The following is a 144,179-nucleotide window of genomic DNA, read 5'->3' as shown; positions in this document are numbered from 1 at the left end:
TTACAGGCTGATCACCTGATTGTCCAAAAAGTAAAAAGATTCGTGCTTCGGAAGGCACGTTAAGCCGTTGGTCCCGGTTATTACTTACTGATGTAAGTACGTAGTCGTTACATGAGTGATGTCAGGGGCCTAGGGCGGCTCAGTAATAACCCTGACACCAGGGTTGATAAGGTTGGTAATCCACCTCACAATCCACACGATAGAAGAAGACCAAGTCGCAAATTTTGAGTATTTGAGTGCGTCTGGCTTTAGTAAAATTTCTCAAACGATTGTAAATACGCAGTTTTGGCTTCAAGAAAACTTATATGACATAACATAAATAGCCAATATAGGTATGTCCCACTGCTGGGCACAGGCCTCCCCTCAATCAACCGGAGGGGGTATGGAGCATACTCCACCACGCTGCTCCACTGCGGGTTGGTGGAGACTTACATTTTAATATTTTTGTGACCATCCAGGAAAAGGGCCCTGTGCCTATATTTTCTTTCTGCTACTCTTGCTCGACTATAAAAGTTGAGAAGCTACAGTGGTTTTAGTCATTTCACATAAAACATTTCATTATGTTGAAAAAACAAAGTGTAGCCTAAACTTGTGACCCTACACACCTCGTTAGTGAGTGAGAGTCAATTGTTTTTTGTGTAAGTAGCTATGCAAATTAAAAATAAAAAATCTCAATAACTTTTATTGTTTTGGTAGCGCTTTCTCACTAGAGCAAGGGAAATATAACCGTTAGATAACCGATGTTGAAGGCAGATTGACTGAGCAATACATAAAGATGAACTTTCAAAGGATATTGGAATTGAATATTGCGCAAAGAGAAAGATGGGAGCTGGGCCAAGAGATAAGATTCATACAAAATTATACTATTTCATACATACAGTCATGAGCAATATAATGTACCCACTTTAGGACTCTGTCACACTAACATATTTGACATTTAGTGAGACTTACAGTTCAATTTGTCAAAAAAGTTAATGTGACATGGTATCAAAGTGTATACATATTAATGCTCGTGACCGTACATACATAAGATAACGCCTTTTTCCCGTTGGGTAGGCAGAAACCATGGAATTCCAATTGCCATGATTCTGACACCCCACTTTCGCTTCTTCCACTCTCATCAAAGTTTTCATACAAACTCGCCGGTTTTGAGTACCTTTGCCAAGGATTTTGCCAAAGGATTAAATCTGCAGTAAACTTTACATTATCACCATCATCAATCAGCCCACATCATTCCACTGTTGGGTGTACACCCAACAATACAAAACAAAAATGGGACGAGACTTATGCGTCCTATCTGCGGGCTTAGCACCGTAAGCAAGTGACTGTTTCTCGCCGCGACAGAGATCATCTGTCTCTTTCTGTGCAGTTCTGTATGAGAGTGACGGCTGACGTATGTGGAGGCGAGAAAGAGTCGCGCGCTTACGATGCTAAGCCCGCAGACTCACAATAAAGTGTTAGGATCGTAGTAAGTAGAATTTCGTGGTGTCTGCCTACCCCAACGGGAAATAGGCGTGATCTCATGTATGATATGTAAATAATGTAGATTAAACAGCCTCCGTGGTCTAGTGCTTAGAGTGTTAGGCTCACGATCTGGAGGTCCGGGTTCGATTCCTGATGGGGACATTGTCGAAATCACTTTGTGAGACTGTCCTTTGTTTGGTAAGGACTTTTCAGGCTTGAATCACCTGATTTTCCGAAAAAGTAAGATGATTCCGTGCTTCGGAGGGCACGTTAAGCCGTTGGTCCCGGCAAACAAAACACCTCCACCAACCCGCACTGGAGCAGCGTGGTGGAGTATGCTGCATACCCCCTCCGGCTGATTGAGGGGAGGTCTGTGCCCAGCAGTGGGACGTATATAGGCTGTTTATGTATGTATGTAAACATTTCCAAAATCATTTTCTCTTGGACCACACCAAAACGCCTGAAGCTGGCAGAAACTTAAATTCGAAATCTTTGAGATTCAAATCGCCACAAATGATGTTACGCGGCAGACGGTCGGATTTCAAAGGAGTTGCAGATCTCTTGCTTTGCTACTCTATGAAGATGGTGGAAGTAGGTACCTATATACCTACATACCTATATTATTATACTATATTGTTATTACCTAATCCACGTGATTGATATCGCAATGTTTCCTAGTTTTGTGTCCGCTTAATGGTGATAGGCTTGCCCTCTATTATATTATGGGACTTTAACATAGCTGGCGAGGAGTGGTTGTATATACATATACACTTCTGCCTATCCGTTCGGGGACACAGGCGTGATGTTATTATGTGTGTTGTTGTAGTCTATGTTATGTGAGGGTTGAGAACCAGCACGTCGCCTCTGCAACTTTTGAGGTCTTCGCCCATCAGTAATCAGCATGTAGGTGCAAATCGGCTATTTCTTAAAAAAAATATCCGACCTCATTTTTCTCTTCTCAATAATCATAATCATACGTAACCATGCTTAATAATGTTAATAAAACATAAGGCCCCGCGCACGCTGGCCCACATTTCATAAAAATAAACACTTAGGTAATGGAAATCGCACGCAACAGTAAAAATAATGTGAAAAAGTAAAGCGGGCTGTGAACGACACCCTAGGGGCTAGGAATCGGTTATTTACCCCTGGATTGTTTTGAATACCGAATGTATTCAAAAATGGTTGCGGCGACTTTCTAGATTGGGTACGGAATTATTTAACACTTTTTTTTGTTTAGCACGCTTTCTAGACGCGTAGTAACCTCGAGGGGCAAAGAATGTGACTACGTAATACTTTTTTTTGGTATATAATGCTACTTACTGACTTATGTGTAATATTCGGTAAGCAGTATGGAATTGAGATATAGGTACTTAAGCAGTACACAGAAAGTAGATACTTATTTACTTGTGCTTTTATTACGAAATAACACCATAAATTTATTCACCAGGTTCCAGTTTTTTTTTCTTTTAAATTGTACCTAAATGTAAGCGTTATGTTATGAGATAAGATTTTGAGCGTTATTCTTACGTACCTAGGTATCTTTTGTGTTACAGTATCTAATCTTAGGCAGCTTTACTTTTAGCTATTTTTTGCCATCACAAAAATCCCTATGTTTTGCATTTTTCGAGGTATTGCGTTCTTCTTATTTTGTTGAAATATTGTTATGGGCAATAAGCTTATAGTGACAACCATAAGGTTCATAATACCATCCATCTTAGGATTTCGTATCAACAGTGGCTGTAAGTTGTCTTTGATTAACGATTTATAATTATTGTGGAAGAAGCTAGAGCAGTATGTCAGGCTCGAAGCATAGTGTCTGCTTACCCTGGTGGCCAACAGGCGTGAGTTTATCTAAAAGATATCAATGTATGGGTTTAGCTGTCTGGGAACTGATATTAGGCAGCCAAATTACTAAATTGTATTATAGTATTTTATGTTTTTTTTTTTAAAAGAACTTTTAGGGCCCTGTGCCGATGTTTTTCTTGCAGCTTCTTTTCCCCGGCTATACATGTAGTGAGAAACTGCAGTAGTTTTAGGCGGATGAGACGTTCGTTATGTAAAAAATACGATTCAAAAGTCAATGTTACCTACTGAATAAAGATATTTTTGATCACTTGTAGCTCTGCCCATCCTATTACAGATGACGGGCGTGAGTTTCTGCATGTTACGTATTTTTAACCGAATCCCCATATAGTGCGTTTAACATCCTATCCACACGCAATCGCGTAGCTTCCCGCGACATTTTTTATTCATAGCAACATTACTACGGCTGGCGGTCGTGTCGTGTAAGGGCAACCTTAGCTTTGTTTGCGAAAGAGTTTTGAAATCGCCACGGAACACGCTTGGATTGTAAATAGAAGCGTTTGCTTTGGATTTTTGTTTTATATACGTCTTTATATAAATGAATCATATTAACCTAGTTTTTTTTCTCTAGCCTATCGTGTCCCACCGCTGAGTAAAAGCCTCTCTCGTTTTCCGCAGTTCCTTACGCTCAAGCAATCTCTTCTTTGCGAAAGAGTTTTGAAATCGCCACGGAACACGCTTGGATTGTAAATAGAAGCGTTTGCTTTGGATGTTTGTTTCCTATAAATCTATATAATAATATAAATTAATCATAATAACCTAGTTTAGCCTCTCTCCTTTTCCGCAGTTCCTTGCACTCAAGCAATCTCTTCTTCTCCTAATCCTTTTATCTCTTGTTCGAATGTAGGGCTCGAATAACAGATTTCCACTACTTGCGATCTTTTGCAGGCTGCGTAGCATGGCATGCCAAGAGTTTTTAACTCTCGGTCAACCGAGCGTCGCCAGGTCTCTTTAGGCCGCCCCCTCGAGCAATGGGTTTCTACAAATGGACGTACAGCAGACGCAGGCCCCACAAGAAGCAGGAAAGACGTTTTGGATGCCTTTGAAGGACTGGCATGGGACCATATAGAAATCAGAAATCAGAATCATTTATTCAACGTACAGTCATGAGCAATATAATGTACCCACTTTAGGACTCTGTCGCACTAACATATTTGACATTTAATGAGACTTACAGTTCAATTTGTCAAAAAAGTTAATGTGACATGGTACCAAAGTGTATACATATTAATGCTCGTGACCGTACGTCATTTCACAAAGTGTTATGGCTGAGGAGAAGAAATGATAAGAAACTGCAACAGCAACACATCTTTTAAATCAATATAAGTTTATATTACAAGTTATTTAATAACTAGAGGAACACATTTAAAACCAGGCATTTTTATAATTTAGTTACTGTTTTATCGACAGCCTTATAAATCTGCAATCAATCGCAAGACTTTAATCAGATTTGATGTGTGATTATTAATTAGTCGGAAGTAAAGCAACCAATGCCACCATCTTCCAAAATATGTAGCGCCCAAGAACATCTTTCCTATTGGGCCTCTTCACCTTGTTGCTAGTTTCCAACAGTATAGTTGATGAAAACGCACGCACGCGCACACACACACACACATACACAGTTACCTTTAAAGTTTGTGTCATTACACAAAAATTCTTTAATTGTTTATTTGTAAAACGTGAAGGTAACAAAACTTTCTTACCTATTTACTACTGTTATAGAAGAGCGGGGTCTCCTGGTACAGGCATATTTTACTTAAAAGGAGGCTCCAGTAACTAGTCTAAGAAAAAAAACATGTAAGAAAAGAAAATAAATACTTTTGACTTTTGATTTTGATTTGTTGTATTTTAATCGACAGAGACGTAAGGTGCTAGTTATTCATAATCAGAAGTTATTGGCACCAGATGGTCTTTTAGCCCAGACTGTCTTCCCCACAATGACCTTAATCATTAATCTCTAAGCTTTTTCAGATAAAGTGTACCAAAAATTCAACCAAAAACCAAACTCCACCTGCTGAATTGAATCTGTCTATGAATAAACTCTAATCTCATGCATTAGCTTGCTTCCCACAGACAGACCCGATTACTTTCTGTAGCCGAATATTATTAGCATAAAATGCCTGTAAAATGTTCATACGATTTCGTATGAAGATTAAACTGGGCTCATATTAACATAGAATACGTTATATTCATTTTATTTATTACTATCATTCGGTTTCAGGGGCTTTCTGAGCTTCCTGAGGGATTTGAATTGGATTTTTTGCAGTCTCTTTTTTACCGACTTCAAATAAGGAGGTGGGTTTCTTTTTTAATAAATTTGGATATAAACATTGCGATGTCGGGCATGTGATGCGCACGCCATCCGGTCAAGTAGTTAATGCCATCTGCGGCAAATCTACAATAAGTCACGTAAAAAAAAACATGCGCAAGCCGTCCCTTTTTGAATTACAGTCATGAGCAATATAATGTACCCACTTTAGGACTCTGTCGCACTAACATATTTGACATTTAGTGAGACTTACAGTTCAATTTGTCAAAAAGTTAATGTGACATGATACCAAAGTGTATACATATTAATGCTCGTGACCGTACGCCACACGCCTTGCTCCTGTTATACCTACGTGCGCAGCACATGACTCGCCACGAATATGACCTACCCACTAGCTAGTCATGCATGCGGCGCATGGCGTGCGGAGCATATGTCTAGTATTGTTTATATTATTGTTTCATCCCTTATTATGCGTTATGCGTTTAGTTGTTATCATCTCGTGTAATACGTTGTAAATGTCATATGTAACATTTTCTGTTTTGAGTATACATATAACATAACATAAACAGCCTATTACGTCGCACTGCTAGGGACAGGCTTCCCCTCAGTCAACTCGAGGGAGAATGGAGAATACTCTATTACGCTGCTCCACTAAGGGATGGTGTACGTGCTTGGGCTAGTAGCCCGGGACTAACGGCTTAACGCCTTCCGAAGCACGGAACCATGTTACTTTTTCGGACAATCAAGTGATTCAAGCCTGCTATGTCGTTATCCAAACAAAGAACAGTCTCACAAAGTGATTTAGAGGATGTCTCCATCGGGAATGGAACCTGAGCCCAACGCTCTAACTACTAGAACACGGAGGCTGTTCGTAAATATTAACTCCACGAAAAAATAGTGTCTGTGGTCAATTCTAACATGAGCATTTTGTTTGTAACATGTCACCACACTATTTTAGGACTTCTTAACAAAAATGTCTGCTGTTCCTCCTAACATTAACTAACAGCCTCCGTGGTCTAGTGGTTAGAGCGTTAGGCTCAAGATCTGGAGGTCCGGGTTCGATTCCCGATGGGGACATTGTCGAAATCACTTTGTGAGACTGTCCTTTGTTTGGTAAGGGCTTTTCAGGCTTGAATCACCTGATTGTCCGAAAAAGTAAGATGATTCCGTGCTTCGGAAGGCACGTTAAGCCGTTGGTCCCGGCTATTAGCCGTAAAAACACCTCCACCAACCCGCAGTGGAGCAGCGTGGTGGAGTATGCTCCATACCCCCTCCGGTTGATTGAGGGGAGGCCTGTGCCCAGCAGTGGGACGTATATAGGCAGTTTATGTTATGTTAATAACTTTGATGTCTGATGTAGCTATTTCATTTACTTATGTCTATATCCTCATCATCCAATACCTAGAAGCTTGGTTTATGTACTGTAATTAGGGGAGGAAATAAGTATTATGACAGACCATATCAAACTTCAGTGGACGCCAACCATTTCTCACCGAAATAAAAACTCCGTTCCCGTTTCACAGGGAAAGAAAAAGGAGAATGTACAGAGAAAAACACTGACCCATATGCGAACAAAATCCGCCGGGCGACCAAAAAACGTCATAGTAAAGCTAAAACGGACGGACGGACAATTTTCCTTATGGTTTTAATTAAGCCGGATCCACTAACCTGCCGCCATTTTTGCAGTCCCGCACCAACCGTGCAGATTGATTAAAAGTCTATGGCCCATGCTTTATAGCCAGTTTCCACTGTTAGACACGTCACGAGGCTCCGTGACCAATTAGGACCACTTCTTTGACATGGCGAGAAACGGCGATATATTATTATAAGGTGATTTATTTACATTGATTTATCTGCAGAGACCACACTACGGATCTATACCTTCAAAGTCACGCAACCAACAATACAGTTGTATAAAGGTTACGTCGCCGTGGGTGTTTTGTTGTAGATTACCAGCTTCATCAACCCTGGTGTCAGGGTTATTATTGAGCCGCCAAAGGCCTCTGACGTGGCTCATATAACATCCACATACTTACGCCAGTAAGTAGTAACCGGGACCGACGCGACGGCTTAACGTGCTATTAGCCTGTAATTTCCTAACCAAACTAGGGATCAAAAAGTGATTTTTGTGATATGTCCCCCCACCGGGATTTGAACCCGGGGCCTCTAGACCGTGGTGGACCAGGTAAGCGTGATCCACAGCGTCACTTACGATCAGGTGAGATTGTGGTCTAACGCGAGCTTATGTTATTTTTTTAAACAACAACTCTCACAAACAGATGTCGTGTAACAGTGGACTCGCGCTACAGGCATGTACCGCTCAAGCAGGATCTAATTTATGGTTGAGGTGGGCCCCCGACCCGATAGTTACGGCCGCGCTAATTCCACACGACATGCACCAACTTGCGGCCATCTAGCTGCCAACCGCGGAGTTGTTTGCTGCATTTACATACACACACACACAGCCATACATACATACTCATATAACCACAAGGGCACACTTATAGTTTAAAGAAACAGATTGCGATTGTAGATAATAAAAGCACATAATAACGGGTTCTTAACGCGTTTACGCGGGTTCGGTGCATTCCGATATCAAAAACATAAACAAGCGGCAAAAAAAGAGGGTAGACAGATATGTCTGCCCGTAGAAAATTATGGATCTACCTACTCCACTCCAATATCATCAGTCATCCCGTGATCATGGCACTTGCAACAGTGTCGAAATATCGGGAGTGTCATATCCTCATTTAAACTCGGTAAGAACCTGTTATTATGTGCTTTAATTATGATAATAACCGCGTAAACTTAAAACAATGTGTAGATAATAAAGTCGAAAAAATAAGTTTACCTAAGGGATAATATAGACATGGTGATGACGCCACCGTAATCGCACCACCAGCAAAATATATGCTGTTGGAAGCAGATGAGGTAGCGTTTAATACAATACAAAACTGCTTTATACAAAAAATACATTTTAAATATACTTACTTACGTTTATGCACAACATTCCCACCGGGGTAAGCAAAACTATAAAATTCTATTTGCTTCGATCCGTTTATTGAGGACCTCCACCATCACCATCTTCATAGCATTATCTCGTTTTCACAGGATCTGCTTACCTAAATTGCAGATTTGATAGGTCCGGTTTTTACAGAAGCGCCTGCCTGTCTGACCTTCCAACCCGCGAAGGGAAAACCAGCTCAATATAAGTTAGGTCACATACCTCCGAAAATGTATTTCTCCCATTTTTTTTGACATGACTTATTGTAGATTTGCCGCAGATGTCATTAACTACTTGGCCGGACAAATGGGGGGCGCTGAGGGGTCTCACCCGGTACAAAATTTAAGACAACCGGCCTGATGGTGCCCAGTTGGGCGCGAACCTTGGCTCAGGGCGTCGTTTGAGAGGAAGAATATTTGAAAGAATTAATCGACCCTAGTGGGTCGATAGCGATAAGCGTTGAATGAGGGAAATCTTCGACCACGATGGCGGAGTCGGTATCGGGGTGCATTTCTCCCGCAATCACCGTTAAGTATTATGCATTTTGCGTGTATGTTTTTTTCGATGTTATTATAATGTGGTAAGTAAGTGTGTTGCGACCTTTAATAATAAATTATTCTTATTCTTGATCAGTAGTGCCTATGGTATAAATGGGCTTGTTTAGCGTTTTTGTCATCGTGCTCCAAGAATTGGACATGTAATTTGGGTCTGCCCACTCTCTTGTGGACAAGGATTGACTGTGACAAAATATCGCGAGCAACCAACGCTATTACATTGCTTGTTCTATCATATCTTTTGAGAGTGTTTTCATGATGCTGGGCCATAAACGTAGCGGATTATCAGGATTATGTGAAGTAACACTTGATAAAAGATTTAAGTTATTTACTAGATGCAAAAAAGTGTACTTCTTCTTCTATCGTGTGGGTTGTGAGGTGAATTACCAACCTCATCAACCCTGGTGCCCGGGTTACTATTGAGCCGCCAAAGGCCCCTGACATGACTCATATAATGACTACGTACTTACATCAGTAAGTAGTAACCGGGACCAACGGCTTAACGTGCCTTTCGAAGCACGGATCGTCTTACTTTCAGACAATCAGGTGATCAGCCTGTAATGTCTTAACCAAACTAGGGACCACAAAGTAATTTTTGTGATATGTCCCCACCGAGAATCGAACCCAGGACCTCCGGATCGTGAGCCCAACGCTCAACCACTGGACCACGGAGGCCGTGAAAAAGTGTACTGAAATCGTAAATTTTGATAGTGTTGCTAATTAAATGACCAAATTCACTTAGTGTTGGCAACCCCGATGTTGATTAGTCGATAAGCGCCATCTATGGAACGACGAATGAATTACTAGAAAAATGGAGGGGCCGGTTGACGTTCCGAGGTTATAAAACTGGGCGACACTGGCCGGCGGCCTCCTATTTTTCCGACTGGACTGGACTTGAGCTGTGTCTTTTGTGTAATATTAAATTATTAAATAAAAGCGGTCTAAAATATACCTACTGTTTTCTTACTGAATATTACAATAATTGTTTACATTAGTAAGGAAATAAATGGACGACAAAAACTGCTATTGTGATGGCCTATTGATTTATGCATTCAAAATTAATATAGGTGATACCATATTAAAACGTGTTAATTCATTCTGACGTGACGTACTTCATGCGAAGGAATAACAATAAAGGTAAAGTAAGAGTAGTAAGTTAGGTACATTTTAATAACTGATAAGTAGGTACCGTGCGTGAAAAATCGTGGCAGTAGCTCATCTTCTTCAACAAACTCAACATTTTTTAAACGTTGAACCTACCTTGGCATCAATATCGTGTAACGTAGCCGCGCGTAGGTAGGTAGGTCTAGCGACTGTTTCGCAGTGTTCGATTTACATTGCGGCGTAGTAAAAACTCAAAATCAAACATTTGCGACAAGAAAAACACCCACTATCGTTTTTGGTACAATCAAATAGACGTTCCATTTTTTTTCGTTACGATGTCACTTATACTTTGTATATACCTATCTATTAGTACAGCTATTACCTACATAATCGTTAATAAAGTTGATACTGCGTAAATTATTCAACGGACTTAGTAGCAGTATGGCTATTATATTCGTCACGTTGATATTATTAATCAACGCATATTGTAATCACCATACATCTGTCAGGGAGTTGGCACCAATTTTATAAAAAAGGGTTACCAAATAGCAGACCCAGCGTTTTCGATTCCAGTCATTGGTTTCCAAACTTTCCAAGTAAAACTGCCCTCGCGGCATAGCTACCGTGCCGTAATATATCGAGAGCTTTGACCAATGGTCGTACGTCTATCTACGTGCATAGGTAGATAGCATCCGCTACGTCTATTGGCGCAGTAGCCGTGCAGAGACTGCTGTAGTCGGTAAGCCAAAAAAGTTTTTACCCAGAGGTTAAAGTCTGGATAGATCCAGAAATCTATTGTGTAATAGATTTTACATTATTTCTCAAGAAATATTTTATCAGAGGGAATCCTACACAAGTCACGTCAAAAAAAATACAAGGGTTACACGAGAAAGCAACTCTTTGAAACCCACTGTAAAACACCCACATATCTCCTGGCCCTCCCCTAAGTTCGAGCGATCTCTACGACAACTATTAAGGTGCGCTCCATCCGTCATAGTCTGAAGATCATTTACTTGATGCCCCACAGATGCTGCACCGGACGAATGGTCCATCTCATTCGACCAATCGGGAAAGTGGTCAGGATAATATTTGTTACATTTGGAGCTTGTTTTCGTGAGATTCTAGGCTGTTTTTCTTCTTGCGGTAAATATTTTTTATTGTTGAGTACCTTATTTACTTATAGGCTTTGTTGCCCATAGTTTTGTAGGAGCAGACAGCCGTAACAAAATTTTGAATATCTAGTATCCACGTAATTAAACATTTCGACATGAGATTAATAATTAAGATAGTCCCTCAGTAAGCGAAACTCGTTTCTAGCTAACAAAATCCCTTAGCGTGTTGCTAGCCCACAGCCCGGACACTGTTTTGCGTCTGCCGTGCGTGTGAGCGTGATAGACAGTCCGTGAGCATCCACTTACTCCTTATAAGTCAACTCCGATCGCGGGGGTAACGTAAATCCAAGCTCGTATTGGTGCGGGAGTGTCATTTCTATTGCGTATTTTAATTTATTCTATGCCTTAATATATTTTGAATTAATAATTTATAAGTACCTACGTTTAGTAGTAGGCTGCTATGGGGAACCATGATAAGGTTAACTTGTATATCAGCATCTTTTATTAATGTATTTATTTCGCATTCTGCCGCGTTGCTTTGCCAAACTTTTTCGAGTTTTTTTGGTGTAAACACTGAAACGGGCGCATCGTTCGCTAATTGCTGTTGGTTTGTCCTCGCGTCCTGATTATGAACGCTTCCCGGGGATTTGTTATGACCGCACTAATTGTTCGCATCCCGGTCGAGGTTCGTTCCTTCCTCATTAACGGGACGGGCGCTCGTGACGTCACCCTGCGCCCGCGCCTCTAATATGGGACATTCGTACATTCATAAATTCTAGCTCGTAATACAGCAAATCAGAAGTATTTTTTAGAAGTCAACTTGCAGAATCTTAAGCTGGGTATTGATTGTACCGCTGAAGTTACTTTAAGCTATTATTGTGATGGTGGACTGTGAGCATTATTCGCTTGAAATATGCTCTAAATAAAACACCTATTTTATAAATAGATTTATTAACTTAATTATTATGGTACTTTCAATCAAAGTGGGACGACACTAATGTGATGCTGACTAAACTTTCCAAACGCCTTTTCAAAAATCAAGAAAAGATCATAACCAGAACTTGATACAAAATTACACATAGATATTACAAATTAGCTGTTGGGAGTAGTAAAATCCCAGATACCCTGAGTCATTCTTATTTCAGGTTCTGTTTTTGAAAAAACACCCACATCAACTTCGGGAAAGACTTCTTCTAGTCCAGCGGCATTTTCATCTGTTTTATCAATCGATGACTCTTCGTATGATTCTTCAATGCTTACTCTGTGTTTAGGATTGTGGTAAGTATAATCAACTATCTTTTCCATTCTTAATGCTTTTTTCATGGCATAAGAGGTAGGTTTTGTTTCAATAGATTCGATAAATGTTGTATATGGTTCTAGAATGGCTGTTGCCCGAGGTTCTAGATTTTTCTCTTCTTCCTTTTTAGGTTTATCTTCATTGGATGAAGCTGCGGGTTTTTCGTCTACTATTTTCGCTCTTATTTTTACTTCATCTCTTGTTGTTTTATCTTCAGTCGACGAGGAGTCGACTAGAGGACCTGACGTTGTTTTGTCTTTCCTCGCTCTTTGTTTAAATCTTTTTTTCTTTAACTTATTTTCTTTTTTAACTTTTTTAGTTGTTATTTCTTCTGTTGATGACGAATCACTTGAAGAGTCTGAGCTTTTTGTAGAAAGAGTGACGAGTGCTCGATTTTTGAAAACTTTTTCGGTAACTGTTACCATAATTGTGTGATTGGGAGTAACACCGTCCGCCTGCAAATGAAGGTAGATTTTGTTTTAATGGTAAACTTTTGCTTTCTTTAGCCTATGCTTAATATTGGATACAACACAGGGTAGTTTCTTAAAAAAGTTCAAAATTTTACACATTTATGGTTCTCTGTCATGGTTTGGGACTTATTATTTAGCCTTCAGAGGCCCTCGAGTAAATATACTACTAAATAAATTAATATTTTTACTACCATTTGAGTGGCTGGCACGGAAGGCTGGTACTTTTCAACTGTGCTTGTAACTAAGTATGTGCCGATGCTACAAGCCTGTTTACCCATAACCAGGCGGAGGAAACCCTGCTCACCCCACATAGTTCCCCATGAATTCATGAGAATCCAATATGGCACTCGGTCCTCTAAAAACATAAATCAATTACAAATACAACAAGTGGTAAAAACACATTGCACAGATAATACAACAATCTTTCATTAGTAGACTTATGACTATTCAGGTTTTAGGTTTTAGGTTGTTTTTAGGTCAATATAGTTTTTTGTAGTAAATTCTTATCATTATTTCCATAGCGTTATCCCGTTTGCAAACGGTCTGCTCCGCATACCTAATCTGAAAATTTGACAGGTCCAGTTTTTTACACACACTTTTTTATTTTTGTATATTATTATCTGAGCTCATATGAGGAACTCGGTGGCGCAGCGGTAAACGCGCTCGGTCTGCGATTGTTGAAGTTAAGCAACTTTCGCAAAGGCCGGTCATAGGATGGGTGACCACAAAAAAAAAAGTTTTCATCTCGAGCTCCTCCGTGCTTCGGAAGGCCCGTTAAGCCATTGGTCCCGGCTGCATTAGCAGTCGTTAATAACCACCAATCCGCACTGGGCCCGCGTGGTGGTTTAAGGCCCGATCTCCCTATCCATCCATAGGGAAGGCCCGTGCCCCAGCAGTGGGGACGTTAATGGGCTGATGATGATGATATTATTATCTATTTCTTTCTATTTTACGTTACTTATTAGATTTTTCGCATATGGCATTAACTACTTGGTCTGAATAATCTATTTCGATATGACACAGTTACACAGTTATTTGTGTATCTCCAACTTTAGTATTATTTCTCTATAAAAACTAAAGTAAATACATATATTATCATTATTAATAGTCCTCTGTGCCCTACTGGAGAGCAAGAGCTTATCTTCGAAAATAGTTACTTATAAGAACATAAATTTGCACGAATGTGGCCTCCAGATGATTGAGGGAAGGCCTGAGCCCAGGGGCCTTAAAAAGATATTCATCCCAAAAAGCAATATTGCTGTTTCGATGAATTTCTTTGATGTGGCCCTTTTAATGCCCTAGACACAAGCCTCCCTTCAAACAACTGGATGGGGTATAGAGCATACTTCAGAGATACTATAGAGCATACGCCGCTGTACTACGGGATGGTGGATAAACAAAATTTCAAGTAAATTTAAAAATATTTTACAACTTGTACCAGCAATACCGTATCCAACCAGTAATACGTTGTGATTTGCAGGCTTATTACAATCAGATGGGTCGAGTACTCCAGCATGATAATGCTTCACGGATTCAGAAACGTATATTGCTGAAAAGAATTTAATCACTTTGTCAGTAATCATAAAGTCATGGGAAAATTATATAATAGTACTATTAAAAAATAGTACACGACCTATGAGGAGTATCTGATGATGAACCTAACTGCCGTTGTCGCTGCCATTACATAAATCTTAACTTTTATTAATCTAAAAGCCTACAAGATCTCCCTGCTGTTAGGCAAGGGCCACCCCTTCCTCTTTTTATTTTTGCAGTTGCGGCTGTAATGTATTTCTTTTGCTTATAATTGATAAAATAATATGCCATAAAATAATCTTCTACAAGTATGACTTTTAATACACGCCAGATAATAAAAAGAACATCAGTTATTGGTTCTCATATCTTTCATTGTCCTCAGTACTTATTATTTATATCCCTATTATCCGTACTATAGTTTCATCATCTTTTAATTAACCTAAAAATACTTTTGATGATCCAGACCACTGGATCTGATAACTGCAAAGACCCTTGTCCTTATCTTTGCACAAACAATTTGTTGGAACAAAAAATAAAACCTCCATTATGGCGATAAATTATTCTTCAAACATTATTATAAGAATCTAGTAGAATACCTGTAATCACTGGCCCATAAACATCCAAAACAACAACTAAATCGCGTTCGTATTTGGCTTTTAGTCGTATAACGTTTGTAACACTAACTATTGCATATGTGGGGTTTACTTCGCATGCTGTCTTATGTACTTCTGGCTCATATCGGTTGTAAGGATTTGCTGTTTCTGCAACTATGCCACCTGAATCCTGAAGTGCTCTGTAATCGGGTTCAAATCACTAGTCATTATCATTATTTTTGCCTTTAACATTTTTTATGGTAGTTTGTAATACCCTGAAAGGTTTTTTGTGGATGTTGACGAGTCAGTTATCAGCCGTACACTATTTAAAAATAGTAAAGTACGGATGATCTTATGTTACTATAAAAACTTTTTTTACTGTGAATATCATTTATGTCATAATTGTCGGCTATACAGTGGACAATAACTTTAGCTTATCTGTAGCTTCTCGATTTTGATGTTGTGACTGTTATTCTGTAAAGGTTAGGTATATAGGTGACTTTCAGAATAGCGTTACGTTCATTGGGTATGTATTGTATTTTCATAAATTATTAAAGAAATTTTATAAAACAAAACAAACTGTGAATATCAATTATGTTACGTTAATATATTTGGTCTTTAACACATCCCGTGAGGGTACAATACCACTTGACTATAAAGGTACCCAATAAAATATCTGCAAAATTAATGATTGACAAAATATAAAATTAGCTCGTTGCTCTTTTTAGATGTTCCAGATCTGAGAGAAAAGTACATGACTAAATAAGTTATAAAACTTACTTCAGAACTTCGTGTGGCATTCCTCCAGTTTTGCAAGTTCCTTTAGGTTCACAATTTATTGCTTGTTGTTCTGATAATCGTGGAACGTAGCCAAATGATCTAGCAAATTGAGCTGCAACGTTTGCTACAGAAAAATGAGGTACTTAAATAAATGTCCGTAGTAGCAACACAAAAATATGTCATTTACTGTATATTTCATTCGTCAATCATCAGTTTCTCAATGTACATTTAAAATACGACAAGCACGATTCTCAATCACAAGGCTTAAGTTTTCTATACAAAAAACAGAGTTGGCTCGACCATTATAGATGGCGATACTGTTTACCGCCTATCTCGTAGGTCACAGAAAGCAAGTTTATCTTGCGTTGGATGTACCTCTGATAACCACAATTGGGATATAATCGTGAGCTTATGTTATATTGTTGGTATGAAGGTAACATCATTATACATACCGACAGCACTGAAGACATGACTGCTTTTACAGGGGCCCTGGTGTTTTACATAATCAGCCAATCCTAAAGTCCTCCAATCCAAGATTTTAGGATATTTCTTGCTACGATCTCTCGTAATTTCAACTATATTATCATCATAACTTATACCAGTATCGTTAAAACCAGTGTGTTTTTTTGTGAAATTAAATAGAGTGAGATTATCAAATTCATTTATCCTGAATTGAACGCCAACTGCAAACTTGTTCATAACTAGTATTCGTTTCACGTTGTCTATAAATCTTTGCTTCGCTCTTTTTATATGCGCTGAGCCATCATACTCGGCTCTATAGAACAAATTGAAATGATGGAAATAATCATTTACTTGCTCCAAATCGATGTATTCTATAGTGGAAGGATCAACTACAGGACCAAATCGTGCTAGTCCTATATTATTTGTTTCATGTTTATCTTTATGTTTTCTAGCTGAAGCAATAGTCAACAAAACAAGGAGATTAATGTACATCACCGTATTAATTAAAGCGTCTATTGAGTCTTTAAGCATTGTAGTTTTGTTATAACAAGTACTACAAAAATCACATCTTTAAAGTTAAGTTTTCTTTTTACTTTCTTCAAAACGTGTGGTAAAAAGGTAGTTGAATACCTTCCATTATGTCGTTTGTGTTTTATGGTTATTGTTACTTTTATGTGATCCGGAAAAAAATATTGAAATGTATATCGATACCCCTGTAAGAAAGCCTGTTCATGTTATGCATGCTGCATTATAACGCTACATTTAAAAAAAATAACTAGTTGTTAAATATTTTTAGGCCTTTCCAGAAACTTAAATCATAAAAGAAAAATCTTTAAAGTTTAAACACTTAATACGCCGCTGATAAAGTGCTCTACCAATGATCAAATTAGGAAATACTAATGCAGTTTGATAATCTAATTTTATAATATTTCATACCTACAAGAAACAGTCCAATTATTGTTTTGTATCTATTGTATTTTAATTAAAAAAGTTACATTTAATGAAATAACAAAATAGAATCCTGCATTTTAGTTCCTAGTAATCGTCTAATTATTGGTTCCAAGAACAGGCATACCATATTCGTCGTCACTAGAATCTGAGTTTGGATGAATACTGAATATTTTAGGCTTCTCAATTGATTGATTTTCTTTTTCTGTTGTTCCAGCTCCAGATTTCCGTATATTACCTATTGTCTGTTTTTTAGTCCCTGGTTGTGTTTCCCTTATTCCTATTTCTTTACTACCTGTTAGTTCTTTACTGACTACTTCTGTATTATTAATTGTCGAATCTTCATCGAATGTTGAATTATCGATAATTGCTCCAGTGCGGGCTACCACAATAGTGGAGGACCCGGCATCATCTTGTTCCTCCACTGAAGAAGATGAATGAATATCTTTTGGCCTAACTTGGATGTCTTCTGGAGTTTTCCTGTTCAATGGAAATTCAGTTGCAGTTGTATGTGTTGAAACTTTTTTGGATGTTGACGTCTCAATTTCTATTTTTAATCCAACTATACCATTCGCGTCGGTTGGGTTCTCTTTGTCATTTGATAAGTATGCTTCTTGTCGTGAGGTCATCGTCGACTCGGGAACTTCGACTAGATAGTAAATTTTTCTTTCTTCATTCATTAGAAAATCTCTTCCTGTGTTTATTGTCGTTGAATGCACAGTGGTACTAGTAGACGAGGGTGTAGTTTCACTTAGTGTATTGTTCTAAAAGTCATATTAGTATCAAGTTACTATATACAGTCATACAATAATATTTTCAGTAAGTCCATACTGCATTTTACTTATTATGCTACACATCACAAAATTGGTTATATACCGTCATGTGTTATTCAACAGAACATTTTGAACATTCAACAGAACACGTCTGTGGTCAGAAGGTATACCCTTCTGACCGCAGACGACGATGAAGAAGAATTAAATAAATAGATGAAAGTCATACCTTGATTGCACGGTGGTACTTAGTAGATGGTTTTTGTCTATACTGTTCCACAGTAACCGTGGCTACGTATTTTCCTATATTACAAGCACCTTGCCCTCTTATCAAGCGCATATATCCCGATTCACCCCAAAGTTCACCCCAAGAGTTCTTTATGATCCAGTAAGGGATGTTATCTTCTGAAATATTACGTGATAATTAAAAAATAACAAGAAACAAAATGTTATGGGGCTTTTTAGTTTTAACATTTTGTTTTAACTTAAGTTTTAACATCACTAAATGACTCAGCCGAAAAACTAAAAAGTTTTCTTATACAAACTTATGCCTTCTTCTCCCGCGTTTTGTATTTGAGTTTGAAAGTCTTCTGAGTGATATCGTTCGCACATCATTAGCACCATATCTCACTCTTAATAATAGTTACTTTTGTGTATTAAATACAAGTGCACGTACTCGTCTTTCCATAGCCAACCAGCAGAACAGCGTGATTTGCCTTCTCTTTACAGTCTATTGGATTCAACACTCCTGAATGATAATTCTTGACTGATTGAGAAACGTATATGGCTGTGAAAAAAAATTAAGTACCAAGTTATTTTTAAAAGTGTGAACTAAATCTACCTTTGTGAGCTTTTCTAAGTCGCCAAAGCTTGTTAGCTACACAGTTAACGCATACAGATAGATATCAATGTCAGTTGAGTAATTTGGCAAGACAAGATTTCGCCAACAAACTCACTGACGTGCCTTTATTTGTACGCATTGATGTAGAATATCTTAATATAGCACAGACGTCATTTAATCCGTGAAAAGGCAGGAGGAACATAGTAAGTGAGCACAGAATGGTTCCAGAAAACATTATAGACTAATTCTTCATTATCTAAAAACCCTGACCTGTAGACAGTGGGCCATAAGCTGCTAAAGCAGCAGCCAAGTCTTCCTCTTTATCAATCTTTAGTCGTATAACACTAGTTATCTTAACAGCAATCTTTGACTCATCTATAAGACACCCCGATTTCATTTTCATATGGTCTCTATGCTTAGATTTGTCTTCATTCTGATTTGCCATGACTCCAGCTGTTAACATTAGGCTTCTGAAATAAATGTCAAATAAATTAAAAACTATTTTAGGTGGATTTTAATTTCGTTGCTTATTTATTATTTATTTATTTGTACACAATAAAACAGACACAAGAAACATACAAAGAAAACAGATAGTACAGGCAAGCTTATCTCTAAACAAAGAGATTTCTTCTAGCTGACCTACGTGACAAGAGAGACTTTCATAATATTTAGAAACGCGTACAAATTATTTATTAATTACTTATTTACTTATACTAATATAAAACAAAATATTAACCTAAACCTACAAACCACACGTCCACGTCGTCGTTGTCGTGTCGTTATGCCAGACTGTTGTGCAAAATATTTTTAAGTAAGTTGGTCCTAGTAGGTAGTGTGTGTATGCTCCAAATTTTCCGCTGTGATGATTGTACCTAGAAGTTTATGTATGTGTGTATGTATTTTATTCAGGATGACTTCTTCTGTTATACTAACTTCATCACTCGATGTGGTAATCCACCTTTCTTGCAGTCTCCGGACCGCTCACAGTTGAAAGCCTGTTCCGGTGACAAATTTGGTGGTACTCCTTTATATTTTCTTGCATATTGCATTTCAATATTACCTGTACGATAATTTGCATTGAAATCATTTACAATGAAAGACCAAAATGTTATTATTGAAATTGGCTAAAGGATTACATAGTGCGTAGGTAACGCAATATACATAAATAGTAAACATCTTGATTTTATATAAACATATTTTTTCTATCACACTACTAGCAGCTTATGATTAAGAGTCACAAACACATATTTTACACATTATGTTTTATTTGGTGCGATTATCGAAGTCAAATACTTACCAAGAGCACTAAAAACATAACTGTTCCTGCATTCACCCTGATGTCGTACTACATCTAAATCATTATTTCTCCAGTCAATTTCATCAGGCGCTTCTTCCCCACTAAAACGTACCACACCAGAACCATCCAAATAAGAAACATTAAATCCTGTATATTTTTCTATGAATTCATCTAAACTCATACCCGTAAATTCATTGATTTTAAACTTTGCACTTGTAGTAAATTTATCCATCATGATTATCATCCTCAAATTCTGTTCAAATGTTTCAAAATGTTTTGTTTCATCTTCTGTACTTCTGTAATGATGATGGTAGAGAACATTCGCTTGTTCGAAGTACTTACGAGCGTTATGCAGTTCGTATTCTTCTGTTTTATCACTTCCGTCTGTCCTGGAGATATCCATACCTGATACCTGATTGTTTGTTTCAATCTCAGTGATATTCATGTTTTCTCCACTGCTTGATGTTGATCCTCGATCTGTATCATTTTGAGCAATTATTTCAGCTAAGTTAAATATAATCACTAATAAAAATATGTTTGTCATTATTATAAGTGTTCAGATCATCACGTTTGTGGTATCCTCTTCATTTTTTATGAAAACATGTTTCTAAGGTATGATAATTTCTTTTCTACAAATTTCCGCAGTTATGTGAATCGCTATATGTAGGTTCTTATATTTCGACGTTATCAACGCTATATTTTTTATGTTTGAATATTAAATTGCTTCTGTTTTAGTACGTTTTGTAAATCTCACTATAATATCCTGATTCATATAAAACGTTTCGTCACACAGCAGCAGTAAATGGACAACTTTCAAAAAATATAGATTAGAGGAATGATATCTATTCTGTTGTAGTCAAGCTTTAATATTGTCCGATAAGTTAACACCTTACGTCAAGATTTGTGCGAGTAACAAGCTAAGGAATCGTGGTCGATAAGCTTTGTAACTTGGCTAACTTCTCTGGCCATGTACCTAGTTAATGCCCTTAGAGACGAACCTAAGTCACCAGCTTCCTGATCTTACTACTGGCCGAAAACATTCTTCTAATTCTTCCACAACACAATAAACGCGCCGTCGCTGCCTAGGTTTCCACGCGACAGCGTCTGTCTTTATTTAACTTAATTAAATTTGGCGAAAGAAACAAGTTCTCCATACATTTTTTCTTCGTTGTTCCACTCTTCCATTTCTAGTTCCTTAAAAAACCTGTCACCTCGAATTCATTTCCTCGATAAAGCCTTTTTATTTTGTTCAGTGAAAGGGGGTCCACTTGGCTTGAGTAAATCCTCCTCACATGTGTTGACAGTAACGCTAAGAAATTGGACCGGGGTTCGATCGCTTCGGCCCAATCTGTTGATTAGAAATCACGAGTCCACACCTGGGTTCCAATTCTGTTCGATTGGTAGGAAATTACTCGTCTGTTGGAAGTAGGGTTACTATCTCTAAAATCTGTCAGCCGAGGCAAGTATGAAAATCCCGGATTTTGAACAGAGTGTCAGAATAAAAAAATACTGTTTTAATTATTCATCATATCTAACCTGAAGATTTGACAGATCCGGTTATTTACAGAAGCGCCTGCCTGACCTTCCAACCGAAATACAGGTTAGGTCGCATACCTTCGAAAATGCATTCTCCAGTTACAGTCAAAGTTTTAATTATTAGAATAGAATAGAATAGAATAACTTTATTCCCAAAACAGTGAAGGTTACAAAAGCATTTACATAAATTAAGTTATTATTATGAAACATTTTTTTTGTTATTAATTTTCGTACAATATTCTAGAAAATTGTGATTCTGTGGTCATAATAAATTTTCTTCCCTTATTTTTATAACACCAAACATCAACAGCATAAGTAATAAAATTAGTAGTCTTTCTTTTGGGAGGGGAAGTTTGCGGTAGAGGACGCTTCCATGAAGCCTTTTAAACTAGGACAAATCCGGGGACACCCGGACGTATGGCAACCCTAGCTGAAAGTAAGGATAGGTTAAAAGCAGGGGTCATTGAGAGATTTTTCGAAGCAGTTCGTAGGGATAAGTTTTTTGCCAAAATGAATTCTTTATTACGAAAATAATACAAATTTAAAAATATCTTTATTCAGTAGGTAACATAGCTAGGTCCGTCTTATCTGCCTAAAACTATTGCAAATATACCTAGTTACCTACTTGTGTATTAATGACAATCAGGGGATGTATAAATTCTGGAAAGCAATATTGCTATTAGACGTTTGCGCATATAAAAGTAAGTGCGCAATTTCAACAAAATGTCAAATAGCAATATTGCTTCGGTGTCGTGGTATAACCTCCCAGTGCTCTCTTGTCTCATCCTGTGTGTTTTGTTTCATAAATTCTATCATGATCGCGAGATGATCTAACACAAGTATGTAACCCCAATAAATGTATAATTTGGATGACGTTTTACATTTTCCAATACAACTTTCAAGAACAAGATGCAGTATCTTTACCGCGAAATAATAGATTTAGTTAGATTATAGAGAAGACAAGAAACCATAACGTAACGTTCTTCTAGTATTTCACCGCATTTCATTAATTTACTTTATAATACAAGAGTTCCTACACCCCCCGAAAACTCCAATTAACTGTATTTCTCTCGAAGCACGGTTAACTGGAGTTGTGTGAGACAGTACAGGAGCTGTTACAACAAATAAGCGTTTTACCCCCAAATTGAATTACGTTCTGTCCAGTTGGAAATATACGTTTCTAAAATGTAGGCGGTTCCGTCGCATCGACTTTTCGATTAGAAATATGACTAGATAATTTAAATTGTGGAAAGCCAAAAAAAACTGTGCAGTGCAGTCACCGAAACTTTGAAGTCTATTCTGAGTTTCGATCACGTCGGGGTCACCAATTGTAGAATCTGCGTGTATGTTGACTTGTGTGTGTAAAGGAGGAAAATAGAAACAACTGTTTAGGACTGACGATCGATCAAAACTGATTTATTAAATAATAAATATAATTAACTTATTGCTTGCGCTAACGCAGGTCGTTGACTTGACCTAGTTACATACGCTGAGTACGTGTATACCTACACTTACAAAGATGCGAGTGGTAGAAATGGAAGTGGAAGGTCTAGGCCTACCGCGATCGGATGCAGAATATTTTAAAGAAAGGCCAGGTCAAGAGTACTCTAAAAGGCATACTTCACCTGGCTATAGGGCAAAGCATGCATGAAGTCTTTGATGAGAGTGAAAGAAGCGAAAGTGGTATGTCAGGATCGTATTAAGTGGAATTCCGTAGTTTCTGCCTACCCTAACGGGAAATAGGCGTGAAATTACGTATTATTAGTAAAATTGTCGTATTAGTATAGTAAGTATGTAAAATTGACGTGTTTTTCATAAATTTTATGCTTGTCGATTACCCGTCCATTTCCTTTTTGGCGGATAAGAAAATGACAGGTATAACTTAAAATAAAATTAATGTGTACTGGACTCAGCATCTATTAGTGGTTTGCCGTTTACAGATAAAACTTTGCGTATGTTTTCAAATTTCGCGGCGTACGAAACAAAAACACTGTGTGGCCAGTTTTAAAATTAAGTTCTATTTGGCAGAAACTGTTTTGTGCTGAGGAAGACTTCTAGAATAGCACTTATTCTGTTTATTAACAGGTTTTTATAACTAAATATTAATATTTATATTTATTTTCCTGACCAAAATGTGTCCCACAAGCAGACAAAGAACTCCCTATCTATGATTTTTCTTCGTACTTACCAACTCAAAAGTTTACGTGATCCCTTGAACCTTGAAATGTCTCACAGTAAGATTTGGGTTATTCTATAAGTGAAACCTTTACGTGACTTTTAATGATAAATTAGTAACGAGGGACTTTCCACTCTACGCTTTTAAAAAAAATATAGATAGCGCTATACATAGCTGTCTTTGTTTAACCTTTTAATTTCATGGATAAGACACATTGTGCATCTTTTATCTTTGTTTTTGTGTATAAAATGATGACCCTTGTTATTACACTTAGGCACAACACATCTGCCACACATTATTATTCAGATCATAATTAAGAGAAGCAATATAGCTAGCAAAACATAATTCTATATCATATCTCACCCAAATATCAAACAAACTTTACATTAAGTATATTTTTGAATAAATATGTACCCAATCAATGAGAAAATAGGTAATTATCACGTTAAATCTGTACAACGCTATCTATATTGTCGACCACAGCTATCTCCTAAACAGAAGAAAGAATTTCAGAAAATATTGCGTGCTTTTCTTGTTTCATACTTTTTAGAGCGTGATTTTTCCGTATTCGGGTTTTAGTTGTAAGTTTTTTTTTAATGTCGTCCCTGCTACAATCTATCGGCAGCCCCACCCAGCCATATAGGAATAAAAATCATAAACCCACGATATTAAGCTATCAAGCCCATCAGTCGGTAATTCTATCCTAACAACGTTATAAAATTAGTAATCATAGTTGACGAGTACATTATTTGTATCACAATTTAATAACACGTTTCCACTGTCAAACTTTCCCCCCTTTTTTAGTTCCAACAAGACCAACTATACTTCCAGTGGTTAAAAAATGCCAAAGTTTTTAAGCTAAAGCTGTAAGGTGGGTTTTGAAATGATAATGGGGTTCGTAGAGTGCAGTTTTAAGTTGGTATTCCGTAAACAAACGTGCTACCTAATGACGTCATTGAGTGATACCCTTGAGGGTTGGTTTATTCCCATTTGACGTATTATTCGTAGTAAAAAAATAAGATTGGTCACAAAGTACTAAGTAGTAGAAAAATTCAACTTTATTTCATTATAAAATAGCAACTGGTTTTAATTTCATTTAAAATGTAACTTGGATTATGTAATCATCACTTTACTGTTGTAAACGTGCTGCTGCACTTGAGACCTCCCCAATAGGTAAATAGATAAAATACTCGTAAATAAGTCACATAGCATAAATGCCTCTATCGAAAGGGCCGTTACCCCACAATAAGCTAGTTTCCAAGTAGTCAAATCAGTTACTTTTTACTAAACGTGAAAACACGAAATTACTATGGAATTTGTTTGAAAAAGCACACTGTGACCTCATAGAAAAACGTGACAAAATGTCGGACTTATTATTACGTTTTAATTGATAAAAATTCATAAATAAAGTAAATTGATAAAAAGAAAATGTTTTTCATTACTTTTAGATCTGTTTTTATTTAGTAATCAGAATTTCATAATTTATCTTGAACCTAGTATACGACCCAATTCGCCAGCTTTGCTTCGTTTGAATATAGTAGTGAGCATGAGCATCAACCAACAGAGGAGCAGTAACGCGTGATGGAGTATGCTCCATACCTCTTCTGGTGCATTAAGGAGAAGCCATAGCCCATCAGTGGGATGTATTTATTCAAAATGTAAGAGCTAGGGCCTAGCTCTAGGCTGACGAACGTACCTACACCATCAATAATTATTATAACGAAATAATAAACGGCCTCTGCGGTCCAGTGGTTGAGCGTCTCTCACGATCCGGAGGTCCCGGGTTCGAATCCCGGTGGGGAAATATCACAAAATTCACTTTGTGGATCAGGACATTGCAGGCTGATCAGCCGTTTGTCCGAAAGTACGATGATCTGTGCTGCGGAAAGCATGTTAAGCCGTTGGTCCCGATTACTACTTAACTGAGGTAGTACGTCAGCGGCCATTGGCGGCTCAGTAATAGCCGCACCAGGGTTGTTGAGGTTGGTAATCTACCTCATAACCCACACGATAGAAGATAATAAAATAAATAAATATATTTTTGTTAGTAAAACTACGGTAGAAACGCGGGTAGACCACTCCATTTTCCTGTATTAAAATGATATACGTATTCCGCTATCGAGTATGGAAATCTTCCAATTTATTATACGATAGGTCATCATTCTATTAGTAAACAAAATTTAGGGGTTAATAGAGTCATCAGGGTTATTATACGTAATTCTAGGGGTGACTTCTGCCTACTGTTTAGTATAGCTGAAGTTTCTGTTAGGGGTTTTTTTTTGTTTAAATTCGCCTTTTTTAGGGTTAGGTATGTAAACTTTTTTTACCAGACAATATTTTGAAATTTTTAAATGATGTCAGAAAATAAATTTAAAGCTCATGTGAAGCTTACTTTATATAAAAAAATGCTTATTATAACATTAATGATTACCTGAATGATAAAAATGCCTGGTATCAAAGTATCAAAGTGTTCCTCTAGTTATTAAATAACTTATAATTATAATGTATACCTACATTGATTTAAAAGATGTGTTGCTGTTGCAGTTTCTTGCCATTTCTTCTCCTCAGCCATAACACCTTGAGAAATTACGTAAATTCAAAAATGTTAAATTGACCTTTACCAAGTTTATCCATACTAATTACATTGAATAAATGATTCTGATTTTAATTAAAATACTTATTTTATATACGAATGTAACTATTTTTTTTTTGTTGAATAATATAATAATTTTACTTAACAAGTATAAAATAATATATTTAAGTGCCGAGTTATTGCGCAATATAGAAACGCAACAAAAAGTTTTATTCAAATAAAATACACCACACAAATAGAACATACTTACAAAAATTAGGCCTTCTTCTATCGTGCGCGTTGTGAGGTGAATTACCAAACTCATCGACTATGTCAGGGTTATTATTGAGCAGCCAGAGGCCCCCGATATGGCAAAAATTGAGTTATAATTGACCATTATTTCAGTAGAATTCTACTGGAATACTTATATACCTGTCCTTTTCTTTTCATTCAAAAAGGAAAAGAAGAAGACTGATACATGTCGTAGGTATCTACGCCATTAGCTTGTAAAAAAAAAACGAAATACGAGTAAAATATACATAAGTAATTGATTCCTCCGGTTGATTGAGGGGAGGCCTGTGCCCAGCAGTGGGACGTATATAGGCCGTTTATGTTATGATAAGTAATTGATAGTATTCTAAAAATTCACACACCAATACTGAAAAGGACTAACAAAGATTAAAATGTTCAATAAAACCGGCACGTGCTAGGATCATTAATCAAATAATTAGTAAAATTGTCGTATTAGTATAGTAAGTATGTAAAATTGACGTGTTTTTCATAAATTTTATGCTTGTCGATTACCCGTCCATTTCCTTTTTGGCGGATAAGAAAATGACAGGTATAACTTAAAATAAAATTAATGTGTACTGGACTCAGCATCTATTAGTGGTTTGCCGTTTACAGATAAAACTTACGTCATTACGCCATTAGCTTGTAAAAAAAAAACGAAATACGAGTAAAATATACATAAGTAATTGATTCCTCCGGTTGATTGAGGGGAGGCCTGTGCCCAGCAGTGGGACGTATATAGGCCGTTTATGTTATGATAAGTAATTGATAGTATTCTAAAAATTCACACACCAATACTGAAAAGGACTAACAAAGATTAAAATGTTCAATAAAACCGGCACGTGCTAGGATCATTAATCAAATAATTCATAATGTCAGAAACAATGGAACGGAACGGACATCATTAAAAAATCTAAACTCAAACACAGACATTGCGCATTGTAGCTGTGGTAGTTTTGAAACTCGATCGAAAATAGAAATATAATGATACTTAGATTATATAGCCACATTCCCGAGAAGAGCGTTTCGGAGGTATGTGACCTAACCAGTATTGGGCTGGTTTTCCCTTCGCGGGTTGCAAGGTGCGATAGTCGCACTTGTAAAACCGGATTTGTCAAATCTTCAGGTTAGGTAAACGGATTCCGTGAAAACGGTATAAAGATATGGAGATGATGAGGTATGTTTGTCTTGTTCGGGGATAAAAGGATTAGAAGAAGATAAAGTCGCCGCAGGCCAGAAATTAAGTGGGCGAGTTTTCACGAAACAATCATCAGGCCTCATACATCTTTTCCAGATTATTTATACAGTGGTGATAATTAATTTTAAATTTATTTTAAGTTATACCTGTCATTTTCTTATCCGTTGAAAAAGAAAGGGATGGGTAATCGACAGGCATAAAATTTATGGAATACCTACAAGTCAATTTTAAGCAGAAATCTAAAACAACCGTCTTAAAATTTTACATCGGCCAATAACCCGACAGAGTTAAGTAGACAGCACGTCAAACGGATTAAATACCAGCGAGATGCCTATTTTATTCGCCCTGGTTTTTCATTCGTTTTAAAATTAACTTGTTGACCGTCCGGTTGATCCGTCCCTTTCCTTTTTGGCGGATAAGAAAATGACGGGTATAACTTAAAATAAAATTAGGAGGTGTCTGCAGGAATCGGGGCCATCTTCTAGGAGTCACTAAAAAGTAAATAATTGCTTAGGCCAATTACAGAACGAGAACCCACAGGTCCACTTCGCAAACTTAGTTGTGAGCTTCAACGGTAATTCACCTCAAAAGTAAACACATTTGAGTCCGATTTTTAACTGTAAAACGTGCGCTGCCTGTTATTATGGGCAATATATCAAAATATTGTAAAAATAAGGGTAATTTCACCCTTGTTTGCTAACGTGGACATGACTAAATATTTGTGTGCTTGCTTTCCACTGGGCTTTTGTTACGAAGTCACGCGTTTAGTAAAGGTTTCTGTTAAAGGCGTTTTCGTAGTTTGACCTATGCATGATTAAGTGTATGTAATGATTTAGTAGCTTCATAACCTGTGATCATCACTAATATAACCTAGGTTCTGCTGGCTTTTAATATTATGTATTTTTTTTATTAATTGTCATCATCTCCCTATCTTTATCCTGTTTTTCGTTTATGTAACCTGAAGATTTGGCAGGTCCGGTTTTTTATAAAGCGACTGCTTGTTTGACCTTCCAACCGGCGAAGGGAAAACCAGCATAATACAGGTTATGTAACAGACCTTCGAAAATGCATTTCTCGAGGATGTGGGTTTCCTCACGATGTTTACCTTCACCGCTGAGCACGTGATAATAATCATTTATAACCAAACATGAATTTGGATCATAAATGAGTTTTGTCAGTTTTTTACAGAAGCGACTGTCTGTATGACCCGGCGAAGAGAAAACCAGCATAATACAGGTTAGGTCACATACCTCCGAAACGCATTTTTGGACAAGTGGATTTTCTCATGATGTGTGTTTGTGCAGTTTTTTTTTTTTCGAGTTATCAGTTTGTCCTTAGTGCAATTTTCACTTAACACAGTAGGCTCGACCATTATAAACGGCGATACGGCTCACCACCTATTATGTTGACCTCACACAAATCTCGGTAACGTGTTTCTCAGGTACAGTCATGAGCAATATAATGTACCCACTTTAGGACTCTGTCGCACTAACATATTTGACATTTAGTGAGACTTACAGTTCAATTTGTCAAAAAAGTTAATGTGACATGGTACCAAAGTGTATACATATTAATGCTCGTGACCGTACTTACTTAGTTCATCATGCGATGAATGTAACTCAGTCAGAGTTACTCTGATTAGCAATATAGTCGTGAGCTTATGCTGGTTGTAATCATTTTTAATTTGGGAGTTTGGTGGCTCAGAAATAACCCTGGCGCCAGTGTTGGTAAAGTCGGTCATTGACCCACAAAAGAAGAACTTCATTGCACTACCACAATTTCAGATCAACCGCAGGATTTTTATTTTCTTTTTCTTAATAGCATGTATAATAAAGAATAGGTAATATACAAATAATACGAATAACTTTTCTTCGCTTTTAACATTCCAAGTGATGTCCAAAATTAAAACAAATACAGCAAATCCCATATGCACAAAATACAATCCCTGTCACGAACGTTAGGGAGGGCAAAAGTTTATTTGAATCACATTTGGAAAGATTACATTTAAATTAGGAGTGCGACGACGTGATATGACATACATTTCCTAATTAATTTGGTCAATTTGATAAATACAGTTTAGGAAATGATTTTGTCAAGTACCAAAGCTTCTCTCATGTTTATATTGTTGTCAAAGAACAAAAAAATAAATAATAACATAAAATCATCATCTCCCTAGCATTATTCTGTTTTTCACAGGGTCCGCTTACCTAAAGATTTGACAGTTCCGGTTTTTTACAGAAGCGACTGCTTGTTCGACCTTCCAATCCGCTAAGGGAAAACCAGTCCAATACAGGTTAGATAAGAATTATTTGAATTATTTTTTGCTTTCTTCAACATCTGATTTTACTTGTTCTGTTTTCAAAGCCCTTTGGCTTAAACAACAAGTGTGACTGAAAGTTATCTACTGGTGGTGACTAAGGTCACACTAAACAGGGCTTGCACTAAGTCTGTCTATACAAAATCTTCACTTGTAATATTCATAAATAAATAACACTGGTGAAACAAAAATCCCGTTACCGTTCCATTAAAAAGATTCGTTACTGGACATTTGGATCTACTCCGAAGATAATTTGTCATACAGCATTTTTTTTTAATTTTGTGACTTTGGATACATTCCCCATAAAATGATACATATCTACATATACCTTATCGCTATTATTATATAATCATTGATTTTTGTAGTCAGTTTATTAAAATATGTATAATAAATATTACAAACCGAGCAACAAAATTTTTGTACTAATACAGTAATAAATATAATCCCGAACCTAAAAAAATTGACAATATAAGTAAGTGTCGACAGTGTGAGGAGCTCTTACTTAACGTCTTTAAGAGATAGAAAGGTGTTATGAGCAAACCCATGTGATTTAAAAATAAATTTATAACAAATAAACAAACAATAGTAGTTATCCAAAAACATGCTTCATTTTATTCACGAACACTGCCCAAAAAGAGCAAATAACGCGACGCCCTAAGCTGTCACTACAAAAAAGGGAAAAACAAAAATGCTTGACGTTCATTAGCTTCTCTAATGGGAATTGGAAAACGCGACGAAACTAACAAAACAATATTGTACATTAAAAGCTGTAGCGAAACAAGAGTGACGGTCCCAGAGCGGTGCCTTGCGGTAACGTTGACTTTATGAATTTTAGTTTGAAGGAGTAGTCTTATAATAAACTAATTGATAAACTGAATAGCGTTTTACTTGAAGTTTCAAATCAAATTATGTCTTCTTAACAAAGATAGACTTAAGCATTTATGAATAAAGAACTTAATAGAGGGTAATAAGATTATTTTAGCATTTTGAAAGGCTTCTGACATCCTTAGGTCATCGGGAGTCTTTTAAATAACTTAAATTTAATGCATGTGTAGCAACAACATAAATTTGCATGCTTACTTGTAAGCTGAAAACACGGACTACTTTATACAATTACATCTGTAAATACTGTTTTTTGGCAAATAAATTATTCTTATTCTTCTTATTCTTAATTATAAAAATCACCGTATTCAATTTATCACACAATAAATCAAATAATTTCACAGTTAATTCAAACTGATACAAATCTAAAATAAAATAAAACGACCCTTTAAAAATTAACTTACACAGATAATATTTTTACGACAACTACAGAGAAAGGCGAAAACTACAAAAGCCAATCTATTCGCTATAAAAAACAGACTATAAAAATGATAAAACCGAGTTAAAACCCCACAAAAGGCGATTTTAGTGGATTTTTAGACGTAACCGTTAACTTTAATAAAGAGGCTGTAAAATTAATTATCCAATAGTGGTTTGGAGTTTTTTTTTTTGTAGGAAATTAAAAAAGCCCGTAGCAATTGGGTGAAAACAATAAAATCGTGGGCTGTCGGTTGTTGATTGAGAAAGATGACGGCGCTGTGAGAACCGTTGTAGCATGATTAGGTATAAAGACCCTTTATATATTACAACTTATAATACTTACGACTATTTCATCCTTTCTCATGGTTTTTGATCACCTTTTGGTTTGTAAGTATTGTAAATTAGGTCAAAATATCATTTGTTTGGAAATTAGTAATATATATTTTTATGGCTGATACCTGGCAATGGTTTTCTGGAAGAGATTGCTTCAGAGAAATAAAGCCGCCTATTTGTACTGTTGCTAAATGTTTGTATGTTTTGTTTGTATGTAATTCAAACTATATTTGAGTTAGATATGTTCTTTCCGAATTTTAACTATTGTCTTACTTTTCAAAATCTATAAAGTTTAAATTGTCAAAACTCCCAGAAGACTTTCCAGGCAAAACCATTTACTTACCTTAAACTATTTATTTTATTTTCATGAAACATTTCTACGCCTAAAAATAAGCGAGCACAACATAAATAGTCGATAATTTCAAGAACGAACAAGAACGCAATGCATTAAAAGCCTTAGTTGTGATTGTCATAGAACATCTAATCGTCACATGTGTTGAAACAGAAATTTAATACTATAATCTATATGTTATATTATATGACACCAAAATCGTGACTCAAATCGCACCATCTAAAGTTCTCACCGGACCAATATCCTCTGAGTCACTCATTAGACCCAAGCTGTGCTTTAATCAGTGAGAATAACATATAATTAGTTGATCTAGAGCGAGTTGACTCAACTTTCTCGTCGGTGTCCTTTGACTAGTTGACCGAACGAATGAATGAACGAGTTGACCGGTCTCATTCAATTGCTAATTGCAATGTGAAGTTCGGAAGATTTAGCGCTTTGAATGGATTTGGTTTTGTCAGACTTGTAGTTACTGGTAGTCTAAACTTGGGAATGTGTTCGAATTGATTTTAAACTGGTAAGGGAATCTGAGGGTTGTGTAAGACGTTCAATATTTAATGCGGATATTAACGATCAACTTAGAAAATTAAGTAAGACGTGTTGATGCGATGAAACGCAGCAGAAATAATATAAGTTCAAAATTGTGGTAGTCAGAGATACTTCCATCGCAAGATGAACTAAGTACTCATAGCTCGCCGAGCTTTCTGTTAGACCACCGTGATAGATAATGAGCCGTGTCGCCGTCTATAATAGTCGCGCCTACTGTGTTAGTGAAAATTGCACTTAAGATAAATGAATAACTCATTGGTGCACGTCCGTTATCGAGGTTCACACCGGTACTCCCCTTGTGCGAAGCAAGCCGGTGAATCACATTATTATTTTTTTGACGTGACTTATTGTAGATTTGCCGCAGATGGCATTAACTACTTGGCCGGACAAATGGGGAGCGCTGAAGGCTCTCACCCAGTACAACGTTTAAGACAACAGGTGTCCAGTTGGGCGCGAACCTCGGCTCGTGAACCACAGCACCATAGTAACTTCTAGTACTTACATGTTTGCTTTAGCAACATACTTAACTATAGTTCCTGTAGAATATTTTTTATTCATACATACATACATAAACTCACGCCTATTTCCCACCGGGGTAAGCAGAGACTATAGAATTCCATTTGCTTCGATCCTGACACACTTCTCTTGCTTCCTCCACATTCATCAATCGCTTCATACACGCACGCCGGTTCAGAGTAGATCGTATCAAACCTTTTCTAAGGGCATCTCCAATCATTATCATCATCGCCATCATCTCTATTATCATTTTTTATTCATGTAGTTAAATCTACGGTTCTCAGTTATTACTCTAGTATTTCTATAGATTTCAAGTAGATCGTATTATATTCTCTCGCGATTCCTTGGTGGTGGCAAGTTTCCGGCCCAATTTATTTTCTGTTACTATTTCTTCTTCTTCTGCTTGTCCTGGTTTTGCAGGAAGCTCGGTGAACCGTGGATACTTACTTCATATTGCTGTAGTGTCTTTGACCAGCCCAATTGGGAGTATACTTGTGAGCTTATGCTTTTTTTTTGTTTCTTTTTTTTATTTATATAAGTAGGTCTACCTATCAGAGCACATACAATTCAAGTCTTAAGTTAGTTTTTGTATATATGCCCCAATTACAGGTATACACTGCATTCACAATTACACAACAAAACATATATTATCTAGGTGTTAATTATATGAATATATATGTATAAATCTAATATTGTCCTGTTTCGATGGCAGATTTTCATCAATAAACTCTCCTTTATATATTTTTTAGAGAAATGCACCTCTATAAAAACACACAAATGTTACCCTTACCGTAACTATCGTTTCATCTTCACAGGCCCACAGCTAGATTACGCAATGTTCAAACAAAACAATAGACTTAAAGGGTGAATGCTCGTTCAACAAAAAACAAACATAAGTTAATTTTAACCGACGCCCGCATGTCACTGTTATTATTATCACTTAAAAGTGATTATAACGTTAATTATTCTGACGCATCAGATTGCTTATTAAGGAGGCTTGATGAAGCAATCAGAGTTGTTTTGAGGATATGTGACGGAGGGCCTCATTATGTAGTTGGGGATTTGACTTTGTTGAAATGAAAACGACCTCACCGGTTCTTCGTTCTTCCCTCATACAGCGCTTATCACAATCATCCTCCTAGGATCCATTTAATCCGTCAAATATAATCTTCTCAGTCGACGCCCTGAAGGTTCGCACCTGATTCATTTGTCTTCAATTTTGTACCAGGTGAGACCCCTCGGCGCTCCCCATTTGTCCGGCCAAGAAATTAATATGATATGCGGCAAGTCTACTATATGTCACGACATAAAAAAGATTCTTCCTTGTGAATCTTACGTAAGTACATAATCTAAACAAGTGGTAAAGAGAGATGAGTAAAGTTGGAATAAATACGGTGTAGAGAGTCTGTTGTCCTAAATTATCTCTATCATAGAAGCTTCAACCACAAGACGTTAAGTCACAATTGTAGCCACTTCTGAAGTTATAATATCATCGTAATCTCCCATTCCATTTTCACGCGGTCCGCTCACCTAACCTGAAGATTTGACAGGTCGGGTTTTTTTACAGAAGCCATTTCCTGTCTGACCGTCTAACCCGCGCAGAAAACACCAGCACAATACGGGTTAGGTCACACGCCTCCGAGACGTATTTTTCGGAAATGTGGGTTTTCTCACGATGTTATCCTATATACCTTTACCGTTGAGTTGATAAACATTTTGAGATTCAAACAAAGATTCGACAGCAAATTCAAAAATCATTGTTAATTTAAATATGTTGAGTATATTTAGTTAATAGACACAGCACTGCCTCATCCAACCGCTAAACTTTCTGTGATATAGTTACGACAATTCATCGTTTACTAACGATCACCCTTATTCCTAGATTACAAGTTTTTTCCTTCATCGGTAACCGTCTGTCAAACAAAACCAGTAAACCGCCATGTTGTCGTTACGTCATCAATCATGACATGCCCGAATCCTGCGCGGGGGCATGCCAGCATAAAAACTATCGAGATCCACTCGACATTAACGATTTATTAATTACGATTACTTGGCGCTCACCGTATCCTGCGCACAGCAGAGATTCAATAACGGTGTAGAGTGGACAGTTTACCTTATGGTACCTACTTTTCTTAATATTCTTCTTGTGGCCCGTCCACATAATTAAATAGAAGTAAATTAACTATTATTGATACAGGGGCCTTGAAAAAGGTCACTTATATGCAATTGATCTAAAAAGCAATTGTTGTGATTTGACATTTGCGCATAGAAAAGTAAGTGCGCAACGTTAAGAAGAACACTTCGTCCAATAGCAATATTGCTTTTTTAACTCCTCTGAATTCAGTATTTTCAGTGACGTAAATTTGCTACAGTGGTCTTGACCAAACCTAGCAAATTGCAACAAGTAACTATTTAAAACTATCACTACACGAGTTAATAATATCAGCTATTCTCATATTAATAATTATTTTGATTGCTACCTTAGCAATAAGGTCGCCTGTTTAACTACCTATCTAATTATAATAATGTATTTTTAATATTTGTTTTAAGTAGGTGCAGCATTGTATTGTAATATTTCATCTTATCGCCGTGTAAAATACCACCATCGCTTATGATCTCGCTTATGATATGGAAAATATCATCGCTTATGATACCTTTTTACCTTTCTACTCGTGTTGATCTTTGCCCATGTTGCGTGTGCGCACATGCGGGCCTGACAACAGTTTATCTGCGATCTGCTGTCGACGGACAATTGGTAAAAACTTCCCCGTCACTAAATTTACCGTAAATTGCTAAAACGGACTCTCGTTCCGTTTACGATTTCTGTTAAAGATTGTTCTTTTAGAATGCGGGTAGTATGAAATGCTGTTACCTTTGATTTGTATTAATAGTTTGAATGTATAGCGGTTGCAACATTATGTATGTTTTGTAGATTACTAAACATTACAATACTTATCAAGCCTATTTTCCATTTCCATTACGGAATTCTACTTATTATGATTTTGACACACCACTTTCGCTTCTGCCACTCTCATCAAAATTCATTTTTTTTCATACCTACTTACTTGCCAGTTTAAAGTACTCTTGACTTATCTTTATTAAATAGTCACGCCACGGTCACGCCGTCAACTTAAAGTCATCACGATGTTTGGCAAGCCGATCCCTTGGGAGGAGCAAGTCAAATATCTCGGCGTAGTCTTAGATAGACGTCTTACTTTCAAGGCCCATATCAAACGAGTGCGCGATCGCGCCGCGTTTGTAATGGGCCGTCTTCATTGTCTCCTTAACAAGCGAAGTAAATTGTCCCTTAGGAATAAGGTGAAAATCTACACGACTTGCATCCGTCCAATCATGACCTATGCAGGGGTAGTTTTCGCTCACGCGAGCCCCTCTCAAATTCACCGTCTACAGGTAATACAAAATCGTTTCATGCGGAAAGCCACGGGAGCTCCGTGGTTCCTTCGCAATGAAAATCTGCACATTGACCTAGGTCTGCCAACCATTGCCCAATGGCTCAAATTAGCTTCCAAACGTTTTTTCGATTCTGCTCCGCACCACCCAAATCCCCTGGTAGTTGCGGCTTCCGAATACATCCCGCTTAGGGACGGTACTGAAAAGTATCGGCGTCCGAAGGACGTAATATACGATCCCGACGACCCGATTACCTTAGCCATAGAGGCAGCCAATCAGCTCGCGACACCAAACACTTCAGGACCCCGATACCGACCCCGCCGGCGTGGTCGACGATTTCCCTCATTCAGCGCTTATCGCTATCGACCCACTAGGGTCGATTAATTCTTTCAAATATTTTTCATCTCAGACGACGCCCTGAGCCGAGGTTCGCGCCCAACTGGGCACCCTCAGGCCTGTTGTCTTAAAGGTTGTACCGGGTGAGAGCCTTCAGCGCTCCCCATTTGTCCGGCCAAGTAGTTAATGCCATTTGCGGCAAATCTACAATAAGTCACGTCAAAAAAAAAAAATTAAATAGTTAATTTGTTATTAATTACGAGGGATAATTTGAAAATAGAAATAAATATTTCCAAGGCATTGACCGCGTCAATTTTTTTCGATTTAACGTTGTCTAAACGGATATTTTATTTAAGAAAAATAAACATGTTTTCTAAATTCAGCTGTTTTGAAATACAAAATCATTTTTGCAACCTTACGCGCGTTCTGAAACTGCGAGGGATTACACGAACGACTTCACAAAAGCTGCAAAAGAATTTAAGAAACGTTCAGAAATGAATACACAATGCTGCGGAACAATTTAAGAAACGTTTAGAAACGGATTATTGTCATAAAGAGAGTTGTAAGTGTCGCGAGTTCGTTCATAAACTTGCTGTTTATGGTTGAGGACGCACCGCTGCCTTGTAAGTAGATTTTGTTTATTGCGAGAAAAAGTGAGTGTTTTATTTAAATTTTCTATCTTTGTCTGGTAAACTTCGATATTTGTTTTCGTAATACTTAAATGATCTTAATCTTAGGGTTTTCAAATACTTAAGACGCCCTGTGCCGAGGTTCGCGCCCAACATTTTGTACCGGTTGAGAGCCCGCAGCGCTCCCTATTTGTCCGGCCAAGTAGTTAATGTCATTTGCGGCAAATCTACAATAAGTCACGTCAAAAAAAAAAATCTATACTATACAGGGCCGCAAATAAAATTTTCCAAGAAAACGTTTTTGCTAATAACATATTGTTTTATATAAGTACTTTTAGGAATACGAACAAATGTATTATAAGTACATTGAAGAAGTACTTTAAGTTATTGCCATTTGCCATGTAACTTTTGTAAATATTTTATTTTATTTTGGTGAAATAAAGTGTATTAAGGTGATGCGTTTCAGTCAGCTAGGTAACGTTGTGTCGTTACGTCAAGAAATAATAAAAAAAATATATCTTAGGGCCCAAAGTTCTTTTAAAACACAAACCTTATGTTTAACTAGGTATTTATTGTGTCTGGAATGAAGATCCTTCTTTTTGATGTTTTATGAAAATAGATATAGTATATCTACGTTCATTCAAGATTGACAAGTAACTTTGTATTTTTTTGCAGCAGAAATATATTCTTTCGGTCGGTACAATACATTCAAATATAACTAAAAGAATCATAACTTAATATATTATGCATGCTGCAAAAATAAAGCCTCAAAGTAAATAAATAAATACGTCTTCCATTAAACCCTTTCAAAGAAAGAAAAATATTTTCAACTAGCAACCGTTCATCTGTAATTTACCATCTCAAACAGCAAAATCAAGTGAACTAAAGAAAATCCCAACGATTTCTGTTCAAACATCAAAGCGGCAATAACAAGGAACCCTAAAAACATAATGAGACGGCAAGTGTTCCCGTTCGCAGGGTCCCGTACAAATTTGACGGCTCATAAATATGTATAAGGTGGTTCTTCTTTTCCTTTACTTATCAATTATGGCTCTTTTAGGCGACAAGCGAGGGTGGTTGAGAATACGCCGCAAGGGTTAACCGGTATTGGGTTTGGAGCGATGAGAAAGGTATATAGATCTGTTTCATTCACGAAACTGGAAGCGGCCCTGAGCAATTCTGTTTGTGACTCCACAAACCTTGCGCCTTTTTTTAAAACAAACTACGCTCGCGTATGACCACAATCTCATCTGTTGGTAAGTGATAATGTAGTCTAGGGCGGATCACGGTTACTTAGCAAATGCCTATTCACTCTAGCCTTGAAGACTCCCAGATTATAACGAGTTGAAAAAACAGACGACGGCAGACAGTTCCAGTCCTTTGCCGTTCGCATCAAAAAGGAAGAGGCAAAACGTTTTGTGCGGATTGGTGGTATATCCACAACATAAGGATGAAATGCCTGCCGACGTCTATTTATCCTTAGATGGAATAGAGTGTGTGGAATTGACTCGTGAAGTTTCTTCTCCTTAGCCATAACACGTTCAGTTAATTTAAAAATCGAATAATCTGTGTAAGTACTGATCATGTGGTTGGGTACTCGTTTTTTTATATTTTTTTTGTATAAAATAAACCAACTGTAGATAGAATCAACGACGAGACCCCTGTGTTAGCTCAGTTAGAAGAACGCTTGTCTTTCACAGTGAGATTACAGGTTCGAATCCCATCACTGACCCAATGGAATCTTTAGAGCATAAATGATTATTATGTGGTCGACGGTGAAGGAAAACTTAGTGAGGAAACCTAAGTTTCACTTACATATCCGAGAAATGCGTTTTAGAGGTAAGTGTTGTAACCACCGGCACACAGGTTGTGTGTGACCTAATCTGTATTCGGCTGGTTTTTCTAACATCGGGCTGGAAGGTCAGACATCATCGCTTTTGTAAAAAATCAGACCAGTCAAATCTTCAGACTGGGTAAACAGACTCCGGAACAACAGCTAAAGAGATGACGAAAAAACTAAAAAAAAAACAAACGCCAACACCAAACTACTCTCTAATATCCAAAAAGTTTCATTTAAAAAAAAATTAGCAGGTTGTTAACATTCCTATTCACGCATAACGCACCTAAAATGTTTACTTTAGGCCAGAAATCCTTCATCCCAACAATAGGTATTATCCCTATTTACACTGAACAATCACTTGGAAACTGTCAACATGTGGGGGGCGCCACTGTTGCGTAATTCGTAACCCTAAACGCTGGGGGCGACCCTCTACTTTAAAGTAAGGGTGGAGTTTAGAAATGGGTACCTATATTTTTCGGGATTGAGTCGCTGAGTCGACTCATTCGAGGAGGAAAGTTGTTTGACCTTTTTAAACGTTGACAAATAGTCAATAACTGGAAACAAATATTTGCGATCGAATAGAAAAGAATCACATTCACATTAAAGTAACGTATTTATTTTGTTCAACTATAAAATTCTTTAATCCAGTATTACGGTGGTTCCGTTAATCTTTTCAGTTATTAGAGTTTATTAAGTGAGAAAATAAAAAAAATAATTTTCTATTATTACTAATAATTATATTAAATTGTATGTATAACTGAAGTAAAAGCTGAAATAAATTGTATGTATACAAAAGTAAAAGTGTATGATTCGAGTAAGAGTGTATCTTGCATTCAAATTAAATATATTAGTAAAATGTAGTTTTATAAAGACAAATTAAGTGAATTATTCGTGTAGTATGTAACTTTATAGTTAAAGTTCTATAGATAGACGAAATACGGAGCTTTAACTAATGAATCACCGATTCCAAATTCAAATGAGGCAATCAGCGCATCACAACCCTACCCAGAATTTTATTGCAAAAAATACTCTGCAATTTTACGCAACGTCCCTACGTCCCCAAGGTAGTTTCGATTCAGACTCGATTATGTTTAGGGTTAAACGTCATTGATATTGCCGATCGGTGCCCACTGAGGGTTATTGAATATTTTTTTATTTTTTTTTTTGCTCCCGTTTCTAATTTGACCGGACCACTGGGCCCGATTCGTATCTTAACATTGTTTATTGATGACGGTTTAATTGAATTTGTTCTTTTTGATGTCAATGCTGGCTGGTTGCGTTGTGGGGTTCGATTTTTAAAATATAATGTTTTGTTGCGTTTACACTGTAGTTAGTGTACCTATTAGACAATCTGTTAAGTTTTCGCTTGACTGAAGTTTTAAGCATTAGTTTAGGATAAGGATTCCTGTGAAGCGAGCGAATTTTTATTTGCATCACTTTGCATTCATTTTGTTAACCAGACAAGTAATAACGTTGTTTTCTGGTAAAGGCCAAAATATTTGTTCTGATATTTTATTGTTTTGAGAAGGTATTATTAAAATAAAACCGAATTCCTTAAAATTATGTGTTTTAGGTCAGAAAACGGAAATAAATGTAAGAAGAAAAAAAAATCAAATTAAGAATTAATGAATTCCCTGAATGTACATTTAATTAAGATCCTACTAACTCCTAGTAAATGACTTACCGACTAACAAAAAATAAACTGAACAGAAAAAAATGGTCGTTAATAAAAGAAGCGGACTCCTGACACAGTTCTCTCATACTTAACACGATAAGACTCATTATCAGATGATCTAGATCACTTATCGATCGAAACCGAACTTATCACTTTGTAAATCAATAGATGCCGCACGCCTCTGGTTGGTGGTACTATGATCGATTGACATTCGCAAATACAGATTAAAAAATACGCGACCGTCTTTTTGCGATGTACAGGATGGTAGGTTTTAGCCACTATTTTTTAAAGTAATTATAATTATATTCTTTTTAGTAATGAACTGCAATTGGCTATCTAATACCTATGTGGTTCAAAACAGAGCTCTTTAAAAGTAAAACAAACAGACAAACAACGTTGACTTGGTAACGAAAATTCTAGACTAAGTAAATTAAATTCATCTTTTTTGGGGTTATGTAACCGTTTTGCAATAAAATAATTTTAAAGGTCATGTAAAGCTTACTTTATGTAAAAAAGCTTATTATAAGATAAATGATTACCTAAATGATAAAAATTACTTGTAATGTTTACCTACATTGATTTAAAAGATGTGTTGCTGTTGCAGTTTTTTGTCATTTCTTCTCCTCAGCCATAACACTATGTGAAATGATGTAGATTCAAAAATGTTAAATTGACCTTCAACAAGTTTATCTATGATAATTACGTTGGATAAATGATTCTGATTCTGACTTGGTCTTCTCTTCTTCTATCGTGTGGGTTGTGAGGTGAATTACCAACCTCATCAACCCTGGTGTCAGGGTTATTATTGAGCCGCCAAAGACCCCTGACATGGCTCACGTAACGACTATTCTGACTTGGTAACAGTAGAACTCTGGTAAAGAACCCTAAAAATTAGACCAAATACCTACATCTTATCTAACTAACCCCCTCCGGTTGATTGAGGAGAGGCATAGGCCCAGCAGTGGGACGTATATAGGCTGTTTATGTAATCTAACTAACATTCATGACGTTATCTGTATTTTTCTTCCGAATAATTAATATCAAAATATCGATTTACGTTGTTATCAGATAAAATTATCGCACCTGAAGTTGCATCGCTTTATGTAATACCCACGCATTTATGTATTATGTACTGCTGTGCATTATCTAAATTGATAATGATAACAATATTAGGTACTCGTATCTGCTTACCTGATTTTGATTAGCACTACGTTGACAAATATGGCGGCGTTTTGGGATTGTTTAAATAGATAAAATGTTAGGTAATAAGGATAAAAATTAAAACAATGTATTAGGATCGAAGCAAAAGTCTTTTTCCCTCATTCAGCGCTTATCGCTATCGACCCACTAGGGTCGATTAATTCTTTCAAATATTTTTCCTCTCAGACGACGCCCTGAGCCGAGGTTCGCGCCCAACTGGGCACCCTCAGGCATGTTGTCTTAAACGTTGTACCGGGTGAGAGCCTTCAGCGCTCCCCATTTGTCCGGCCAAGTAGTTAATGCCATCTGCGGCAAATCTACAATAAGTCACGTCAAAAAAAAAAAAAGAAGCAAAAGTCTTTGCTTACCCCGGTGGGAAATAGGCGTGAGTTTATGTATGTATAAAATGCTTGATTTTATTAATTGTAAATTGAATATTCTTTCATCGAAATTAAGTGAAAATCTCGTCAACTTTTTTATTTATAAGTTTTTTTTCAACACACTGTGTACATTTCTCTTAACGTATGTCGAAATTGTCGAAATATTTTGAAGTGTTAGACCTGAATATCAGTTTTTAAAAATGTCTCTTCAAAAACACAACTGAACATCTAAATCAATATAACTATCTTACCTACTATCGTGACGATTAAAAAAACTTTTTTTCAGTTGTTTAGTACCCGTTTGTCTATAAACAAGTGTAGGAGAGTCATAGTGGTAAATTTTTACAAGTGTAAGAGAGTCGTAATGGTACATTTTTACAAGTGTAAGAGAGTCGTAATGGTATTTTTACAAGAGTAAGAGAGTCGCAATGGTACATTTTTACAAGTGTAAGAGAGTCGTAATGGTACATTTTTACAAGTGTAAGAGAGTCGTAATGGTACAAGTTTTATTCAGTTTTGAAAACAATACGATAAAGCTTACAGTAAAAGATAAGTTAATACAAGAACTATATAATTCTTAAAGTGAAATTAGTGAAGTGGTCTGTTGAGAAAGTATAAGTATAGGAATATAATTAATTATCGAACAGTGAGAACACAAACCCACTTACCATAACATAACCTCCTAAATAAAGAATTATCGATGAACCTAACCTTAAAAATAAGTGCTAGTATATAAAATAATCTTCATTGAAAAAACCAACATCCGTTCATATAAAACTGAAACGTGTCCTAAGCGTGTAATGCCAACATTAATGAATGAAATCATGCGTTCGCGCACATTGTACGTCTGGGTCCCCATGTGTTGGACTTCCGTTGAATAATTTGTGTTATTTTTGTTATAATTGACGAGTCAAGTGCGCGTGAGTGATGATTTGTGGGTTATGTAAACTTTAAGTTGTTGTGTCGGTTTTAATTGTTGAATTACTATAAATTTATTTCTTGAATTTTGAGTGTTAAGATTTGTCCGGCCAAGTAGTTAATGCCATCTGCGGTAAATCCACAATAAGTCACGTCAATAAAAAAATTAGTGTTCAGCTGATTAGTATCAGAGTACACCCAATGGTATACTCCCATCACCTTTAGATATATTTTTTAAGGGTCCCTATGTCATTCATTGGGTAGTTTTGCCCGGAAAGTTTACCGGAAGTTTTGAATATTACTGATTTTGTAGATTTTGACCTGAATTTCAACTTTGTCACCTTGTATCTTTGCCACTCACGCCGCCGTATTGCTATCTCTATTTATTAAAAGGCGCCATTTTTTGAATATGGCGGTTCCCAATACAATTATATCATGTTTAAACCTTAATACTTAGAAAATTTATCTATCGAGATAGGAACGAACTGTTTTTTTTTGTTGATTTTAGACGCAAACTGATTTTTTTTTCTGTATATTCGTCTCATCACTAATTTAAGAGCCATGCTCTTGTCAGTGTAGCATTATCCATGCAACTTTTTAGGGAAAAATAGGGCAGTGGTTTCCCTTTTGCCTTCCGCCCCTGTATTCGTCTATCGCTGTCTATTTTAATCTTAGACAAATCATTAAAATCATCATTATTTTTTTTATGTTCATTTTTATGTCAATGTCATTATTAACCAAGCCCATTTCAACAATGTTAATTCAAACTAACGTACTTATATTAGCAGTTTTCTTATTGCAAAATGTGTCCTATGAGTGCGGTGTGTGGCTACCATATTGTGGTTCATTCAGTTCCATTTTAATAACACTGACTTAGACCTATAAATATGGTAGACGTTCTATACTATACAAGGCCGCAAATAACATTTTCCAAGAAAATGTTTTTACTAAACTTATTGATTTATTTACTTTTCGAAATACGAACAGCTGTATTAAATAAACATTGAAGAAGTACTTTAAGTCATTGCCATGTAACTTTGGAAATATTTTATTTTATATTGGTGAAATAAAGTATATTAAGGTGATGCGTTTCAGTCAGCTAGGTAACGTTGTGTCAGTAGATGGCATTACATAAACTCACGCCTATTTCCCACCGGGGTAAGCAGAGACTATAGAATTCCATTTGCTTCAATCCTGACACACTTCTCTATGGCATTACTTCTGAAGTTTTCGATGTTTTTCCATTTATTCGTTTAGTGTTGAGTTCTGACCCTATGAAATGTTAGTTGGCGAAATCTTCCATAGGTTAGTTTCCAACTATCATATCAGTTACTTTTTACTAAACGCGAAATTACCATGGAATTTGTATGAAAAAGCACACTGTGACGTCATAGAAAAACGTGATAAAATGTCGTACTTATTATTTCGTTTTTCTTGATTAAAATTCATAAATAAGTTACTTAAATAGAAAAAAAGAAAATGTTTTTCGTTAGTTTTAGATCTATCTTTATTTAGTAATCAGAATTTCATAATTTATCTTGAACCTAGTACACGACCCAATTGAGTTGAATAATAAGATGCAGAAGAACCGGTTACAGGTATGCAGCACCATTCATTCAGCAAAATCATAATGAGTCTCCAAAGATCCAAATTACCAAATTGTATAACAATATTTTATGTTTCTTTTTTTAACAGACGTTTATGGCCCTGTGCCCAGGTTTTCTTGCAGCTTCTTTTCCCCGGCTATTCAGATTGTGAGAAGCTGTAGTAGTTTTAGGCAGATGAGACGATCGCAATGTAGAAATTGACGATTCATAGTGTAACTATGTTACCTACTGCATAAAGATATTTTTGAATTTGATCGAGAATTCTTGCCTTTTTGCAGAGGCTTACAGAGGCTGTAATTACCTACAGCAAAACTAATTATGCCGTGTCTAAACACTTTAAAAGCAATGATCCATCTGCAAATCCACACTGACTATACTATAGCACTCACTATAGTGTGAAACATGCGTCTCGCTTAGATCATTAACAAACTAACATGTGTTAGATCATGGACAGACAGACAGACGCGAATCTTTCAGTTATGTAACTTACAATAATAATTGAGATATAATATTTGCCAGTTATTCACATGTGTGGTTTCAGATTTTTTTGTGAATGAAACTTATTAGACTTTTTAGAGTGACGATGTGGTTATGCCTTATGAAGAGAGGGTAAGACGAATTACGAGCCACTTTTGATACAAAGTCAAGATGGTATAGATAATAAAATAAAAAGTGGTGTGCAAATTCCGGCTCAGGGTCAATTATATTTCATCATCATCAGCCCATTAACGTCCCCACTGCTCGGGCACAGGCCTTCCCTATGGATAGATAAGGAGAACGGGCCTTAAACCATCACGCGGGCCCAGTGCGGATTGATGGTTATTAAAGACTGCTAATGCAGCCGGGACCAACGGCTTAACGTACCTTCCGAAGCGCGGAGGAGCTCAAGGTGAAAACTTTTTTTTGTGGTCACCCATCCTATGACCGGCCTTTGCGAAAGTTGCTTAACTTCAACAATCGCAGACCGAGCGCGTTTACTACTTCGCCACCGAGCTCCTCTGACCACCCAGCAATTATAATTATTATACCGGAACTTGACAGTTTTTGTTAAACGTGTTGCAACGGGATACATAATTATTATAACTTTCAAAAAAATCCTGTCCTTATTTACCTATAATAATTGTCACTTTACTAAACTGGGTTAAGTTACAGGCTGATTGTTCAAAAAGTAAGTAAGATGATCCGTGCTTCAGAAGGCAAGTTAAGCCGTTGGTCCCGGTTACTATTACTGATGTATTGATTTATATATTGTTAGAACGCTTGCCTCTTACTTTGAGGTCGCAGGTTCGAATCCGACACTAAACCAATGATTGTCGAAGTGGTTTTCGAATTCATGTTTGGATTATAAACGATTATCAGGTGCTCAGCGGTGAACGAAACATTGTGAGGAAACCCACGTTTCCGAGAAATGCATTTTCGGAGATATGTGACCTAACCTATATTGGGGACCTAACCTGGAACCTAGTTTTTCTTTCGCTGGTTGGAAGATGAGAAAGGCAGTCGTTTCTGTAAAAAACCGGACCTATCAAATCTTAAGGTTAGGTAAGCGGACCCTGTGAAAAACGGGATATTGCTAGGGAGATAATGCTAGCCAAGAGGTGCTAGTCTATCGCAAGATGAACTAAATACTCACAATTTTTTTTTTTGTTTTGGTTTTCCCCGAAGGGTAAGGCAAAGGGAACTATGCCCATACAGCCATGTCTTACGTATTTTTTTTCTTGATGATTGATGAAAGATGATGATGATGAAACCTAAGCCCCCACCCTCGGAGTAGACTCCTACTCCGAACCCCAAACGAATTAACTCAAAAGTCCGCATAAACTTTCGAGTTATGAAGCGGCGTCCTGGCACGAAGCGAAAATAGGCAGATACACTTTGTTTATTGAATACTTCTATATAATAACACTCGCGAATGTCTTCCGACTAACTTAATGCGATCATTAACCATAAAACACCACTTCGTATCAATTATTTAGATTATTCAATGAAGAAAGCAACTGTCCCGTTCCCGTTTCCCGCCAAAAAGCCCTAAATACTCACACCTTACTGAGCTTTCTATCAGACAAACGTCATGAGCCGTACCGCCCTAAACATCAGCCAATCTTTTTAACCCAGACTTACAAACATAACTCACGAAATAAATCTTTATTCATTTTAAAAATGTCCGCACTTTTTATTCTCAACATCCTCTTGATAAAAGCTAAAGTAATAAAAATGATGCACATGTTAAATAATAATTGGCATAAGAACTAAGTCGCAAGTGTGGAGGAAGTGTGGGAGTTGTCATATGTCGCCTTTTAGGTCATTTACCCTAGTAGGGTATCTAGACTAGCTAATTACTTAGGACTTTGTTGGGACACTGGAAAAAACGGGACTAATGGGATTTTAATATTGTCGTTCTATATTTTATTCTTTTGTGCATTTCGGTTAGTTTTTTAACGTCTGCATTTTTTTTTTGTCAGTAGGAATTGGGTTAGTAAAATTTGAATATGTATTATTTTTATTATTTGAGTTGAAGACAAGATACCACCTACTGCATAAGTGCGAGTGAGACAGATATACGAGCCCCCCCCCCCCATCCTTTAGCGGTAGTTATGTTTATTTCAAGTAAGTATCTTTCATAGATCCATTATCATCATCATCATCATCACCTGCCCATTAACGTCCCCACAGCTGGGGCACGGGCCTTCCCTATGGATGGATAGGGAGATCGGGCCTTAAACCACCACGCGGGCCCAGTGCGGATTGGTGGTACCATTATCATCATCAAAGTGGAATTACGTAACTCAGTACTTAAACAAATTCATCTTTCAAAAAATAATCAGCTAAAACTTCTCAAGTAGATAAACTCGTAACTGAATTGAATTTCCCGCGTTTAATTAACCTTACTTTTTGCGTTTCGCAAACGCGTTCTGTAATTTGACTGGCGGTCAGCGCAAAAAGATACAGCCCCTTCTAATGTCACATCTAGATGCAAATTGTTTTGGGCCCCTGGTATTTATTTTAACTCTAATTTTACCCCGTAAATACCACAAGGGGCAACCCTTCAGCGGTTGTGATGCTTTAAACGTAAAAAGTAAAGACTCCTTGGTGGAATTCTCTTTTTTGAAAAGTACTTACTTAATTTAAAAAGCTAAAGATTCAAAAACTTTTTATGTTTTAGAACATTGGTGTTCGAATTTTAAAAGTTTGAGATGATTTGCAATCAGTAGTCTGTTAATATAAATATAAAGATTATTTTCGAGAACTAATTTATTTTACGTGCGGTTTTTACTGAGTTATGCTCTGCATTTTTTCAAAAACATTGTTTCCTATTTACATTATAGGGTATAATAATGTATCAGATCTTTAGATTATTTTATTTTTAATAATTTATAAATCGACTTCTTTAAAAAGTTTTCACATCATAATTTTAATAGGCTTTTTTACTTTTTATGAAGTTCTGTTTAACTTTTTTTTCGATCTGGCAATGTAGTAAATGCATATGCGGCAAGTAAGTGAGGTTACAAAAAAAAAAACACTTTATTCGAGTGTTTTAATATCTTATTATATTTTCTACAGTTTTATTTATGTCGCCTGTTTGTTTTCGGATCGTAGTGATACATTGGTGCAATTAATCGTTGATCGATAAAGTTATACATTTTCTTTGATAATATGATATGTTTGGAGTTTTTTCAATCAGTAGCAAAAATCTTAATGCATGTAGGTACTTACATTAAAAATCAATTAAACGGTAGATCTGAAATGGCAATGATTGTGTATTATGATTTAAGTAAGTAGGTAGGTAGGAACTTACTTATACGATTTTTTTCTAAGACTTTCTTTGATTAAATATTTTGATCTTCTATCGTGTGGGTTGTGAGGTGGATTACTAACTTCATCAACCCTAGAACAGGGTCATTATTGAGCCCCCAAAGGCCCCTGACTTGGCTCACGTAACGACTACTTTACGTTCTTATAAATTGTAACCGGGACCAACAGCTTCACGTGCCTTCCGAAGCACGGGTCGTCTTACCTTCGGACAATTAGGTGATCAGCTTGTAACGTCCTAACCAAACTAGGGATCACAAAGAGATTTTTGTGATATGTCCACTCCGGATCGTAAGCCCAACGCTCAACTACTATACCACAGAGGTCGTTAAGACATTTATATTATGCTAAATATTTTGACATACAACAGCCTCCGTGGTCTAGTGGTTAGAGCGTTAGGCTCACGATCTGGAGGTCCGGGTTCGATTCCCGATGGGGACATGGTCGAAATCACTTTGTGAGACTGTCCTGATTGTCCGAAAAAGTAAGATGATTCCGTGCTTCGGAGGGCACGTTAAGCCGTTGATCCCGGCTATTAGCCGTAAAAACACCTCCACCAACCCGCAGTGGAGCAGCGTGGTGGAGTATGCTCCATATCCCCCTCCAGTTGATTGAGGGGAGGCCTGTGCCCAGAAGTGGGACGTATATAGGCAGTTTATGAAATATTTTGATGATAAAGCCTGACAATAAAGGCGTATATATTATGTAATGATATAGACGAGAGCATGTAGATTGAAGGTGTATTTTTAAATGACTCAGTAGATCATAGATAAAATTATAAAATGCTGATCTACAAATAGAAGGCAGTCTAACATAATAAATCACTTTTTTTTATTTATTTTTACGATTTTGTTTTGCTTACCTCAGTAGGAAATAGGCGTGATTTTATGTATTTAATGTATGTATGAAGTAATATATTAGTACGTCGTTTGGTAACGTCACAAATAAGTACTTGCAGTACTTAGATATATTTTGAAGCAAAGTTTCGGTTTGACGACTTGTAAAAAGTATCTCATTTGACTAAGTTGTACTTATTGTGAAAATGTATGGGATTAACATAAGACAATCAGGCAATATTTTGCGAGTTTTATGTCAAACCCATACATTTTTATTAATTATGTGCCATTATGGAAAGCGAAATGCATTTTGGCAAAGTGTTCTCGGCAACGCTGAATGATTTTCAGCCTTCTCAGGGTTGAATTATTTTTAATAGTTACAAAATATATTTCTTTATTAAGCCTCTCTCAGCGCTGTAACCGCTTGAGTTCAAACTAAGTAGATGAAATAAAATTTTGACTGTGGATTAAAAGTAAATTTTACGGACGGGTAATTATGTTAAACATAGCAGAGGCCAAATGATTTTTGAGAGCAAACTACCTGCTTGTAGTAACGAGTTCAGGTTAATTGTTGGGCTAGAAAGGGAGCGATGCAATAAGTTAAGGTTTTCAATAAAATATTTATTTTCTTTCCAGGATTTCGTTGTTGATGTCCCGGGACATTACATAAAGCTTTTCGTCACACTCGTTGCGCGACAACAAAAGCCCGCAGCGTGACGTCTCTCCTACAATTCAAAAGGTAAGTCTATTAGTGCCTTCTGGCGTCGTACTAGCACCCCGTCACGCTAAAAATGTGACGACAGCTTTTAGACTTATTTCGTCAGTTCCTACATTTAACAGACTGTAACATTAGATAAAAAGAAAAACATAACTAGCTAGGTAATTAGATTTTACCGTATTAACTAAGCTAAAGCTTAGCCAAGCTTACGTGTTAATTTATTTCCTTGTTACATTGTTTTAACCTCTAATCTATCGAGATATCAGTTACAATAGATTTTACATTGTGTCAGATCGAGGTCTACGTTCCGACTGAAAATTAATTAAAGCGAGTTAGATTTTTCACTCATTATTATATTTAAAAAAATGATAGATAATAAAATGACCTAAATAAGTAATGCAAGAGGAATCTTGAAGCCTCTTAAAAAGTGTGTCGACTTTGTTTGTTCTTTTTTGTTCAATGATGTACTCATATTATAGGAACCGCTAGTGTAGTGGCTTCAATCTTAATGTTTTGTATTAATTAACCCGGCATAATGGAAGTGCGCAACACTGCCCGCGCGAACCTTCTGTGTTGCCATACTAAAAGATCAAAATAAACACTGTGTCTGCGTAAAAGGCAAACGAATACGCCTTAGAGAAAAAAAAACTAAATATTTTTTATCGTTTTGATAAGAATTTATACAGTTTTTGACCAGTGGCGGATTTACAAATTTGCCGCCAGTAGGCTATTCAAATTTTGCCGCCCCTACTGACCTCTGAAATTCGATACTAATTATAGTCGAGTGCAAAGCGCTACCAAAAACACGGCGCAAAGTTAGCAAAATATGTTCGGTTGAAGCCCGTACAGACGTAAGAATGTTCAGTATACTGTGCATTACTAAAATGTTATAACTCTTGTCACTTGTTTCTTTGTGTATAGGTATAATATCTATTATTTTACTTCTGTAAGACAAAAAAAAATTTGGGCCAAATTTGCCGCCCCCTAAAATCTGCCGCCCTAGGCTTCAGCCTACTCAGCCTACTGGTAAATCCGCCACTGTTTTTGACAGATATAACCCTTTGTCAGTCTACAAGATCCTATTTTTGGGTAAAATCATTTCTGATTCAGTAGTTTAATTACAAGGGGGGTTAGTCAAGTTGCAAACGATTATTACAATCGACAGTGAAAGGGACAAAAATATACGGGATTGGCATGTTACTTTATGTCAGGAGTGGCCAACCGGTCGATGGCGGCGGAACTGTTGGTCCTGTCGATAGTGGCAAGGCAAAAAATATAAATACCTACGAAGACCAGACTACTATTCAGAGGCGGAGGACAGGAGTCCTAGTACGGCTTTGAAATAAACTACTCTGAAATAAACTACCAAGAGGGAAACCACTGCCCTATTTTTCCCTAAAAAGTAGTATGGAGAATGCTACACCGACAAGAACTTGGCTCTTAAATTAGTAATGATGACGTAGACCAGATGCGCAGCGTAATCACCAACTTCTGCACGCACATTTTTGTTTCTTGATAAAATAAAAAAAATACTACATGATAATGTAGTATCGCACAGGGTTTGGTGAGTAAACAAGAGAACTTGGGTCTAATCATGTTGACCACCCCTGCTTTATGTCAATTCAATTTTTTTATAACTGTCACCATCGACTGTCTTAAAGCGTCTTGGTTAAGGCCCGTCATAATATTAAACGTTACAAAAATATACATTTTATGAAACCATGTCCTGTAACATTTTTAATCTACCTATAATTACTAACGCCTATTTCAAATAAAAAAAAAGACAGAAAAATAACATGATCATATTTTATACAGAGCATATTTTAACTCAAGCAGAAAAATCCAAAAACACCGTGTCAATTCCACCCTTAGTTGGAAAACCTCGTTCTTAATTCAAAACTGTGAGGGTTAATAAGTGTTTTGCGTTTATAGCTGAGCTTATGCACAGAGCGTTTGTGTGCAAATGACCTTAGATCTCAAATTTTAGAGGTCATTAAAATAAGTGGGATTGTGCGAGGCTTGAGTGCCGATGGGGTTCATTTTGTGTTTAATATTTTATTAAAATAACTTTTTTAACTTTTTTCCAGCCGTGGTAGCCCAGTTGTAAGGACGTTTCACTCTCACTGTAAGGCCGCAGGTTCGAATCCAGCATGGGCCTAAACCTATGATTTTCGAAATCGTTTTTCGAATTCATGTTTGCATCATAAATGGTTATCACTTGTTAAGCGGCGAAGGAAAACATCGTGAGGAAAGCCACATATCCGAGAAGTGCGTTTCGGAGATTTTGGGCGGTTTTTCCCTTCGCGGGTTTGATTGGAAGGTCAGACAGTCGCGTCAGTAAGAAACCTAGCCTCTCAAATCTTCAGGTCAGGTAAGCGGACCCGGTGAACACGGGATATTGCTAGGGAGATGAACTTTTTTTTAAATAAAATTGTCTGTTCTCAGATGTACAAAAACTTAAAACATCTACTTTTAGCATGCCTTCAGCATTATATTATATAAGGCAAATGAATTTCCCACCTTGTTTACGTTGATGGAGTTAACCAAGTCCTCACCTTAGGACTAATATATAAACGTAATAAACGTATGAACAGATTACTTACCAGCACGTCATCCATCATGTTAGGGAGAGGGCCATATCAACCTTCGTTGTTCGATATTTCGACCATATTAAATAACCTTTGTTGTTCAGCATAGTGTTTATTATGATAAATTTAAATGACCTTTGTCGTTGGACATAGTGTTTATTTCGGCCATATTAAATGATCTTTGTTGTTCGGCATAGTGTTTATTTTGACCAATTAAAATGACCTTCGTCGTTCGACTTATCTAAGTCTTTATATCGGCCATATTAATTGACCTTAGTTGTTCGGCATAGTGTTTATTTTGACCAATTAAAATGACCTTCGTCGTTCGACTTATCTAAGTCTTTATATCAGCCATATTAAATGACCTTTGTTGTTCGGCATAGTGTTTATTTTGACCAATTAAAATGACCTTCGTCGTTCGACTTATCTAAGTCTTTATATCGGCCATATTAAATGACCTTTGTTGTTCAGCATAGTGTTTATTATGACCAATTTAAATGTCCTTTGTCGTTGGACATAATGTTTTTTTCGGCCATATTAAATGATCTTTGTTGTTCGGCATAGTGTTTATTTTGGCCAATTAAAATGACCTTCGTCGTTCGACTTATCTAAGTGTTTATTTCGGCCATATTAAATGACCTTTGTTGTTCGACATAGTGTTTATTTTGACCAATTTAAATGACCTATGTCGTTGGACATAGTGTTTATTTCGGCCATATTAAATAACCGTCGTTATCTTTCGCAGAGAGATGCGCAATCAAAAACAAGATTTTATCCACGTAACGAATTCTGCCCGCGCACTCTTTTACGACTAAATCCTTAAAATCGAGGGAGGAATCACAATTTCTATCAAATCAATGGTCAGCAATGGATAGATTGGTAAAACTAAAAACCTTGAATGAAAATAAAGGTCGATCTATTGCATCGACACAAACCTGCTGTGGTTTAACGGTGCCAGTTAATATAAGTAGGTAGGTATGTATATTTTTGTAGGTACAAAATCAGCTTTTGGAAAATCCAATATCAAGACAAGACTATAAATATCACTAGGACACCAAGGTGGAGAGCCAATAATTAATTTTGTTTTTTGACGTTTGGTAAAAAGTAACTGATTTGACTGTTGGAACCTACCTTATACTAATGTTATTTAAGTTGTTACCAGTCTTTGGATTATTTGTAGATCCATCCACCCCATTGGGGATTAGAAAAGTGAGTTGTATCATCATATAAACCTACATCCCCATAGCACAACAGTAGAACAACCCACCTCAATCCAGGGATGATCAAAATAATGGGATTTGCCCAGCGAGATTACGTCGGGATTATTTTACGTCGAGCACTTTTCAAAAAAAACCTACACACTTCCACACTCTGCCAAAAGTATACGTTAAAAGTAAGGGTGTAGAGTACAAAATGCAATAAGAGGTTGGAGAGAGAATTTCATTTTGTCCCGAATAAAAATATGCCATACTACGGATTTGCTTTATCATTGCGAAGCTGCTGTAATTAGTTTTCGCAAAGCATTCTGACTGGGGTATTCTGGTGGACCGGAAATCTGAGGAATTGTTGATAATAAAGTTTGATAAGTAAGAAAATACAATAAAAAGTCAAGCAATGTCGGGAGCGATAAAAAAAATAGACGTGTGACTATAGGTGTTAAGCCTCGTCTCCAATAGGCGCCATTTATCAACATATAAGTATGTAGATCGCGAAGTGCTGTTAGCTATTAGCTTTATGCGTATCTAGATTACTACATTACAGATTTTTTACCATAAAAAATTACAAGGATCGATATGGCAACAATTTTGATCAAAATCGTCCAAGAAACCATAACATAATTTCAAATCTTATTTTTTTTTTCATATAAAATCGTAACGAAACATCTGTAGGCCGTTCATATAAGTGTTCTAGATCATTCACAGGTGCAGTAGTTACGACAAAACATCCTTATCGAACCTAAGAATTATACTTGTTTGATAAAAAATCACACGTAAACATGAAATACACGAAAACTCACTTACGGATAGGAAGTATATTGATAGTCGATCATATATTTGATAATAAATAACATATAACGCAGTTACCCTACGCTGGAAATATTAAAAAAAGCATCCGCACACGCTTACATACCGTGATATAATCTACATTTCAATTCATCCTGAAAAAAATATATTTAAAAATGTAGATATTCGTATTCATCCCGTTGCTGGCTGTAACAATGGATTACAAATGTAAAAAAATAAATATAAATGTCTGGTCATTTTGGATCAACAATTCGATATTTTGAGGATAAATTATAACTAAGGCTAGTGAATGGGCGTTTTTACTGTCTCCCATTCTAGGTTTCGCCGCATCGTCACCTGACAACATAAGCGTTAAACACGAACATTATAAAAAAAAATCAGTGTTACCCAACTCAGTTACTACAGTGCAGTTACTTAAATAAAATAAAAAGTGGTATTAATGTTATTCATAAATTATTGCAATAAAAATTACCATACGTAATCTAATAAAAATATATTTACAGGATTTACAATGTTGACCAACCCTATAAAGGCCCTTACAGAATAGGGCTGCCCACTCACGGCGGGATTAGCAGGCATATCCACCGCTTTTTGGGGACCGGTGAAAAATTGAACCGTTCATTGTTTTAAATACCGGTACGTGACGCTTCCCGGCTTTAATTCCGGCACCATCGTTTGTGGGATAATTGTGTTATCTTTTGACGAATTTTGTTTTTCTGTGTCTGATAATATATAGGAAGGCAGGAGGATAATGATTTTAAGTAGTCGTTGCAAAAATATTTTTGACAAGATTATTTATTTTTAAAGAAACATTTTGATATATTTTTAATTCTTACTTAGTATTTTTTTTTACTTGCTCGAATATTTACATAGAGATTAACTATTGTAATTAAAAGTGTATTTATAACTAACTTGATAAAATGCTTTTTTTTAAATAAGTAACTATAAGTACAAACACTTTTGATATGAGTAAAATAAAATAAAAATAAACATTTTAACCCTTCACTCACACATGTACCACGTACATATCGTCATACAAAACCTAATACTTCGCGCTCTTATATTTTTTATCCAATTGCTCGCGAACAAATGCATCGGTAGCACAATAAAATCCATCACGAATCATATTATTGTGTTACCTATACAAAGTGATTGTCACTCGCGGCACATGGCGGCGCGAAGGACGCACGAGGCGGGGCCTTGCACGCCACGCCCACAGAAAAACGGCGATAGCGATAAGGTCGAAATCACTATGGAGATTCGAGAGATTTTCGGCTTTAGCGAACAGAAAGCCGGTTGAGTGCAAGCGAAGTGTGTGACGGCCTTAATACATACTCGCAACCCGCGCCGGTCGCACGCTCCGCGACCGACCAATTCGAATTCCGATTTCGAACATTCCAAATTTTCTACTTCTTGATTTACAAAATTTAGTAGCCAGTTCCGTTATGCGTTAGGGCTTTAATTTTTTTTTTGAAAATATTTTTTTATTAACAATGGAAGTTAGTGCTATACCTCCCATGCCTCTGGACTTCTCTATGGTGAGGAATGGAAGTGGTTCTCCTGGAAGCAGCCTCCGGGAGAATTCTCCGAGACCTGTGTCCAATAGCGCCTTCAGAGTTGTCACGCCAAAAGGTAAGAAATATTCAAGAACTTAAGAAATATTTTTCTAAATTGCTCCAAATTGCTCTTTGATTCATATTGACTAAACATAACAAACTTTTAGTTTAAGTTCTTATTAAAATTTGTCATCAAAAGCTCTTTGACCTTCTTCTTGCTAATTGTAAACACGAAAAATACATGGAAACTTGTTTTACCCCGCAACAAGTGTAATGCTTTCTTTACTACTTGTAATTGGTTGCTTATACCTATCTAAAATATTTTAATGCACTCAGACTTATAAAATGCGAGTTTTAAATTTCCAATAAAAGAGTTACCTAACTTAATGTAAACAATTTTATAATATCATGGCAACAAAATTTTCAATTTAAAATAAGTTAGTCTTAAAATTTAAATTCGAGAGCTCAGTAAAAATTGCGTTCCAATTTTAACCCTCTGAGTGTCGTAATTTGTGCGAGCGGTTGAAAATGATCACCGTATTGCGAGCCAGCGGATCGCGTAATCAATACGGATGTCAAACGAAACTTAATTGCGCCCCAACCCTCCATCGAGTGATCTGTTGCCTAATTTTATAATAGTTTTGTTGAAGTTGAGTTTTTTATGGAGACCGCTTGGTAATATTTAGCAATTTGCAAGAGGAAAAAAATATAGCGGTTTTACTTTATGACCATTAATACCACAGTAATAGTGCGGTGACTGCAAATATGTTACCTACTTTTAAGTTTATCATCGTGATTATAAGTTGGCCTTAAATTTTTGTAAAAAATATTAAAGAAGAAAATATTAAAATGAATATTTCAAAATATCAGAAAAGTCAGGCAGGTGGTAGTTGGAGGGTTAAGTAATCTTTCATCAGCATGACTACACATGAGCCATGTCAGGGGCCTTTGGAGGCCCTGACACCAGGGTTGATGTGGTTGGTATTCCACCTCACAACCCACACGATAAGAAGAAGCATGACTACTAAAATTTCAAGAAATATTGTAAACGCTAAATATTTATTGATTTATTTGCTTATAAAACCTTTTCTTAAAGTATTTTTTGTATTTTTAAATATAAGTTGCTGCTATTTCTGTGATCTACATGTTGTCATAAAACTTTTATTAATAAATAGATAAAATACTTTATTGAGCACAATGGACACAAATAATAATAATTATTATATACTATTTACATAGGTAGGTACAATAAAGAAAAAAAATCTCTTACAATCATCCTCGTCTACACATAACCAAGACTACAAATTAAACAAACAAACTTTGCAAGATACTTATGTTAATATTACTTAAAATTTCAAAAACAATGTACCCATATAAAATCCTTTTTAATATATTTTTCTGTTGTCATAAACTATATCTATTAATTAATAAGTACGTAAGCATTTCAGTTTTACGCTTAGTACCTAAAGGATAAAATGTAATACAATTTCATATTCATTTTCAATCTTATAGAAACTATAGGCAAGAGATATACTCTTTCTTTCTAAAACATTAATTTACATAATATTATTAATTTACATTATTTCTTCAAATATAAAATAGGGCTAATGACCAGGTTTCGCAGCTAAAATGATAACTATACTCTTCAGAATATTATTCGCTCTATTAATACCTGATTGGTCAAAGCTAGCCAACCATTGACTATTCAGATATTCAGATACAAAGGCAAGTCATGCGAAATGCAGTTGAAATATTAATTTTCAATTTTCATCCCAGCACGCTTTGATGAGGCGTTTTTTCTTTTTATCATATCTCCCTTTTATATATTTTTTTTTCTTTTGAATTGTAGAATGATGAATGGCGTTTCTAAGTGGTTTTCTTTTTAATCTAATATCACAAAGTGTGCCTAGTTTTAATTTGGTAAAAAATAAAACGTGTAAAAACTACTTGTAAAAAATCTACTCGGAATCTACTCTGCATCTAATTTGGAAGCCAAATAACTGAAATTTTATTACAATATTTTTAATAACATCTTGTGCCGAGGTTTTCTTGCATCTAGAGGTCCAATCAAGCAAAAATTTCCAGTTTTATATGGAATTATAATCACTATTAAGGAACAGATAACGTCGGTTTTTGTTTTGTTAATTTAAATAATTTTGATTTAGTAATATTTTTTAAATTATCAACATAATCAGCGACTCGTAGGTTTTTTAACTGGATATTTTCATTGTTTTAGCCCCTTGCCTAAATTTAAAATACGAGTATTTATCTACTTATATTGTCAAGTGTCAACCAGATATTTTTAAAGTACAAGCGGCTAAGTGTAAAATCGCTCCAACTCCCTTTGTAAGCGGCGGTACCAGACAATAACACCATAACACTAATCCACCGCGATCCGCGGCCCCTCGGCACGCGCCACGCGCCCTTCTCTCATTTTTATTTTATTTTATTTTATCTTAAATCGACAATATATTTTTTTTAACTTTTACGGCTTATTTAGTAGGTTGATCTATTCAGATGATGTAACATATAAAGAGCGTTATTTTTTAAACATTAATAAATTCCAATGAACTCCTCATATTGATAAGTCGTCTAAAAGGCTCCTGCAGCATTCGTGATCATACAAATTCACCTAATAACGGACGCAGAAACCGCACCATTAGATTTTTAGCTATTTCCACAGTCTAATGTCACTCGGGATTTGGGCCCAAAACGTCATTTCGAATTTACAAAAAAAAAATCATACATAAATAACAACAAACATACACACAACAACACATTAACATTGGCATCACAATATGTTTATAATAAGTACTTAAAACATAAATTGTTGTTGTTGTAGTGTATTTGTAACATATAAAAAAAGTATTGGATTTGTTTTTAAATATCAATAAAAGGAACTTACGTTTATGCCACTCAACTGCATGAAATCACTATTTTTATGCTATTTATATCACTATTTTTTAATATACATTATCCGTTTTCACAATTAGATTCCAACGGACATTTATAATTTAAGTACTTTTTAAACCTTTTTTGCACAGTTTAAAACTGTAATTGAAATTTATAAAAAAGGCTATTATGAGGTTAGTGACCATTTACTATTTAGATGATAGGAATAACCGTTATTAGGCGGCTAAATAACTGAAATGATATTACAATATTTTTAAAAACATCTAATGCCCTGTGCTGTGGTTTCCTTTCATTTACTTATGTAACAAGCAAGTATTTTCTTTTTATATACGGAATTATAATCGCTATAACAAAATGAATTGATGAATATGGAGCAAGCAAAAGAAGTATATCAGGATCGAAGCATATGGAATTCCATAATTTCTGCTTACCCTGGTGGGAAATAGGCCTGAGTTTGTGTAGGTATATATGTATAACAGAACAGAAAGCGACAATTTTTGTTTTGTTCATTTGAGAAAGTCTAATGACGCCATCATATTTCAAGATCAATTCAGGATTGTATTTGATTTTATTTTCAAACAAAAAATACCTACTTAAGTACATACAATTCACCTTCTCTATACTATGGTAGTGATAATAATTCCATATAACACGAAATAATTTTGATCAGGCGGGTTAAAAAGGCGCATATAGAAATAAGTGCGCAATGTCACCAAATGTCAAATAGCAATATTGTTTTTTTTAGATGAATTACTTCAATGTGGCCTTTCCCGTCCCCTTGCTTTCAGCATTGAACACCAAACTCGATAATTAGAGCAACGTGGCGGAATATGCTCTATTCTATATTCGCTGGATTAGGAATGGTGATCACCAGTAATTTGGACGTACATGAGGATGATAATAGACATACACAGACAAACAATATTCTGAAAACAAATATACCTAACATTATTTTCTACCCTTACCTTCAAAATAAAGAACTAAAATCAAATACACAACCGATCAATTAATAAGAGAAAAGATAATCCTGATTGCTAATAATTTCTCTGCGCGCTCGAGACATCTGATCCCGGCCATAATCCGATTTGTCTGATCGACTGGCCATTATTCGATTTGCCATTATTTTTGTACGCCTTGCAACATACGAGACATTGATTTTAATAAGATTGCCTGGCATTATTCTATGCAAGTACCTATATTTATTGTCTTTTTGTGGACATATTTTTGGGAACCATAAGATCTTATAAAAAGTCTCGAAATTGGAGGACTGAGTAAATACACACTCACCCATAACGGCCATCACTATTTTTATTGCATTTCAAAAGACATACATATAAAGATATACATACAAAAACAACGCTTATTTCCCATCGGAGTAAGCAGAGACTGTAAAATAAAAAAAAAACCTCAAAAAACAAAAAAACGTATCAAAAACGTATTGACGATATAACGTGTGTTTTCTTTTTGTACGGAGAAGCCAAAAAGTATTTCTTAATATTTTTGTATTCATGTTTTACGTCATTAATTTAGACTTTACTAACTACTCATAAATACGCGACTAATTTAATAAATACGTCATAGAAGGGAAGCTACAAGGAAAGAGAGGAAGGAAAACACCAAGAAGAGCTTACATGGAACAGATTAAAGAGAAGGCGAACGTCGTGTCTTATAAGGAAGTGAAAGAATTGGCCTTTGATAGATTAGAATGGAGAATGCTACACCGACAAGAGCGTGGCTCTTAAATTAGTGATGTGACCTCATGACAATATAATTATAAGCACGTCTATAACCTGGGCTGTAACAAATTGACTTGCCTGAACTAGGTTAACCGAGGAACCCCAAAAGCTGGGCGGGCTCTAAACCATTGAATTTGACTTTGTGAGTTTGAAATAAATAAATAAATTCATGTTTGGTCATACATTTGTGTCAGGTTTATGGCATTAGGCCCGCCACTCAAAGGAACTAAAGATAGCTGGCGAGGAGTGGTTGTAGGTATATTAGCATACACTATACACCTCTGCTCTACCCTTCGGAGATACACGCGTGACGCTATTTTTCTTGTTGTAACTTCCAAGAGAACCCAGTACTTACAACTAAACTAAATAATTTATACCTATTTACCTCTAAAACACAGTGACACGAGAAATCGGTTAACACAGCCGCGCGCATGTCGTCGGTAATTCGTTTATGCGTGTCTAGTGCGAACGCGCAAATTACGTTTCCATCCAAAATGACGGATCACGAACCCCTGAGCTACGAACTGTAATCTCGGGGAAAATCCGGGGAAACCTGGCCAGGAGAAAGGTAGAAAATAGTCCTTGAATTGTGTGTAGAATAATTGTATCTACACTTTACTTTACAAAAGGTTTGTTATGGTCAGAACTCGAATTATTATTTTAATGGGAATTTTTACAGTTAGTTGCATCACTATACAGAGATGGCGTTTACATCAATTTAGGCATAGAATAAGGTATATTAATATGGTAGGTTGTGTGGTGTGATATTTAACATGTCCATATTTTTATTTTTTTATTTAAATAGGTATACCAACAGTACGCATAATGGCCCCGATTCCTGCAGACACCGCCTAATTTTATTTTAAGTTATATCCGTCATTTTGTTATCCGTCGAGAAGGAAAGGAACGGATGATTGTCAACAAGTTAATTTTAAAACGAATGAATAACCCGGGCGAATAAAATAGGCATCTCGCTGGTATGTAATCCGTTTGACGTGCTGTCTACTTAACTCTGTCGGGTTATTGGCCGATGTAACATTTTTAGATGGTTGTTTTGAATTTCTGCTTAAAATTGACGTGTTTTCAATAAATTTTATGCCAGTCGATTACCTGTCTCTTTCTTTTTCAGTGGATAAGAAAATGACAGGTATAACTTAAAATAAAATTAGATGGCGTCTGCAGGAATTAGCACCATTGTTAAGTTATAAAATTCAAGTCTTAAATTATTTTTTGTATATCGTACACATGGCATTCACAATGAATACCACAAAACGTATATATCTAAGTTTCATGTAAGTAAGGTAATTTACATAGGTAATTAGAATATACGACTTGTATTGTGATTGAGCAATAAATCGCATTTTGTCCTATCTAGGTATTATTATTTAAGTATAAATAAATATGTATAAAACTTATTTAAGGGAAGTTATGCAATAACATAGTAGTAAGAGCGAATGACCTTTTAAAATCAAAACCCTATTGTTTAACTATTATCTCTGGAAATCACGGCCGCAAGAGGATATTACGTATAGTTACAATTTTAAACTACTAAATTATTAACAATTCTAAATTATTTGACTGTACGTAGCATTTTTCTTAAAACATAAATTATAGCGCGTGATGGAAATAAAAGGATTGTTTTGATGGATTTATAATAAACTTCCAGAAGAGATATGAGCGCCATCTGTTCTGTTTGAAAGAACCAGAATTAGTATACCTACTGGACACTTCCTCATTATTTTATTAAAGTCTACGCTGGAAGCAGACCCATATGATTGTCTGGCTTACCATTCATAAATTAACAGTCAACGGTCATCTTAAACATAACGAATCAAGAGCAACAGTTGAACCCAGATGTTTGCGACAAAACGACAAATCTCCCGTCCTTGGACACATCCGACGCATGATTCTCACACTCTTGACATTAAATCATGGCGCGAATATAATTACAATCTTTATGAACACAAGCACAATCGTTTAATGTGGGGAAAGAGAGAGAATGTGCATGCATACAACATTGACAAATTTTAATCAAACTATTAGATTAAAATAAAACTTCAAAAACATCTAAATATTGATTTTATTTGATACTTGTATTCACTTGATTGGGGTTATATTATAAAAGGCAAATTATATCTACCAATGCATTTGTCAGTATAGCTTTTGTTCTCCATTGCATTTTACGTACCTACTTCTGACCTCACCAACACCACTAAGGTAAACGCTCCTATTAACGCCACCCAAAAATCGACATCGTTTACCGCCACCTTTTTTAAATTGCGGATATTTTGAATTGTGTCTGAGATAGAAAATTGATTCAAATGTCAAAAGATACATGTATTAATTGACCATGAAACAAACATACCCCTGAGCGTGGGCAACAACAGTCTAATTTTTGATTGGTCTGTAAGTGTGCAGTGTCCGCGCAAGCAACGCGCTCCATACAAGCCACTACTGAAATGCATAAGCATACAACATTTTTTTCTTAAGGTTTTGTGTCCGATGAAACATATTTTTCTTCACTTTAGTAATTATAACTACTTGTTAATACGTTTAAGAACTGAGAAAGTATGCTATATTTGACATTTGTGTTAGTTTTAACTGATTAATTTGAGTTTTAAAATGTGGCGGTGATAGAAGCATACATTTGCAGTTTGGTTACTATTACCGCCACCTATGGCGGCGATCGATATTTGTATGATATTTGTATTTTTTAGTTATTTAAGGTAACATGCCCAATCATTCATAATGTTATCATCTTATTTTATAGTATGGTTCATGAACTATATTAAAATCTATTAACGCCACACATTTGGTGGAATTCAAGTATCCTGTGCTGCATATAAGTTAACGTATTTTTTTAAGAAATGTATGAACAAGTAGTTGAAGTAATTATGAATTTCTAATTTAAATACTTTATATATTTATTAAAATATGCTTTGAAAATGATTATTACATACGTAGCTCTCATTTTGAATATTTATTTGTTTTCTTAAGGCTAATTTTTATGTGGCGGAAATTGAAACACAGAAATTACATACATGTTTCTATTACCGCCACCATAGATTCCCTCTTATGATTTATAGACAGGGTGATGCATTATTCTTCGGACTGACAGAGACGGACGGACAGACCGAAACGGACGGACAGATAGAGACAGACGGACGGACAGACCGAAACGGACGGACAGATAGAGACAGACAGACGGACAGGGACAGACGGACGGACAGAGACAGAAGAACATACAGAGACAGAAGGACAGGCAGAGACAGACGGACGGACAGAGACAGACGGATAGACAGAGACAGAAGGACAGACAGAGACAGACGGATGGACAGAGACAGATGGACGGACAGAGACAGACGGATGGACAGACGGACGGACAGAGACAGACGGATAGACAGAGACAGACGGACGGACAGAGACAGACGGATGGACAGAGACAGACGTCAATTATGTATATAAATTTATGAAACCAAAAGATTTTTCTGTAGTTTATGTCATAATTCATTTAATAAAAAAATAACAATAATAATAAAGTTTATTGAAAACTCCTCATACAGAATCATTTCGTCAACTCCCGAAATCCTGAGGGAGATTGAGAGTTTCTATAGACAGCTATATTCCAAAACATCAGGCGAAAGCATGGCTTGAGACCCTCGAGCCAAGCTTACCCGACACTACACTGAAGATATCCCGGACGTCAGCCTGTACGAGATTAGGATGGCCCTCAAACAGCTCAAAAACAGCAAAGCGGCAAGAGATGACGGAATCACAGGAGAACTTCTGAGAGCGGGCGGAACGCCAATACTCAAAGCCCTCCAGAGGCTCTTCAATTCCGTCATATTTCAGGGCAAAACGCCGAGGGCATAGAGCGGAAGCGAGGTGATCCTGTTCTTCAAGAAAGGTGATAAAGCCCTACTGAAGACATACAGACCTATCTCGCTTCTGAGCCATGTCTACAAGTTGTTTTCGAGGGTCATTACGAATCGTTTCGCTTGCAGGTTTGACGACTTCCAGCCTCCCGAACAAGCCGGTTTCCGAAAAGGCTTTAGTTAGCATCATAGACCACATCCATATGCTGCGGCAGGTTATACAGAAGACCAAAGAGTATAATCTACCACTTTGCTTGGCGTTTGTGGACTATGAGAAAGGGAGACGTGAGCGGTGTTGCAGTCTCTTCAGAGGTGCCAAGTGGACCATAGGTACATCGAAAAGCTAAGGGACCTCTACCAAAATGCCACTATGTCAGTTCGAGTACAGAACCAGAGCTCTAATCCGATCCAACTGCAGCGAGGAGTAAGACAGGGAGATGTCATCTCTACGAAACTGTTCACTGCTGCATTGGAGGATATTTTTAAGCTTCTGGACTGGAAAGGATTTGGCATCAACATCAACGGTGAGTACCTGACGCACCTTCGATTTGCCGATGATATAGTCCTAATGGCTGAGACTCTGGAAGACGTGAACACCATGCTCGAGCATCTCAGTAACGCATCCCAACGAGTGGGTCTTAGCATGAACATGGCAAAGACAAAAATTATGTCCAACGATCATGTCGCACTCACTCTAGTTCAGGTTAGAAACGTTACACTCGAAGTTGTAGACCAGTACATTTACCTAGGACAAATAATCCAGTTAGGTAAGTCCAACTTCGAGAAAGAGATCTCTCGTCGGATCCAACTCGGATGGGCGGCGTTCGGGAAGCTGCGGAATATCTTCTCGTCCAAAATACCAGTGTCTCAAGACGAAAGTCTTTGACCAGCGCGTGTTGCCAGTGATGACCTACGGCAGTGAGACGTAGCCGCTTACTATGGGTCTCGTGAGAAGGCTCGGTGTCGCTCAGCGGGCAATGGAGAGAGCTATGCTCGGTATTTCCCTGCTTGATCGAATCAGAAATGAGGAGATCCGCAGGAGAACTAAAGTCACCGACATAGCTCGGAGAATTGCAAAACTGAAGTGGCAGTGGGCAGGACACATAGCGAGGAGAACCGATGGCCGCTGGGGCGGAAAGGTTCTGGAGTGGCGACCACGTGTCGGACGAGGCTCAGTGGGTAGGCCTGCTACAAGGTGGACCGACGATCTGGTGAAGGTGGCGGGAAGCCGCTGGATGCGGGCAGCGCAGGACCGATCGTTGTGGAGATCCTTGGGGGAGGCCTATGCCCAGCAGTGGGCGTCATACGGCTGTTGATAATGATGATTATTGAAAACAGTTCGTTTACAGTTTTTGTTGGAACGCTGTCTTTCAAACTAGGTGAACCTGTATTTTGAGAGACAGTGCCTTCCCAATTTATGTATCTATTAACTACATTAACAGTGGTAAAAATACGGTATTAAAACAACCTTTTTTTAAATAAAGTATTTTATTGTATCTGAATAGTTGGTTAGATATCTCGTTGGCGGTATTCGATGCAGCAAAGGCGGTAATAGAAAAAAACCGCAATTCATGTGGCGGTAATAGAGGCAAGTGAGTTTTCGGACATAAAATTATTTTTTATCCAAAATATTCACTCAAAATTAAAAATTCTTGATGTATTTAGCAGAAGACAGTCATAGCAATACAAATAAAATAAATAAGCTGCACTAGCAAATACAGAAGTACTTAATTTCTGAGAGGTAATCAGAGCATAGCTTAACCTGGCGGTAATAGGAGCGTTTACCTTATACTATTTTTATCTGCATTGAAATTTGCAGTTTCTTTAAGTTCATTATTTATCATAATAATGATGATATCTTCTATAACAGAGCTAACGAATTCCGACGGCAATTTTTCACCTTCAGCCGGTGACAAGGGAGACATCTCACGGGCGTTGTCAGTTCGTTGCGTCGTCACAACGCTATGATTTTAACGTACTGTGTGCTATAATCTGCATGTTGGTATGATTAATTTGCAGAGCGACGCACCGTCAACGCTCAGCCGTCGCAACGTCGGGTTACATACAACCCATCGTGTGGTCTCCCCTCTAACCCATTTACAAATTTCAACGCTGTAACCGTTCAAGTTCAACGCAAAATCTGCCAGAGGACGAGAAAGATTCCAGCTTCCCCATTAGGCTAATGGCTCGCACGTGGCCCAAATCCCTTCGTCGTACAAAAGCGATTTGCTGCCCAAATTCATTATTAATGGCCCTTTGATGCGGTGAGCCCAAGAAGCAGATGATTAGTTGATTGCGAGATTTTGCGCAATTCAAAGTGTTTAGGGTTTTAAGGTTCTTTAATCAATGCTTCTGTCAGCGACCGCTGCTGGGGTGTTACTTTCGAGGAGTTCCAACTTTCTTGGATTGGTCGAGAATGGATTCTGGTTTTAATTGAATCGATTTTAATTTGTCACGAAATTTACGGTGTGCCAGCTATACTTACCTACTTACATGTTAAATTTTAATTCTCTTAAATTAATTACTCCATAATTAATAACGTTGGCGATCATTTCAAAACTTTTGTAAAACATAAATTAAAGCATTTAAGTATGTCCTCCAATTTGGCATAATTATTTCTTTCCCCATAGAAGACTTAGATGTTTTAAAGTTAAAACCACGCTACAAAGGTTTAAGTAACTTGGCAATTTTTTTTTTAACCTTGAACGGAATTTCCTACCGCTTTGGCTACCACTACCTGGAGCACAAAAAGAGTTTTTACAACTATTGCTTCGTGTAATATTTTCCCAATCATAACAACTACTTCACCGAAAACGACCCCAAATTCGTCACTCTATACTTCCAAGTACTTGTTTGACCCAAAACTTTAAATCTTAACCTTATTAGGATCTTCCTGTTAGAATTGGTTGCGAAACGCGCGGCCACATCAAACGTCGGCGGTATGTCTAATGAACGCGGTGACTTTGTAGCATGAATCATGGTCGTCAATAGGATTGATTGTAACAATGCAGTAGGTATGGTCTTAGATTCATTTCCTCTTTAAAATAACGTTCGTTTTAATTACTATTTTGTTTTTAAACTTTTTGTTTTTGTAGCTGCGTAGTTTGCAGGTAATATTTATTTGTAATTTTGACATATTGTTTGATTTTTTGTAGTTCAAGGTGTCGTACACTATCGTGGCATAGTATTACATCGAAAAATGTATCTATCTGATAATTTACAAAGGATTTAACTAAACTAAAATCGACCTTACCTGTTTTATTATACCAAATTATAAAACTGAAAATTCTAATATTTATGAATTTTAAATTAGTGCAAAAAATTTTTTGACCATTTCAGTCTAAGATCGTATTTGCAGACCCTATATTGAACTTTAATCCCTCGGCCTGACACCTTACACCACATCGTAGCTCTAAAGCCAATGCAGAACGTAACAGCATACGCATAACGACTTTGACCTCAATTCCGCAGCTTCACACCAGGTCCCACGGGCGTCGGTTTCAGATGTGATTTCATTATTCGGAACTATTATGACCGTGACACGATATATTAGCACATTAATTGAAATTGTTTCACTAATAATAGTAGTAGGTACACATTTGTCAGATTTCATTCAGGATTGTCATAAATTATTTTAATCTCATCAGCAATCACTTGCAATGTTTCAATTTAAATACCGACGCAAGTCACCCGAATGATCCCTGTCAGTGAGGGCACAAGTACAGATCACCATAAACCAACTTGCAGCAGTAGGTAATGGCTCAGTGGTTACCAGCCCATTGCCTATAAAACTATCACATTTAAAAAATATCAAGAAGACATACAGCATTGTTGCTACATGCATTTAACATAACAACATAATATAGGCTCACGAATATATCCCAATTGGAGTAATCAGAGGTACATTTATGGCATGATGAACTAAGTACCCGCACCTCATCGAGCTTTCTGTTACATGCATTTGTTGTCAAAAATGCTACAAACTTCAAAATGTACAGTAAGCATATCCATTCAGAAATCAACATCTTCAGCCGGTGTTACCACTTCCTCATTCCTGTCAATCAAAATCCATTTCCAAATAGGCCAAAAAAATCCATTCATAAACGTCTGGGCTGCGTCTGACTATCGTCCAGTCACTGCCGATTCATTTGTATGTAGAGCAGTTCCCACAGCTAGCGCCTACGCAAGCTTAGTCACAGTTTGTCATCTGCTACTTTAATTGATCTAGGGATCTAGCCGTAAATTAAATCGTAGCTCATCAATGAACAGCTCGGTGTGTGACGATTTTTGCTATGTCCTTGTTTTTGTAACTCACTGTCTCTGTCTGTGTTTGTATTAAAAAGGCCACATTCAATTCAATTCAATTCAAATTATTTATTTCAGATTAATATCCATCAAACAACATTGAAAACATTCATTGAAAACATTGAAAATATTCATTTCATAAAACAATATTGCTATTTGTTCATTTTTTACTTTTAAATGCGCAAATATGAAATTGCAATATTGCTTTTTAAGGTGAATCTCTTCAATTAAGCCTTTTTAAACCACCGATATGTGTTTCAGAAGTTAAGATATACTTAACAATTTTCATATAATTTAGAGCCACTTGAACATTCATCGTAGCATTATAAACTTTGATATCTTATATACTTAATAATTTCAATGAATGACGATTTTGAATTGTGGTGATCCTTTTTTCGAATTCTTCAATATGTTCAGAATGCAGAACATGGATCACTTTGAGTTGTTACAGAAGATATTTTTACAGTGACTGTTTTAACTACTGTAATCTTGTGTTATTTACTAATGTCAAAAATATCTATCAATTTAAATTGCATTTATATCTGTTGTTTTTGTTTCCGTTCTAATTGTGGTTTCTTTTAAAAAAGTACGCAGAGCCACAATTGGTTCCAATTGAAATTTTGCCCTGAGAAAACATTCAATCTCGCACAATTAACACCTCTTAACCCGTTCCGACGTTCGCACGACAATCAACGCAGCGGATTCTATACTTTAATCGTTGCAAGCTCTTGTTTTAAAACCTATTGGTTTGACTGTATGTATGGTGTTTGTTGTACTGGAATAACGAATTTTAAATAAGCACTATTTCCAGCTCTGATTCCAATAAAAAGTAATTTTGTTAATAAATAAATAGCATAAGTATATAAACAACAGGGCGAAGGCCTCCCTTCGATCAATGGTAGGAGGTATAGAGCATACTAACTCCATCATACTGGTTTTTGATGGAGGAGTAAATATATAAATGCTACTCTTAATTTTGAAAGCTTAATTAGACAAAGTCATTTATAAATGACAATTATATTCAGATAGATGAAACCAAAACATTACCTACCTAATACACAAATGAGGAAAAAAGTACCTTACGTAATAAATTTTGATCATAACAATGGTCTCGCAAGAGGACCATAGGCACAAGACCCGGTCTTGACCCTTGATGAAGATTCGCAAAATAAAGGAAACGCCTTGATTGCCTCTCATGGACACAGATCTGGAAACGGCTCAAGTGGGCGTAACGTGAGAACAATCTTAGGATAAGCTCTGCGTTCAAACTGAAGTGAATTATTGCCTCAGCAACATACTAATTGTTTGTATTGCAGTTACTTACTACCCGTATGTCTGAAGGAAATCAGTTTTTGTAACTGAATGGTTATAACAACACCAGGTGGTCTAACAAATATTACAATTTGACATATATGTGCAATATCAACACAAATGGAAATATTTGGCTTTTTAGATGAATTGCTTTAATGTGGGCGTTTTAGACCTGTATAAATTATGACATAACTTTCTCTTTAGAGAAGAGGAGACCTATCAGGGGGTTAAAAAGGCCAAATCAAAGCAATTCATCTAAAAAGCAATATTGAAATTTGACATTTGCACATATAAAAGTAATTGCGCACTGCAAACAAATGTCAAATAACAATATTGCTCTTATAGATGAATTGCTTCAATGTGGCTTTTTATGCCCTTATCCATGGCGGTTTGACAGCACATCACCCACATATGGAGAAATTGTTTTTTTTTTGTTTGCTTCTATAAGGCCATAACGTGTTTATATAAACGTATTCAGCTACTTATCTTTTCGGGAATCAAAACCGTTAGACGAATAGCGTCCTTTCTGGCCTTTGGGCTGATCACCTGTCACATACGGTTCACCAAATTTTTTTAGCTAGGCTAATATGCCTCATCCGTATACTGAAGCAATGTCTGTGATGCACTTTTGTTCTTGACTGAATAGTCCAACACGAAAGTGGCGAGATCTGCCGCTTATTCGGCAGGAAAAAATTGCCTCCTTATCGCCCTATCCTCCAAAACTCTTACTTTGTCTGTCTTCTGATGACTTGTGGCTCGGTCTACATCATTAGGATTACTCCCTTGTTTATGTACTTGTGTATGTATTATGTGCATATATATATTTTGCTGCCACCTACTGAAGTGAGTGACATGTGTAATTCTATCTTGAGAAATTGCGACCGCAACAGCAAAAAGCACCAAATTATTATTTAACAATATTTCCTGCTTATTATTATTCCCAGAAACCGTAACAAATTTTAATTAGCCAGCTTTGTTATCGTTTTGAAAAGTTAATAATAATCTGGAGCTCGAGCCAGGAAGCGGTGACCTGGTGTGACCTAAGCATGCCACATGCAATGCGAATAAAAATGAAAGAATCCTTATTACTGGTAAAGTTATAATAGAACTCTTGTTTAATGAGATAAGCGATGCTCGGTAGACTGCGTGTCACCAAGATAAGAATGTAGATGACCGTTTTCTAAAGCATCTTATTCTGCTTATGATTGATCTTTATTATTCGGCGAAATCGTTACACATAATTTTGGAGACTTGTCAAAACATGTTATTTTGTACTCCAAATGAAGATTTATTTGATTAATAATGTTTTAAAAAATGCAGTTTCTTAGAAATTAAAAATTAATCGAATATTTTAGAAAAGATTGCTAAACTTAGGTTCAATACAAATTGGGCAAAAATATCACCATTGCTATCTCCTAATAGGCTAGATGACCATCAATTTTAATGAGATGTTTTCATCATCATCAATTTAAGAGCCACGCTCTTGTCGGTGTAACATTTTCTATTCTTTCAATTCTTTGACTTCCTTACAAGACACGACGTTCGCTTTCTTTTTAATTTGTTCCAATAATAATTTAAAATATACATATTTTAATTTGCTTGTTTTTTTCTGTTTGTTGTTGATGAACTAAAAATTTTAAAACGGCTTTCATGAAAATACTGCCTAAGTCCACTCCGTCAATTAACACGGTCAAACGTCGTGGATTCGTAATTCCTGGTTAAGTTTATAAATACATCATGATGAAAATTAAGATTGGTTTTAGACTATCCTAGTCTTTTACCCAGTCATCTATTTACCTAATTTCTTCTAGAGAAGTTATATTAATAAACCAGAACATTATTGCATCATCTATAGATTGATTCCTATCATGCCATCAGCATGTGATGCCTATTGGGTTCATCCCAGACTTCTGTAGACTGTCCACTCTCAGTGGGTCGTTATGCGCAATAATAATCCTACTGTACAGTTGACCACCCAAGATCTAAGTAACGAGACACCCGGATTAGGAACTAAAATCTTTAGAGATGGCCTTAGTATTATTTATTTTGTTATATTTTGGCTTCTCTTTCCTTTCCAACATATTGGGACATTGTATGCGAAGAGCTGATCACCTGTCACTATATAATTTATCATAACCATCTTAGGATAGGACTTTGTATCAAAAGTGGCTGCAAATTGGCACTCGTCTCTATGTATATTGATGTAGGTAGGTATGAGTTTATTTATTCAATGTACTTTTGCTTTATGAATAAGCAAAGTCCATTGTGCTACCTATAAAATGATGATAAAAATTATAAAAGCGATGCGGTCATTTCAAAATGTTTTATATAAAAAAACGTCGTGCGGGTCAAAAACGGAAATATATATTGTTTTTAATTGATGCAAATATAAATCGCAATATATAATCGTCTCGTCGTTGGACTTATTTAAAAACTTTATTGAATCTTGAACGCGGACAGGAAGATGATTGCAATGATCATTGCATAAACTTCAATTATTATCATCAAGATGCTTTGTAGGTCATTAATTTAGGTCATTTTATAATATTAGTAATGAAAATTATACCTCAACATGCTATGAACTTACTCTTTATAAATATCGACGCGAGGCTCTGTGCCTAGCAACGAAAGGACTTTTAATACATCCGCCGTAATTGCCATTTGCTTTGTCTTCAACCTCTGAGCACAGTTGCTTTACTATTACTTTCTTTGTAATCTTATCACCGGATATCGCTCAAATGAGTGACTCTTTAACACTTCGCTTGGCATTAATATTTCAATATCATTCGTGACAACTTCATCTATAAAGGTATCAGTGGTATCAGACCTCTCCACTCATTCCTTGTCCATTCATCGAATGATTTGAAGTACATCGGTCGCTAATAATAATTCGAATGAATGAATGAAAGGACGGTCCCATTGATGGATGTAAATGGTCTATTGTCTTATGACATCTAGAGCTAATTGATGTTCAGCGGCCGCTTTGAGTCTGATAAGAAAGTCTATGTTGGTGGCATGTCCTTTGCCGATGACTTTTATATGATTTCAATGTTAAATTTTACTTGTAAAGGAACTTATACTCTGTTACCATCAGTGTTTTTAATGTTCACTTTGATGATATAGTTATTATTGAGGTTTGCGTTACTCTTTTAGACGATTATACACCTCTTATTTGGAGCCTTAGAAATAAATCACTTTTGAAAGAATTTGGATGATCCATAGGATGTATGAGTATGAACCGTTGTTGTATTTTAGACATTATTGTTATTTTTAAAGTTTAATATGACGAAATCTGCTATTCCTTCAACTACTTTTCCCGTGCTTTGCACATCGCAAATCAACATGACCAAACATCTTCGAGTATTTCAAGTACTCTACAAATTTTTATGTCAAAGCTATCGCATTCTGCTGCGCTATAAAGTCCAATCTAGCAGGATCAGCCCACGTCAAATCATCTGCGATAATAAACTGAGCATCAATTGAAGTTGCAATTCACACTGGGTGTGCCGGACGCGCCACTCAGAGGGCGCCACTTCATCCGGCGCCACTGGTTATAGGGTTATAGAAATAAGATTACTTACTCTTGTAGTATTATTTATCGATGGTCATACTAGTTTCTGGTTACGTACGTCTCGATTGACACTTGTGTTTGTGGGTTGGTTCTAATTGGGTTCGGCAGATGAACCTCTTTGGTTATTTTTGATGCTTTTTGTAGGACAACACAATAACAATCAATATGTCTTCTAGGTTTTTTTTATAGATTTTTGTTTTGTGTGGCTTCCTTTGCTGGATTGGACAAATGAGGAGATGGTCTTAAGTAATGACCAGTGATCGGGATAGGTAGTACCATTTGCGACATTTGTCTTAACATGGATATGCATCCTAACTCTTGAATCTCGACACACAATATTCGAATTTTCATTAGCATTTATTTTTATATTGTCAATTATTTTAGTACTTTGCATGTTACGTATTTATATTGTTTTTTTTATTTATAATTTTTTATCATGCTTTTTTGTTTTTGTTTCTTTAACCACAACATTCAGGGTTTATGCCAAATTACCTATCCCGATAACTGGTATTGACGCTGTATTCTCAATTGTTTCTTTTTGGAGCAATAAGTAAGTACATTTGAATTTTTATGAGGAGCGCTGGCAACTCAACACTTGATATCAACAAGATGTGTAAGCAATGTAAGAATGTCAATCTATGTCATCCATAAGCCAAGAAGATCACCAGCAACACGCAACTTAAACACTTTATAACGGATGAGCATTGGGCTCACGATCCTGAGGCCCCGGGTTTGAATCCCGGTAGGGACATTTCACAAAAATCACTTTGTGATCCCTAGTTTAGTTAGGACATTACAGGCTGATCGCCTGATTGTCCGAAAGTAAGATGATCCGTGCTTAGGAAATACATTAAGCCGTTGGTCCCGGTTACTACTTACTTATGTAAGTATGTAGTCGTTACATGAGCCATGTCAGGGGCCTTTGGCGGTTCAGTAATAACCCTGACACCGGAGTTGATGAGGTTGGTATTCCACCTCACAACCCACACGATAAGAAGAACACTTTATTGAGCCGCTACATCATAATTTATTCATTTGAAGCGTGTCTGTCTGTGATTTAATATATAAATTGGTCGCGGTGATTGCGCCTTTATACAGGAGGTTAGAATAAAGGCCAGGCAATCCTGGTCACTATTCGACAAGTAGGAATCAGCACGCGACACTTATGTTTTGGTCTGAGTCATAAGCTATTATGTACTACTAAATACCTACTACTGCTAAAGAAATACAACGTAAATTTTTTACAAAAAAAATTGGGTGAAATAATTCATATTTTTTATTTTATTACTCTTTCTGACTGAAAAGTAAAAATAAAAATTAAATTAATATATTATTTATTGGTGCTAATTCCAATCATCTGATTTAATTTTAAATTAAACCTGTCATTTACTTATCCGCCGAAAAGGAAAGTAGGTTCTCTGGTGGCATTAACTTCTTGATCTTGAGCGCTGATAGCTCTCACTCGGTACAATATAAAAATACAAAGCATTTGTATGCGCCATCAATTCAATGGAATTCCATAGTCTCTGCTTAATAAACAAATAGAGGCATTTATAAAAATGATTAGTGTTTTTTTTATATTTGGATCAGATAATTATATTGCTACATATTATTGCTTCTCTTTATTTTGATCAGAATAATAATGGGTGGAAGATGTGTTCTGCCTAGGTGTAATAATAAATATAAAAGATGCATGTCTGTTATCCATGAAATTAGAAGGTTAAAGGAAGGCAACATTGGACAGCGCCACCTATATTTATTTTTGGGTACGTAGCCTTATTCCGCCTTCCGCCGCATTCTATGGCTTGCACCTATTCGAGGCACAGGAAGCAATGGCACAATTGGCGTTGTCAGCGATAATTTAGAGATGAACCCGCGCCCGGACGGGCGTCATTGATTCCTGGCGCCATTCGGCCGTCTTTTGTTTTTAACTTTTTATACCCGGCCATAGTTCAGGGAGACATGTTGACTCATAGAACAATTTGAAGCTATTGTTTTATTAAGGTGAATGTATAATGGCTTTGTAATAGGCTAGTTTCCAACTAGTCAAATCAGTTAATTTTTACCAAAGGTCAAACAAAACACGAAATGACTATGGAATTTATATGAAAAAGCAACCTGTGACGTCATAGAAAAACGTGGCAAAATGACGCAGTTATTATTAAAATTTTCTTTAAGTATTAATTCATCAATAAGTGTAATAGAAAAAAGAAAAGGTTTTTTAATAAGAATTTCATTTTTGACTTAGGAAACTCCCCAATTTTATGTACAGGTAAGGATAGGGAATATTAGAGCCGATTGGAGCATTTCGTTTGGTCTGTTTATAAGTTTTTTATGTTACTTTCTGATGGAACTAGAAACTACATACCCGAGCGGCGTCCGTGGTCCAGTGGTTAAGTATTATGCTCACTATCCGGAGGTCCCGGGTTCGAATCCCGGTGGGGACAAATCACAAAAAACACTTTGTGATCCCTAGTTTGGTTAGGACATTACAGGCTGATCACCTGATTCTCTAAAAAGTAAGATGATCCGTGCTTCGGAACGCACGTTAAGCCGTTGGTCCCGGTTACTACTCACTGATGTAAGTATGTAGTCGTTACATGAGCCATGTCAAAGGCCTATGGCGGCTCAATAATAACCCTGACACCAGGGTTGATGAAGTTGGTATTCCACCTCACAACCCATACGATAGAAGAAGACTACACACCCGTAAATTCACGCCCAAAATCCTCAATTTTATATTTGAATTTTGAATGAATCACTCCCAGACCAGCAGAGAAGCTCAAGTAAGTCCTCTGCTTGTACAATCGCTCATCATAAACGGTACAACAAATCCACAGCAATCTTGACATTAGCATTCGACGGCCTGGCGCCACCGAATCGCTCGCTTCCTTTGGCACTGATTGTCCTTGCCTCTTATCGTCCTTATCCTGTTTTGAGATGTCCGTCCGTCCGTCCGTAGTATATGCATATAGATAGCTCTCGAGTTGGACAAAAAAGTGCAGAGACCGAAAACCAAAAAGTCATTGCCCATCGAGGTTTGATGTCAAAACTTTGAAATTCTGAGTGCATCAGGAAGGAGATTCATAAACGACGCGAAGTGTAAATTTCATCTTACCTATGTTTTAAATATAATTCATAAAAAGTAGTCACTCAAAATATAAAGTCAGTTAGAGTTTAAGGCTGTTCTCCAAAGGACCACGGTATTTAAATATACAAGTTGTTAGTGACATCGTAACGAAAAATTTGATGGATGATTCAAATTATCATTCTGAGTTGATATCGAAAGGAAAAAAAATCATGAATTTTCCAAGCGAAAATTCCAATTGATATCAACTCAGAATCATTGTCTGAATCACCTCCTCAGTATTCATTACAGTGTCACTAACACGTACCTATACGGCTACTTGTGAGTACTTGGACGGAATGTAAGTGACATCGTAACGAATACTGAGGGGAGGCAGAGGTACATGGACCATCGTAAGATGATCTAAGTAACCACACCTCACCGACATATCAACTCTGAATCGGAGTCTGAATCACCCATCAAAGTTTTCGTTACGATGTCACTAACACCCTGTATATTTAAATACCGTGGTCCTTTGGAGAACAACCTTAAACTCTAACTGACTCTATGTTTTGAGTGACTACTTTTATGAATAAGGTATAACCTATTTTACAATTACAATTTTACAATCCGATTTTATTTTATTTATTAAGTTATAAATTTGTCAATACTGATTGGAAGAACTTCAATAATAGAAAGGTTCTTCGCTAACAGAATTTGCCTTTCCTAATCTTTGATAAAGCGGTCTTAATGTGGGCGGCTCCATTAAATAATTATCAATACGATTACAGATTATTTTTGATGAATTGTGGCTCAGCCCACCCTGATAGGGATACGGGCGTTATTATGATTATACGACTGCGTTATATAAAACCAAGGTTATTATTAAAAATATGTATTACTTACATAATATCACGTTCCATATCGTAGGTATTAAAAACTATGGACCCAGAGGGGGTGAAGTCGCGCCCGATACGAATTGGTGCGGGGCAGAGAGTTACCGTTCTATACGTAAATATACTGAAGAAAAAAGAAACGATACTTTTGTTATTGCTTATCTTACAAGACAGAGTGACTACATAACTTAGTATTCCTAGTAAAATTACCGAACTGGTTACTTATATATATTATTTGTAATTATTAATTCCAATGTTTATTTATAGCATTTAAATACAATATGTCACTTATAAATAAAAATTACGACTAATTAAGACATTTTAAATTATTGCACTAACACTGCAGGTCAGTTTAAAATACCGCTCCTTCTCGTATTTGTATATACAGGGTGTTAGTGACATCGTAACGAAAAAAAAAATGGAACGCCTATTTTATTGTACTAAAAACGATGGTGGGTGTTTTTCTTGTCGCAAATGTTTAATTAAGATTTTCAATTTTTACTGTGCCGCAATGTAAGTCGAACAACGCGCCACACAGACGCTAAACTTACGCGCGGCTACGTTACGCGTGTGAGATACGATGTTGATATCTAGGTAAGAGTTTTCATTCTCTTGTATTTAGATGCTTAGTAGTGGTTCAACGTTTAAAAATGTTGTTTGTTGAAGTAGAACACCTACTGCCACGATTTTTCACGCACGGTACCTACCTACCAGTTATTAAAACGTTCCTAACTTATTAACAATAAAAACCCTACTCTTGCCTTACCTTAATTGTTATTCCTTCGGATGAAGTACCTAGGTAGGTAGTTAGGTACCCTAGAACATGTCACGTCACGTAGGTATGCAACATCGCGTTTCCTCCGCGGTAGGTAGGTATCACACGCACTCACAAACACAACACCTTGCTCTTTAATAAACATCAACAATCTTCCATAATTTTGCGCAGTAAATGGTCTATGATCTATCATCATAGTCGACACTACTCATTTACAGAATGAAACAAACACTCACAAACACCAAAAAAATATCCTCGAAAAACATCACGCGATTCGGGTCAAGCTTAGTATTCGACTGAGCGGAAGCGCGCGGCGGCGGCGTTAGCGCAAAGCATCAAAGGCGCCGACTAAGGGCGCCGACGACGCACCGGCCGCGGCCGAGTCGAGCCGACGACTAGAGAGAGAGAGAGAAGTATGTTTATGGTGCAAGTGACAGAGAAAGAAATAGTATCTGTTCGTATGCCTACTTTATTGGCGAGCGTTGCCCTTGACCCGTGCGCCGGCTATTCACCTGCGCATAGCTGAAGTTGTAGATACGTTATTATTATTATTGATGACATTGATAAAATTTAATAATTAGTAATTTTTATTTGTTTATTTTAAATGTGCGTTCTATGCAGCTTAAAACACAATATGGGACTGAAAAAAATCTATTATTTTTATGAATTTGGCGACAGGAAACTTCACTTGATACCTATCAACTCAAAGAAATACCTAGTATCTGTTCGTAATGCCTACTTTATTGGCGCGCGTTGCCCTTGATCCGTGAGGCTATTCACGTCCGAGTATCCATCAAGACAGATCAAACAAGCCCTAACTCGGAGGTCTTGCGTCCCAGGATCCTTTAATTATGTCTTAGAACCTTCTTGGCCTATGTGGTCCAGTGGTTGAGCGATGGGATGCGGAGGGTCCGGGTTCGTATTCCGGTGGGGACATATCACAAAAATCTGTTTATAAGGCCTTTGGTTGGGACGTTACAGGCTGATCACCTGATTGTCCGAAAGTAAAATGATCTGTGCTTCGGAAGGTACGTTAAGTCGTTGCTCCCGTCTACTAGGTACTTATGTAAGCACGCAGCCGTTACATGAATATTGTACACAGAACAGGATAGGTTTAATTAGTTCTTTACTGATGATTTAACAATGAGATTTAAAACTACGAATAACTTAGTACTTAGTACCTCGGTACGGTACCAACATGTAACAAGAAAAATAAGATCACTCCACTCGGACAATTTTTTTCTTTGAACATGCCGACATTGCCTACGCGGCGGAGTTGCCGAACTATCGATAGGTAGATTATCAATTGTTGAACTTGAAAATTGTCTAAACTATCGAAAGTAGTGATAGTACATTTAGATCGATACTAGCGATAGTACCGATAGGTCTTGCTTTGTAACAATAATGGGTATTGATCTAAAAGATTTATTTATTTTCGATTTTTGTGTAGCGAGGTTTTGCGTAGGTACTTACATACTAAGTTGGTGGATGGTTGACATAGTAGGTAACTAATTACCTAATCTGTGGTGGTTGTGTTAGTTGGTTGTTAGTTATTCTAATGACAACAAAGAATACAATTATTTACTGTTTCAACTGTTTTAGGTAGATAATGGCCCTGATTCCTATGAGTAAATGAATGAATAACCCGGTCGAATCAAAAAGGTATCTCGCTGGTAACTTAATTCTGTCGGTTGTTTTAGATTTCTGCTTAAAATTGACGTGTATTCCATAAATTTTATGCCTGTTGATTATCCGTCCATTTAAGAATAAGAATAAAATAAATTTATAATTTACGATAGACAGAGAAAGAAATAGGATCGGTTCGTAGTGCCTACTTTGTAGGCCGCGCCGCCGCCGCGCCGCCGGCGTGCGGCGCGGGGCGCGCGGAGCGGGGCGTGCGGAGCGGGGCGCGCGGCGCGGTGCGTGTGGCCGTTGACCCGTTCGAGCAGCTGTTGTCTCCATTACATCGAAAATTTTCGATAATTTGTCATTATTGTTTTTTTTATTGAAATTTGGGTTCTATGCAGCTAAAAGCACAATATGGAATTGAAAATAATTAAAAACAAAACTCAAAATTTCATGAATTTTGCGACGGAAAATTCCACTAGATATTAACTCAGAATCATGGTCTGAATCATCCCTTTCAGTATTCGTTACGATGTCACTAACACCCGGTATATATACTTATGTTATATATGTAGAAAAATGTATATATTCGAGTAGATTATATTATTATACATATATATGTCGGAGTTAGTTATGAAGTAAGAAGAGATATTAATCAAGTCTTCTAACGCCCGTACTGAAGATGGAAAATCATAATTACGATAATGCATAGAGTTTAGTTATAAATTCCCTCCTCCTTCTTCATGATGATCCGACATTATAATATATTATATTAGGTGTGTATGAAATAATTGTATTTTTTAATCCTTTTGCTTTGCAACGGTATTACATGCAATAGCTGCTGATAAATGTAATTACAAGCGAATTATCTTGTTGATGTAGCTGTGATTACCAAAACACACGTCTTGATATAATATTATCTATGGTACTAATCACATGAACGTTCCAAAGCCGATTTATTTATTACGCAGCATGGACTTTGTTATGTGGGTGCCATGAAATGTGAAAAAAAAAAAGAACAAAAAAAAGTATTTTTTATCGTATAATTACTATAATAATTTTGCTTTGGTTGCCAAGTACTGATTAGTCGGACAAGGTAATAGTGGTGGTGTTTTTTTTAAAGAACAATTGTGACTTTTTGGATGCAGTGATAAAGGAAATGAATTATGTTGGATTATGGAATTTCTGGGTGAAAATGAAATATGGCAGGTAAGAGCATAAGGATTCAAAAAGTAGGTAATCTAAAGATTTACTTACTTATACAAACATACATAAACAGCCTATATACGTCCCACTGCTGGGCACAAGCCTCCTCTCAATCAACCGGAGGGGGTATGGAGCATACTCCACCACGCTGCTCCAATGCTTACTTATACAAAAGGTTAAATATACCTAAGTAAGTAAATAATTAGACTGAATTATACAAACGACTTGTCTCATTATGAGTAGGTAATTGTTGTGTGCGACAGGCTAATCATTCTCCATCTTAGGTTCATCATATCCATCTCGACATCGACATCGACAATTATTGGTTTAGGCCTGTGGTGGATTCGAACCGGTGACCTCAAAGTGAGAGGCAAACGTTCTACCAACTGGGCTACCACGGCTCTTCGACTCGAAAACTAAAAAAAGCAAACAAAAGTATACTAGGCAAATACTACTAGGTTCTTAGATTCAAAACGGAAAATGCAATAATAGTTTTTTTGACGTGACTTATGACGTAGATTTGCCTTAGGCATTAACTTGATCGGACAAATGTGGAGCAACAATAATAGAGGAGAGTCCCATTTACTTAACATTATTAGTCATCTGACAACTCACGCGCCGCAGAAGTGATCAAGCCCTGAGGGCAACGGGCGTGAGCCAGCAAATCAAGACTAACCACTTCATTGATAACGCCAACTTACAATTGGACAATTTAGTTGCGCCGGCGCCAGTGCCGCTAAGATTGCGCTAAATATTGTTGCTTAAACATTCATAACATAAAATAAAATAACAATAAATACTTTATTGCACACGCGAGAAATACAAAAATATAAAACAAAAGAGAAATAGAAAGAGTGGAATAGGCGGCCTTATATCATTCAGCATAGAACTATACAGATACAGTCCGGACACTTCATACAAAAATAATTTCTTACCATGCGCACTTTACGCGTAAGTGCGAGCCAGGACAGTCCACGCGAATAAAGAATAATACTCGTACACGTAATAGCCTCCGTGGTCTAGTGGTTAGAGCGTTAGGCTCACGATCTGGAGGTCCGGGTTCGATTCCCGATGGAGACTGATGGTACTACAAGTACCTTCTTCTACTGTTATCAGGGATGATAGGTCAATATCCCCCCCGCCACCAAACCTAGTATCATTCATCTGATAGTTACCCTCAAATACCTTTTCCGTAATGTCAGGCCGTAGGTTATTATCATCAAACTCTTAATCATGATCTTCCTTGTTACAGGAATATCAGCCAGCGAGGCACTGCGCAGTGGCTTGTGCCAGTCGCTATGGGGAGCTTCAGCCAGCAGACCAGAACCTCGACTCGCATCACCGCCGCCTGTTCAGAGCCAGGACTCTTACACTGTTAGAGGTAAGTGCAGAATATGTAGACTATCCAGGTATCCTAGCCAATATAACTGAGGATCACCATTAAAACACGTCCTTTCGTTCACACATTTCATTGGAAAAAAGCATAACCACATATAAAAATAATCAACATTTTTCCAATTACCATGTAGGTAATTACCGAAAGTAAGCAGAGATTATGGAATCCCATTTGTTCGATCCTGACACACTTCTCTTGCTTCCTCAGCTCAGAGTAGATCGTACTGAACCTTTTCTATGGACATCTCCAATCCATCTATCCATCCTTCTCCAATTTGGTCAATATGTACGTCCTTCTAGGTCTTCCTCTGCCAGCCCTATCACCAACCTTCGCCTTATAATATACTTACTGCTTTCGTAAACCTATTATCCTTCATCCGCTCTATTTGACTATACCACTAAAAATATATTTATAAATAAACATCTAAGGATAGCCGTGGTAGCCCAGTTGGTAGAACGCTTGACTCTCAATTTGAGGTTGCATGTTCGAATCCCAGCATAGGCCAATAATTTTTAAATTCATGTTTGGATCATAAATGATTACCACGTGCTCATTGGTGAAGGAAAACATCGCAAGGAACTGACATTCCCGAAAAAGCTATATCGGAGGTATGTGACCTAACCTATATTGGGCTGGTTTTCCCTTCGCGTAGTTGGAAGGTCAGACAGACAGTCGCTTCTGTAAAAAACCGGACCTGTCAAATCTGTCAGCCTTAGGTAAGCGGACCCCGTGAAAAACGGGATAGCGCTAGGGAGATGAAACATGATGATGATGAAACATCTAAGGATACATGCAGAATTCCAATAAGAACCCAATCCCATGACACCAGATTTGGGTTCGCACTATCTAATCTTCTGTCAGAGCTATCGCAAGCAAAATTACATTTGTTTTATGACTTTGATTTGCCGGCGGCAGTCACAAAGGTGCGATAACTTATCACATCGACAGTTTAAACGCACCATGTTATGATGGTTGTAATTTTTTTGTATCGAACATGAATTTCGATAGCGATAAGGTACCGTTGGAGAGACAGGGATTTGGGAGGTTTTACGGCGATGCGTTATTGAATTTTTTGGATTATTTTTTGGTTGACGTCGTGTTGGTCTAGTGGATTGGACAATAGCTTCAGGGAAAGGTTAAGTTGCTCAAGCAACGCCCACAGGCATCTGAGATCCATCATCCATACCTGACAAATATCGAAGTAAGCTTAATATTGGTGCTGATTCTAGAAGATTCCAGACTTTTCGACGTACTTCAAAAAAAACGGGAGGTGTCTGCTGGAATCAACAGTATTGTCCCATTTTGCAACTACTTGCCCTAAAAGTCCTAAATAGCCCTTATTTAGCTCAATACGTGGTTCTACCTACCGTAAGTATCTGTAAAACCATTTGCAGTCAAGTCGGGGGCTCCCCAATCAAGGTTCTGAATCCAAAATATAACGCCTCCACCTTATATCATAATATCTAATTATCCGTCATAAGAGTTAACGTTTTCAATATTATATTAAAACTGTTTTGCGGACGCTGCATCGCCCTCGTCTTGTTAAATCGAATTTGGACATGTGTACCCATGTAAGCAAACACGACTACATACACACAAGATAACGTTTTTTTTGTAGATTCATGTTTGGAATGTATGGATTGTCCACGTTGACACTATTTTATATTCAAACATGTACAGACATCATACATTCGCCGTCTCTTCGGTAAACGACTTTTGCTTTTGATTTTTAGGTTATCCTTATCTTGACTTATTTCCTATATAGGTTTACGTCATCAGGGACTTATCTGGTAGGGCATACGTAAAGCAAAATTATACTACGCGTTCAGCTGTTTATCTTCTTTTATCCGTGCCGACTCCTACCAGAGGTTGGCGATCACAATATCTAAGCGCGAAATCTGGATCCGGCTGAATCAGTGTAAGATCAACCAGGGAAAGTCGAACCATCACCTACATAAATGGAGCTCATAGGAGACGCCAAGCTGTGAATGCGATCGCCCGGATCAAACCCTTACTCACATACTGAATTAGTGCCCCCTACACCGGTTCCTAGGTGACATAGCCGAGCTGCATAGCGTGATGGATACGACAGACTTGGTCGAAGGAGCTTGAATTGGACATTAGATCCATGCAGGATATATTTTAATTATTATGGACAACGTGAAGTCCACAGCCGCACAGCGATTTAGTGTTCAATCCGTACCACTCATGGAGATTCTGAATCCAAGATGTCTTTCGCCTGCTTTGTCTGCGGCGTCTTTCGTAGGAGCTTACTCATCTTCATTGGCGCAATTCGATTTTATTCGATTCGGCATTTAATCTCCACGCTAAGATCTCTTTGTTCATTGACTATGCCTCCCAGATATTTACGCCATCAGTCTGTTTTTATATATCTAAAGCCATAATGGATAATTTTACTAATACTAGACGATTCTTATCTAAGATTTTCAAAATAAATCAAAATAGTTATTCTGAAGTGACTCTTACGACCATATCTAATCGTAATCTCAGACGATATAAATGGCTTATCAATTTCTCTACTTAGTCTATGAGATCTATCACTGTCAGTAATATCTTTTATTTTCCACTAGCCTTGCATAGTACCTAATAGTTGGATTGATTTTTTATTCGTTTCAGACATTAATCTCGGCTCGGTTTTTAAACCACTGAATTCGACTTTATGAGTTTGAATTCATGTTTGGATCATAGATAATTGATATCACGTGGCTTCCAGGATTTATGCCCGGTCAGAGGCTCGCCTCTATTACATGGGACTTGAACATAGCTGGCGAAGAGTGGGTGCAATGCAACCCCTGCCTACCCCTTCGAGGATATAGGCGTGGTGCTATGTTATATTGTTCTGTTGAAAGCGATGTGATGGTTGTACCTCTGATTACGCCAACAAGAGAGAGAGTAAAAGTTATGTGGTTCTTAATATTTATTTTTTCAAAGAATCTCTAAAACTCCTAGCATTGATTTACTGCAACAGTAATAGTAATAATACTTTTGCTCCTATAAATATGAAGGGACATCCTTCACTAGACTGTTCTTCAGACTCAGCTTACTATATTGGCATGTCTGTGACAGGATCCAATCTAATAGTAGTACTAAAGGTTGATCACGTGACGTCTATCGTTTAAAAATCTACTGACGACAAAAATTGCCTAAAACTTTGAAATAAAAAACCATAGCTGCCTTCAATATTTAATAGCTGTATCAGTAACCCAGGTTCCATAAAACAATTTAATTCTAAACAGTAGGGTAACCACAAAGCTCGATCAATCAAAGGGTAACATTGCATGCGGCGATGTCAATATTTGCGGGTGACCATGCCGTCACGATATCGCCGGACGGTCTTACTGTTTACCCTATTATTCACTACTTTGTTTGGCTAAGTACAGGCAGGCAGGTATGGAATTACAACAAATAAATAAATAAATAAATAGGTGAGGTGGGAAAAAGGAGTTCATCATTGTGAAATTGACCTTCAACAAGTTTAACCATAATAATTACGTTAAATATTATGATTCGGATTTCTGGATAATATATTTAATAAAATGCGTTTTTTCATAAGTAGCAGTTTATTATTACATTATACTTAGGTACCTACTTTAAATTATGTCCGATAGTGATATGTGTATGTATGTTCTTTACAATTTGTCGGAAATTACGTGGCGATTTTTAATCTAAAAACGTGAGTGTCAATTTTGCGAGCATTACGAACGAGACAGACATTCTTCGTGCGGTCCCCCTTACTCTTCAACAGCTTACTGCCATTTTAACTTTAGTAAGACCCAGAGGGGGTGGTGTAAATTTAGCTCGGGGTCCGATACAATACGGTGCGGGGCAGAGAGTTACCTTTCTATACGTAACTAGTATTATTTAGTCTATTTCAGTAGATTAGATTAGAAACTGACAGATGTAAATAGTTAAAAATATACCTGTATATTTTTAGTGACATCGTAACGAAAACTTTGAGGGATGATTCAGACCATGATTCTGAGTTGATATCAAGTGGATTTTTCCATCGCAAACAATTAATAAAAACACTAAAATTTTCATGAACTTGCCGACGGAAAATTCCACTGGATATTAACTCTGAATCATCCCTCAAAGTTTTCGTTACGATGTTAGTAACATCCTGTATTAAGCGTTTGTCAGTATAGATATAAATATATCACATTAAATAATGTGATATGGTGATACTCATATCTCATATTCAATCCCAAATCCATCTCTGAGTACATAAGCAAAGTAAGCCAAGTCACTCAATAACCTTGTGTTTAAAGTTCGCGTGACTTCGGACTATGACAATTGAAGTTTGTCCGTCTGTTTGTCAATTATTCAGGGGATTTTGATTGTCGCTACCTTAGCTGTTAGGGTAGGAGGTTGTTTAACGGCTGTTTGATAATGATAATTATTTTGAAGTCTGTAAATTGAATTGTTTCGATATTGACTCGCACTGTCGAATTTCATATGGCGATTTTCTACAACAAGTTGGTTAAAAAATTCTGTAGAGCAATAAAATTTATTTCTGTAAATAGGTTCTTAGATTTTTACTGTGCTTATTGATTTTTTCAAGTGCTTATTTATATCAGATTTTAAAATTAATATTTTTAAAGCTTACTAGGGGTAGGTGTACTAGGTTCAAGATAAATTATCAAATTCTGATTAAGTACTTTATACGTATAAAGACATATCTAAAACTAATGAAAAACATTTTATTTTTTCTATTTAAATTATTTATAAATTTTAATCAAGAAAAACGTAATAATAAGTCTGACATTTTATCACGTTTTTCTATGACGTCACAATATGCTTTTTCCTTTCAAACTTCATAGTAATTTGGTGTTTTGGATCCGGCCAAGTAGTTAATGCCATCTGCGGCAAATCAACAATAAGTCACGTCAAAAAAAAAATGGTGTTTTGACGTAAAAAGTAACTCATTGGACTAATTGGAAACTAGCCTATTGCACTCGAGTCAACTGAAAATTTACATTGTCTTCGTAAAAGTCATAATAGATTTTTAATAAATACTCAATTTTTCCTGTCGCTCATTTTAAGTCGTATACTTTAATTTCTATTTTTTTAAGCCAATAACAATCAACAGACAAACAGTGTTTAGAGTACAAAACAAATCTCCAAGAAAACTCATTAAGGAAACTCGTATAAACTCATAATCACAAATCTAAGCATTGTTGGCTATCAAACGAGACGTAATCACAAAGAGACCGCATGTTTCATTTCGTCAATGTTTGAAGATATGATGATTACCAGATTATTTACGCTTATGGGTAAAACCACAATCTTGCATTATGACCTTTCTCACTTTCACATAAGGTACGAAGACAGAGATTGCGCTAGAAAATTAACATGGTTGTCACAAACGCGTGCTATTGTTTCAGCAAATAATTCGTGGAAATGAGGAGAAATCGGGACACGCATACAAAGGCACCGCCCGAGATGTATAGGTTCGCCATGACGTCAGTGGTAACTGGACTGATAAAAACCGTTACTATGGTAACTTTTAAGTTCAATCAAAATATACATACATACATTATATTAATTAACTAACAGGTTTTATGTTGGAAAAATATGCAATTAATTATTTTGAAATAAAATAAAAAATTGATGACTCATAAATAATCAAGTAATTTAGCATAAAATAAATAAATCAGGTCAAAAAACCTACAAAAGTCAATTACAGGAAGTATTTCAGTATAGGTGTCTACTAAAATTTGTAAAAAAAAATTACGTATAAAAATGGCCGACTGAAGCAGTAAAAAAATTCACGCGTAGGATGGCATTGCATGTTGACAAGCTGTCAGATTAGAACTTTAAGTGCAGCCAATAACCCAATTCGTCAAAAGGAAAAATCATGCGCGTGATAATACGTCATTGATCCCACACTGACATTATCATTTTGAAAATAAAACGGCGTTTTCAAAAATAATAGATTTAAAATCTCACTTTGCGATAAGCCGCTTATTATCGCGGGCACGTCGTAAAAGTCGACTAAAGGATTATGTTCTTTGCAACTTGGCTGAATATCTAATTTGGGTGATGGGATGGTAATCTGTTCATACGGTTCATAATACAACACGAGGTCACGACTATTTAATAACAATTGGGTTAGTATCCATCGCAATATGAACTGAGTATCTACGCTTCACCGAAATGTATATTAAACCAACGTGAAGAGCCATATCGTCGTCTATAATGATCGAGCCAACTATGTTAGTGAAAATAATAATTCATTGGTGCAAGCCCATTACTTAGCGGGGATTGTACTTGGGCCGTTTGAAAAGCAAGCCGATAACACACAGGACAGTGACTTTTAACCATCTTGGGATTATTCTAACAAAGTGTGGCTGTGGATCTTTTTGATGACTTGTGGCTCTGCTTACCCCGATAGGAATACGCGCGTGATTGTAAGTTGTCTTCTGGTGATTGACCTCTGCCTGTTTACATAAGTTACGAATTTCTTAGCGATAAGTTTATCTGTTTTATCCCATATATTGCAAGGCGTGGTCACCCTAATCCCGGGTAGATATGGTTGGTGCTCGTTAGATCTCGCCGCTGTAAGCCCTGATTTGTCATGCTTATCACAGATACTCTACTGTCAATGTTAATGCTTTGAAAAGGATGTGACGAAATATGGAGATACTGAATTTTTGGGATTTCCTATTTTTTTTTTTATAATAAGCCAATGCTTTTCCTCAAAAACCACAAGTAATCATTAGACAACTTGCAGCCACCTTGAATACGAAGTCCTAAAATGAATGTGCAAACGATCTATGTATGGTGCCAGATGATAAGCATATTTCCCATCATCTTAGAAGGGACACGATCTCTGTCGGTGTTTACGACATGACCGGGAAGATAAGCATTCGGGGTGTAAAAAAGCCACATTGAAGGAATTCATCTAAAAAAGCAATATTGCTATTTGACATTGCTATTTCAAATAGCAATATTGCTTTTTAGATGAATTGCTTCGGTGTGGCTTTTTTAACCAGCCATGCTTGCTTCAGCATGCTTTTTTCCTAATACAGCATAGAAGCTTTTATGTAATACCAAAAAAATAATAAAATAAAATAAATAAATAATTCAAATAATTCCATTCTTAAGTGATAGGTAAGTGTATTTGAAAACAACGTTATAAAGATAATAAACGAATCAATAGTAAATTGTACGTTAATAATTATAATGTAAAAAAAGGAAATAAAAAAGTCTAATCTTTCTTTAGACCTTCAAAAATACGGTTTTGATTACAGTAATCTATGGAGAGATTAAAGAATATAAATCCACAGTGATTAGACCCGAGGTTTTGTGATAAACATTATTGTGAAAATGATTTTTGTACAGTAAAGGATAGTACATATAACACGGGGAGGGGGGGGATGAATGTATATGTACGGTCACGAGCATTAATATGTATACAATTTGGTACCATGTCACATTAACTTTTTCGACAAACTGAACTGTAAGTCTCACTAAATGTCAAATATGTTAGTGCGACAGAGTTCTAAAGTGGGTGCATAATATTGATCATGACCGTACAAGAAAAAACATGTATCTGTAGACAAAGGTACTTTACAAAGATGTTATAGGTTATTGGGTTGATGTAGCAAGTCCTACCTGTATAACAGGCACACAATTTAAAATAAATGTTATGAACATTGATATGTATTAGATCAATGGGATTTGACTTTGTATTTTCAGAAATGTTCATCGAACTTAAACTATAAATACCTTAAAATACGAAAGAAAACGTAATGATGATATTTGATGAGGTTTTAAATAAAGACTAGGTCAATTCCATGGAAGAAGCTAAGTGATTTTTTTTTGGTCTCTATGTTTTCTCCATAAGGATAACTTATGGTAATGAGGTGAAAAAGGGTACCGGCGAAGAGTAGTAATGTACTTATTATAGGACAATTTTCAAGTAAACATAGATAGATAGATAAAATACTTTATTGAGCACAATGGACACAAAATACAGAGATAAGGACAACATATACAGAAAAGCACAACAGGACATAACTACACGGCATATGCAAACTTACAAAAATATAACATGAGCATATGCCACCACGTTAATTTAACGTATTACAACAAAAATTCAAGTACTTACAACAAAAAAAATGGTACTTATACAGAATAGAGTGATGGTCAATCAATTAGGAAACGATTAAAGGAAAATTTTACATTTACAATAATGAAATCATAAAAATGTACATAAATAGTGTACACTCTACTTTATAAAAATGACATGTTGCTTATTTTCGTCATTTACAATCCAAGATTTGGTTAATCCAACCCGATAAAAAGGATTAACAACTTTATAACGATTGATAAAAGACATTAAAAACGAATGATAACATTTGATTTATACATTGTTTCGTGTCAATTTCTGGTATTCCATCAATAAGTACTAATCACGTGAACGATTTACGCTTCTGAGCACTTTATTACTTTATTTTGTCTTTTCAATTATTATTTTTATCTTTTGTAATAAATATTTACGTCAAACAGCTGCAATAATTTTAAGCTCATATTGACGGGCTTTGCTATTAAGTACCTTTACTATTGAATGTGATCGCGCTTTGAATGCAATCACCTTTTTAACATCCCAAGTACCAAGTATGTCATCCAACATGATGGATTATTTATCTTACCATCATCATATATCTATCTATGGGCTTCAACACCAAAGTACTTATAATGTAGGTTTTTTTCTTGTGATGTTTAGTTCTATATCAGTTTTGTCTACATATGTGTGAGTGAGGGTGTGTGTGTATTGCTTTTCTTGTCTTTATCCTACTTCAATCTTTTTCTTTTTTTCTTCTGGCTTCTGAGATCAATGACCGGTATTATCAACTCTGGTGTCAGGGTTATTATTGAGCCACCAAAGGCCCCTGATAGGGCTCGAATAACGAGTAAAGTAAATAGCCGGGACCGACTGCTTAACGTGCACTCCAAAGCGCGGATCATCTTACCTACCTATCCTACTTCACCATTATCCAGTTTAATAAAATCAAATTCGCATTTAGACCCTACAGATTTGTCAGCCCTTACATACCGGAGTCACTATATTAAAAGTTGCTGCATTTGTCACGGGCCCCATATGAGCTGATCATTATTAAACATTTCATTGTAATCTGTAATCCTGATAAACGATTTGAGCGTGACTTGGCATGTTTTGGACATAATCTGGATCATTTGTAGTAAGTACAGTTGCTCTCTTCTTGCAAATGCAAGAGGAGTATTTATAAATATATTTTTGTACTAGCCTGAATAGTCCTGTTTCTTATCTCCAAGCTTCACCATGTACTGTGCAATTTCTCTCCAATCCATCTCAAACGCATCCAGGTCGTCTCTCCATCGCTTCACGGGTCTGCCTCTGACTCTACGTCCAAGAGGTGTCCAAGAAGTGACAATTTTTGCCCACCCATCATGATGCATTCTGAAAATTTTCAATCAATAAAGACACTAACTTACTTCAGTTCTAGAGAAGTAGTAAATGCCATACGCGACAAATCTACGATAATACGGCAGTCTAGCTTCAGTAGCAGAGCCACAAGCTAGAAAGCTTGTTGTGACTAACAGCTAAAAAGAGTATGATACGCCCTTAGGAAAGCATAAGGGATAGGATCCCTTTGTCGATCTTTACTACATGCTACCGATGATAAGCAACTAAACACGTTTTTTCTTTGTGCTGTTTTTATTTCAACACCTTTCAAGGATAATATTATGGAATATCAGACTATGGGTACTGCTTACATGGAAACTAGACAACAAGAAAGGGAAACTAATCCTGAATAAGAAAAATCTGAATGAGAACGTATTACAAGATTTACGTACAAGGAACACTATATTTTTTTTTAAACTGTAATGGCAATTTCCGATTCAGTCGGTTCGAACGCGGATTTCACTCTATCACGTTGCAAATTTGCACAATTTTATATGTAAATTGCCTCGACTCTACCGCAAACGCGTATTTTTAATTTGTTAAAAGCTCTCGGAAAAATAACAATCTGAATGCAGCTGCAATTAGTGGCACGCCTCTTATAATTAAAATTGCATTAGGCAACAAATAGGCGGACGTTAATGACCCTAATGCACTGTTTGCATAGAAAAATGCAGGCGTCTGACGTTTTGTAATCCAATTTTCGCTGAAAAACGCCTTAATTCGCTTCTGAGTTGCCGTAGTTTTGAGGCTTTGGGCTTCAGATGTAGGAGGCTAAACGAATTATTCACTTCTATCGTTTTTTGGGGAACGATATTTCTCAAAAATGGCTTACTGGTATTTCAGCGTATGTTTTTTCGACGTTATAGTGTATCTAACGTAATAAAAGTAGTAAGGAGCAAAAAAAGTGATAAGTACCTAAGATACAATTTGCTAACGATGACTACACACGGTTTGAACGGGATAACGATAGAGGGATGATGATAATGGAGTGATGACTCGATACGATTGAAAGTGGTTGTGAATGTTGTATTCTGACTGTTGGCGAAAGTGACCATAATTATTTCATAAATGATGAAAATCATATCACCTAATTATTAACAGCACAATACCCTTCAATAACCATCTTTACACTTCGCTCCATTAACTATAGGGTTCTATTCAATATTACGCATCGCCATAAATTCGAGCATACTGCACAGCCGAACAATGAATCTAAATAACCATTAATATGTAATAAATACTATAGGGTAATAAAACTTTAGGGGACAAACAAACAAGTGTATGGAGGCAACCCTTAAACGCTGGGCTTTTGTTGAAAGAGGAACGGGCGTGAAATGTTCCAATGCTGGAAGCCTCTTGGGGGCCGAAGTCATTGCCGAACATAACCGAAGGTCCCCGATTGGTTCCGCTCCAAATGCCGACAGCTGCTGCATTTCAGATATGGGGGTCGCTCTTCATTAGTGGAACTTGTCTCGCCTCGAGATAGATGTTTGTTTTTGGACAGCGTGAGTCTGCACTGATGGTTTCTTGATGATGTATGAAGTTTTATTCGGAGGGACATCGTTTTCAGTGACATTTCAGTTTTGTTAAAGATGTTTCTCCTTGTCTTTAAAATAAATCTTTTCCTTTTCTTGAGTTGGCTGCCTTAGTGTAATCCATCATAAAATATATGACGACTCTTATTCAAAACTATACATTTCGTTTTTAATAGAACAATAAAACTGATTTTGCCATATGACTGCTCACAATAAAATATGTATTAGACACACTGCGCCTATATTGATTTTAACACTCCCAAATTCATAGGCAAACTCCTAAACAATAGCAACAATACATCAAGCACCAAACTAAACAAAACTGAACAACAATGCAGTAGTTACGTTTAGTCGCGCCCGCGGATTAGTGAATTGTAAAAAAAGATTGGGGTCGAACGGACCCCGACGTGTTAATTACGGGGGTTGGACCGAGGGGTTAACAGATGAAAGTCAATTTGCTGCAGCGACATGATACGGCTCATTTCATCGAAGCGACAAGTGGAGCACCTGCGCACATTGAGGGCCACAACCTCCTTTGTTGAGCAAACAATTGGCAAATTGTGTCTGTTGTTCGAGAATACATTTTCGATTGACAATTTCTGCACGTGGATTCAAATACCCGTATTTAAAATGTATTTTTCTTTTGCAGATGATATCAAATTCGGCATCAACCGCTTGGTCAGTGAGAAGACAGACGAAGATGATGAAGAAACCCCACAAAATGATATCACAAGACCTGACGCCACGTCACCGGCGTCACGATGTGGAAGTCCTTGTTGGGTACCGTCACCACAGTCCCCTAGATCAGTTCGTTCAAGTTCACCTGAACTTGAAGTGGACTCCCCACCTTCTTCTCCGAGAAGACCACCAGATTCTTCACCACCGCCGAAAAGATCAGAGGCTTTTTCCGTCAGTGCGTTGCTACGACCAGACGCACCTAGAGTTCAACCGCAACGACCATTTCTTTACCCTCCTCTACCGTTTGCTGAATTCCTTAGAGACGCAGGCAGTCTTGGTATACCTGGATGGGGTGGTTATAGTAACCTGTATCTGCATGCTGTCCAAGCTGCTGGTCCAGAACTTCTACGATTGAGAGCTGCAGTCTTAGGAGCACCCGGCCCGTTATCTAGACCGTTGCCCATTGGAGATGTGTACTCCTGTGTGAAATGTGAGAAGATGTTCAGCACACCGCATGGACTAGAAGTGCACGCCAGAAGATCTCATAACGGAAAGAGGCCGTTTGCATGTGAATTGTGCAGCAAAACTTTTGGACACGAAATTAGCTTGAGCCAACACAGGTGAGTTTGTATTAATCCACATCTAACAAGTCATTCCGTTACCTCTGGTTTTCATACAAATCCTTTAAAATCAATATTGAAACAACAATTTCGTCCTTATTGATCCTTAAATAAGAAATTATTTTTGTTAAGGTCATTCGGTTCACAAAAATACACAATTATGAATTTTTGACAAAGTAGGTACTCATCTACTTCAGAAGATTGATTAGACATGCCATTTTTTATACCATCAACTCATTCACCACCTTCCCTCAGGGCGGTGCACAGTGTTGAGAAAGTCTTCGAGTGCAAGCAATGTGGGAAGACCTTCAAACGCTCCAGTACCCTCTCCACCCACCTGCTCATCCACTCTGACACTAGACCCTATCCTTGTCAGTACTGCGGCAAGAGGTTCCACCAGAAATCTGATATGAAGAAGCACACTTATATCCATACGGGTAAGTCTTTGCTTATTTTTTAATAGAGACTTTCTTTGTGAAGTTAGTAACACTCAGTAACTGGGTTTTCTTTCGGAGTGGAAGGTTAGAGTGGCAGTCGCTTCTATAATAATCCAGAATTGTCAATAACCTCAGCTAACCTTGAAATTAGAAGGAGGTTGAGTGAGTCAAAATAACATTATGTTTACTAATACAACCTTCTTATAAAGAATCAAAACTACAAACCCGATTTTCATTATGGAAATAGATGTAAGATAGTATTAACGCGGTTAAGATCTCCCCATAATCCACAACAATATAACTCATAACTAAATCCCCAAACACAATACCATCAAGCGACAATAATTCAAGCCAAACTTCCCAGCGAAGTCCATTTACTTACCCGACATAATTCAAAGTAGGAACTCTGTCAAAACATCTTAAGTCGTAAGCCACCCTCTTGCAAATAATTAATGTACATTAACGCCTAAGATGAGGTAGGTGGCGTTTTATAATAATCGCGTAATACGCAGAGAAATGTTTGCGGTTACATTATAGGGGCGATTGGGTTACTGATACACACGGAAGGGAGTACCATCGAACATAATTATTTGTATTCTCTTGAGTTTGTTATGTTGAAAGTTGGTTAAAATGAAGTATCAAAACACGAGATGAGGGTAGTTAATAATACATAAATAGAATTATGTAGTAGCCTTTGCCGAGTCAATAATAAACCTTAATCAATCAACATGTTCACTATAGAAGAAGAATAGTAAGAAATAGTAAAGTTTTATGTAAAAAATGCTTTTATCTTAATAAAATACATTGTCTACGTTTATCTGTTTCAAACGACATGTTGACGGGTCGTATAATTTAAACAAACAATTACTATGACTGAAGTAATATAAAAAAGTAATTTAAAAAAATGCTATATTCCAGATGAAGATATTGTACGTAGTCAGTGTTTGATTATTTATATCGTATGTAGAGTCTTTTAACCAAACAAGAAAGTTTGTAAACGTATCGAATAAAATCGACAACACAATTTGCAACAAAACCTTTAAGCTTGTCTTCAGTGTGTTCAAGTACGATCCCTTCATGAATATAAGATGTTGCGGTCTGCACTGCGTTGTCCCGCTAACACTTAACTTGGTGGTAAGATTCGGGTCTACACTCCCTTAACTCTCAAGTGCTACTATGATTTTAACTCGTTCTGTCAACAATGGGCTTTTTGGGCCTCTGTGGTTAATAGTTTACGTTTGCTTTGTATCGTCTTACTTTTGTTTTTTCTTCTGTACTTAAGAATGATTTTGTTTTAATAAACTTGTGGATCGCAAGATCATACTATTTTGGAAAGAGATGCTGTTTGAATTTTTGCAGGTGGCTTTATTATTAACCCATAAATAAAACATAGGGCTAACAACCTTAACATTAGATCAACAAACAAGCTTATTAGATTTCTATTTAATATCGCTTCCATCGCTGACACAAAATCAATTACTGAACATCAGGGGATATTAACACTAACGACAGTTCGATGAAAAGTAATTTACTACTTAAAGCCACTTCTGATATCATCAGTGACTGTCTCACTTTAATTTCCTCCAATCACAAAATAAGAGCAGATCGCATCTGTGCCTTGCAAGAAATACATTTTGAGGAAGTAATACTAAGACATTTCAACGTACCGAAACCTACATACCTATGGAAATACCTACCGCGCACCCCAGTTCATTTAAGATAAGGGTGGAGATCTATGGTCCGTGATTCAGACGCATAGATTCGCCATTTTCATTGCTTTGACAGTGAGTGCGAGTGAGATAGATCAAAATTGAGAACAAGTGCGAAAGAGATAGACTATAAGAAGGGTTGGGTTAGTTATAGGCACATGTTTCAAGTAGAGGTAGGTAGTAATGAATAAATTTTAATATTTTGTAAAGTTGGAATGCAGCCATCTTTTTTGAATAGGTTAAGGCACTATTCGTTTTTGCTGATGCTAGGATCTCACAAGTAGGTATGCAATGTCATTATTTTCAATTAGTTTTAATTCTAATTGGAATTTATTCCCGTACGGACCAATAGTTATTATATGATACTGAAAATAATAAAATTATTTAACAAAACTATTAATAAGGTAATAACGAAATGGTCACAACTACTTCCACACATGTCACCTGACCCCACTTGAAACCGCCCCACGTGTAAATTATTAACAATATCAACTTACCAAATAGTTGCGAACGGCATTTTAATCAGTGTCCCAACTTCTTGATTAATGTGCCCCACAAAATTTATCGTCGAAATTTTATTTATAATTACTCCCGCGAAATTAAATGCTTGAACATTTGTCAACGTCAAGACGTAGGAACGCGGCATCCGATTTGTCACCTCACCAGAACCGGTTTAATTCGACGCTAATTGAGCCCGGAAGTTTGCTACCCCTGAACTTTTAGTACCTGTTAGTACCGCAATTTCCACTTTGTAGTTACCGGTTAGTTTGGGAACTGTTGAGGTAATTAATATCAGTTAGCACTCTGAATTATTCATTTCGGGTTTAATAATACAGAATAGGGTAGGAAGGTTAATTGTAAAGAGACATGTTGTTAATCACAAGTAAATTAGGTTTGTATGTAAGTAATAAGAAAGGTGCGAGTCCAAGAAATGACCCTTGAAGAAAATTTAAAAGTAAAGTGACATTTTATAAATATGACGTCTTAAAAAATAAATAAGGATTCTGCGGCAAAAATAAATGGAAATTAAAAAAAGAATGGATGGTAAAAAATCGCATCAACTCGTTTCTCGTTCCATATTTTCATGAATGTTTGATTTACCAAACGCCTCGTTAAGGTATTTTTTTAAACTCTTCCATCTCTTAATTAGTCAGGGAATAAACAAGTGGCACATTAGCTCTCCGAATAATTACACAGCGGTTGTTCCGACTTCCTTTTTTTAATTTTGCATTACTTCCCCGGCCTCGGGTTGTGGTGAAGAATTTAAAAAGCATTTGCGAAATTGGTTTGCATTCTGATGCAATTAAAAACGTAGCTATGGTCCATCTTCCTTCCCTCTCTGAAAATGAAAGATCGCCGAAATATTACGTGCTTACGAAGAATGAACATGAAAGCGAAAAACAAAGCTAGCAGTATCTTCTAATAACGATTTTCATAAGGAAAAGATTGCACAGAACGAAATTAAAAGTATAAAACACTTCATAATTGCCATCCTCGGGCCAAATGTTCTTAACTTCCTGTTCACAGCCCCTGTGATTACTTTTTAAAGCCTTTTCTTTCTTAAAAATAGCAAAAGACATCTTAAGAAGCTCTTCGAGGCAACTCGCATTCCGTAATTGGATTCCTTAGGCAATTTTGCAGTTGAAATAGTCGCAATATGCAGATGAGGTTGCCAAATCCTTGGTTTCTTTTTGAATTTTCCAAATAAAGATACTGAGTATGTTATTTAGAAACAACGAACGTGAGCTGATATAAATTCATTTCAAAAGCAAATAGCTGCAATTTAGTTGAATGAATTCAAATTCTGCAGATTATCATTTTGCTTCAGCTCTACTTGATATTTAGGTAATTTTGTGTTTTATGGTCGATAGATACGAAAAACTGAAAGCAAAAATAACTTACACATTCCGAATTTATGTACACCAACAAAAGTTTAAGAAGCAAAAGCCGAAACGAAAGGAGCTTACGAAAAACAACTATAAAAGTAACGGACCAATCTCTCAAAACCAATTCGCCGTACAAGATTCCAGACTTGAAGTATTCAGTCCACACAACCTAGGGGGTGGAAATCTAAGCGGTCCATAAGGAAGGGGGGGTTGGGGTGTCACTGGCCTGGGGGGACTGAATCAAGGAGTGGTACGTGCCCCGGGTTTAATTAACGACTGCCAAGAGTCTCGGCATGCTTCGATTTTTAGTGGCATCTCCTTTAATTCGTTAAACACGTACTTTAGTGAAATGGGATTTCTTGTGTCGACTGCTGAAAGAAGAGTTAGTGATTTGGGAGTTCTTCAAAAGTACTTGTTTGTATGTGTAATTCTTATTACAGACCTTTAGGGAATACATACATATCGTCTCTCCAGAATGCAGGAAAAGTGGAGTACTTACCTAAAGGATTCTTTAAAATTTCACAGTTTAACAAAGTAATATTTCAATATTGTTATTCTTCTTGACTTTATTCGACATTGTTCGATGTCATACTTAGTTATACTTCTAGTCTAAACGTAGTGACACGTATTTCTATTACAGTTTCACTTAAATTATAATTAATAAGGCCCTCTTACTTGCGCAATACTTAAAATGAATTTTCAATCTTTCATTTCAGTCTCATTAATATCAAAAATCGTTTTATTACATTCTATCATATCACATGATTTCTATCATATTGATCGAGGGATCATCTGTAATTACAACAACATGTGGAATATGTGATGATGTTTTGGTTGATTTTAGACGATCTTGTCCACCGGTTTGAATGTTGAAATCGAATGTATTAACAATTGTGGGCAAAAACAAATTCAACACGAACAAAGAGAAAATCTTGTCAAGTCGGTGAGAAAAATCATCTAAAATTCTGTTACAATCTGAAACCTCTCACCGCGTTCCACAAAACAAAGGCACCGAACGAAAAAGGATATCACATACCAGATTTATATTTTATTTTTCCACGATAAACGTAACGCGATATCGCTTGGGACAGCAGCAGAAATCAGTTTCGAGATTTTTTTCTCACGCGAAAAAATGACAGTTGAATTTGTATGCTCCGAGGTTGTCGGTCGCCTGCCTCACTCCCATATAATATTAGGCACTCCCGAGAGGGAAGGGTAATTAAATTAATGTCTACACAGCCCTCTTTGCCCCACGTTTCGTTCCTAGTAATTCGACACCTGCATTGTTTTCGCTCGGGATCTACTCGACGTTCTTTTTCGTCTTTCTGGAAGATAGTTTTGTTTTGTTGATGCTGAATTGATATATTGCAGTGTGGAAGTATTGTATTATAGTTACGTATTTTGATTTTATAGCTGTCTTTGTTTTTACTATGTAAGTATTCAAAATGACGTCATGAAGCCCCAGATTGGATTGAAAGAGGATTTAAGTCTTTTCCAATAAATATTGTAAGACTATTATTAAAAAGAAGGATGGAAGATTCTGTTCATTCATGTACTATGTTTTCTTGTTAATATGTATTACCATTACTGATGTAGGGTAATAATATTATATTCTTTTACGTCATTGCCATATCTTTCGAAAGCCCACAGACCTTGAATCTCAGTCGGCACTAACGTTAATTAGAATATCCCCATTTCCCACACTTTGAAACAACTCATATTCGTTACAAAAAATGAGAAGGGCGCACCTTACATCACCCCTAACGAGTGATGCCACTTACCCATCTCAACTAAAGGCAAAAGTGGAACCGGAGATCATCGCACGCGCCACCTAATTCAATAAACACATTATCACGATTAGCTAGCGGGCCCCCTGCTGGGCACGAAGTGGCCCCGAGGGCCTCCGAGTGCTCCCGAACTGGTCCGGACACACCCGAACGATTCCCGAAGGAGACAACGTCAGATTTCGTCGGGCGATTTCGGTGATATTAATCATTAGTTCTTTATTCAAATTAGGTCCGTTAGGGTCGAATGGTGAGGGCGTGTTTTGATTATTCAAATTACTCTTCTTTGATATTAAAACTAACATTGCTTTGCAATGCTACATAACAAACTGTTTTTATGTTGTATCTTCTAAAAGGAAGAAAAATGTCTACTTTGTTGATATTTTTGTGACAGACAATTTGAATTGAAATATTAGCAAGATAAACTTAGCGAAATGTTAAGAGGTCTTTTATTCTCGATTTCATAGAATTAATGTACTTACTTACATGAAAGCATAGTTATGAATATGAACCCACTCAGTATGTAGACATGTTATAAAATCCAATCAGTAAAGATAAATAATACAAATTGCTCTTTATTGAAACAAAGTTGACCATTTTTATCGTCGACTCACATCCTTTCCGTGTAAATCCATTAATTTACAACATATTAACGCTCGTTAACAAATACCTAACCATTTCCTTTTTAAAACCACAAGTAGGGAACTGTATAAAAAACTCATTGATTAAGCTTTTGGGGACATCCCAATAAGTGACTCATTCAGTTCATTCTTAGTTTAACTCACTGAAAAATAAACCATCGGGATTAAAAGACAAGGATCAAAACCTGTAAAAAAATATTGTAAAACCCATACGCTAAAAGAGAGTGCGTTTTACGGCCTTCAATTCTAATAATGACGAACGTTGGGGTGTCCAATTCTAATAATGACGCGCGGTGGATTCAAGGGCACGCGGTGGGCACGTGTTAGAGTCAGGATGTGATTATTTAAACAATAAATTTAATTGGTAATCGGCTTTCAGTATAGTGACATAGTAACACGTTCTATGACTTAGAGTGCGACTATAGTAACTCTGACACCAGGATTGATGGGGTTAGTAATACACCTCACAACCCACACGAGAGAAGAAGAAGTGCTAATATAGTCATATTAGTATTTTTTAATTAAGCACCACACCAGTTTATTTCCTCTTACGAATACACATTTTTACTACTTATACCATGTATGTTGTTGGCTAAATAATAGTACATCAATTGTTTTGTACCACTAAACAGAACAATCATGAACAAAATACTGATGACCTGAAAAAGCCACATTACAGCAATTCATCTAAAAAATACCTACACGCAATTTGACATTTGCGCACATAAAAGTTAGTGCGCAATGCATACAAATATCAAATAGTTTTGCTTTTGACCAACTTCTTTGGATTAATTGCTTCAATGTCACCTTTTTATACTCCCAGATCATAATAATAGTTAGATTTATAGAAAACTAAAGTGCCTTAATATACGTACTTAGTAAATATTTCCAGCGTTTAAAATTGGAGAAATTGAACTGAATTGGATTGGTTTGGAATTGCATTGGAGAGTCCTGGAAGAAATGGAGGGAGGCCTTTGCCCAGCAGTGGGACACTTTCGGCTAGATAAGATAAGAAATAAATATTTAAATATGGAACAGAAAACGTCCATATACTTGAGATGCTAATGTCATAACTGTATGAGAACTACTTTCAAACTGCGTCCGAAAAAAAACATCACTAATAACAAAGTAGGTACCATTTAAAAACCAAGCTATTAGCAGAATATTTCATAATATTGCACTATGATGCGTCGAATGGCCATTAATTTAATTCGCTGACTTGTCGACTACAGGGTGTGGTATATGTCACGTGTCTTCTTTTTTTCTAATTATAGTATTAAAGGATGATTGGAATAATAATACGTTTGTTACTTTTTTGGATTTGTCTCTCCATCTCAATTTGTGTAGTAGGGATGAGGTTTTTGGATAATTTTGAAGCATTTTGAAAGAGAAAATTAACCGAATTAAGTTTACTTATTACAAATTTTTGGTTCTAAAAAATACGAACATCTGTGAAACCTATAAGGAGATTAAAAAAATAAGACTACCACGAATAAGACAATTTTTTCTGTTCTGACGATAAAAGAGAAATTATTTTTCGTCTAAAATCTTAATCAAATTACGTCACACTTACTGAACACATTTTTTAAAGAGCTACTACAAGTGTGATTTTAACAAATGCACTCACAGTTGGTCGTGTTATCTTTGCTCTTCACTGCACAAATGCATCTGACCTGAGAGAAATCCATTTCACCACTGCATTTTGAACCTAAAAGCTTTACAATAATGGTGGTCACAGTGCTTATAACCCGACCATTTTGGGAAAACACTCGAACAACCGGCGCTATTGTCGCGTCAGCCAATCAAAACACTCAGAAAATGCGGGTAGCGAGTCCGACCAATCAAAATACGAGTAATTTGATTATCGAACTTGCGGTTTATTTTCGAATTTGGAACGTGTTCGCGTACAGATCTCGTTTTCTTTGATGATTTACTTTTAAGCCAAGGTACTTAATTATACGCCCTGTGCTCAATAAAAAGTAAAAATGTGTTTAGTATTTGCGTCACATACTTCACTGCGAGTGAGCTTTTCTTTTTTTTTATTTTACTTTCATTACCAATTGATAATAGAGCTACAAATTTTAATCTGAAGACAAACCTGCAGTCACTGTTTTGATTTTCAAAGAGGTTTTTTTTATTTATTTTTTTTATTTATTTTCTTTATATCCTTAATATAAATACATAGTTTGAATGATGCCGTTATTTCAACGTGATATGGTTCATCACTATCTTTATCATTTTATCATTAGTAGTCCTGAACTTCTAAGTTATTCTTTTCTTCTCTTACCTTACCATAAGATTACCAAAAAATTCGTTTCAAGTATTTTGCCCCTGCTATGCAATGAAACAGTGAATTTCGCAATACACAGACCGCTATACGTTTTAATATGTACCAACATAAAGCAGTGAAGAGGTTCCCTGTACCTCTCACACGTATGGTACGTGCCTGTCCGTTATCGGGATAGGATTGCCGGGGCAATGACCTCTACACCGGCTGTTTTCAAGCTGCGAGTAGTAAAAATTTGAGCCGAATTTGGATGAATTCGCTTTTATTTCAGAGTTATTTACAACGACTTCTTTAAACATCTCGATATGTAGGTACATACCTACTTTGATATTATGGATTTTAATTATTGTCCCCTTTTATATATTTTTTAAATTAGGTAACACTAAACTATTTTCGCACATCAAACCACAAACCCTGTTACTAAAATGGTCATTAATTGAATGCGTAAAATGATTTCTGTAATTCCGATATTTTAGGGCTATTCGGAAAATTTTCATTTTTTAATGTAACTTTTCCAATATGTATGTAATATTATGTAATATTCCATTTATAATTTATCCCACAACTGACGAACAATGTTCTTTCTGTTCTTAACTAATGCTATTTTTTAAAGGTTCAAAATATCTTCAATAAAATAGTTACTTACATACTTTGTCAAATAAATGCTTCTAATCTTTATTGTGATCCAAAACCAATAATATTCGAAATTATATTCCAAAATATATGCAAAGCCTCTACCATTTCACCCCACAATGTCATGTTAGATTCATCAGAAGGGATGATATAGTGTGAACTATGATATAAACCCTTTACCGCGTGATATGACCATGATTTTCATTACAAGTGAATTTATAAGACAACTGTCACTTTGACAGTAGACAAAGACTTTTTTTTTTGTTTAAGGGATCATAGGCCATACAGCCAAGTCATATGCTTTTTTTCTTTTTAAGTAATTTTAAAATTCTTAGAAGGCCGAAACCGAGTCTGGCGTATTTTTACAAAATTAAGGCCGAAGTCAAGTCTTAGGTTGTTTTCAAAATTAAGGCCGAAGCCAAGTCTTGGCCTTTTTCCGAAATTAAGGCCGAAGCCAAGTCTTAGTTTGTTTTCAAAATAAGCCTTGGTTCAGAAATGCGAAGAGAACCGCATGGTTTTCTTGTTTGGTTTCTTGACTGAACTGAAGCTTAATTTTGACGATTTATTCAGGTGTTTATTTTCTTTATAGATACATTTCTTAGTAAACAAAAGATTGTATAATTTATATTTGAATGAATGATGGATGACTGATGAAAAAATTGAACATGTACCTTTTGTCGCCATATTAATATCGCCACATAACGAGCCATATTAAGTATAATTTGGGCTTCATAAACGTACCTATCTAAATATTATAATGCTAATAACCTAACAACAAATAAAATAAGTATGTCAGAATATCGAAAAAGGAAAACATAGGTATCAAAACCATAATATTTTGCATTTAATGACAAAAAGTCTTAATATATAATTCAACCTAGTACTTACTACTTACGTATAATATGGCTGCCATTGTAATAGGAACTTTCATGTACTTACCCATTAGACTTAAAATTAATCTCACTCCCCTTATTCATATTGTCTCTTATAGATATAGTGGCAATTTATTTGTCATCATAATATTATATTGGATTTGATGTGTAACACCACACTATAGGGATTACTGGCTGTTAGAAAATAAATCATTGACATTATTTAATTTGGCAGAATAATACTTGAGTGATAGATTTTGATGGCAGGTTAAGTATTATGGGAGTTATGACAAAGGGTTGGTATTGGAAAATGTGACCAGAAATTTAAAATGTGGTCACTATTTTTACGCGGACTTATAGTAAATCAAAGGTTGCCTGGAAGAAATTGCTTCATGAGCAATAAGGCTGCCTATTGTGTCTTTCTGTGTTTGTTTCCCTTATTTCTGTATCTTGAGTAGATTGTGCTCAATAAAGTACTTTATCTTAGAGCGAAACTCTCTCTGCTTAGTTTATATATAAGAAAAACCCCAACACCACAAGGGGTGAGGTATATCCAGCTTGTATCGATGCGGGCGGGGAGCGTTTATTACCGACTTCAAAAAAAGAGGAGGTTCTCAATTCGACCGTATATTTTTTTTGTTTTTTTTTTCTCTACGTAGTTCGGTTTTGTGAATCACATCAAGGGGGTTAAAAAAGGCACATTGAAGCTATGAGAGACTTTCCAGGCTACGTTCCTCAAAATCAATATAGATGGCGTTGTAAAGATTTACCATCTGATAAATGCATCTTTTATCTTTGTTTTTGGGTATAATGACCCTTCTTATTACTCCTAGGCACAATTACAACTTCCATCCATTATTATTCTGATTAAAATAAAGAGAAACAATATAGGTAGCTACTAGCAACATAATTCGATACATAATATGATCCAAATCATCATCATCATCAGCCCATTAACGTCCCCACTGCTGGGGCACGGGCCTTCCCTATGGATGGATAGGGAGATCGGGCCTTAAACCATCACACGAGCCCAGTGCGGATTGTAGGTTATTAACGACTGCTTATGCAGCCGGGACCAACGGCTTAACGTGCCTTCCGAAGCACGGAGGAGCTCGAGATGAAAACTTCTTTTTGTGGTCACCCATCCTATGACCGGCCTTTGCGAAAGTTGCTTAACTTCAACAATCGCAGACCGAGCGCGTTTACCGCTGCGCCATCGCCACCGAGCTCCTCAACTAATATCAAGCAACAATTATTTTTATATATGCTTCTGCCATTACGTGGTTTTCGCCATAAGGCGTCGATATACGTACCCAGTTTTATAAAAAGACAATCCTAGAACAGTGTTATTCTTTTGCATCTGACACCACCACACAAGTCTTATAAAAATAAAGGCCTCCCCACACCGACAGGCAAAGCTTATCTGTTTGACCGGCCATAAAAAAATCGCCCCTTGCAACCCGCAGCCGCCTGCCAAATGGCCCGAGAGCCAATTATGTAAATTGATATTAGTTTTAAACTCACCCCTCATTATTGACACCCTGCTGCTATTGTTAGAAGTGGTCATGAAGTAGTGAAGTTTATCGTACAATACGCGTTGGTACAGTTTTTTTAGGGGAGTGGGTGTTGTTGATGAAAAAAAAAGAAAAGCGGCTGAACCAATTCGGTTGTACGGCCAATTCCAAGGACCAGAATCATCATCATCATCAGCCCATTAACGTCCCCACTGCTGGGGCACGGGCCTTCTCTATGTATGAATAGGGAGATCGGGCCTTAAACCATCACGCGGGCCCAGTGCGGATTGATGGTTATTAACGACTGCTAATGCAGCCGGGACCAACGGCTTAACGTGCCTTCCGAAGCACGGAGGAGCTCGAGATGAAAACTTTTTTTTTTTTGTGGTCACCCATCCTATGACCGGCCTTTGCGAAAGTTGCTTAACTTCAACAATCGCAGACCGAGCGCGTTTACCGCTGCGCCACCGAGCTCCTCACCACCAGAATAAAAGCAACCAAAATCCCTAATATGCTGTAGGTAGGTTTCATCATCATCTCCCTAGCGTTATCCCGTTTTCACAGGGTCCACCTACCTAGCCTGAAGACTTTCAATTCGTGAAGGGAATACCAGCCCGATTCAGGTTAGGTTACATACCTCCGAAACGCGTTTCGAGGTACGTGGGTTTCCTTACGATGTTTTCCTCGTTTTCCTTCACCACTGGGCACGCGATAATCATTTATGATCCAAACATGAATTCGAAAAACGATTTCGAATATCATAGCTTTAGGAACCAGAGACCTTACAGTGAGAGTAGTTACAGTGAGGTAGAAAATACTACAAAGGTAAAGGTGAATGCCTGAATGAAGAGACGTTGAGCCATTGGTCCCGGTTACTACTTACTTGAGGAGCTCGGTGGCGCAGCGGGTAACGCGCTTGGTCTGCGATTGTTGAAGTAAAGCAACTTTCGCAAAGGCCGGTCATAGGATGGGTGACCACAAAAAAAAAGTTTTCATCTCGAGCTCCTCCGTGCTTCGGAAGGCACGTTAAGCCGTTGGTCCCGGCTGCATTAGCAGTCGTTAATAACCATCAATCCGCACTGGGGTCCGCGTGATGGTTTAAGGCCCGATCTCCCTATCCATCCATAAGGAAGGCCCGTGGCACAGCAGTGGGGACGTTAATGGGCTGATGATGACTACTTACTAATGCAAATAGGTACGAAAGTAGTTTTTATATGAGCCATATCAGAGGCCTATGACGGCTCAGTGATATTCCTGACACCAGGGTTGCTAAGGTTGCATTTGCTACTTGGCTAAGGTTGCAGCTGCCGTGTCAGAACTAAGGCTTAGGTATGTTACTGCGCTGGCTGTTAGTCCCAAAATTATTCTATTCAATAGGTATTGTAATAGTCTTTATGGATACGTTTGTGAACAACAAATTGACTCTTATTATTGTACCAGTGGGCTCACCCTCTTTGAAAACAAAAGTAGTCACAAGAGTTATAATCCGTTTAGATCGGTGACCAAATAACAAGTGCGTTGTCAAAACACTTACTACGTAGCTATTGTTAAAGCATTGCAGCCGTTATTTTTAATTTGAAGAATTTTAGAATTTAGCCAGCTTAGGTATGTGGTTTTTTTTTAAAGAAATATGATGACTAGAAGTTAGGGTTCAAATCGGCCCTGTTTTGAAGACGGCTAGCCGTTATGTAAAACAGCGGATTATACAACCCGACTGTGACATGTCCATCATTATGAACAGGACTTTTGCAATCACATTTGGATTGCGCTTGTGCAGTGCTATCATAAACATTATAGATCACAATAGTGACAGGATCTTTATCGCTCTAAGTCTAGCTCTAAGTACCTACATAATATTGCGACATTCGCAACTGTTAACACAAGTGAGGAAAGATACCTGTAAAAAAGAAAACCTGAAAAGAAAAAATAAGTCTAGAAGCAAAATACATAGCTAAAGTTATTATTATAAAGTTAAATACTTACCGTCGTCGCACGCGCCGTCCCACAGCACCGCTGCCGCCGCACCGCGCCTTCGTACTGCAACCCGCGCCCGCGCGCCTCTTCCCGCTTCTTCCCTACACGGCCAGTTGTCATCCAGTGTCCTTTGAAACAATTTGCATTGTCAAGAAAATTATTATAATCGTTTTTCAAGACTTATTGTGAAATCTTGTCTGCTAGCAGCCCCGATACTGTCCCCGCCGGTGTGGTCGACGATCTCCCTCAACCAGCGCTTATCGCTATTTAATTCTTTCAAATATTTTTCCTCTCAGACGACGCCCTGAGCCGAGGTTCGCGCCCAACTCAGGCCCTCAGGCCTGTTTTAAACGTTGTACCGGGTGAGAGCCTTCAGCGCTCCCCATTTGTCCGGCCAAGTAGGCCATCTGAGGCAAATCTACAATAAGTCACTTCCAAAAAAAATGCTAGCAGACAATCCCAGCAAAAAAGAAGGTACTTAACAGCAACTACCCTTAGACAACGTACATACAAGTAGATATATTCAGATTGAATAGTCTCCAAAACAAAGGGTAGTGAAGACTGGAAACTACGGGCATCAATTGTCACCGAGCAATAAGGGAGGTGACTCTCGCATTCCGACGGCTCTTGTCCGACTATACTGGTTTACGGAGCTACGAATAGGAGGATACGGTATTTTTAGATTTACCTTAAAGACAAGAAGCGCCCCCTGAATACGTTACGGTAATGAGTACTAATAAACCTCGTTGCATGTCACATTAAACTTTTTTGACAAATCAAACCTTAAGTCTCATTAAGTGTCAAATAAGATAGTGCGACAGGGTTCTAAAGTGGGTACATGAATAGCTCATGACTGCACAATGCTGTCAATCCGTAATATCCCTTTTCGGAGAACGCGTAACTTACATTGAATTCGGATTTATGAGTTTGAATTCATGTTTGGAACATATAGAGGTATAGATAATTGATATCACGTGGTGTAGAGGATTGAGTCCGGTTAATGGCAATAGGCTCGCCCTAGATTACATGGGACTAAGACATAAAGGCCGAAGTCTCTTGGCATATATATATCATCCTTTTCACCCACAATTTCTGTGCAGCACGGCCAGCCCTACCTCAGTTAGGCTAGCAACTCTTTGAAAAACGTGGATCACTCTTTCAACATGCGTATATCTCATAAAATTTATGGATCTGCTGTTATAAAACTTCATACCTATCTGTATAATTATGTCACCCCTATAAAACAATGAAATATAGTCATATATAGTCATGAAAAAAGTGCCTCCTAGACACTGTTTAAATTACCTGAAAAGATGGATGAGGCCTAAGTATATAAAACAATGGACTCTCCAATTAAACAAAGTTAGGAGTGTAAAACAATATCACCACGTTATTCGCTACTATACGATTTTTTTTCAAAATAACTCATAAAAGCTTGCAAAATATACCATATCCAAACTCTAAACACAGTTCTTAACTCGAGGGTTCTGGCCGAATATTCGGGAAACAATCTAGTTTGTAGAGTACCTTGTGTTTAGAACTACAGTCGGGGCAGAACGACAGACCGTCTCTTACTTTGTACAAGTTAAAAGGTTAGGTACAATTTAAGCTGGAAATCAGAAGCATTCTTGTAATTCACCTTTTGTGATATTTTCTCTTTTATTTTGTGTCTTAAACGGTAACTGAACTTAGATGTTATCTCATTCAGCTCCAGGTTCTTTAATCAAAATTTCTTTTATTGTTGAAGAAAATACACTACTTATATTTTTTTGTGCATTACGCACTGGATACAGGAGGGACACCGTAGACGTGGTAGACCCCGGAAACGATGGCGCGTTGATCTAGACGGTTATCGAAAAGACTGGATAGGTAGAGCTCGCGCAGAACCTTTGCCCAGGAGTGGGATTACACAGGCTAATATAACCAGACAGAAACTGAAATACACTTGGCCTAGGCCCACCAATATTTCTTAAAAATATTGAGAATCTCAAAGATAAAAAATAATGATAATAATGATAGTTTTTGAACGTCGATTTAAGTGCTATACAGAATTAGAGATACGTGAAAACCAACTTATAATAATTGAAAATGAACATAACATAAGCTCACGGCTCTGCAGTCATGAGGTAGATTCTTCGCATGATGATAAATACTGTCATCTCAACGAGCTTTCTATTACACCAATGTCAGGTGGTAAGCCGTATCGCCGTCTATAATGGCCGTGCCAACAGTGTAAATGAAAATTGTACGTAAAATAAATTAATGAGGATTCTCACACGAGACTGACCACCGACGCGGTTGGTGGTGGAGATATCAGCAAGGTCACATTGACTTGTAACTAACCTTCTCACTCGCCTAAACAAAATCGCCTGATTGGTGCAAGTCCGGCACGGGGAATCGAAGCGAAATTAAAAATCTAAACACGCACACACACATACATACATAAACTCACGCCTATTTCCCAGCAAGGTAAGCAGAGACTATAGAATTCCATTTGCTTCGATCCTGACACACTTCTCTTGCTTCCTCCACATTCATCAATCGCTTCATACGCCCCCGCCGGTTCAGAGTAGATCGTACTTAACTTTTTCTAAGGACATCTCCAATTTGGTCAATATAAGTCCTTCTAGGTCTTCCTCTGCCAGCCCTACTATCAACCTTCGCTTTATAGTATACCGATTTCGTAATCCTATTATCCTTCATCTGATCTACGTGTCCAAACCAACTTGACATTCTCTTCTCAATCTTAGTCACTATATCGTCGGCTCAATACCTACTAATCGAAACACCTGGGCTTCACCGGTCATTTACTTTACAACCCTCAACACAAGTAAGCTACTCTGTTCCTGTGCTTACTCCGACCAGTCTCTCCAGCAAGCGTCCGAGCGTCCAATTCTATTAAAACAAAAAAAAAATCTAAAACCATCTCAATACCTCTGCAGTCTCCACAAGGACGTCAGCAATATCCACAACAATAACGGTGCAACTAAAAGCGGGAATCTTGACTGCGATGGCCGGGGAAATCCCGCATTCCACGACATAACGGTCACGAACACATCGCAATAAGTGAAGTGACTCGGACATTCCGGGACGATACAATCCCGCGGAGTAATCTGCCGCATACCAACCCTTGTGCGACATACTAGTACCTACTATTACTTTGTTAGTTCAAATCAAATATATTCAAATTCAAAAACACTTTCATTCAGTAGGTAACATAATCGTCAATATACCTACAGTTATTAAAGACATCGTAACGAAATCTTTGAGGGATGATTCAGACCATGATACTGAGTTGATATCAAGTGGAATTTTCTGTCGCAAAACTATGGATTAAAAAACACTAAATTTTTTATGAATTTTCCGACAGGAAATGCCACTTAACACAACTCAACCAAAAACCAAAATCAACTCAGAATCATGGTCTGAATCATCCCCCTCAGTATTCTTTACGGTGTCACAAACACCCATATACCTACTTGTATGGCTACCTGTATGTACTTGCACGGGGTGTAAGTGACATCGTAACGAATACTGAGAGGGATGATTCAGCTCATTATTCTGAGGTAATATCAATTGGAATTTTCCATCTTAGTCTTAGTAGTTAATGCCATCTGCGGCTAATCTACAATAAGTCACGTCAAAAAAACGAAAAACGACCGTATCTGCGTTACCATGATTATAATTTCATTATCCTAGTGATGTAGTGAGGACCCTTCAAGAAAGAAAGAAACGTTTATTATAAAGGAACACCACAGTAACAAATATAAAACAAATAACAAATATATATCAAACACATAACTTATAATCAAAACACATAACAAAAACAACTTACACGAGAAAAACAAATAATTGAGTGTATGAACTGGTTAACGATGGTGGTGGTGTCCTTTATAAAAGAGCCTCACTCAGCATAAGCCGCGGCGCGAGCTACGACGCTGGTATTCTGTGGACCCTGCACTACTTCTTTTACACGAAAACCCCTTCAGTGCTAACAATCTGCACCAAGTTCAATACCACAAGTAGATACTAAAACATACTTCAAGACATTACTAACCCCACCACACAGACAGGGTCACAAAACGCGAACGTTTTAGGACGTTTACGATTCGGTTCTTGCAAAATATGTTGTGTGTAAACGCCAGTTGCAATTGAGATTTATAGTAGCTCCGCATACCTTACGTGGAGGAACTTTGAGCGTATGTGTAGATTTGCTTTGCCAGTAACACGGAATTGAAGAAAGTGGTTCTTCTTCTTCTATCGTGTGGATTGTGAGGTGAATTACCAACCCCATCAACCCTGGTGTCAAAAAGAAAGAAAAAAAAGAAAGAAAGAAAAAGAAGAGAAGAAGAGTGGTGAAGGAAGTGGTTGAAAAGGCATTAACGCGCATTTTGTACGAGAACCGCTTTCACCGGTATTTCCCTCAATAAGCGCTTATCGCTATCGACACACTAGGGTTGATTAATTTCTTTCAAATATTTTTCCTCTCAGACGACGCCCTGAGCCGAGGTTCGCGCCCAACTGGGCACCCTCAGGCCTGTTGTCTTAAACGTTGTACCGTGTGAGAGCCTTCAGCGCTCCCCATTTGTACGGCCAAGTAGTTAATGCCATCTGCGGCAAATCTACAATAAGTAAAAAAAAATCGCGGCATCTCTCTGTAATAACAACTCTGTGGAACTTGCATTATCTTTACCTAAAGGTTCTTAAATGACATTATGAAGTAGGTACCTACGTATCTAGCATTTAAATACAAATATGGATTCTCGTTAAAATGACTTGTCATTATTGCCACACTTTATAAAAATGCGCCTTTGTATGCATGACTTTTTTCTCATGCAAACTTTAAGCTACTTATACAACAGCATAACACTTCAACACATCTCCTAACCTCACTAAACTAAACGAGCAATCAATATATCCCCCACGTGAACAAATTCCCACAGACATAGCTAACATACCTCTGAGCAAATCATCGACCCTCCGAGCAACTAATAAGGTCCTCCAATTGTGACACTTGACAAATTTGTTAATTCCGACCACCCTCCAAGGGAATTGAGGCGAAAAACCAAGGATAGTGAGGGAAACACAGACGGTATTTGAAGGGATGTAGCATGAATATTTCTTGAGGTTACAAACACCTTAAACATAGCTGTAACACCTCTACCTACGCCTACGGGGATACTAGCGTGATACTGTTGTTGATATATCGTCACAAACACCTTTCCGAATGTAACTTTTCATAAACTACGTAAAGATATGTTTAGGTACTTACTACATCTTTTTTGCAAAATAGCGTTTGACGTGTGTGCTGTCAATTTAATAGGGTTCCCAATTAGTCAAATCAGTTACTATATTGTTTTAAGTTTACGCGGTTATTATCATAATTAAAACACATAATAACGGGTTCTTACCGCGTTTTAAATAGTGATTTGAGACTCCCGATATTTCGACACTGTTGCAAGTGCCATGATCACAGGATGACTGATGAGATTGGAGTGGAGTAGGTAGATCCTTAATAACGGCAAAGAAAGAGGGTAGACAGATATGTCTGCCCGTAGAAAATTAAAAAAAAGAACCATAAAAAAGCAACCAACCAAAAAAAAATAACCTGTATTAAAAGCAACCTGTGACGTCATAGAAAAACGTGACAAAATGTCGCACAAAAATGTAATAACATTATTAAAATTCATGAATAAATCAAATAGAAAAAAAGAAAACGATTTTTGACATCTTTACGTCTTTGTTTATTAAGTAATCAGAATTTCATAATTTACCTTTGACCTTGGAAAGTACCCAATTCTGGCGGGTTATTTACGCCAAACGTATGGTAAGGTTGTTTATTAGTTTTTTCGTTTTACCTTTTGAGGTTCCGAACCCTTCTTGGATCACTTTTTTATCCGTCCGCAAATGTGTTGTACCATCACAAAAACAATGTTTTAATAATTACAAATTATCTGCAGTTGGTAAACTATTCGCAACAATCCATTATCTCGACAGTTTTCCTGTTTTATATACTTCCGATGAATAGGTAGGTATTTTATATAAAACCTTGTAAACCAGTTCGTGACAATGGTAGACATAGTTAGTTATGTTTTTGTACCGAAATGATGTTTGCGAAGCTCTCGGTATAAGATTGTGCTAATGTTGTTCCAACCTGCTGAAGTGACAAGCTAGGGCTGTGATGTGAAGGCTTTTTGGACGCAAAATTCTTAATGTAACGTCCGATTACCTCTTGGACGAATAAACCACGTTTTTTTTATAGGACCTATTGTAAATTTAGAAGTACTTCCGTACAAATGGGGGGTATTGAGGACTCTCCACCTGGTGCAAATTTTTAGACAACAGGGGCTCTACAGGGTAAGACGAAGCCGACTCGGATTGGAGCAAATCAAACATCAATTTTATTCTGTCGTACCGCGTAAACAACCAAGATGGCGATCTCCGGTTCGTGACGTCATATGAAATTCCACAAGCCGATTGAACGACAGGCCTGCGAGTTCCCAGTTGGGCGCGAACCTCGGCTCAGGGCGTCGTCGATATATGAAAGAATTAATCGACCCTAATGGGTCGATAGCGATAAGCGCTTAATGAGACAAATCATCAAGTACGCCGGCGCGCGAGTTCTGAAGTGTTTGTTGTCGCATGAACCACGTATACCGAAATTTTGGTACCTAATTAAGCGTCTAAGCAGTGTCTTCAAGGTAGCTTTTGTAGAAATCATTTATGTACTATTTAAGAGATGTATTTTTTTTAAGTAAACTATTATCTTTTTCCGTTCAAACTGTATTTCTCTTAATAGCTAAAGGTATTATAAGTAGTAGAGTAGATGCGTCTCTTTCCCAGTAGTTTTAAGGCCCAAAGGCGTTTTAAAATCCAAACCCCATTGTTTTACTACCGTGTCTGGAAATCTGGGCCGCAGGATACCTAAGTACTACAGCAGGGTTCGCTTAGGATGAAGAGTAAACGATTTCAGAGAAGGAAAATGAGGCCTTTAAAATCAAAGGCACCTAAACACCATATAACTTGGCTAACTCGCTTTGTATAGTTGGGCATTTATTTTACTAAGTAATGCAACTAACTTCCTTTAAAATTAAATTTAAAAATATTACGTTGTAGTATAGAACTCGGCGTCATCTTGACGAAATATAATAGCAGCTATTTTTTGTTTTCTGAAAACTTGACACACTCGGATTTAACTGCCTTTGATTTAGTAGGCCTCAAATATATTTTTTAATGACTACAACTCTTGATTTTGCTGAGATCTGGTATTGAATACGAGTTTCGCGCCCAACTGGGCACCCTCAGGCCTGTTGTCTTAAATTTTGTACCGGGTGAGAGCCGTCAGCACTCTCCATTTGTCCGCCCATGTAGTTAATGCGGCAAATCTACTAAAAAAAGTTTTTAGAAGAATTATATTTGTTTCTTCTAATAATACGACTGAGTGTGTTCAGACAGGACGTTTGTGGCGCAAATGATAAAACCGAAAACCACCTTATCACATCACTAACCAGTTTCCATTTTCCATTAGAACGGAGTGTTGTGATAGGCGGAGACAAGAGATTGAATCGCTTCCAATGTTTACCACCACCAGAGGTTTGTTGCTTCAATCAAAATTCGCAAGATTGCATCGAGATCCGTTTGGTTGAATGATGATTGTGTTTTGATTAGTTATACTGTTTATTTTTCACCTGCTGTCTCTGTCGGATGTATCTGGCGATAAATGTTTCGAGTTTTTTTTTTTACAAATAACATAACTAATTTCTCACACACACCTCACCGAGCTTTCTGTTAGACTGTGTCGCCGTCTATAATGGCCGAGCTGTGTTAGTGAAAACTGCACTTCAGATAAATAAATAACTCATTGGTGCATGTCGATTCGAACTAAATACATAGTCACCTAAATCAATATTTAGGTCTTATCAAAAGGAAAAATAAACACCATGAACAAGAAAACTGATTTGTAGTACATTAGTAGTAGCCGTGTCGTGTAGTATTTTTATTATTTACCTTAATTGTAGGAGGTTATGGGAACTTAATTTGCCTCATATATCTAATATGCTCGTTTTGTGCATATATCTGTGCTCTCGCGGCAACACTCTGTAATAACAACTCTGTGCAACTTGTTTTCAAATTACATTATGAAGTACGGATCATCTTAGATTTGGACAATCCGGTGATCAGTCTGCAATATCCTAACCAAACTACGTAGTGATCACAATATGACCCCACCGGGATTCGAACCCGGGGGCTCAGGATCGTTAGCCCAATGCTCAACTACTGGAGTGGCCGTTATTAAGTCACGACAAAAATAAAGCACTGTCGGAAAGCTTTACGCCGAGTATATCGCTTATGTTATTTATTCTTATAATACATGTATCTCAACCGTCTTGTACCTACCGAAACAACATCCTATCAACGCAAAAACCCCACATAAACATCCACAACTCAGCGACATTCGAAAATAGAACTCTACCCAGCAAATCTTCTATACAATCTTCGTATACTTACGGTCATCCTCATTCTCCCCCACCCTAAGGAGGTGGGGTGGGCTGGAACGCGGTCGTAAACCGGGATTCTCGCCGAGAAAATCCGCACTTCACTAGAACCCGGTAATCACGCCTAAGCTTGTGTGTGGATTTGTTGATATGTATACCCGGGATAGATGTAGCTCGCATATCTTTTAAGGACGGAGATTTTCCGCAGAAAGGTTTATTGCGAATAACGCTCGAATCTTCAACGTTCGATGGTGTATTATGATGAAAACTCATAGCCTAACGCTCAGATGAAGTTTGAGATACCTACCTACAACTTTCATATCCCAATTGGGGTAGTCAGTGTTACATACATGGCAAGATGAAAGCAGTACCCACACCTCACCGACCTTGTTTTGACAGTGATATCCCAAAACCAAAATTCCGTCAAATGGGCACTTTAAAACTCCGCTTCCTTTTTTCATCATAACTTTTTAACCAATTATCCAATTTAGATTACTTCAACGTAAGCCGTGGTAGCCCAGTTGGTGGAACACTTGCCTCTCACTTTGAGGTCGCAGGTTCGAATCCAATATAGGTCTAAGGATTGTAGAATTTGTTTTTGAATTCATGTTTGGAACATAAATAATTATCACGTGCTCAGCGGTGAAGGAAACATCGTGAGGACGCCTACATTCCCGAGAAATTCATTTTCGGAGGTATGTGACCTAACTTGTATTGGGTTGGTTTTCCCTTCGCGGGTTGGACTGTTGGTCAGGCAGGTCGCTTCTGTAAAAAACCGGACCTGTCAAATCTTCAGGTTAGGTAAGCGGACTCTGTTAATAATGAGATTATTTCAACGTAAAATGACTTTGTGTTTTTATTTTCCATGTCTAGCAATACAGACTTATCGTGGACTGCTATTTACAAATATTTTGGCTTAAGTATGTAACTTGGCTTTCCAGTGACGATATGTAGGTAGGCCTGAATATATCTTAAGAACACAGAGATTTTCCGCAGAAGTTTTATTGCGAATAACATTCAGGGTTATGCTACAGACTGGCGCTGTGTCACATGAACTAAGTAAATACTTAGATTCCGGTATAATTATATATACCTAGTGTTAGATAGAAAATAATCGGTCGGCCCTAGTCTCAGCTGATACAGCACTATGCCGTTTATTGTACTCTTTCTATTTCTCTTTTGTTTTGTATTTTTGTATTCCCTGTGTGTGCAATAAAGTATTTGTTATGTTGTGCTAAGGAACGTCACATCACTAGCTTCCGTACTTAGACAGATCTAACTCGTACCGCGTCTTAGCAAGCCATTGTAAAATGTTATCTTTATTGAAATATAAACACTAATTGTACTGAACTAAACGTTCTGTCCTCCGTGCTTCGGAAGGCACGTTAAGCCGTTGGTCCCGGCTGCATTAGCAGTCGTTAATAACCATCAATCCGCACTGGGCCCGCGTGATGGTTTAAGGCCCGATCTCCCTATCCATCCATAGGGAAGGCCCGTGCCCCAGCAGTGGGGACGTTAATGGGCTGATGATGATGATGATGAAGCGTTCTGTCTACTACATACCCACTACCGTATTTCAAGAGATTCTATGTACAGTCATGAGCAATAGCATATACACACCTTAGAACCCTGTCGCACTATCATATTTGACATTTAATGAGACTTACGGTTTAATTTGTCAAACAAACTTAATGTGATATGGTTTCAAAGTGTATATTTAGTAGTACTTGTGACCGTACTATGCACGGAAAGTACTTTCTAGAAAACATTAGTATTCGTAAGCTTCTACGTGGTACCTATCTAAACATAACATAAAAATAGCCTCTATATGTCCCACTTGCCACAGGCCTCTCATTCAACCGGAGGTATGGAGCATACTCCACCCCACTGCTTACCTAAAAAAGCCTAAAATATTGGGATATATTTTTCCACAAATAAAAAGAACGTAATTCAAAATACTTAATATACTTGTATGTGAAAGGCATACGTGTCTAGAGGCCCACAGACTAACATATACAAATATTGTACAATTCCTACAATATGATATACACACGAGTCAAATTGATGACCTCCTTTTTTGAAATCGGTTAAAAAGGAAAATCTTGTCACGCATTTACCGATGTCAAAACCAACAAAAACAATGTCAAATTCAATATTAAAAAAACAAAAGAAAAATCTTTCCAAAAAAGACCCCCCAAAAAAATTGCAATCAAAACGCGCCCCGTAAGCGGTGGAACCATAACAATAATTTAAGAGGACTACTCGCGCACTGTTAATAATTCAGAGACTTATAAAAAACGACTGAGCAAATTGGGGGTGTGCTCATGAATACCTAGCATTTACATTTCGTTGGTTATTCAGAACGTTTTCCACCTGCGAGGATGAACAAGTGGAGTTGGAAGATGAATAAATTAATGGCAATTGGTGACAAGGTATTGTTGATTAAATCCGATCCATGGTTTGGAGTAAAAGGCAGCCTATATAAAACTCCCAATACTAGGCATATGCCTCCCATCATCGATCCTTGGGGCTTGGACCTTAATTGACCCACATACGGCATTAACTACTTGACCGGACAAATGGGGAGCGCTGAGGGCTCTTGGTACAAAATGTAAGCCTGATGCCCAGTTGGGCGTGAACCTCGTTTCAGAGGATTATATTTGAAAGAATTAATCGACTCTAGTGAGCCGATAGAGATAAGCGCTGAATGATGAACTTGGAGCATACTGTGTCATGCACTAAAAAAAAATACATTTTCCTGAATCGAACCTAGTCTTGGCTAAGGTGTCCAACCACGACAAAGGTCGTCCTAACATCTATGGCAGGAACTGCAAATAATAAACCTCCTGAATCCAATGAAGTCATGAACACACTCCACCAAAATATACAAGCACCCAGCAAAGTGAATCTTTAAAGCACCATAAAAAAGTGCAAGTTTCAAAACCTAAGCTGAAATAGTTTTTAGAGTGCCCGACTCTAGTGCATACTGCACTTAGGAGTAAGCAGGTGTGCGATTAAAAGTGCTGGTTTTAAGGAAACACTTTCCTGACTCGGATATAGGTAGTTATAGTTAGAGTGTGGGGATATAGCGAATGTCGGAGGAAGGAAAAATCGGGGGATGTAATCTGTCGAGAGAGACAGGGGTTCTGAAAACGATGTACTGAATGAGGACAGTTCTTGCTTGTGGACATTTTGATGACATCTTGTACAAAGAGACGGATAACCCACGCCCGTGATCTTATCCTTCAAGTCACCAGAAAACATACAACACCTCACGGCTGTAAGGTCTTCAAGATACCAGAGGACAATCATCATCATCAATTAAGAGCCACGCTCTTGTCGGTGCAGCATTTTCCATGCTCCTTATGCATGCATGCTTTTATGTATCCTTTTTTGGACAATCATCAGTCACAAAAAAATATACATTGTCTAAGACCATCACTGTCGAACCATAGCACGCGAAAATAATTAATATTTTTGAACGTCAAGACCGCCTATGTAGCATCACACATCTTAATAAAATATATGCAGAAAGATTGTATGCATTTTGTGCTGAAATTTACTAAGATTATGAAGATTTTTACTTAAAAGCTTTGAGCGCTAATTGGTTTCTCTCGTACACCGGCCATCCTGACGTCAGGACCGCCGGTGTGTTTCTATATCTATCTCGTTAACGGCTACAACTATTATTCTGAAGTCTATGCCAATGTTTACTACGCATTTGTGATCCAGAATGCACGCACACATCCAATAAAAAAACATTTAAGGAGACTTTTGAAGTTATTATTAACACAACCAGGTTTATATGAGTGACACAAAATTATTTCCTTTTCTTCTTCTATCGTGTGGATTGTGAGGTGGATTACCAACCCCATCACAATTCCTTTTTAAATTGTACGAAATATCATGCCTAATAAGTAATAAACGATGGTGTGTCCAAAGCACCTACAGTGGTACCTACACATAAGTCAAGATTTTTTGTTGGCACGTCGTGGCTGAAATAGCACGTAGATGTATAAAGGTTTGCCATCCCTGATCTAAGGATACGTCTCTTTATCACCCGAAAATAATCCTGCTTACTACAAACGACTTAAAAGACAAAACTTCACTATCAAGACTTTTCCCATCTCCCAACAAGTCTGGAACCTTTAAAACCAGCCATCCATCCGGACCCCCGCTATATTTCCTAAAATCTTACCTCGCTACCACTTTAACTTGGGAGCATTCATATATTTAATTCACAAGCCCAAAGTACGTCCCCATAAAAATCCGGCACTGTGATGCTGTGCAGATGAGCCGCGCAGGGCCGCACTCAGCCGATAATTTAATTGTATTAATGTCTGTTTTATTGCGAATCTCTCGTTTAGTGCCACGATAATGGGCCGTAATGATTTTTCCAGTAATCTGATATAATCTGGATGATGGTAATGGCTGATATTTTATGATATCTGGTTTCATTTAGTTGTTGATAAGTATTAGGGCCATATTTCACTAGGACACCATGGTGGCGCGACTGTGGTAGCGCCACTAAGGTGTCCTTCTAGATTTGTCAATTGCCTAGATGGTACGTAGATATCACGGAATAGAAGAAAAAGGCACAAAAGGCCCACGCGCATTTTATATGAGAACCGCTGTCACCGGTTCAACTCCACTTTTTTTTACTAGTACTCCTGCAAATAGATAACTACGATAGCTCTACGGCTTCTCAAATTCCATAGCCACTAAAGTGGCTTATGAAAAGTGGTAAACCAGTAATGTGTATTTTATGTGATAGGCTGCAATTTAATCATTACTTTTCATAAGATACTGCATACAAAAGTAGTTTTTTGATAAATAGCGGATCATAATAAGATGCTATCTTGTGATAAAGAGGTATCTCCTTGCGTGACAGTCGATATTTGACTTTTTGCTCTGCAGGTTATAATGCACAAGACAACCTCTTAGGGTGGTATTAATAAACTAATCTCACCTGAGACTGCGCTTAAGATCATGCTCAAGTCCCTGTTTTTATATAAGAACTGTCACATTGACATGATCTTAAGAGCAGTCTCAAAGCTGAGGTCAGTTTATTAGTACCAGCCTTAATATGCTATCGCAGAGCTCCGTGTGTCGTAAAGTTTGCGGACGAGTGAAGTGCAAAGTTGAAGTATGAACTATTTGCTCATACTTGTATTTCGCGCTCATTTGGCCCTTCTAACTTCTTTCTTCTATTCCATGGTATATATATATACGTATAAGAGCATAGATCTATATTTTTTTCGATGAGAGGATAGGTGATACAAATTAGCAACTTTTATTTTTAATCTCTCCGCGCTTCAGGTAAAATAAAAACAAATAAATTAATAGAATAGAATAGAAATAGTTTATTAAAAAAGGGTGCCAGCACACACAAAAAAAAGACAACAACATCATATCAATTTCCACTAAAACAATTACAAAGAAGCAAGACAGATGTTTGTCGAAATGATCATAAGGTGGTGGTATTAACATAAACATAACATAAACAGCCTAAATCCTTCCCACTGCTGGGCACCGGCCTCTCCTCAATCAACCGGAGGAGATATGGAGCATACTCCACCACGCCGCTTCACTGCGAGTTGGTGGAGAAATAAATTATACAATTTTATTTAAACACCTATTCATTTGTAGTCAGCATCAGTAGTAATAGTCTCTGCTTACCCCGGTGAGGCATTGGCGTGAGTTTATGTATGTAATTGCATACCTATTTAGTCCAAAAAATCTGACTCTGATCTAATTTATGTCACAATATCTCAAAATTCCTAAGTCCGTAACACACCTGTTCTTACCCCGACTGCGTCGAATCAGAGGGTGTATGTTTTCTTCCAACATTCTATAACTATACCCTCTTTGTACTTGTACACAAAAATCCACGGCGCAATTTTTCTCAGAAAATCCGGAAATCCGGGTAAACATATCTATATCCGGGCCTGTACCCGGACACCCGGCATGTCCGGGATTTACGGTTATCGCTTACCCGGATGCGTTCAATCACAACCGGCAACTTAATACTTAAACTTAACGGTTGCTGTTTACTTTGAGTACGTATTTTAGTTTCATATTGATTCTGTAGTGTTAAGAGGAGGAAGTAAAAGAATGCCTGTCTTTTTCACACAACTTAGGTTAGGTTAGGTTGGGTTAGATTTATAGGGTGTTAGTGACGTCGTAACAAAAACTTTGAGGGATGATTCGGACCATGATTCTGAGTAGATATCAAGTGGAATTTCCTGTCGGAAAATTCATGAAAATTTTAATGTGTTTTTGTTAGTTTCAGACCCATATTGTCTTGTGAGGCCCTAATACCTATCAACAACTAAACGCGAAACAGATATTATAAAAAACTAGCTTTTGTCCGGGGCTTCGCTCGCGTTAAATTCGCGGTAACGCGGATCCCTTTTTGCTAATGTACCAATTTTTAACTTCCTACGTTGATCCATATAAAATTTGGTCTTCTCTTTGAAGGGGTTGGCTGCAGATTAAAAATATGCACGATTTTTTGTTAGTTGTATGTGTTGCGCAAGTTTGCCCTGCTGGTCAATAGTGGCTGCAAGTTACGCGGTCCCCAGGAAGACGGTTCTTCATATCAATCTTTTTTTTTATGATTACTTGTCTCTCTGTCCACCATACTAGAGGCCATTGGCGTGAATTTATATATGTACATACATACATACATACGTAAACAGCCTATTTACGTCCCACTGCTGGGCACAGGCCTCCCCTCAAACCGGAGGGGGTAAGGAGCATACTCCACCACGCTGCTCCAATGCGGGTTGGTGGAGGTGTTTTTACGGCTAATAGCCGGGACCAACGGCTTAACGTGCCCTCCGAAGCACGGAATCATCTTACTTTTTCGGACAATCAGGTGATTCAAGCCTGAAAAGTCCTTACCAAACAAAGGACAGTCTCACAAAGTGATTTCGACAATGTCCCCATCGGTAATCGAACCCAGACCTCCAGATCGTGAGCCTAACGCTCTAACCAATAGACCACGGAGGCTGTCAATGTTATATATGTATTATCTACTAAAGTAATAAAATAATAAAGAACAACTCAACAAAACAGTAAGTGTGTAGTCTGTAAGCCTCCTCCTTAACTTTAAGAGTCGGTATAAAAATCTGAGAATGAGCCCATAAGGGTTATATTAACCATTACCTACTTTACAAGCGCATTACCCGACTTGGAAAGTACATAAGATAAAAGCGGGTGAGTAAAATAGGTGTGAATATAGTAGGTGATATAAAAGTGAAGATAAAGAAAATAAGTTTAAAAACTAAAACCCAACTACGGAAAAATCGCGCTTTAAAAATGCAGCTAGGTGCGGGTTAGTGTGGTTAGCATAACTGCAAATCAACTGCAATTGAACAGCATTACAATCGCCTTCATTATTAACACTTTCATGGACACTGGCCACTAGTCATTGACCGGGTGAGAGCCTTCAGCGCTCCGCATTTGTCCGGTGAAGTAGTTAATGCCATCTGCGGCAAATATACAATAAGTCACGTCAAAAAAATAACTAGTCATTGAACTTTCATAGCTAATTGGGATCGTCATCGCATGTAGACGTTCTATCCGTGAAAGTGTTAAATAAACGTATAAGTCAATTTATAGGATTTTAGTGGGTGGAGGGTAGTTGTTGTAAATGCTGGTAATTAAACAAAATTAGGGAATGAGCGCGACGCCAACAAACTACGGTTGTAGTTTGGCGATAGTATTAAAATGTATATGTATGTAATTTTGTTTATAAATAAATTAATATTGGAATACCATTGTATTTAAGTCTATAAATTATGTAATACAAACTGGATTAAAAGAAAAGAAAGGAAAACATGAAACAGTAGGACTAGGGCCCTGTGCTGGGAGGTTTTCTGGCCACGTCTTTCCCTCAGCGTTACAGATTCCGATGTGGTAGTAGTTTTACAGCTAGTTACATAATATGTAATTTAATTATGTCTGACGTTCAAAAAGCGCTAACTTTGTAAGCCAATTTTGAAAAATAAATATTTTTGAATTTTTTGAATTTTTGAATTTAAAAAAAAAAAAAAAAACCCTGTATGTAGTACTTACGATTTCAGTATACATACCGCATAATCAATAAAAATCCGACCTCCAATAAAATTAGAAGACAAAAAACCAACGATTCAAATCTAATTATTTTTTAACACCCCCACTGAGAGCTGACTCCTTGAATCTGCGAATTCACGATAAATCAATAATCCATAAGACGGTATTCGACTTATTCAGAGTCCTTCGAAACAATAAGTATTCCTTGAAGGTATCTCTCCTCGCTTGGCGTAGAGATGGGACTAAGATCTTGTGAAGTTATACGGAAATACGGGACATTTTATGTCCGGATATTTGTAATACTACATATCTAGAACGGAATTAACTGTTACGAATGTACCGCCTACTACATACTAGCTTATATAAATATTTTTTTTAAGTATATTGTTTATTGAAAACATATTACTATGTTACTTACTAAACTCAACTTATTTCGTAGTCAAACGAAGCTGATTCAGAACCTTTTTACGAGACCCATATTAAGAGACCCATTACCAGTCTTAAAATTAAATAATGATCACGAATCGATTTTTACCCGACTAACAAAGGTGGAGGGTAATGGCTTTTTGAGGGTATGTATGTTTCTTTTTCTGCTATGTAACAAATGCACCCGGTAAATACCATATCACCCGGTAAAAACAATTATATACTCCAACATCCTTCTAACAAATACCAGGTTGGCTGGAAGAGATCTCTATTAGATACAAGCGCATCTTTAACCGTTTTGTTACTTTTGTCAATATAATGACATAAGTCCACGACTGTATTCCAACAGAGGTACACATCCATAGCAAGATGAACTGAGTACCCACACTACACCGAGCTTTCTGTTAGACCAACGTTATAGGTGGTTTGATAATGGTCGAGCCCACTGTGTTAGTAAGAATTGCACTTACATTAAATTTATAATATGATATAATAATAATAAAGGAATTCCGGGACACTCGTAACATTTTCGGGCGGGCAACTCTATCGCCCCCTCCCTCACAGTAATATCTCGCCGTAATTACGCTGTTAAGAGATGCGAAGCGAAGATTTTACGCACTTCCCAACCCTGCCTTACTAAGTACGCGTAATAAGTTCGCATAATGCGCAACTTGGCCGAGAGTTGGTCGTGTTATTTGCAAAGTTTCGCCTTTTATTTAGACGTTTACGCATTTTTAAACGGTTCTGTTGAAGATGGCTTTTTATAAAGCGTCTGAAGTTTTGATACTGGGTTATTGAAGAATGTTATTTTAAAAGTAAAGTCATAAATATCTATCTATCTGTTCGGTCTCTTACGAAAACGGTCAAAAAAGCACATCAAACCATATTGCCGGCAATTTGTCCGTTTTCGCGTTTAAATCTCGTTCGAAGCGTTCATTACTAACGAGCAAGTACTAGACTAAACTCTACATCTATCTAAACACACAAAGTACCAAGTGTAAACAAAACCTCAAATATATTCCCGTTGCGGCTACACCTGCCAAAGAAACGGGGCGCAAAAACCGGCAAACATCACAATTTGCTCGAAACATCTTTCTCTACCGTAGTAAAAATCTGCAGCCGTATCGCCAAGACGGAGAACTAACGAGGGGGCTCGCGGCGAAGGCTCTGATTTCCAATTCAAAGGAAAATTGCGATCCATAACGTGGGACGGGATGGGTGATGGGGGGAGAAGGTGGGCCCCCCTCTCGTTGCTACGCGACGTGGGGAGGAGCCGCTGCAATCACGGCCCAATGGCACGACGGATATAAATTGCTCTCGCGTCGTGACACTAATGCTAGAGCGAGAGGGCGAACTCTCTCGCTTGCTCTAATGAAGTCGCCAGTCGCCACAGTCGCAGGCCCCTTGATTGACGGACTCAGGGCCCTCTTTTCCTATAGCTGTACCTGTGCGAACGGACTTAGGTAGGTATAGTATCGTATCAATGCAGGGCCGTGATTTGTGCACATAATTACCTACGACGCTCGCTCCGTCGTATTGGTCGCATTGTATTATTTTCATCGTATGGTAGCATATAATGTATATATTTATTCAGTCATGTACTGTGCTGTTGATTAGGACAATGCGTTCTGTGTTAGGTATTGTTGAATAATTACGTAGAAATTGTTTTATATAGGTACCTACCTTCTACCTACATACTCTTAATATGTGTATATGCAAGTAAAAATTCGTCTCTAAAAATGAATGTAATAATAAAATAGATACGTGTATAACGTGTTTTTTTATAAACTAACACGATAATTCTAATAAGTACAATCACGCCTATCCCTTCGGGGTAGACAGACACAAATCACAAGAAGTAATTTCCAGGAAATCGTTCATAATTACCTTAAAAACTGTCTAAAACAAAGGAATCAAATAGCTCAAAATTTCATAGTGTTTACTGCGCTACAAAGGATAAGCGTGAAAAAAAATATATATGTAGGTACTTATGTAGGAATGAATGAGATAATAATATGTTAGAGTGAGAGGTCAGCGGGGAGCGATAGCGGTTTATATTCATGAGGCCCAGGTTCTATGCTGACTCATACACTTGAGACTGATAATAATAAATCTTTCGGATTTTTGTGGAATATATTTAAAATCTTCCATTCATCATGCATGATGGCCTCCGTGGTCCAGTGGTTAAGCGTCGATGATTGACTCACGATCAAAAGGTCCTCGGTTCGATTCCCGGTGAGGATGGTGTGACTGACAACCTCAATGCTTATTGGAGGGATTACGGCATTGTGCTCTCGATCCGGAGGACCCGGGTTCGAATCCCGGTGGAGACAAAACACAAAAATCACTATGTGATCCCTAGTTTGGTTAGGACATTACAGGCTGATCACCTGATTGTCTAAAAAGTAAAAAGATCCGTGCTCCGGAAGGCACGTTAAGCCGTTGGTCCCGGTTATTACTTACTGATGTAAGTACGTACCTAGTCGTTACATGAGTCATGTCAGGGGCCTATGGCGGGTCAGTAATAACCTTGACACCAGGGTTGATGGGGTTGGTAATTCACCTCACAATCCACACGACAGAAGAAGAAGGAGGGATTGGTCGGAGATCGCGCAAAGTCGAGAGGAGTAAAAAATTCAAAGGGAAAAATACCTCTTGGCATACAATCTGTACCAGAAACTAGTTTACGATCCTAGCATTCATATAAAAGTAGCTATAAAGTCCGTTATTAAATTCCTTAACCCCTTGAATCAGGATTCTCATAAAGTTTGAATACTTAGCGTTTGATAGGAGCAGTATACCATGTAACGTCTTAACATATCGTACCAGACATTTTTTTGTCATGATTAATTGAAATCCGCGATAGCCCTGCTCCGAAAACGCGTGACTTTCATCGCAGTGTCCCTGGTTCAACTCCCGGCGCGGGCTTTAAACAACTAAATTCGACTTTATGACTATGACTTCCTGTTTGGATCATAGATAAATTTATTGATATCACGTGGTTTCTAGTATTTCTGCCCGGTTAATGGCAATGGGCTCGACCTCTGTTACATGGGACTTGGACATAGCTCGCGAGGAGTGGGTATACATCTCTGCCAACCCCATTGGGGATACAGGCGTGAGCCTATGTTCTGTTAAGAGCGTGAAATCTCTAAGCAATTCGTTTGTTTCTGTACCACCAAGGTTTTATAAGCAAAGCAAAATATCCGAAGACTCCTTGTGTCAGATCAGCTATAAACTGTGAAGTCCGACACACGCTTGGAATCCGTAATGCGAGCGCACAGATTACGCGGACGTGTATTAATACCACGCGTCGTCGTCCACTGCCCGCACGTGTAGGGTTGTCCACAGACACTAGTTTACTTAGTCATCTTTTAAGTGATTAAATATTTACAAGTTTACTTGACAAGTGTTCGAAACACTTCATTATGACTACACTATAGAAAAAGGAATAATACTACGTATGGATCGGCGGAATCACTTTGTGAGACTGTCCTTTGTTTTGCAAGGACATTGTAGACTTGAATCACCTGATTGTCTGAAAAGTAAGATAATTCCGTGCTTTGGAAGGCACGCTAAGCCGTTGGTCTCGGGCTACTAGCCCAAACTGCTCTACCAACCCGCAGTGGAGCAGCGTGGTGGAGTGTGCTCCATACCCCCTCCGGTTGATTGAGGAGAGGCTGGTGCCCAGCAGTGGGACGTATATAGGTTGTTTATGTAAATCAAAGATTTTTTTCTACAAGTGCCACCCCTACAGTAATCCACAGGGTATCGCACGTCGTGTAGCGATCGATACCGCGGATAGCTGAGGCACGGATTACATATATCCAGCCGAACCTGAATAACTTTCATATGAGTTCAGAACTGATATCGGAGATTCTTTTCGCAAGTTCAAGTTATAATTGAATATACTTTTTGTAGATTGTCAACTCTATTAGTAAAGTAGCTGGAGCACTAAGGTCTTTCTTTACTGCCCCTAGTTCTTTATGAAGCCGTATAAGTTTGCGACGACGATCAGAAAAAGACTCATTATAAATATCATCTAATAATAAAAAATACTTGTTCTGCACGTCAGGGATGTTAAGCATCACACGATTCAAGTTGACAGCACTCGTCGTACAGGTTGAAAATCAAAGGGATGTGTACATTATTCGCCCGCGTTACTCAATTCATTTTAAAATGAACGGTTGTCAATCATCCGTCTCTTTCCTTTCCGGTGGATAAGAAAATGACGGGTATAACTTAAAATAAAATAAAATTGAAATCCGCGATAGCCCTGCTACGAAAACGCGTGACTTTCATCGCAGTGTCCCTGGTTCAACTCCCGGCGCGGGCTTTAAACAACTAAATTCGACTTTATGACTATGACTTCCTGTTTGGATCATAGATAATTTAATTTTATTGATATCACGTGGTTTCTATAGTGAGAGAATCCTTTTTCACTCTCAGAGGAGCTCGGTGGCGCAGTGGTAAACGCGCACGGTCTGCGATTGTTGAAGTTAAGCAACTTTCGCAAAGGCCGGTCATAGGATGGGTGACCACAAAAAAAAAAGTTTTCATCTCGAGCTCCTCCGTGCTTCGGAAGGCACGTTAAGCCGTTGGTCCCGGCTGCATTAGCAGTCGTTAATAACCACCAATCCGCACTGGGCCCGCGTGACGGTTTAAGGCCCGATCTCCCTATCCATCCATAGGGAAGGCCCGTGCCCCAGCAGTGGGGACGTTAATGGGCTGATAATGATGATGATGATCACGTGGTTTCTAGTATTTCTGCCCGGTTAATGGAAATGGGCCATAAACAATAATGATAAGGAAATATTACTTATAAATACACCTAACTTAAAAAAAAACTAAGTACAATACAAAAACACTATGCACCACAAGCTTCGTCAAAAAAATCATGATAAATTGTTTGTCTGTGATTGTTTATGTAATTTGTTTCTTTTCAAATTTATTGCACAATACTTAATTTTAACAAGCCTTATTGCTCTATAGCAATTTCTTCTAGGTAACCACTATCAGGAAATAAACATTTTAGTTTCTTTTGTGTGCAGTAAAGAGTTAATGTATTGTATTTTATATTGTATTGTAATATCGACTACAATAACCCTTCTTTCTATGTCCACAGGCGAGAAGCCCCACAAATGCCAAGTCTGCGGCAAAGCGTTCAGCCAGAGTTCAAACCTGATCACCCATTCTCGCAAGCACACGGGTTTCAAGCCCTTCGCATGTGACCTTTGTGGACGAGCTTTCCAGAGAAAGGTAAGACATAAATCATTTATAATTAAAACACATAATAACGGGTTCTTACCGCGTTAAAGCAGGGATATGAGACTCCCGATATTTCGACACTGTTGCAAGTGCCATGATCACGGGATGACTGATAAGATTGGAGTGGAGTAGGTAGATCCATAATTTTCTACCCTCTTTCTGTGAGGCGTGGGTACTTAGATTGTCTCACGATCTACCTCTGACTACTGTTATGAACTTCTGAACTATAAGCTTATTTCGTCGCGGATGTCGCGGACTGACATATCTGCATTTTTTTGGCGAAACTGATTTGCACCTTTTGCAATTCTCAAAAAGACACAAATCACTTTAGCAAAACACACACATGCGTCAAATAGCAAAGTCAGCCACGATATTGTGTAGGGTCATTCGTTCAAGATTATATTTTAATTTTATTCTATCATAATATCTAACCTACCTACTAAATACAACGCCAGACAGATGGTTATATAATCTATATATTTTTTTTTTTCATTTTCCAAAGGTGGACCTTCGAAGGCACAGGGAGACCCAACATGCGGACTTACGGACCCCACAGCCGCATATGCAGCCGCCGCATACTGATGTCCATGCCATGCATGCGCCAGATATGCACGCCGTTGCTGAACGACGGATAGGTGAGGATTGAAATTTGTTTTATTTTAATATAATGTTTGCCGAGGCACGGACAGATGGCTTCGATGCCATCGTGAGAAAGCGAATAGCCTCACTGGTGCGGCGGGTACGGGGCAGCGGCAGCGTCCTCCTGAATAGCATTACGGATAGGGTTGACTGCCCTATGGTTAGGCACTGGATGAAGGCACTAATAATGCCTGATTCTGGTGCCTATGATAAATAATGATAGGGTGTTATATATAGGTGTTGTACTACTAACATAGAATTAAGTTTCATTGTCACTAACACTTTAATATTTAATTTGATTGTTAACTAACCTAGTAAGTAAGTGCATTGTTACTAACAAATTATGGATGTATTATGCGAAATAAATTGTTTTGAATTGAATTGAATTGAATACTACCCACAAAGTTGCTCACCCTAAAGTTGTCCTAAAGAAATTGTTATTGAGCTTTAAGGCCGCTTATTGTTGCCCTGTTTGTAATTGTGATTTTAATTGCGTTCCTCTCGAATCAATTACATACCTGATCTGATATTTTGGGGTTGCAGCTTTTACAACTTTACATATAAATATAGACTTTACATCATCATCATCAATTTAAGAGCCACGCTCTTGTCGGTGCAGCATTTTCCATTCTACTTAGTAAGGAAAAATAGGAATAAAAAAATAAATAGGAAATATTTATTTGTTATACTTTACATATAACTATCAAAATTATTTTGTTTTTGTAAGAAACTTTAGACGCTCTTCTTTATTATATATCCGTATGAAAGTACCTAATGCTCGTTTTTTCTTAGATCTCTGCGCTCCACACGACATGCGGCCACAGCACCCTGACTTCCGCGCCCCCCACATGACTAGCGTGCCTCCCCTCCAGGCGCTCCCCTCCTGAACTTCAACAGCCTTCGCGCCAACTAGCTGGCGCTGAGGCTTCTAGGAATGAAGAAAAAAAAATGGCGGTAACATAACAGGACCTACTAACCACGTTGCAAATGTTTCTATGCGATTTGCCTCATAGCGTACTTCGTGCGGTATTGAAATAATTGAAACGTAGGGCAGATTATAACCCATCCGAATTAAACAAACACCTGACGTCATAAAGGATGCGAGTAACATGCTCACGAGTGTCGACATTGGAACATTCGCAACTTGGTTAAGTGTTCACTGGTCGTCGAAAAATATGGAACTTTAAAAAAAGTGATAATTTTAGTTTAACAGTTCTGTACCGTCGGTGAAAAGTAATACAACTCGAGTTGTATCACTTTTGAGTTATTAGCACACACTTCATGTTCGAAAAATTCTCTTTCTTTCTGTCTAATTCTCGTAACTGTAGCTATTATAAATACGGAGATAATTTTTGTGTAAAGTGATATAAGTACTGTTTGTGAAGGATTCATGCTGTTATAACACGTGTAACATAATTCATCTTAACTTGCATCAAAGTGAAATGAAGATTTTCATTAAATATTTTGGTGTAAGTAAATGCAACTCAAGATATATTAAAATACACGCCATGCTTGAATTCTCACGGTCCGTGTTTAATGATATAATTTTAGTTGTAACATCAAACACCAAATTTATTTTTTCGTGAAAAGTAATATAAATTAATATATATCAAAATATTTCAGAAAATACGATCTTGGATATCATTAACATGTCGTGTATAATGATACATACAAGTTCGATTCTATGCGCCACCAGTGTGTATCTTAGGGTAACCTCCGCATAAACCTGTCTATGGGAAGCCATTTTGTCTAGAGCCACAGCAAACCATATCTGATCCGCATTGCGAATGGGTATAGGTTACGTTAGTACTTCAGACCAAACCGTGTTTTTTCTCTTTCTGTTATAACCGCCTTGTAGTACTTAATAATAGTACCTCAATAAGTTGTGAGTCCTGATCATGGCGTCGATATCACCATGGCAGGGTTAGTCAAGAGGTATTTGAGATTTGTCATACTGTCATTAGTCTCCTTCCCTTAGCTCGAAGCATAGCTGTTTTACATAGTTTTCTTGATTACATGCAGGTTAAGCGGTGGCAGATTGAACGCTGCTTTCATTGCTAAGGAGGTTGTAGACGTGAAATAATAGCTCCAAATATTATCAAGCGCCAATTAATATGCAAGCCATTCAATACACGCTGGTTAGATCTTTGATGCAAGCGCCGGTAGTGGTATTTTTGAACCTACACAGCTGTAGATGATCGTACATACTTTTGGGTTTAAGGTCCCACTGGGATCCAGCTTGGCATCGGCAGCATCGGGATCTGCCACATCTTCTCAAGAGAAGATTACCAGTTTCTCAAACGCGTTGAATGGTGTAAATAATTGGTCGAGCTTTCTCGTCTTTATAAAGGGAACAACTACTCTGAACTCTGTGCACCACCGTTAAATTGTTTTTTCTGTATTTTGATTATATAAGAGAGAATTACGCACAGGACCGTGAAAAATGGAAAGAGGAAGGGGAGGCCTTTGCCCAGCAGTGGGATCTTGTAGGATAAATTAGATTAGAATAAATAATTGGCAACACCACGGGCACAACCCCTTAATTAAACCAGGTCACAAAGTTTGTAGAAATCCCAGGAGGTATTTGAGCTTCTGAAAAAAGCTGGTTGGCTTACATAGTCAACAAAAGCACGCATAATGGACCACTTGCGTTTATGCGGAAAACTGAGCCCATTAAAGTAACATTAGATATGGGACATTTGTCCATACATGTTGTGCCGACCCCAACTAGAGTGGAATAAAGGCAGGAGGATGATGATGATATAGTGGGAAGTTGCCCACTTCACAATAGTGGTCCATACGCGAGGATACGCGGAACGTGTGCTTACGTCTAAAGTTTTGTGGAAACGAACTCATTTAGCTTAACCATAACAGACCATGGTAAAGGTGATAAGACCTACCCTGAGGATAGCCCTGTGTAACCTATAGGTTTGAAGGTGAATCAATGATCTTCATTTTCTCTACCTATTCTTATCGTCAACATTGATTCGACTCCGTTTATGGTTCTGTCAATGTTGCGGGCTACCATTAGACCGGGAATTTTAATAATTCGAAGTATTGAATTATCAAAACCTCTGTGGAAATGCGCCCTTCGATCGCCGGGCAAGCTTTGCTCATTTTCTTCGTGATACATGTATACTTTAGGGGATTTTGATTGTGGAATGAGTTGTAATCTTTTAAATAGTTTCAGCAGGAATGAAGTAACACTAACCAGTTTGTGTGATTTTGGTTTAAAAGTACGTAGGTACATCACTTTTATCTCCAGGCCGTGCTGCCAGGCTAGCCCGAATCATTCCTAATGACCAGTCTTAATATAATTCCTCTTACCTTTATTTGTTAGGGGTGGAAATATTATCATAATTGAATTTATAAGATGAACCAACAATGGTTTTGATTAGGGGCGTAGTGTGGTGGACAAAATGTGTTTGTAGCGGGCAGCAGTGGTGGTTTTGACCGGTTATTTATGAGTTTTGAGAGTAAAATCATAACAAAATATTTTATTATCGCCACCTTACACTATATATACGTGTACCATCTTTATATTATGTATTTATTACTAGAAATTCGTAAAAACATGTATCATTTTACACAATAAAACCGAAAAAATAAATCAAGTTATACCACTTGACACAAATTCGTTATAGTTTTATCGTTTGTGTCAATTGATATAAGTTACGTTTCTTTACTTTTTAAAGAAAATAAATAGAATTTTGCCTTTCTACAACTTCATAAAATAAACTTTCTTCCAAGACATTTTGTTTTATGTACAATAAGACTGTAAAATTATTAATTGAAAATATGATATATCAACGATGACTTTTGTATAGTTATGTGTGTAAAAAGGTATATGTAGACTTGTATCAATTTACACAGTATAAAAGTTGGTGTCAACTGATACATGTAATTTATTTTGATCCTCTACCATTTCTGTTTAGGTTCTAAATATAACTAAATATTAGAAAAGAAACCTTCCATCATCACCTATCGACACATATAACTTCTGTTCCATTATTCCTTATAAGTCACGAGCTAGAATATTTTTAACTTTAAACTCGATTTTCTCAAAACTTCAATTTTGGACTTGTATTACTTTTCACCGACGGTACAGAGTTGTTCTGTTTGTATAAAAAAAATTGTCGCCCTACTAAAACTAGGGTGACCAAAACGTCTCGTGTTACAGGACTAAATTAAGAAAAAAGTGTAAAGTAATAAAAAATAACCAAAGATTTTATTTAATTTAAATGTGATTTTCGACTTTTTTGATGTCAGTGAAATAATAATAATATAAATAATTATATTCATATTTTAGGCACAATAAGAAAATAAGGTGTTATTGTAATCAGATGCACTACAAAATTTATATAAAATTGACAATTTAATTGTATTTTTGATTTCCAAATGAATTTTTGATCTCATCATGCTGAGATTACATTTTTTTATATTTTATTTTTATTATAAAATAATATCTTTTTCTTTTGGCATAACATAAAAAAATTAAACGATAAGTTCATCAAAAAAGGGAAACAATTTCTTTACAACGACTGAAAACGCCATTTCAAAGTGAATATACTACAAGTACGTTAGGTTAGATATTCCGGATAAAATCCCACCAAAAATGATTGTGTACCTATGTTTAAACATTCCTGAATATTTTCATTAATATTCGAAGTTAAGAAAGCTTTATGTCGTCGTTTGAGCACCATTGTGAAACATTAATTAGTGAAAAGTGAAATAAGCACGAAATGAAACGTTTAGTCTGCACTTAACACACTAAGAAAATATCTATATTTTCCCTTTCAATTCGAATATGTAACAGACAATGATAATAACTCGCCAATAAGGGAAAAAAAAATATAATCCTTTGCAAACGACACAATTATTATAATCGCAGCGATTTTTTACCATTGTGTGTTTTCAAATTACAACGAGACTCTATGTTAAATTAATATACAAGAATGTAAATCCATACAAATCACATGAATAGAATAGATACTCATGTACAAAATATTGTCTACTTCTAATACATTTATCGAATACAAATAAGTACACATAGATTATTATTCAGTAGGTAAGTGATCATCTCCGTTTGAACCTAAGAAGTGAATCCATAATGCCAAAGACACATAGACAATGTAAGTACATAGTAAATGAGTAGTGCCATATTTTGACTAGTATCACGCTAAATTGCAATGGTGAATAATCATGTGACTATAGATAGACCGTCGAAATCAGACTTCGCCTGCGCGGTGCAGGGGCGCGGGGGTATGACGACAGCATATTAGTTGTTTCATTTAAATTGGACGCTCTCGCTTAAAAACCACTATGACGTTATATATTATCTTCAGAACTGTCTATTACGCATTTTACCTAATGTGTGTTATGCTTCGCGCGCCCGTCCCCGCACCTCCCTCGGTCCCCGCTGTCGCCGTACCCCCGCTCCCCTGCACCGCGCAGACGGAGTCTGATTTAGACGGTCTACCTATACTAAAAATTTAATTACACAAATAAATCTTTTCAATATTTCATAGGCGAACAAAAACGAAATATGATTAAAAATGCTGTACAGTCATGTACACACTTTAGAACCCTGTTCCACTATCATATTTGACATTTAATAAGACTTACGGTGTAATTTGTCAATAAAGGTAATGTGACATGGTTTGAAAGTGTATAAATATTAGTACTCGTTACCGTACCTAATAAAAAAAAATACTCCGATTATCACCATTGTCTGTTTCACTGTCAAACAAATTGACATTATTAATTTAAAAAATACAATTACCATTTGTTATAAATTTACATTTTCCATCATGTAAATAACACCTATAAATACTAAGCATTCTTTATTTTACAATTCCAAAAACATAGTACAAGAGTATTTTTTATTTCGTTGACATTTTCCAATTATTCATTATAGTCATTATAAAATAAGTGTATTAATGTAAAAATGTATTGTATTTTATCAATCTATTATTGTCTGATTAATTCTAAAATGTAATTATTATCTAATTATTGTAAATATTGTAAAAATAGGTTAATCTTATTGTAAACGAACCCAAAGACAAAATGTGCAATCCTAAGGTCATAATATTAAAAGTTATTATTATAAATTGTCACTTCAATAAAATGATGATGTACCTATAAATATTTGTTTTATTTAATTAAAAAAGAAAAACATTTATTTCAGACATGATAATGCATATTCCATTCAATTAAAGTTACATAATTATTTTAAACCATTTAATTTTACATGACTCATGAGAAAACATTTATTCATATTGTAATTAAGTAACCACCTTGGTGTTTTCGCAAATATCCAGTCAGTAGGGCTAACATGCGCGACGTGATAAAATTTTGTCACAGTCATTTTATCGATTCCGACGATATAATTATGTCGTTTTGTCGATTGGTGCTAATATGTGCACCCAAATAACTCATGTCGTTCTGTCAAAATACGAACAAAATCACGTGGCACGCATGTTAGGAAAAAATACTTATCGATTTCGACAAAATTTATTGAATCGATCAATCATTTTATCGCTTTGCGCTTGTTAGCCTTGCAGACCGCACGTAATTTGGCGACATACTTATGTTTCTTATGTAAATCGGTTAGTGTAACTATATTTTCCGGTATTAGAAGAAACCTACCACGACATAAGGCCATCCCACTCTCGTAATTATTTTTTTATTACTGTCACTGTCGATTGTGGATAGTTACATCATTTCCAACTTAGCTAGGTTAGAGCTTAAGTACTTAGTTCTAAAAAAACTTGCTATTACAGATTAAAAAATGAATACGTCAAAAAAAATTTAAAATGCCAACAAAACGCACTATCGCAGTGCGCCAACTTGAAACGTAAAAAACGCAACAGACATTAGTTTATTTTTTAATCGCCCGGAGGGCGCGTGCAGGCTTTCAAGAAAAATTCAAAAACCCAGTGTATGATAGAAGAGTGAATTCATTTTGTTGCTGCTTATTACCGCTGATAATATTTATTTACAGTAAGTACCTACCTAACTATCCTATCTCCAGTTATCAACTTGTGCTTTTTCGTCGATTTGTTAATAGTCAATGCAAGTTAAGAAAAAAAATACTTGTTTCTACCGACAACCGTCAGGTACCATCCTAAACGTAAAAAAATAATGCAAAAAGCACATTATGCAAAGAAAATTGAAATTATGGCTCTCAAATTACAACAACATACAAACCTTTTATATCAAATAGGTATTTTTTTTTTTGCTGTGGCATACAAAATCTTTTTTTAGGGTTCTTGGTCTATTTGGCAAAAAATAAACTTTTTAATACTTCAGTGTAGTCAGTCATCATCATCATCAATTTTAAGAGCCACGCTCTTGTCGGTGCAGCATTTTCCATGCTACTTTTTTAGGGAGAAATAGGGCAGCGGTTTCCCTCTTGCCTATCGCCCAAGTCATGTTAATGATAATTTGGTGGTTACTCATATATAAGGTACTTCGAGATTGATACTAAAGTTATTATAGCCTGCTTTCAATATTAATGTTGTGTAAGTATGGATAACTAAAGGTGGTCCTACAAACACTATGCTCGCGATGTGTGGATAGAACCTTTGATATTCAAGTCCGACTCGCACTTGACCGTTTTTTAGAAGCAGCACACGTTAATGAAGAGGGAAGAGGCAACCGATCTTAATTTAATTCCACCATTACGGGGGAAAGATGAAACTTCGCGATTTTCTGACGAATTTAGGCTGCTGTCACAACGTCAAAGTGCGGCGACGCAACGCAAAAGTTATGCGGCATGTTACTTTCATTTCAGTGGAGATAATAAAGGTCATAGCTCAAATATACGACTCTGCTCCAACACAGCTTCCACTCAACACCACCCTAAACTGAAACGACTGCTGGCGGTCAACTACCGAGAAGTTTACTGATGGAAAGCATACTGACACCGAGCTGTCTGCAAAATGTTATCAATATAAACTATATCGCAAAGCCACGACTTAAAGCCCATATTTGACTGGTTATTAGTCGGGTGCTACGGGGTTTAATAGTTCAGCGCTGCTTAATAGTTCCTGACACCAGGGTTGATGAGGTTGGTACTCCACCTCACAATCCACACGATAGAAGAGTTCAGCGCTGGTGTACTTACCCACTAAAGCACGTCTGCGACACGTCGCGAGGACGAAATTTATAATACCACCAGTAGGGCTAACATGCGAACGTGATACAATTTTGTCACTGTCATTTTATCGATTCTGACGATATAAATATGTCGTTTTGTCGATTGGTGCTAATATGTGAACCCTAATAAGTCAATGGCCCCGTCCTGCAGACACCTCCTAATTTTACTTTCAGTTATACCTGTTATTTTCTTATCCGCCGAAAAGGAAAGGGACAGATGATTGACAGCTCTTAATTTTAGGAAGAATTAGTATGAGTGAGTTATTGGCCAATGTACAATTTTTAGACGGTTGTTTTAGATTTGTGCTTAAAATTGACGTGTATTCCATAAATTTTATGCTTGTCGATTACCCGTCCCTTTCCTTTTCGGCGGATAAGAAAATGATAGATATAACTTAAAATAAAATTAGATGGTGTTTACAGGAATTAGCACTAATGTCGTTCTGTCAAAATATGAACAAAATCACGTGGCTAAGCATGGCATAGCGCGAAGCGTGGCATTTAAGGAAAAAATCAAACTTATCGATTGCGACAAAATTTATTGAATCGATCGATAATTTTATCAAGTTGCGCATGTTAGCTCCGCTGAATAGCTTTACATACTTACATAAGGATTTGTCAACGAGCGCAGTGCTGCGGTTGGTTTTAAAAAAAGGCTAATAATAATGCTAATGCGTTGCGACGCCGCTCGGCACGGTGTGGTGCCGCCTTTAGAGTGACTTCTCCAGTTACAAGACGGTGACAGAATAATATTGTTGACGAGCTTTCTCCAAATCAGCACTTAATGGAGACCGGAGTCGATTTACTTCGGGTATTCTTACACGAATTTATTATAAAAAAATGTAACATGGAATTTTTATTTTAACAGGAATATAAAAAAGGTACAAATCGTCACAATAAAGATCCAACCACTTTTGGTGTTTTGTTTCAAAATAAATACAGACTCTTGATAATCATTACCATGACTTAACAAAGCTAAACGCCTACCATAATTATAATAGCAATCTCCTCAGTTTAGGTCCCTCAATTGAATTGCTTTTTTTCTTAAGTAGTAAGTGTCTTGACTTGAAGTATAGGATACTCTTGTGTACATTACATCCATGTTAGATACTCTACTGCCATACATATAATAGTAACCGGGACCAACGGCTTAGCGTGCATTCCAAAGCACGGATCATCTTACTTTCAATCAGGTTATCAGCCTGTAATGTCCTAACCAAACTACGGATCACAAAGTAATTTTTGTGGCATGTCCCCACCGGGGTTCGAACTCGGGACCTCCGGATCGTGAGCCTACCGCTCAACCACTGGACCACAGAGGACGTTCTACATTAAGTCACAACAAAAAAAAGCACTGTGAAAAACCTATATGCCGAGTAGATCGTTTATATTATACATATATTCTTGTAATACATTTATCTCGACCGTCTTTTACCTACCGAAACAACATACTATCTACACAAAAACCCCACATAAATATCCACAACTCAGCGACATTCGAAAATAGAACTGTATACATTGTTTTAGGTTTACGCGGTTATTATCATAATGAAAACACATAATAACGGGTTCTTACCGTCATTCCGATATCAAATACATAAACAAGCGGCAAAGAAAGAAGGTAGACAGATACTTATGTCTGCCCGTAGAAAATTATGGATCTACCTACTCCACTTCAATCTCAGCAGTCACTCAAGATCATGGTACTTGCAACAGTGTCGAAATATCGGGAGTCTCATATCCCTGATTTAAACGCGGTAAGAACCCGTTATTATGTGTTTTAATTATGAGAACTCTACCCAGCAAGTGCATACATATTACTACTCGTGACCGTACAGTCATGAGCGATATATATACCCACTTTAGGACTCTGTCGCACTAACATATTTGACATTTAGTGAGACCTACAGTACAATTTGTCAAAAAAGTTAATGTGACATGGTACCAAAGTGTATACATATTAATGCTCGTGACCATACATAATAACTAACTCACCTTTGTTTGGTTCAATCGACCCACGTAATCCCAGAAATTAATCCAATTACCTGCCATACTGATTCGAACCTTAAATCAACACAGTATGTTTGCTATGAAGAGTGTTTGCTATATACTATGATCGATTGATCATTAACCTAATAGCCCATTGGAGGTAAACAAGGTGTATTGGAAATTGATTAACAAATTTAATAGAAAAAATAAATAGGTACAGTCATGAGCAATATAATGTACCCACTTTAGGACTCTGTCGCTCTAACACCCTCCGGCGCCAGGGGTCTACTTCTCAAACAGTCTATCATATTTGACATTTAGTGAGACTTACAGTTCAATTTGTCAAAAACGTTAATGTGACATGGTACCAAAGTGTATACATATTAATGCTCGTGACTTTCCAATCGGTGTTCCCCAAAAACACGATGGCGTTGTTAAGGTTTTCTTTTGTCTTTTGTTTTTAGCGTTGTTAAGTTTTTTCTGTTTTTTTCAGCAGTAACTGTCAGTACTATTCAGAGGCGGAGTCCTAGTACGGCTTTGAAATAAACTACTCTGGGCGCCATCACACTCGCGTCACACAGAGTACTGCGGGGCGGAAGGTAAGAGGGAAACCAGTGCCCTATTATTCCTTAAAAGTAGCATGGAGAATGTTACACCGACAAATGCCTGGCTCTTAAATTATTGATGTGACGTTATTTTAAAACATATTCGCCCGCGGAAGCCACTTTGAGAACCGATGCCTGGAAGAATCACGCTGCAGCATAGAAGATCAAAAAATGTATCTGTACCTAGCGATTGACCATGGCCTGCGTTTTAACGAATATATTAAATAATTAGTTCTATATTTGTTTTATCGAAATATGTATAATACACAATTTGTTCCGTTTTAGTTTATATAAAAAAATACTTCTCCTGTAACAGTTAGCCAGCGATGTACTTTTGAATTACGCACTTTGAAAAAACAAAATCTAGATAGGCGATTAGTTCTACATTAACTCTAATTACTTATCTACTTTTTACTTATAAAATTCATTACTTTAAGTTAAAAAGAAAATATAAAGGAAAGTAAAGCTAGCGATGTATTGTAAAATAAATTATTGAAGATTATATTTATGATGATTTTTGACTGATTGTATTGTTTCGTTATGTTTATATCTACGAGTATTAACAAATTATTAAACACTACAACTCATTTAGTATTTTATTATGAATGTTGAAAAAACTGCTTAGATTAAACTCATCTTTTTTTGTAATAAACTATTAGTTTTATTTACTTCTAGAAATTACCGGCCAATTTAAAAACACATAAAATGGGATGATTTAATTAAAATTTAAAAACGTACAGACAATTTTGATCATTCATATTATAATAA

The 144,179-nt window shown here is 37.0% G+C and overlaps 1 protein-coding gene across 2 annotated transcripts; it reads left to right on the top strand.

The window, feature by feature from the left end:
* The first annotated feature begins 56,817 nt into the window (after positions 1–56,817).
* Positions 56,818–136,772, top strand: LOC126370451 (zinc finger protein Gfi-1). 2 transcript variants are annotated; one of them, XM_050015300.1, is made up of 7 exons: positions 56,818–57,107; positions 83,565–83,693; positions 95,365–96,013; positions 96,281–96,450; positions 131,876–132,009; positions 132,521–132,653; positions 133,450–136,772. In XM_050015300.1, exons 1-7 carry the CDS (start codon positions 56,969–56,971, stop codon positions 133,542–133,544), a joined length of 1,449 nt encoding a protein of 482 aa, XP_049871257.1. In that variant the 5' UTR covers positions 56,818–56,968; the 3' UTR covers positions 133,545–136,772. The 2 variants fall into 2 exon arrangements, with proteins under 2 accessions (XP_049871257.1, XP_049871246.1); XM_050015289.1 differs by having other exon boundaries at positions 96,269–96,450.
* Positions 136,773–144,179: the final 7,407 nt, after the last annotated feature.

Source organism: Pectinophora gossypiella, chromosome 1, assembly GCF_024362695.1.
Source record: "Pectinophora gossypiella chromosome 1, ilPecGoss1.1, whole genome shotgun sequence".
NCBI lineage: Eukaryota > Metazoa > Arthropoda > Insecta > Lepidoptera > Gelechiidae > Pectinophora > Pectinophora gossypiella.
The sequence above is the reverse complement of the archived record's forward strand: the minus strand, read 5'-3'. Positions and strand labels throughout refer to the sequence as shown.

Excerpts from the sequence above, each read along its gene's own strand:
- LOC126370451 (XM_050015289.1), top strand. The coding sequence starts at position 56,969 with ATGGAAGTTAGTGCTATACCTCCCATGCCTCTGGACTTCTCTATGGTG. Across the intron at positions 96,014-96,268 it reads ATTAGCTTGAGCCAACACAG|GGCGGTGCACAGTGTTGAGA; the intron begins GTGAGTTTGTAT and ends ACCTTCCCTCAG. Across the intron at positions 132,010-132,520 it reads GACGAGCTTTCCAGAGAAAG|GTGGACCTTCGAAGGCACAG; the intron begins GTAAGACATAAA and ends CATTTTCCAAAG.